The following is a 143,334-nucleotide window of genomic DNA, read 5'->3' on the forward strand; positions in this document are numbered from 1 at the left end:
AACAGTGAGAGGCCCGCGTACTGCAAAAAACAAAAACAAAAACAACTACGTAATAGGGACTTCGCTGGTGGCGCAGTGCTTAAGAATCCACCTGCCAATGCAGGGGACACAGGTTTGAGCCCTGGTCCGGGAAGATCCCACATGCCGCAGAGCAACTAAGCCTGTACGTCACAACTACTGAGCCTGCGCTCTAGAGCCCGCGAGCCACAACTACTGAACCCGCCTGCCTAGAGCCCGTGGTCCACAACAAGAGAAGCCACCACAAAGAGAAGCCCGCGCACCACAACAAAGAGTAGCCCCCGCTTGCCACAACTAGAGAAAGCCCGCGCGTAGCAACGAAGACCCAACACAGCCAAAAATAGAGAGAGAGAGAAAGAAAGGAAGAAAAACAGACACAGAGCAGATTCGTGGCTCCCAGAGACAGGGACAGGGAGTGGGTGAAATGGGTGAAGGGGGTCGAAAGGTACAAACTTCCAGCTGTAAAATAAGTGTGTCCTGGGAATGAAATGTTCAGCATGGTGACGGTAGTTAACACTGCTATGTCGTGTATGTGGAAGTTGCTGAGAGAGTAGATCTTAAAAGTTCTCACTGCAGGAAAAAATGTTTAACTATGTGAGGTGATGGATGTTAACTAAACCTACCGGTGATTGATCTGTAATGTGTACAAACACCAAGTCGTGATGTAGGCAGCCGGGAGCCAGAGGTCTGCGTGCGGGAGGTGGTCCGGGCAGAGGGAGCTGGGCTCTAAAGGGGCAGGACGGGGAAGAAGGGGGCACAGGGACGCGCTGCCGCCCTCCTCCTGAGCTGCCTGCACCGCGGGGTCTGTGTGGGGCTGGACCAGCCAGGGGCCCTGGAGCCTGCAGGGCTGAGGCCAGGGCTCCGAGGGGACTCCCACAGTCGCTGCTGCTTCGACGGGCACCTGTCCCCTCAAGCCGAGGAGGTGAGGCCTCTGACTTCCCCAAGACAAATCCCTTCGGGATGGGGGCTCTGGGCGGCAGCTAGGCTCACACCCCACCTCCCACAGCACCCCCGCCCCAGCCTTCTCTCGGGGTCAGGGTTCCACGGCCGCAGACGCCACTTTCCACCTGGCGCCCAGCTGACTCCTGATTTGTGGGGTCCAGCTTTCCTCCATCCCGGCCACCCCATCCCGTCACCGCAGGATGCAGACTGACAGCCAGTTCGCGAGGGGTGACATCTTACATACCGAGGGCCGTGGGTCCCAGGCGTGCAGTGGGAATCGGGCCGCGGGGCCCTGGGCCCTCCCGGCTCTAGACCAAGAGCCACACCAGCAGAGGCCGGGAGAGCTCTTTCCAGCACCCAGGCCCCTCCAAGCTCCTCCTCTGTGCTCCCCACCCGCCCCACGGAACCCAGTGGGTCGAGGTGCGTTCAGAGGGGTCAGTCTGGGAGGCCAGGAAGGCCCAGTAACTTGCTTGGAGGCCGGGGGAGGTTGGCTGACGTGTAGGAGCCACCCCAGCCCTGGAGAAAGGTCTGACCCTGGGCGGGGGTGGACCAGCTCCCAACCTTCAAGGTGCTTTCCCACCAAGACAGAGCCGAGGCTTTGGACCTCGAAGGACAGGCAGAGAGGTACCCCACCCCCCCGCCCCCGTCCGCAGTCCCCGCCCCCTCCCCACCCCCGCGCGCTCCTTCCCCAGTCCCCGCCCCCTCCCCACCCCCGCGCGCTCCTTCCCGCTGCTCCCTCTGCGTGAGGCAGACGCGGGTGCGGGGCCGAGGCGCCTCCCCGGCTCGCGTTGCCCTGGACACGCTGCGGGCGGCGGAAGCGGGTTGTTGAGTGATTTAGTGACCGGAAACCCCGAGAGGTCCGAGACCCTCAGCCAGCAGGGGCAGCGTGTGTGCACGTGTGCACCCCGGGCGCTCTCTCCACGTCTGTCCTGGAATCAGGGGCCTTCTCCACTGCCCCGCTGAAGTCCCAGCCGCAAGGCCACCTCAGGGAGGGGACATGGGTGTGGGGCTGCCACAAAACGCTCCCTGCCAAGCCCGGCAGCCCCGGCCCCTGGGCACCGCACCGGATGGCCCATCCGAGGACGCTTCCTCCCTCCCCGCCGAGCCGCACTCAGGGAGTCTTCCGGGCAATACAACAGCCCGTTCTGTCCTTCCCATGTCCCGCTCCGGTTCCTAAGACGGGACCGTGGGGATCAGGGTTCAGGAGGGATTTCGGAGCCACGGACACGGGTTCTCGGACGAATGGTGGCAGCTGCAGGGCAGCCTTCCCTCAGTTGTCTGCCTGAAGCCACCATTACCTCCTACCACGTGGGTGCCTGTGAACCACAGCCAAACCCTGCTTGTCTCCATCTCTGATCAAGGGGCCCCTCTGAAGAACAAAAGGGGGTCAGCACAGGTGGCACCAGCCCCACTGCCCCCACCAGGCACAGTCCCTGACCCAGACTTCCTTTGAGGAATCGAGGGCCACGCTGCTTTTGTTTTTCTACCCGATGCGCACGTGGTGCCGGAGGCTCTGGGACTCAGCTGGCCCAGCACTGACCCCGCCCGCTGCCGCCCAGAGGAAAGCCCTGTGCCTTTGGGATCAGCTCCACGGTGACAGAGGCCAGCCACACGCCCCGCGGCCAGCGCACGAGGAGGGCACCGGGGCCGCAACATCAGGGCTCCCAAGACCCTGTGCTCTGAATGTACTTGGGGAGGTGGATACATCTCATCGATATAGGCCTGCAGGCTGCAGAGCCCCCAGCACTGGGCTGCCAGGGCCTCGGGGTCACCCTGACGAGGAGACCACTTCACAGAACGCGCGTCTCTCCGGGAGGGTCCTGGCGCTGCTTTGGAGGGCGGCCTCGTACACCCTGGCGCTCCACACACTTTCTCAAGGGGTGTCAGCAGGTGGCCAGACCAGGACAACATGGACGAAAATGAAGTCGGCTGAGAAAGCACAAAGGTGGTATTCTTCAAACCCATACACACACTGACAGGGGCCACCGTGTGTGGACACCAACCCACCGAAGAGCGTGCCCTGGCTCATGCCAAGAATACACTCTGTACTTGTTTTACAAACTTTTATTGCGCATAAAATGGCCCATTCCCCTTTGGATCAGTTGTTACCACCTTTAAAATCGTTTTCTTTAAACTCTCTCCACTTTCTGCCCCACTGAAAAAATTCTGCTCTTTGAAAAGACAGAGGATAGTCTATCATTGCTGGTCAGAGCAGCTGGAGGACAGCTCCCGGGGCAAAGGCCAGAAGACGCCATCTGAGCAGGACTGGACCCCCAGGTGGAGCCGCTGGTGACCTCAGACTGAGGCGAGGTGCGCTGCCGCCCTGCCTCTGCTGGAGCCGAAGCCGGTTGTCCCTGCATGGGCCTTGGGCTTGGGCTTGCTCACGCCGTGTCATTTCAGAGAGAGAGATGTCCTGCTGCCCGGCCTTCAAGGGGACTTTACAGGAGCTGAGTGCATTTCCAGAGTTGGGAAACACTGCACGCAGTCCGTCAGCAGGGCACTACAACAACCTGCAAACTAGTGGTTACAACACGGGAGCGTTCAGAAGACATGCTCTACTAGAACCTGAAGGCGCAGCCCTGCGGGAGGGAGTGGGGAGCACTTCCGAGCTTCTCTGCAGCCTCCAGGCCGTCCTCGCTCCTGCAGGCGCAGTGTGCTTCCGCAGGGGCACGTGCCGTGTCCCTCCTGGCCACTCTGTAAACTTGTCCTCGTCCTGGGTGGGCAGAAGCTCGAGCGACGGGCCTGGCAGTTGCCGTGCACCAGGCCGGGGGGTGGGAAGGGTAGGCAAAGGCCACACAGGCGATGAATCCCGTCCCATATTGGGAGGCTGGGATTTAAGGATGGGATCTAGAACACCCTCCGCTCCCCCTTTTAAGAAAGGAGAATAGAAATGGAGGCTCTACCTCATCAAGCAAGAGGTGAAGGTCAGAGCCGCGAGGGCTGGAGCAGCGCGTGCCCTGGATTCCAGACGGCAGCTTTGGGACAGACCGAAGAAGAAGACAGTTCTTTGCTCCTTTGCAGTGAGAATGACTCTGTTCAAGTTGAGGCACGATGTGGTTCCCCAAGGACATCCCAAGGTCGGCATGGACGCCCCTTGTCCTGCCCTGAGGCCTCTCCTCCCTGCATGCGGTCCCGCTCCACCAGGAGTCGGCTGGAGGGCCTCCGGGACTCGCCTGGCACTGCCCTCACTCCTCTGTGGATGAGCACGGCCCCTGCAGAGTCTAACAGTGGCTCTGCAGGCTGGACACTGCCGGCCTCTGGCTGAGCCACGGCACGAGCTGGCTCCACGGTGCTTCCCGTCCAGTGCCTCCCCATGAAGAGGCGCTGGGCTGGAGCTGGGCCGGAGCTCGTGTGTGTGTGTGTGTGTGTGTGTGTGTGACCCCAACTGGAGTCCCCCAGTGTGCCGTCACTGCAGCTCCAGCTGGCTGGGTCTGGGCCTCGCTGAGCAGGGTCCCACACGCTGGTGCAGCCGGCCTAAAACTTTCTTTAATAAACGTGCTGTGGGAGGTGAGATCTCGGCACCAAAACGGAGGAAAAATGGGTTCTGCAGAGCTAGGATTCCAACAGGGAGGCCAAGAGGCATCTGTGCCTCATGGCGTGGCCTCCAGCAGCTCAAACGCATCCTTGACAAGCAAGCGGTGTAGACACGGACGCCCAGGGCCGGGCACAGGACGGGCGCTGCACGCCAGGGCCCACACGGGGGTCTTGCTGACCTGAGGGCTCAGGTTAGCCCCACGATGAAAGAGTAATGAATGGAGTGACAGCATGGTCAGCTGGGACCCACCCCCACACCCCTACCCAGGTGCCAGGCAATCAGTGTCCTGGTAAAGATATAAAAGTGAAGTTGCTTCTTTTCAAGTATTAAAAAAATAAGTTAATTGACAAAGAGGCCACGTCTCCCAGGCTGTCAACTCCGTTCGGGGCAAACCCAGGAACGAGGCGAGTGGGTCGGCCTCCCGCCCGCCACAAGGAGCCCGTGACAAGGAGGCCGGCCTGTGGCGGGGCCAGAAGAGGGTCTCCACCCGACCCTGAAATCAGTGTCTTCCAGTGTTGTGAATTAAAAGCAAATGCAGCAGCCTCAGGCCTCAGGCCACAGCCAGGAGAGGCCCGGAGTGTGGCACTGGGCCCGTGGGGCGGGCCTCCTCAGCCCAGGGTGAAGTCTGCGCTGGCCCCCTGGGCCTGGGGATAGGGGAGGAGCTGTGTCCCTCCGACCAGGCGTCCCCCCAGGATCCCACGTTCCTCCATCTCCGCAGCAGGAGGGCAGGGAGGCCTCTTCGAGGAGGCTGAGCTACTGGACCGCCGTCTTCACTGGGGCTCCCACAGCTTGGCGCTTGACTGATTCTCAGAGCCACGAGGAGGTCTGAGTGCAAACTCCCAGGAGGCGCCAGGCCCACTTAGACCTCGGATCTGGATGGTGTGGGAGCAGCCAGCCCGGGTCAGACGGATGCACAGACCAGCCAGGGCCGGGCGGCGCTCAGGACCAGTTCAGGCTGAAGCCCTTGGACAGCATGGCGGCCTCCAGGTCCTTGTCCTCCTCCTTCTCCCGGAGCCGCTGCTCCTCCAGCAGGGCCACCAGGGCGTCTCTCTGCTCCACCACCTCCAGCATCTCGTTCAGGATCCTCTTTTCCTCCGACAGCTCCTCCTCTGTCTTCAGGTGATCTGGGCAGAACCAAACACGTGAGTCCACAGGGCCAGAGGCAGCCGCCCCACCCTCCTCCCCACCCCTCCTACCTTCCATGGCCATCCGCTCGCGGAGCTCCTGCTGCAGCCGGCTCTGCCGGTCCTCCAGCTCCAGCTCCCGGGCGCTGGAGTTTCCGGGGATTTGGGGGGAAAACAAGCAAGTGACTGGTGGGGGGTGGCACGGTTCCGCGTCCCCTAAACCGGGAGGGGACTGCGCTCCTGCTGTGACGGGCCCCGAGCCCACGCCCCCCCGGCCGCCCCCGGCCCGAGCCCACTCACAAGATCATGAGCTCCGACTCGTAGCGCACCACGGCGTTCTTCTCCTGCACCAGCCGGAACCACTCCTGCATCAGCCCGGGGTCGTCCTTCTTCCCCATGCCTGCCGAGAGAGGGCGCGTCGGGCAGGCAGCGCCGCCGTCCCCAGCCCGGACTCGGCGACGGGGCAGATGTGCAGAGAGCCCAGCAGGGCGCTGCCTGACGCTCCCAGGCCAGGCCCAGTGTGCCTTCGGCCACGGGGACGCCCACCCCCAAGGGTCCCCAGCCTGCGCCTTCCTCTGTCCCTCCGGCCGGCCTCACGCCCCAGCCACCGGAGGCAGCTCGCCTGGACCTCTCCCGCTCGACCGCTTGCTTTCTCTTGGCCTGTTTTCGGTGCTCTGCCGTCTAGCACGTATTTGGTACTTGCTAGGTACTAGGTCTGCTCTGAGGCCAGTGTAATGAAGAGGCAAACGGAGATTAAAAGGGCACTCGGCCCTCCTCTCCGGGGATGCTCACTACGGCACCTCCACAGGGTCCCTGCCCCGAGGCCTCCTCGTTTCCGATACCCTGACCAGGGAGGTGCCTCTCTCGATTTGTGGCTCCTCAGGCTTCCTGACAGATGCTGCCACGACCCCTGCATGGCAGACGCAGTACGTCCCTGGGAGGCGTGGGGACTCTCACCAGGGCAGGGAGACCGCAGGCTCCCTGCTCTGATCCAAGCCCAGCAGCAGCTTCTGGGGCTGGTGCCACCCACACTCGGCTGCCTGCACCCTACTCAGCTGACACCCTCTCCACCAGGAGCGGCCTGACCCCCTCGGGCTCAGCTGCAGCAGGAGGGAAGGAAGACCTTTCCAAGGAGCCACACCCCACAGAGAGGACACAAGGAAGCCCACGGCCATAGTGGGTCCCGTCCAGACGCAGAAGCCAGACTGCAGTGGCCCTTCACTGTTTTCAGATTACAAGCCACTCGACAGTCTCAGGAAACCTGGGGACTCTCTTCCTGGGAAACTGCACGTGAACACATCGAATAACTCTGCCAAGGACTCCAGGTGTTCATGGGCCCCACAAGTCCACCCACGGCTGGGCTAAGAGGCCAGGACGGGGAGGTCTCTCCAAGTGCCTCTGCTTTATGGGTCACTGGTCGGAAGTCCTCTCCCAGTAAAACCAAGCCCAGGAACACACAGGGTGGCTCTCAGGGATCCCGACCTCCCACCGCACACGAGGGCAAGGGCCGCGTCTGCACTGCGCTGTCCTGGGTCCTGGCCGCTGCGGAGGGCGTGCTGGGCGCCGGGGCCGGAGCACTCCCGACCGCCCGGCAGCCCCCATCCAGCTCCACACGTTCCTTCCTGAGCGGCTCTGCACAGGCCACCCGCGGGGCGTACGGGGAGTACGGGGCCCGGGGCAGGTAAGCTCTCTGGGCGCCAGGATGCCTCCTGAAGCGCTCGAGCCAGCTCCGGAGGGACGGCCGAGGTGGACGCAGCTGGTGGTGGTCAGCGGTGAGCGAGCGCCGGGGAGAGCAGAGGAAGGTTAGCGGGTTAGCCGTGGTCACACTCCCCGGCCCCGCCCGCATGCCTTGTCAACGACAATCACCACCACAAGGGACTGCAAACCAGACAAACTTAAAACACACACACTCAGCAAGACACAGGGCAGAGAAGTCTGCTTTTAGTGGTTTGGAAAGAACCGGGGCATCTGTGCAGAACAGTCTTTGTAAGGACAGTATTCCTCGACTTCACCAGCACAAATTGCTGCCCACACGGGGCAGGGCTCCTCACCCGCGTCCCGGTCCCTCTATCTGCGGGACTGGAAGCTGAAAGGCCCGACCACGACTGGTGGCCTGGAACCGTGGATGCCTGCAGCCTGAGAGGCCCCCAGACCTGGACCTGCTCCCTGCCTGCACCCGCCCCCCAGCCCCCCGAGACAGTCGAAGGGATACTGTACCTTGTAAGGGACTGCCACATACTCAGGGGGTTTGTAACAGGGCTACCAGGTATCAGAAGAAGAAAGAGAAAGAGCTGGGTTTCGGGTCCCTGTTTGACTAGTGTAGCTACGGCCCCCCGAGAGGCGGTGGGGAGAAGGCTGGGGTTTACTTTACCTTCCTGGACACAGCAAGGGCAGAAGGAGAGAGGTCTACGTCGTGGAGTCCCGCCACTGGGCTCGACTTCAAAAAGGGCCAAACAAGGAGGAGGAGGCGAGACGGACAGAGAGGGGGGGAGGCGGAAGTGGAGGGGGACAGGGAGAGGAGAAGTGACAACAAGCAGAGGACAAAAAGCAAACGAAGTGAGAAAGGAACAACAGGAGGCAAAGGAAAAATACAAGAAATGGAAAAGCAGAAGCAAGGGAAATACGGTCTACAAATGAATTCAGTCCTTTATCCAGCACAGAGACTGAGCAGGAACAGCCCCGGGCCTGGGGAGGGCGGGCTCCCTCCTCCTGTGGTCCTTGCTGGGAGGGCGGGAGAGCTGGGAATGACCATCTGGGGGCCTTTTGGGTTTGGGGATCCCTCCGTGAAAACATCCAAAGTGCCAGCAGGCCTGCCCGCTGCCGTGGAGCAGCCAGGCCCGAGGGAGAGTTCTCATGTTACCACGTGGATGAATCTAAGGGCTGGGGGGGCTCTGGGCGCTGAATCCAAAGAGGAGCTCCCCGCCATGGAGGCAGCGCCCAGCTTTGACGGGCCTACAGGGCTGACACCGGTGATGCTCTGAGTCTGAGCCAGGGCTCGCTGGTCCAGCGCGCCCCACGGAGGCGGTCCCCACCGCCCGAATCCCTGTCCCCCCACAGCCAGGGAGAGCCGACCGCCCCTCTTCCTCTGCCCCTCCCTCTCCGCAGAGGGTCGACGCCACAGCCGGGGACGCTGTCACAGGGGACGCTGTCACACTGCGGACTGCATGACAGGACACGCCCAAAACTCACAGAAACAAAGCTGGGAAGTCGTGCAGAGGACATCTCTAGACTCGGGGCCTGGGGCTCTCAGGAGGGGGGACCGTCAGCAAGGGACCATCACAGAACCACACGGCACACGCAGGCGCCACGGCCCCATGTGGTAGGCAGGGCCTGGACCATTAGAAACAAGCTTGTTTAGGTGAATACAAGGGCCAAGCAGCCACGTGTTGGCTGAGAGGCCCTTTACTTCGCAACGGGGTGAGTGCAACTGCCACGCTTTCTCTTTCTTTTAAGCTCTTCCCTGTGTTCTCCACAGGGCTTTGTGCATGAATCTGATATTGGGTGAAAATTCACGACTAAGGCCAGAGGCTGTGTGTGGTGGGTGTGCAGAGGCGGTGTGGGTGGTAGGTGTGCAGAGGCGGTGTGTGTGGTGTGTGTGCAGAGGCTGTGTGTGTGGTGGGTGTGCAGAGGCTGTGTGTGGTGGGTGTGCAGAGGCTGTGTGTGTGGTGGCTGTGCAGAGGCTGTGTGTGTGTGGTGGGTGGGCAGAGGCTGTGTGTGAGGTGGGTGTGCAGAGGCTGTGTGTGGGGGGGTGTGCAGTGGCTGTGTGTGAGGTGGGTGTGCAGAGGCTGTGTGTGGGGGTGTGTGCAGTGGCTGTGTGCATGTGGTGGGTGTGCAGAGTCTGTGTGTATGGTGGGTGTGCAGGCGCTGTGTGTGTGGGGTGGGTGTGCAGAGGCTGTGTGTGTGGTGGGTGTGCAGAGGCTGTGTGTTTGTGTGGGTGTGTGTGGTACGTGTGCAGCGATCACGTCCAGAGTTCCGAGTGGCGTGACCAGTTGGTCACTGGGGCAGGCGCGAGCCTCCTTTCTTACAAACACCCCCAACTTATAACGCATCTACATCCAACCTTCTCTGTCTAAAGGCTGGTGCTCAGGACACCTGGATATGTCCACAAACTACAGGGTCCCCACCTCTGATGCTCCCTGGGATAGATGTTAAATGCAAACAGGCTGCGGTGAAAGTGGAACAGCATCCCTGCTTGTTAGCAAGGGACAGGGACATGACACACAACCACACACATCCGAAACAAGGAAGCACGTGCCGGCAGCACAGGTAAGAATGTGCTTCCCCTTCTGGACATCACAAAACACAGCATTCAGCCCCGTTTATGTAGACCACATCCTCAGATGCCCTTCCAGCACAGAATACGGCATGAGATCACAGAACAGGACCCAGGACAGAAATTAGGAAAGCAGCACCCTCGTGACAACAGGCAGAGCAGATGTGAAATGGCCAGAGGCCATGAAGGGCGGGTTGTGACTCTCTTCCTTAGCCTTCCTGCGCGCTCTGATACTTCCATAATGTGTACTTTATGATCAGAAAAAACACCCAATAAACACTGTTTTAAAAAGAAGAAACTGAAGGAAAAAAACAGCCAAACAAAGGGAGTTCCACCCCAGACCTGAACCTGAAACAAGCATGCAAGGGAGACAGAGACGCTGGTTTGGAGCTAGTCTCTTGCCTCATTTGGAGACATGAGAGACACAGATTTGGTTCACCAGCTGTAGGGCAGAGAGGTCGTCACACTCATGGCAAATAGAAGTCGTTGATATTAGTTTCTGTATAACATCGGGGAGATGGGTTCCTGTCCGTGTGCATCACTCACTCTGACCCCAGCTGCCACCCAGAGCACCCAGAGCCCACGTGCCAGGTGCGGCCTTTGCAGGGTGGCCGTCAGCACCCACCCTCCCCAACTTCGGGTCAGGCGACATGTGTCACTGAATTGGAAAAGCTGCAGATTATCATCGTGCAGCCAGGCACGTCTCATGGATTCCAGAGGGACGCGTGACGTGAGCAGTGTGTCAGAATTCAAACCACGGGCACCTGTGTGGCCTCCTCTGGCCCCTGCACTGGCCCCGGGGGCTGCCCAGCCAGACAGGCACGGCAGCTCTGCCGTCAAAGGAGGGACCGGAGGCTCAGAGGGTCTGAGGTGCGCAGCCTGACTAGGACCCGCCCTCGCTCTCCCGTTCCCAGCACAGAGGACCCTTCCTAGAGGACCGACAGAGGCTCCAGGCAAACCCAACAAAAGGACGCAGCTTGGAGGACAGGGGTCACACACAGAGCCCACTCGGGTGCCAGACCTGGAAGGGCCACCAAGCCACCTGCGCCCCGCCTAACGGAGAGGCCCAGAGAAGGCGAGTGGCCGGGCTGGGGACACGGTGAAGCGGGCCTGAAGCCAGGTTTCGTCTCCCTAAGTCGGGTGCTCTCCAGCGACTGCCTTGCCTCTCTGGTGGCCCGGGGCCGGTCCAGGACCCTGCAGGCTGTGGAACAGCAGGCAGCCACGACTAGTCCTGCGGCAACGCCCCCTCCACTTGTTCTTTCTCTGTATTTCCATCTCCCCTGCTTCCTCATAAAGGCTCTGCCTGCAGCACCACATCCGCCCTCCCACCCAGTCACCCCACTACAGGGAACGTCAGGGTAGCTGGAGACAGAGTGGCTGGTTTGCAAGCCGTAGGGCGGCATGCAGCATCTGACAGGGTGGAAGACAGAGAGCTGGGGAGATACCTTGTTAGGAAAACTCAGTACGGAACAAACCTCTAGACTGGGGAAAAACGAAGGGAAAAAGAATGCATGTGAAAACTGAGATCCAACACACACACACACACACACACACACACACACGTGTGTACACACACAGGCTGGGACACGCACACACACAGGAATGCTGGGGAATCTCAAGGATTTAAAGTTCCTAAAGCAAAACCAGAGCCAGGCTAATGCTCAAACCGAACAGACCAGCCAAAAATCTGCCAGCATCAACTAAGGGGGGCAAACCGCACAGGGAGGCTCAGGACGGGGAGTGGGCAGGTCGGATGTGCTTCCCCGCCTTCCCACCACAACTCACAGCAACAACGAAAGCCCCTCCCCAGTCCTTTACACTACGTTTCTAAACCACTCACGTTCTTTCAATTTCCCCTTGAGACATACAAATCAAGAGGTGAGGTCTTTGAAAACTAGAAATCAGGTGTATGTATTTCAATTAATTTTTTTTTTGGTCACACCACGCCGCATGTGGGATCTTAGCTCCCGGACCAGGGATCAAACCCACACCCCCTGCATTGGAAGCACGGAGTCTTAACCAATGGACTGCGAGGGAAGTCCCCAGGTGCATATATTTCTAATTTAAAGTTCTCCAGAAGAGATGTTTTTATATGAAGATGTCCAGTAGCCTACCTTGGTCTAGTGCAGCAAGATTGGTGGCTGGGCAGGCAGGACGCTGCCTCTGTCCTTTAATGGGTCCTTTGAAATCACAGGATTCAGCTTTGCAAAAAGGGGATCTTTATACTCTGTGGCTCAGAAAGAGACTTTTAACAGATTTGGTGCCTTTAAAAGTTAGCTGAGAGCCACTGTAAGATCCCATGGAAGCAAGTCTGTGTGGCGGGCAGAGGCCGAGCAGGGATTTGGAGGCTGGCCTCCTCTTACCCACGCAGGAAGTAAGATTGGTGCTGGGTTTCCCTGTGGCTCTTTGGGGATGCAACAGTAGAGAAGCAATCAGATTCTACACTTCAGGCTCCAAATTTCAAAAGGGTGAAATTTCCCCAAATAATGAGATTACCAAGCGCTCTAAGAAAGAAACATCAGCAGAAACTGAAAAGGGGGCTGATTCTGGCATCCGTTCTCCTCCCGGACTCTGTGGGCGGGCAGCAGCCTCTGCGTGCTGAGCAGAGCCCACCGAGGCTAGAGTTTACACAGAAATCACAGAGAGCTGACAGAGCAGGAAGTGAATCGGGCAGCAGGGGTCACAAGGTGTTTAATGTAGGCCTTCATAATTCAGAGAGACACTGAGTTCCTTTTTCTATTTATTTCATTTTCCCCTGGAATTTGTGGGAATTCTAAACCCAGAAGGCTAGAAGCTGAAGTCCAGGGACACAGAAATGGAAACAGCCAACATCTTATCACTCAAGCCAACAGGAGCAAAGAAAACAAAACTAGCCACATGAGGTAATCAGTGTGGCAACAGTATTCGAGCTGGGAGGGAAGGGTGAACGTAATTTTAAAGAAATGGGTTCGATAGTTCCCAGTAGATTCTGAATTAAACAAAAAAATACTTCTCACATTCGTTTGGAATCGACATAAACGTTCCCCAGGGGTGCCGGGAAGCGGTGGGAAGGGAGCCCAGGACGTTAGTCAGGGGTGGGGTCTGTTAGTTGGGGTGTAAGCATCAGCCCTTTTACAGCAGCAATGGCCACGAGGTGGCAGCACCTGGACACCAGAAGCTCGGGGCCCTGGAGGGCCATGCAGGGGGCGAGCCTTGGCATGGGTGAGAGAACAGAGCAGAGGCCAGCGACAGCCCACCCCCAAGGGGGCCGGGAGGCTGGGAGCCTCCTTACTGGTGGAGCCTCTCTAAGACCAGGGCTCTGTCTTGAGTCGCAATCAGAATCATGCTTTGGTTTTTAAATGAATGGGCCAAGAAGTGACTCTCTTAAAAGGATGAGATTACAGTAAAATATCAGAGAGAGTGATCTTTGTCCCCTCGTCTGTTTCAAGACCGCTTTCAAGCATGGAGTCTGCATGGGGAGATGAAGAGGTCAGACCGCCTGACCCAGGACGCAGGACTCCAAGAAAGCGCTGGGCCCCGGAAGCCTCGGGAGCAGCCACCCGGCTTGGCTCCAGATACGAGGGCAGCCTTCCAGGAGAAAAGGTGCCCAAGGTCTAGAGGTGAGACTCAGGCCTTGGCTGTTTCTCTGATCCGACACAAATGGTGAGCTTTGTATGCAAGACAACAGACATACTGAGTTCCTTTGAGATGGCGGTTCCACTTTAGAAGGCGTGAGAATGGCCTGGAAGATTTGTTAAAGCAGGTAACCAGGCCTCACCTCCAGGGCTCCTGTCTCAGAAGGTCTGGGGCGGGGCCTGAGAACCTGCACTTCTAACAGGCCCCCAGGGGGTGGTGCCAATGCTGCCACTCCAGGGGCCATACACTGAGGACCACTGCCTGGGACTTTTCCTGTCTTTGTTGAAAAGAGCTGCAGAGTAGGTCCCTGGACAGAGCAAGGAGGGAGGAACATTCTCAGAGGCAATGGGTCAACACAGCCTCAAGTCTGGTGAATCTGGGCAGAAATCACCGAGACACCACTCCCAGGCACCTGGACCTCTCAGGGGGGGCCCGAGCGCGCCCTGACGGAGATCAGTGGAGGCCGAGCTCTCTGTGTGTTCGGTTCCCCAGTGTGGCTGGCAGTGAGCTTCCTGGGGGGAGTGCGAGGGACGTGCTTCGAGGGGAGGTCATGGTAGAGTGTGTGTATGCGTGCATGTTGAGTGTGTCCGTGTGTGTTCCTACCGTCAAACCACCAAACGATATTAGTGGGGCCAGAGTGAAGATTTGTGGTTGACAGGCTGGGGTAGGTGAACTTTTATTTATAAAACATTAAAATAACCCCGGGCAGCAAAAGCTATCTCGGGTCTCCCCCTGGAGCACCTACAGGCAGGGGGAGGGTCGGGCATTGCTCCCTTTGAGCTGGAAAAGGGCCTGTGCTTTTGCCATCTGCTGGTTATCGGGATGACTTCTTGCTGTTTGTGAGCAGGTGCAGGGGAGGGGGGCATCAGCAGGGTTAGTTCAGCAACAGGGCTGCATACATACCACCCAGACGCAAGTCGATGAGGTCAGTGTAATAAGACTCTCCCCAATAGTCTACAACAAGGAATCGGTGAAGAGAGTTACTGCATCAGACAACCCTCCGGTCCCCCCGAGCCTCCAGCAATGAACGGCGTGAAGCATAAGAAACACCCAGAGACGCAGCAGGAGGGGGACAGGCAGCAGCTGGAAAGCATGTGTCCTCCCAAGTGCCCCCCGCCCCCCCACGTGCACACTGTAGCCACAGACCTCTGGATCCAAGGGGCGCTCACAGAAAACCACAGGTGACTGCACTGACAGAAAGCGATCGGCCAGGACAGAAGCCTTGGCTTGGTCGGGAATCCTGCTGGGACTCAACCTCATCTAACTAAGATTTTAAAAAACTCAAGGGCAGATCAAAGGCTACGAACCTCCCTAATTTCCGAATATTAGAAGCCCCAGGCTAGGGGCTGAAGGCGAAATGTGAACACCCTAAAAATGCTGTGTCAGGAACCAGCCCTCAGCTTGCCTTCTCCACGCCGACCCCAGCAGAAGCAGAAGCACTTCTGCTGGACGGCCTGAGATGAAGGAGGCCCTGTTTCTTCTGCGTTCAGGCCCCCAAGGTCTCCAGCCCCGCTAAGAGCAGGCAGCGGGCGGCAACGTATTCTTGTTCATCATACTCCAGGACCCCGACACAGGCGCTGTGAGTGAGGGTGGTCCCCCAAGGCCGTAACGCACGCAGAGCGGAGTCGGCTGCGGTTCGCTACCCTTTCCTCCACAACTCACAATCTGACAGCTGGTCCTGGCAGCCTCTGGCTCCATACGAGGGCTCCTCCTTCCAAAACACACACAACGGAAAACAGACTGAGGCTGATCTAGTGGGTTCCAGAGACAAAGAGGGCTTCCCAGCTGCCCCAGAGCAGAAACCTCACGAGTCTCAGTCTATCCAAGGCTCTGAAGCTAAACTTGCCATGCAGATATACGTGAGACTCAGAACTATGCGAGCCTTCTCTGGAAGGCAGCTAGGCCACCAGTCTGACCCCTCAGAAAGCCCAACGGGTGAGACCGAATGAGACCGAATGGCCAGTTCAGGGAAGGAGCTGACCAGCACTGCTCAGCCCGAATGGCCTTGTCAAAGGCTCGGCTGCGAGCAGACTAGCAGGAGGGATGGGACACAGGAGACCAAGAGATGGCACAGCTGAGCCTCCAAGACGACCTCTGCCAGGTGGGGACAGAGCCCCAGGGCTTCTGACAAGAGGGAGTGTGCCCTAGGAAGTGATGTGCTTAAAAGAAAAAGAGTGAAGTACTGGGTTCCTGTGTCGAGTGTTTCCCAAATGCATTGTGGGAATCTCCCAACGGAGGTACCACAGCCCGTCTTTGAAACAGTAGACATGTATTTGGACAGAAGTTCTGGGAAGCTTAGCAGACTCTGGACCACAATTGTGGTTTCAACCTGCTCTCTGGAAGCTTCAGGTTCTTCAAGTGCTGTTCCGGGGTCTCCCAAATACCCGATTCACAACTACTTTTAACTCATCAAAAAACTTAAACCCTGGCTTCCCTGGTGGCGCAGTGGTTAAGAATCCTCCTGCCAATGCAAGGGACACAGGTTCCATCCCTGGCCCGGGAAGATCCCACATGCCACGGAGCAACTAAGCCCACACGCCACAACTACTGAGCCTGTGAGGCACAACTACTGAAGCCCGCGCGCCTAGATAGAGCCCATGCTCCGTAAGAGAGGCCACAGCAATGAGAAGCCCGCGCACCACAACGAAGAGTAGCCCCCACTCGCCGCAACTACAGAAAGCCTGTGCGCAGCAACGAAGACCCAACACAGCCAAAAGTAAAAAACAAATTAAAAAAAAAAAAAAAAAACCTTAAACAGGACACACCACGTTCGAATCTTTGATCCGCCAGTGTGTAACCCACTGAAGCCCATCAACATGTGAATCTGTGCTGCAGGTAAACTCGCTTCTGTGAGGCCCCAGGACCAGGCCTCTTCTGCCCTGTGTGTGTGTCTGCCCTGCCTGTGACGCACGGGAAAACGACACTTCACTCATCAACTTCAGTCCTGGCCTGCTAGCAGTCTCACTCTCGGAGTGTCCTGCCAGGGTGGTCCTCCAGGTGCAAGGTGGTCCTCCAGGTGCTAAGGTGGTCCTCCAGGTGCAAGGTGGTCCTCCTGGTGCTAAGGTGGCCCTCCAGGTGCTAAGGTGGTCCTCCAGGTGCAGGGTGGTCTTCCAGGTGCAAGGTGGTCCTCCAGGTGCCACAACACATAGCACACCTGGTTCTGGGCTCACTGTATGTTTGGGAGCATTTATCTGAGATCTCTTCTTCATAAGGAATCTGAACTGCAGTTGGATCTGTAGTGATTCCACTGAGAGAGCAACTCCAACTTTAAGCTGCAGACACCCAGACCATTCTCACTGTGCACGTCCTGAGATTCCCACGGCTGTATTTGACCTGCCTCCACCTCTGTGCATCAGGTGCCCACCCTGCGTCCAGGGCTGGACTGGACATGGAGGGTATTAACCCTGCAGCTCTCCACAACCTGCACTTTCAAATTTGTGTTTATTAATATTTAAGAGTAATTTTTTTTGCATTAAACTTGAACTCATAATTTGTCTTGTAAAAAAGCATTCTGCTGCTGATTAAAAAAAAAGCTTGAAAACCACTGACTTAGACAAAATCCTGGTTGTATGTATTTACAAAAAGGTAATTATGTAAACGACTAGTAAGCGGAATTTCAGCAAAATCCCAGGTCAATCTTCAGCGGTCCCTTTCCTCTGGCCCCTTGGCAGGCAGCAGACTGAGGAATGCAGCCTGCTGTGGAAATGCTGAGGAGCCACCATGGACAAACCACAGGGCAGCCGACAGACATCTGAATGCCAGGCGGAACCATCAGTGCTGGGTGTGCATCTGGACCTCAGAGCCCTGTGGAGCACAGGGGCACTTACGCGAACTGTGACCCCTCTCCACCTCGGCAGGAGGAATCTGAGGGTCCAGGGTCCTCCTGGCATCTTCTGCAAGAAGAGAGAGCAGAGATGGCAGGGCCCGCGGGTCCCCGTTCCCACTGCTTGCAGGGCTGCTCCGTCCAGGTTGTCAGGCTTGACCGAGGAGGCCGGGTCAGGGCATGCAGGGTGGGGGCCCTGCCGGGTGAACCTGAGTCCCTGCTCCCGGGCACAGGGGCTGGCTCGCCTCCCGAGTCAAGTTCTCACATTTCATCTGGTGGCACAGTGAGTCCAGCATCAGGCACAAGACATCACAACCTCATCTCCCTGCCTCGTGTCCTGTCTTCACCTGAAGATCACCGAGTCGACTGCTAGCTACATTCCGTGGCCGTGAAGGGTCAGGATGGGAGACCTCCTCTGTGCCTGACCCCCGTCCTCCAGAACCCCACGAACGCATCCCGACACCAGCCGCTCACTCGGAGGCCAACCTCTGGTCAGTCTTCCAGCAAGGTGAGAGGCAGCGACAGGCCGCATTCGTGGCTGCCTCTTCCTGATTCGCCTTCAGTTTACCCTCAGCCCAAAGCCCGGAGGACCCGCCCCCGCTCCCGAGGAAAACCACGTCACCACCTGTCCTCATTCCTGGTCCCACGACTCTAGTGCTGACCCTGGAGGCCCGTGCTCTCTACAAAGGGATGGAGGCTCCAGATTCGGGGACTTGGGAAGGCAGGGAGGAATCACTTGTGCCTGGGTTGGGGCTACAGCTGGGGCTGGCCCAGTGGTTTCAAGGTCCTGAACCAAGAGGGCCTCCTGGGCCCTCGGCACCTCTTTGCTCCCTGAGCCCCACTGTGCTGGGCCCACCCACAGGCTCTGGGGACAGTGGTGTGACTGCACTGCCCCCACGGCTCTGCCCCAGGAAGGGCAGTCACCGCACACGGCTCTCACAGCCGCTTCCCAGGGTCTGCTCTGCTTGGGCTCTGCCCTGAGTGCGCAGCCTCCAGGACAGAGCCTGGGCCCCCCGGGGCACCAGCTCCACCCGTTGGGGCGGGGGGCGGGGGTGGCCTGCACGAGCAGTTCTGTGATGGTTCCTTGTGCACAGCCTGCCCCGTTCCAGTCACTGTCTTCTCAAGGAAAAGATGGGGAGGAGGGAGCAGAGAGGAGGCCCAGGGCGTCAGCAGCAGATGATGGGCCGAGGGGACGGCCAGCCCTGAGACTGGGCGGGGCAGCCCCGGATGCACGGGCCTTTCTCCTCCTTTGCTTAACAGAAGCCCCGGCTCTCAGTGACGAGGGGACCAGAGAGAGAATCCTGCTGGAGACTAGCTGACTCCCGGGGCGGGACAGGAACTAGCCTCCCGCGGGGCTGGGTGGGCTTTCCTCAGGGGTCCCCCGTCCGCCAGGAGCCCAGCCGGTACCTGCTTCCCCTCGCAGCGCCTTCTCCACGGCGACGCCCCTCTCCTCCAGCTGGCGCTGCTTCTCCTCCACCTGCTCCAGCTGACGCTGGATGATCTGCGGGCGACACGACAGCGTGAAGGAGGGAGAAGGGCGAAGCGGGCAGGTGCCCAGAGCGCCGCATGAGGGTGCAAACACCCCAGCGGGGCTCGTGAGAGTCTCAAACAGATCCTGCTCCGACAAGATTAAAACTGCCCAGCGCAGACTTGCGCTTGCTGGGGTCAGGGGTTGGGGTGAGGGACCGGGAGTTTGGGGTTAGTGGCTGTAAACTATTAGACGTAGGATGGATGAACACCAAGGTCCTGATGTACAGCACAGGGAATCACAGCCAATCTGCTGGGATAAACCATCATGGAAAAGAGTATAAAAGGAACGTATACATGTAGATGACTGAATCCCTTCGCTGCACAGCAGAGATTAGCACATCGTAAACCAGCTCTACCCCAATGAGAAAACGTGACTCCACTCTGCACAGAGCAAGGCTTCTCAGGGATGACTGACACCCGGGAGGACCTCCCACCCCGAAGCAGCGGCAGGGACATATCTTCACACAGAAAATGAAATAAAATCCAGGGATCCGGTCATGCAGGGAACGCAGATCCAGAGTAACGTCCAGGGAAAGGACGAGAAGGCTGGTTTTGGAAAATCAGAAGAATATCTTTGCTGGGAATGGATTTGCTGTTAATGTTTCTTCCTGTTGTAGAGCTTTTGATTATTGTCCTCATCTTTATGAACACAACTATATACATACGATTTCATTAAAAAAACACACTGTATTTAGGTATCTTTTAATACTTCGCATTAAAAAATTATTTTTTGTTAAAAAAAAAATCTGGGGGCCTCCCTGGTGGCGCAGTGGTTGAGGGTCCGCCTGCCGATGCAGGGGACACAGGTTCGTGCCCCGGTCTGGGAAGATCCCACATGCCGCAGAGCGGCTGGGCCTGTGAGCCATGGCCACTGAGCCTGCGCGTCCGGAGCCTGTGCTCCACAACGGGAGAGGCCACAGCGGAGAGAGGCCCGTGTACCGCAAAAAAAAAAAAAAAAATCTGGAAGGCCTGGGACCCTGAGGACAGCTCCAACCTCTAAATCCCAGGCGCGTCGGAGGCCAGCCAGTCACAGCTGCCTCTTGCTAACAGCTCTGACAAACGCAGGAGCTGGCTTTACAGTGGTTCTTCCAGAGCTAGGGATCTAGGAGACTCAAAGCTGGGCCCCTCCCTTTCCGGCATCCAGCGCCCCCCCGCGAGGCTTCTGCAGTTGCACGGAGCGGTGGCCCTGCTCGCCTCCTCTCCCGCCCTCCTGTGGGTGCGGACTCCCCGCGGCTCACCTGGGCGCGGTGCAGCCGCTTCAGCTCCTCCTGCTTGGCCTGCCTCCGAGCTGCTTTCTGCACGCGCCGGGTCAGCTTGGTGTTCAGCTCCTCCTCCGTGTAAGTCCTCGGCTGCAGGGGACGACAGGGGTTTATTCAGTCAGGGTCACAGAGGCTGCAGGGTAGGCGGGGGCGAGGTGTGCGCAGACACCCAGACCCTCGGCCTAGCAGGAGCTCCACGGGCCAGGGGGCACCCGGAGATCCACGGGAGATGCTCCCATGGGGCAGGGACAGGAGGCTGGCTGCACAATGACTGCTGGGCAGTTAGGACAGGAGGGTGGGGCACCTTTACTGATGAGATCACCTATTTCCCATGTAAGGACGTCTGCTCTTCCTTAAGACAGTGGGGGTAAACATGTTGATCAAATGTTTTCCCCAAGCCTCTTGCTTGTAGGGGGCACACAGGGAAAGGAAAAAGAAAACCCAGGATCCTTCTACTTTTTTGTTTGGTATCAAAAGCCACTTTTTTCAGATGAACACTACTTGCAAGGTTGTTTGAAGAAGTCACGCCTGAAGGAAACAGGGGTGCTTCTATTTTAAGTCTGAGCGAACCCAAACCAACTAATGCAGCTGGAAGAAGGGTGCCGGTGAACCTGGACAGATCAGGGGTCTGCACACCACGAGGAGGGAGGACGTGCTCCGGCAGGGCTATGGGGCTGTCAACAACGGAGGGGCGCCCAGCCAGACAGCACAGCTGCACCTGCGAATGTGGCGTGGAGGGCACAGCAAGTGTCGGGCACAGTGGGTGAATGCAGGCAACACTGAGGGACACCTTCTTTACTGCCTCCAAGAAAATGAAAAAGGAGCCTTTGCAGACTTTAAAGGAGCTTCCGAATTTAACTCAGGAGGTTATCCTGGTAATCTTTACTCTAAGAGTTCCAGTGCTAGTGGAGAGCCACCACTTAAGGACTGTCTCGGGACTCCCCGAGCATGCACCCTGCAGGTCACGCAGCCAAGGGCTCAAAAACTCCCCGTTCCTGTGGCGCCCAGGCCCAGAGGGGCCTCCCTGTCCCCACTGGCACCCGGAGCAAAAGCACCACATGGCCCCCCAGCCTGTGACAAGCAAGGCACCTCCCCGTCCTTGTCCGTTGCCACCGCCCACGCATGCCCGGACACGGTTAGCAAGGGTTCGGCTGCTGGGCCGGGCGGGGCTGCAGCAAGGCCTTCCCACAGGGATAGGACACAGCGTTCGATGCACATCATGTCCTGAACATAAACTGACTTTTAAAGGGACGTGATGGAGAACAAAGCAGAACGGCAATAATAACAATGATCAAAAATTAAAAATAGAACCCAGAAATGTAGCAAAATCAGCTACAAGTTTAAAACAAACATGCACGACTAAAACGCATGATGGCTCTTCCCGTGTCAGCCAGGACGGCTGCGTGCATGCTGGGAGTGAGATGCCAGCAGCGCCACCTCAGTGAACCCGCCTGAGTAAGGCCAGGGGTCACGCTTCTGCCGAGAAGTCAGTGCCTCCTTCACTGGCCCCAAACTTCCTGTGCTCTGTCCTCAGTCCCCCTGTGTGAAAAGTAACCACAAGGTCACAGGAGCTCTTTCTCTGTGCAAGTTCAGACTCCTCTCTCTGGCCGAACACTGCAGGGTGATGGCTGAGGGCAGTTGGTGGGAGACCCGGGTAGACTGCCTGTCACCCAAGTTCTCTGTCCTGCTGGTGTCCCTGAACAGGCCACAGCAGCCCTGGGAGGGGGTGGCCATCTCCCGATTATACACCAAAAAGGGACCTAAATGGCACAAATAACAGACTTCCACCAGGGATACTGCAGGCAGTCAGCGTGGCCTCTTCTCACCCACTGAGCCTAGAACAGAGTTGCTTGGCAGCCCCAGTAAATAGCTCAAAGGCAGGAAGGGAGCGAGAGGGGCAGCCGCTTCTCCCAGGTCAGGGCCTCCCGGAGGCCACACCTGGCCATGTGTGCACATCCTGCCTCAAGCCAGAGTGAGGAAGGTTTTCATTATCAGAACAAGGCAGTTAAAAAGGAGACAGGTAATTTCCCCATGTGGCATGTGAAAAAATCCAAAGGAACTAGTAACTACAGCCTGAGGACCAGCACTTATCTATTAAATTAAAGGGGGTGACTGAAGGGCCAAAACAACCTTAAGAAAGAAGAATGGAGCTGGAGGAATCAGGCTCCCTGACTTCAGACTATACTACAAAGCTACAGTAATCAAGACAGTATGGTACTAGCACAAAAACAGACACATAGATCAATGGAACAGGATAGAAAGCCCAGAAATAAACCCACACACCTGTGGTCAACTAATCTATGACAAAGGAGGCAAGGATATACAATGGAGAAAAAACAGTCTCTTCAATAAGCGATGCTGGGAAAACTGGACAGCTACATGTAAAAGAATGAAATTAGAACCTTCTCTAACACCATACACAAAAATAAACTCAAGGGCCTCCCTGGTGGCACAGTGCTTAAGAATCTGCCTGCCAATGCAGGGGACGTAGGTTCAAGCCCTGGTCTGGGAAGATCCCACATGCCACAGAGCAACTAAGCCCATGTGCCACAACTACTGAGCCTGAGCTCTAGAGCCCGCGAGCCACAACTACTGAGCCCCCATGCCTAGAGCCCATGCTCCGCAACAAGAGAAGCCACTGCAATGAGAAGCCCGCGCACCGCAATGAAGAGTAGCCCCCACTAGCCGCAGCTAGAGAAAGCCCGCAAGCAGCAACGAAGACACAACGCAGCCAAAAATAAATAAAATAAATATTTATTTAAAATATGGCAGGGCTTCCCTGGTGGCACAGTGGTTGAGAGTCCACCTGCTGATGCAGGGGACATGGGTTCATGCCCCGGTCTGGGAAGATCCCACATGCCGTGGAGCGGCTAGGCCCGTGAGCCATGGTCGCTGAGCCTGCACATCTGGAGCCTGTGCTCCGCAACAGGAGAGGCCACAACAGTGAGAGGCCCGTGTACCACAAAAAAAAAAAAAAAAAAAAGGCTTTTTTTTACAGAAGTAGAACAAAAAATCTTAAAATGTGTATGGAGACACAAAAGACCCCGAATAGCCAAAGCAGTCTTGAGGGAAAAAAACGGAGCTGGAGAAATCAGACTCCCTGACTTCAGACTATACTACAAAGCTACAGTAATCAAGACAGTATGGTACTGGCACAAAAACAGAAATAAAGATCGATGGAACAGGATAGAAAGCCCAGAGATAAACTCACACACCTATGGTCAACTTATCTATGACAAAGGAGGCAAGGATATACAATGGAGAAAAGACAGCCTCTTCAATAAGTGGTGCTGGGAAAACTGGACAGCTACATGTAAAAGAATGAAATTTGAACACTTCCTAACACCATGCACAAAAATAAACTCAAAATAGATTAGAGACCTAAATGTAAGACCGGACACTATAAAACTCTTAGAGGAAAACATAGGCAGAACACTCTTTGACATAAATCTCAGCAAGATCTTTTTTGATCCACGTTCTAGAGTAATGAAAATAAAAACAAAAATAAACAAATGGGACCTAGTGAAACTTAAAAGCTTTTGCAAAGCAAAGGAAACTATAAACAAGACCAAAAGACAACCCTCAGAATGGAAGAAAATATTTGCAAATGAATCAACGGACAAAGGATTAATCTCCAAAATATATAAACAGCTCATGCAGCTCAATATTAAAAAAACAAACCACCCAATCCAAAAATGGGCAGGAGACCTAAATAGACATTTTTCCAAAGAAAACATACAGATGTCCAAGAAGCACATGAAAAGCTGCTCAACATCATTAATTATTAGAGAAATGCAAATCAAAACTACAATGAGGTATCACCTCACACCAGTTAGAATGGGCACCATCAGAAAATCTACAAACAACAAATGCTGGAGAGCGTGTGGAGAAAAGGGAACCCTCCTGCACTGTTGGTGGGAATGTAAATTGATACAGCCACTATGTAGAACAGTATGGAGGTTCCTTAAAAAACTAAAAATAGAAGTACCATATGACCCAGCAATCCCACTACGGGGCATATACCCAGAAAAAAACATAATTCAAAAAGATACATGCACCCCAATGTTCATTACAGCACTATTTACAATAGCCAGGTCATGGAAGCAACCTAAATGCCCATCGACAGACGAATGGATAAAGAAGATGTGGTACATGTATATACAATGGAATATTACTCAGCCATAAAAAGGAACAAAATTAGGTCACTTGTAGAGATGTGGATGCATCTAGAGACTGTCATACAGAGTGAAGTAAGTCAGAAAGAGAAAAACAAATGTCGTATATCAATGAATACATGTGGAACCTAGAAAAATGGTACAGATGAACCGGTTTGCAGGGCAGAAATTGAGACTCAGATGTAGAGAGCAAACGCACGGACACCAAGGTAGGAAAGTGGCGGGGTGGTGTGGTGTGGTGGTGGTGGTGGTGGGATGAACTGGGAGATTGGGATTGACATATGTACACTAATATGCATAAAATAGATAACTAATAAGAACCTGCTTTATAAAAAAATAAATTAAAAACAAAACAAAAAAACCTCAAAATGGATTAAAGACCTAAATGTAAGACCAGATACTATAAAACTCCCAGAGAAAAAATAAGCAGAACATTCTTTGATATAAATCACAGCAATTTTTTTTTGGATCCATCTCCTAGAGTAATGGAAATAAAAGCAAAAATAAACAAATGGGATCTAATGAAACTCAAAAGCTTCTGCACAGCAAAGGAAACCATAAACAAAACAAAAAGACAACCTACGGACTAGGAGAAAATATTTGCAAACCATGAGACCAACAAGGCGTTAATCTCCAAAATATACAAATAGCTCATACAACTTGATATCAAAAAAACAAACAGCCCAATCAAAAAATGGGCAGAAGACCTCAACAGACATTTCTCCAAAGACATACAGATGGCTAACATGCACATGAAAAGATGTTCATCATCGCTAATTATTACAGAAATGCAAATCCAAACCAGAACGAGGTATCACCTCACACTGGTCAGAATGGCCATCATCAAAAAGCCTACAAATAATAAATGCTGGAGATGATGTGGAGAAAAGGGAACCCTCCTACACTGTTGGTGGGAATGTAAATGGTGTAGCCACTATGGAGAACAGTATGGAAGTTCCTTAAAAACTAAAAATAGAACTACCATATCATCCAGCAATCCCACTCCTGGGCATATATCTGGAGAAAACTATAATTCAAAAAGATACATGCACCCCAATGTTCATTGCAGCACTATGTACAATAGCCAAGACACGGAAGCAACCTAAATGTCCTTCGACAGAGGAATGGATAAAGAAGACATGCACATATATACAGCGCAATATTACTCAGCCATAAAAAGTAATGAAATGCCATTTGTGACAACGTGGATAGACCTAGAAATTATCACATTAAGTGAAGTAAGCCAGACAGAGAAAGACAAATACCATATGATATCACTTATATGTGGAATCTTAAAAAAATGACACAAATGAGCTTATATACAAAACAGAAATAGACTCACAGACATAGAAAAAAAACTTATTGTCACCAAATGGGAAGTAGGGGAGGGATAAATTAGGAGTCTGGGATTGACAGACACGCACTACTATATATAAAATAGATAATAAACAAGGGCCTACTGTATATAGCACAGGGAACTCTACTCAGCACTCTGTAATAACCTATAATGGAAAAGAATCTCAAAAAGAATATATGTATACATATACACACATATATATGTATAACTAGATCCCTTTCCTGCACACCTAAGACTAACACAACATTGTAAATCAACTACACTTCAATTAAAAAAAAAAAAAACGTGCTGGTGCTTCATCGACTTCTGGGGGTTCAGCCCCGGGAACGTGGCTGCCAGCTCCGGGGCCGGTGCTCACGCCCTGGACCAGGCTGCACGGTTTGGTTGTATTTGAGTCAAACTGAGGCAAAGTGGGAAACGTGAGTTATCTCTTGTTGACAGGGCTACAGGTGATTTTTTTAAAATCTGTATTAATTTTTCTATATAAACATTTTAAATAAAAATAAGTCATTTTTAGTTAGTTTTTTGCTTTTTTAAATGAAATGAAATGAAACTCAGAGGTTTGTTTCACAGCCGCCTGAAGCAGGGTCGAGGAACCACGTGCCCCACTGCGCGGACCCGAGGCTCCCGTGGGGGCCTGCAGGAGGCTCCCCACCCGCCGGCTGACGCAGCCCCATGCTCTGGGGGTGTCCCACACCCCTCAGTTCTTACTCTGAAGGTGCTCAGACCCGCAGGAGACCGAGAGGCGGACGACACCCTCGCCCACCTGTGCCTCTTCTCCCGAGTCGCCTGCATACGCCACGGCCCTTCCCCCCGCAGACGCAGCTCGTGTGTCCTCAGCACAAGGTGCTTCCCACGCAGCTCCTGCACCCCAATAGCGTACTCGGGGCGGAACCGGAGTGACGTTATCACGTACCCGGACATAACGTCGTGACAGGTCAGCACGTCCTGGGCGCAGCCCTGACTTCAGTGTTCCCTACGCGGCCCCCGGCGACGGGGCGCTCGTGGGATCCTAGGGCTGGGGTCCCAGACTCGCTGTCGGCGTGGATGAGGAGGGCGCCTGGGGCCCGGGGACAGCTGTGGTCAGAGGGATGCGCTCCCCCTCAGACTGGCCCTGACACAGGCGGCTCGGGCCCAGAGGCGAGCTCCCGCCGTGTCTCGGCCTGGACACGGGCCAGGCGCGGGGCTCAGCTGCGCGTCGGCTGCAGTGGGGCGCTGAACAGGGGACGGAGTCGCAGCCGCGGCCCACCCACCTCTCTCCTGGACTTCTGGGAGGTCCGCTCCAGGACATCGTCGCTGGAGATGTCCGAGTCCTCCGAGCAGCTCAGCTGGTGCCGGGGCCGCAGCTCTGGGGGGGCAGAGGCAGAGCAGGGACAATGACCGGTGGCCACACGGGGTACCCTCCCCGCTTCCACACCCACGGCAGCCAGGGCAAGGGAGCGAAGGTGCGGTTCTCCCCGGTTTGGGTCTGTCCCGCACCCGGAGCCGCGAGACTGGATGCTAACGTATATCCGGGCGGGACTGGGCCCACATGCACCGAAGGGGCCCCGTCTGGCGCCAGAGCCCAGCCACTCACCATCAGGCCCTCCCTGGGAAGTCACAGCCCCCGGCGGCCCCCACCCAGCTGCGCGCTAGTTTCAGAACGTCCTGCTGGGTTTAGTTTCCTTCTCCCTAGGAAGCCCCGGGGGAAGTGGGTCTTTCGAGGGAGCTGCAGGGGCTGGAGAGCCCGCACCGTGCGCTCTGCCCGGGAGGGGCCCCCGTGCTGCTGTACCTGCTCTCGTGACAGGAGACGCCCCCGGCTTGCCGGCGTCCACGGCGGTCCCGCTGGAAGGGGTGCTGGGGCGGGACCTGCCATCGCCCTTCTTCTTCTTGTCCTTCCTGTACCCGGAGAAGACGGACTTCCACAGGGACCTGGGCTTGGCTGCTGCTTCCTCCAGGGCGCTGGGGCTGGGCCTCTCCGGGGGCCGGCCGTCACCCTTGGGCTTCTTCTCTTTCTTGTTTCTTCGGGGAGAGAAGAGGGAAGATCTCTTCTTGCTCTTCCCGCTGGAGCCCTCGGACGAGGTGACCGAGCCGTCCAGGCCCCCTGAGTCCGAGGGAGGGGACGGGACCTCCTCACTCGTGGCCTTGTGCATTGGGGTGGGCTCCTCGGGGCCCTTGGGGGGCACGGCGGTGGCTCTGCGGGGCGCCGGGGTCCTGGGGGCCCTGGGGGCGGTGGCCACAGTGTCCATCTCCTTCATCCTGCTCAGCTGCCGGGCCATGGCGTCCCTCAGCGCCGGGCTGCGCACCGACTTCTCCCGGGCGCGCATGCGCTCGGCCGCCAGCTCCTTGGCCTCGGCGGAGACCAGCGGCAGCCCCCGCTTCTGCGGCGGGACCCCACTCTCGGGCCCACGGCCACTCTCCTGGGCCAGGGGCCGCTCGGGGCAGGGCCAGCGGGAGGGGGGCGTGAAGAAGGGCTCCTGCAGACTCGAGTCCTCCGTGCGGTCGTCATACGTGTCCTCCACATCGTCCGCGAAGGGGATCTCGTCCACGCTCTCCACAAATGGCTTCGGTGCCTCCTCCGGGGGCGGCTGGGCGGGCTCCCGCAGGGTCCGCGCGCACGCGGCCGGGGCTCGGGGCTCCGAGGCTGCGAGCTGCCCTGCCAGGGCCGGCTTCCCGTGAAGGGTGGCGGGCTCCTCGTCGGGAGGCGGGGGCGGAGGGCTGGAGGGGGGCGTGAGCATGGTGGAGTCGGAGGTGCTGAAGCTCTGGCTGCCGGGCGTCCTGGTGCGGGAGGAGCTGCCCTGCAGGCCCAGCCCTGAGCTGCTGGACAGGTCTCTGTGCTCCGCCCGGGCGCCCTTCGGCTCCCTGCCAGGTGGGGACCCCGGGGTGGGCGGGGAGGGCTGGGTCCCCCCAGCGGCGGGCGGCCCCAGCCTCCCAGGAACAGGTGTGGGTTTCAGAAGCCAGGGTCCCTCGCCCTGGGGGAGCTTCTCAGCTGGACAGGCCTGCAGGGGCGCGGGTTGGAATCTGGGCTCGAGTCCAGGGCCCTGTCGCACGGGCGTGAGCCCCAGGCTGCGGCGTATCTCTGCGCTCTTCATCCAGAACTCTGCCACCAGGTCGCTGCGTTTCAGGGCCTCGTCCCCAGGGAGGGGGCTGCCCAGTGTGTCCTTGGTGACCCCTTGGCTCTTCACGGGGAGGGGGGCCAGGGGGGTGGAGGTCCTGGCCGGCACAGGCTGGAAGCAGATGGGGGACACGGTGGGGGACGGCACGGTGGCCTCGGTGGACGGCTGAGGCTGGGAGCAGATGGGGAGGGGGGCCAGCGGGGGCCGGCGCTGTGGGCTTGCAGGCGAGGGCGGCGTCCTGGCTTCGGGCTGCGATCGGACGGGAGTGCCGGCTGTGGGCTCCCCATGGCGGGGCTCTGGCTCTGGCTCTGGCACAGGGCTCTCCGCGGGCAATCCCCTCGTGGCAGCCTCAGAGGCGAGCGGGGCTCGGGCGCCCTGTGGGAAAGCAAGGTGACAGGAGCTGCTTAGAAGGCAGGGTTCTGACGGGCGTGCTCTCCCACCAAGGGCCTGCGCTTCCTGAAACACCCGCTCCATGTGGGGGCCACGATCAAGGGCCAGGAGGACACCACCCTTTTTGATCTGTCAAGCTCCAGAGCCCCTCACCCAGTGAACATGTGAAGCTTTCAGGTTTGGTTCATCCCAAATGCACTGGTTCTTTGGGCCCTGAACTGACACCAGCCATAGGATGCCAACGACCAGCCCCAGAGGTCCGAGGTCTCTGACGTGAGACTTTAAAACAGCATCAATCGCAGTCTGCCTCCCGGACTGCCCGTCCTGCCACGCCCCGGCCTCCTGCAGATGAAACCCCCCAAATCACCTTGCTCCTCAGGACCCCAAATACCAAGCCAAGTAGCCCCAGGCCTCGAGCTCCGGCCGCCCTCTATATGGCCTCCCCTAAAAACGTGCTCCACAGGACACAGTGTTACTATCTATTTACGGAGCATCCTTCAGTGCGTAGTTCAAACACCACTGGTCACCTGGACAAGTATTTTTAATTTAGAAAATCATACATTCATTTTAGCATAATATTGAGAAAAAACACATCTGTTGTATCAAACCAGCACTCCCACAAATATTACTGTTTTAACTTAAAAATAAATTTATGTTTAAAACGGCGTGCTGTGTGGACGCACAGAGAACAGTGGTGGGAAGCTCAGCGGTGGGCCTGGCGCACAGCAGGCCACACCGGGCGGGAGCCCCAGGGCCACTCCTGTTTTCAACAGCCCATCAGCACAGGGAATAAAAAACTGGGTTCACACCAAGGCCCCTAAGGAGTCCCATCAGCTCTGCCTCCAAAGTGGGCCCCAAGTCCTTACCTGTGCCCTGGGGCTGTGGGCTGGGGAGGACAGGACCGAGTGCTCCTCAGGGGACCGGCTGGGGCTGGAGACTTGGGAGCGACCTGAGAAAACAGACGCAGGATTTGCAAGATGAAACACCCACTCGCGCTGCAGCAGGACTGCTCCCAGGGCATCCCGGCCTCGGCCGTGTCACCAGTGTAGGATCTGCGTCCAAAGGTCCAAAGGTGAGCTGCACAGGTGCCACAGGGGAAGGGGCTGTGCAGGGAGGGGAGGGGCTCGCACACAGACCTCTCTCTGGGCGCCTTGCCGAGGCCGAGGCCGGTGGTGGCTCCTCCTCGCCTTCAGACACCCGCAGCTCCAGTCCCACTCCCGCCTCCACCTGCTGCAGCTCCGTGTCGGTCTCTGATGGCACGTCGTCCGACCAGTGCTGACCTGCCGAGGGAAGTGAGCACAGACCTCAAGTGAGGCTGTGCTCCTTGTCAGGCTCCCGGCTCCTCAGAGGACAGCCGCCAGGCCATCAGCTGCAGCGTGAGGTCCAGCCGGCTCTGCATCCTGGCCAGGCGCTGCCCACTGGTCCCCCTCCTGAGACTCGTCCATCAACACAGCATCCCCTGTGACGCGGAGCCCCAGTACACCCGTGGCACCCCCTCTCTTTTGAGGGTGCGGGCCTTCCTGAGCACACGTACGGCTCCACAGGAAGGACCAGCCTCGGGGAGGGGACTCGGAGCCCTCCTGGCCCTGCCACCCCTGCCGCCAGTTCCAGGCTCCTAGCGCCCAGCCCCGCCCGTTCTCACCTCCCAGCCCAGTCCCTGCCCCTCCCCCTCAACACCATCTCCTCCTCGTACCAGCTTCCAGAGGCAGCAGCTGAATTAAAGGCCTCGTAGGAAGCCCTGAATCTGCTCGGTTTCTCCCCACGACTTAACGAGTGCAGCCCATGTCCAAAGGGTGGGTGAAGCGACACACCTTCAGATTAGTGGCAGAACAAGGAAGGAACCAGGAGCCCTAACAGCCGCTCCTCTGAGCACCTCACTTTCGTCTTAATGTGCGTTCCGTCTTCCCTGAGCTCAGACCACTGCGGCTCCCTCCCCGGGAGGAAGAAGGCGGGCACCACGCTTGGGGGAGGCTCTGGGGTCCCCGTACCATCACCCAGCTCTGCGCCAGTGTCCCCCGTGTCCCCGTTCTCCGCTGCATCGCCTTCTATCTCTGCTGGCTCCGAGTCCACGTCTTCCTCCAGGTCGTCCTCGTCAAATGGGACTGCAAGGCAGAGACGTTCAAAGGAAGGAAGAGGAGAGAGACGGACGGACAGACAGACGACAGACGCATCGGCAGGGGACTCCCAGGGCTATCACGTGACGACCACAAGGAGGAGAGGGGAGAAGCCTGCCTGGGTGGGAGTCGGTGGGCCGGGAGGTCTCCGAGAGCAGGGCGGGGCTGGGCTGGGCGGGGCCTCCTGAACACGGATCAGGAAGGCACCCAGCTGCAAAGCGTGCACGAGTCGCTTAACCCTCGAGGGGGCTGCTAACCCTGCCTTTCAGGGAAGACACGGAGCCCAGGCAGCTGGGGGGGTCTGTTTGCAGCCCCACCGCTCAGCCTGGCACCAGTGCCTTGTGCAGGGGGGTGACCGACCAGCAGGGCTGCAGCCCCGCTTGGGAGAATTTAGACACGTACTTTTTTTAAGCGTAAGAGAGAGGGACGAGGGGAGGTGGAAAGTTCGTTTTTTGGACGCAAGACCAGCCCTTCAGCGCCGCAAAACGCAGCAAAGCTTCATTCCTCCTGAGCAAGGAGGCTAACGTACACACTCACACACTCAGACACACACACACTCTCACACCTGTTCCCAACCCTGCACAAGAAGAACTCAGACTACAGTTCAGGTTACAAGAAGGCAGCAGGAAGCAGCCACAGATGCATCGCGCTGCCTGGACCAGGGGTCCCTCCTCCCGGGGCTCCTGGGGGCTCTTCTCAGGTCTCCTTTCAGGAAAGGGGCTGGCCTTTGACCCGCACATACTTGGCCTGAGGGTCAAGCCCGGCAGGCTGGGCAGCAGAGGAGCCTGCTGAAACGCAAGGCCAGGCCAAAGGACCACGAGACCCTCGACGGCCAGCAGCCCAGCCTCGTGAAGCTGCATCCCTGGCGCCTGGGGCTGTGCAGTAACCAGCAGTGACCGTGAGCGGCCACAGGGTCAGAGCACAAGGAAACTGGGGACAAGACAGCCGTGATGGCCTGGAGGTGGGCACCTCTAGGTGCAAGGAATGTATTTCTTGACCCAGGTGGCAGGTGGGTGAGTCTTGGTGTTTTTAAATAATTCCTTAAGCTGTTACGTATCCTCACCACCCCTTCTGTGCACTCGGCTTATTAAGACGAGGTGATGGTGCACACCCGCTCTGGAGAGTGTTATGAAATCGGTCTGGGACGGACGAGGCAGGGCCAGGACGCCCTCCTGTGACGATGGCATTTGCCAGGAGAAGTCCTGGCGAGAGCACTCAGTTACTTCCATAGACCGAGACCTCTGTGCGCCAGCACTGCTGCTCACTCATCACACACCAGGGGAGGGGGCTTCTGAGGCAAACAAGCCTCTCCTCCCCGGGCTTTCTGTGGGACAGCGAGCTGGCCGCTGATGGGGACAGAACCCGGGCCCGCCCCATGGCGGGTGCCCGCCAGGCCCACACGCGTGCTAGAATCAGTCTGTGAGCGGCCGGGCATCGAGAGGCAATTTTACACGTTTGTGTTGGCAAGTCCGTTGGAAGCAAGCGTGACATGGACTCCCCAGCCTGGCGTGGCTCCAGACACAGGACACTAGAGCAGCCCAAGCCCAGACCTGGCCCTGCGGCCCCCAGTGGTTCTCCTACTCAGAGAAACATCTGCGCAGACTCGGGGCTAGGAGTCTACGGTCCTCAACGGCGCCCTGAAAGGAACGACTGTCACACGTATCAAAATACACGACAAGCATCAATGCAGCAGCAGCAACGCTGAAAGAGACATAGCTTGAGGGAGGGAACTGGGGGTTAATCCAAGTTAGGACGGAGCGGGTGCTAGAAGCAGCCACACACAAGGAAGCAGGCGGCGCCGACACGCTCAGCTCTGGTCTATTCGGCGGCCGCTGGGACGTCCCGATACCTCAGCCTCGTCCAACCGTCCTGGGGACAAAACTAACTAGGAGAGGGTGACCGCAGCCCTCTCTACAGCTCGGCGTGAAGGTGCCTCCTGACCTGTGAGCCAAGGAGGACAACGGGCAGCTGGCGGGGCAACCATCCTGCCCGCCCGGAAGGGGCACCCGGCCCTTCTGCATTTCACAACCGGTGGGGGCCAAGGCTGTCCCACGTCCTGCCCGGATGCCAGAGCCCCTCGCTGAGAAACACCCCCCCTCCGAAAAGTGCACTGAGGACAAGCAAGGGCTCTTGGCTCCCTCGTGGCCTGAGAGCTTGCGGAGCCCTGCACCTCGGCCTGCAGACCCAGCCTGGCCCTCACCCCAGTACTGACTGCCTCAGCCGTGGCACCCCGGGAGGTTTGCTGACTGTTACGAGAATCCTCCACCCCGCACCCAGCCACTGTCCAGCCTCATTTCTGCGGACTCTGAGCCTCAGTGCTGCACACGGTCCTTTGGCTTTGGTTTCACCTGATCTCTACTAACAAAACGACGCCCACCCCCGCCCGACTGCACTACTGCTCTGCTCTGGTTTTCCCAGGAGGGCGCGTGGTGCGTGTCTGGTCCATGCAAGGGCGGCGGCCTGAGCGAGGCATGCACGTGCCCCCGCCCTCCGCCGCGCATGCGCTAGCGGCAGCACCGGAAGTCCAGGGTTAAGGGACCAGCAGAGCTGCCAAGAGAGTGGTTATGGTGAGCGGGCAGAGAACGAACATCACCCGACAACCTCCGGAGACCGACTCCAGCCAGGCCTGCACTGCTGCACGGCGAACGGAGGGAAGGTCGGGCCCTGAATTTGAAACAGACGATAAATACAAAGTTACACAGGAGTAAGCGTTCCGGCGAGGAGAGCGGAGGTCCTCCTGGAGTCCACACGGAAGAGAGACGGACGACGTTACAGCCCGAGGCCCGTCCGGCACCGACCAGGGACAAGCGGGGCGTCGGGCCAGGGAGAGGAGAGAGAGCACGGGGGGGCCAAGGTGGCGTCCCCCGTCAGCAGGCTCTCTCTCAGCTCCTGCAGAGCTGCTGGGTGTTTACGCGGCTGCAAACGTGGTTAAAGAGGTGGGCCTTGCCTGCGGCGAAGGTGTCTAACTCCCATGAGGGCCGGGCCACCCACTCTGTGCCCTCGGCATCCTGCAGGCTGTGTCCCCAGCAGGCACCGAGTGCAAACATGGAGACAGGTGAGCAAGAGACAGAGGGTGAAGCACCAAGGCGGGCACGCCGAGGGCGGGCACGGGAAGGACGCCCCCAACGGCCTCCAGGTTTTCCTTTCCTTCCTTAAAAGCAGCCAGAACAAGGTTCATCATCACCCCGCCATGGGATGCAGAGCGCCTCCCCTAAAACCCAGAGCTGTGACGATGCTACTTCAGAGGCCTCCTTGATATCGATTTCTTCTCAAAACTTCATTTCAGCCCAAGATATGGTACCTTGACCCCATCCTGTCCGTGCACACTCACACCGAGACACACCGCACGAGGAAAAGCACAGGACATTCCTCCAAGTGGAGAAGGAAGAACCCTGCCTAGTGACACGGGCGAAGTCAGCAAATTCTTGGTTTTCCCAACGTCAAGTTCACTGTTCCGCGTCAGCGGACAACAGCCCACCTCTTACCCACCGAGACTTCACATAGCCTCTGACGAGCTCCGCTGGCTCTTCCTTGTGAGGAGCCTGGGGGCCCCGCCCTACAGAAGAGTCCCCAGCAGCCCGAGGGGAAGCGGGACAGAGGTGCCAGGCACCCTGCACCCGGAGGAGTTACCTCTGGAAGGAGGGGACTCAGAGGCCGGTGACACTCGCTCCTCCTGGCTCTCACGGATGTGCGTCCAGTGCACGTCAGCCTGGATCTCCAAGGGATCGGCTGGATTTACGAGCTGCTGCAGCCTTGGGCTCCCAGCTAGTGTACCAGGTTCGAGAGGCAGAGGAGATGAGGAAGGGAGAGATGACGGGAAGGAAGGAAGGAGAAAGTAAACAGTCCAGGGAAGGAAGGATCAAACACCACAGGAGAGGAAACAGAAGGAAAAGTTACCATATTTGCCAGGATCAGTTTGAATCAGAAAGAGGCATGAATTGAGAATAAGCACACGCACACACACGTGCACACACACACACACGCCCGACTTCTACTCGTTCAACTTGATTCAGTCCCTTCAAGCCTCATGCAGCTGTCGATGTGGATGAAGAGAGTCCTACACTCCCCTCCGATGCAGAAAGTACCTTCCTTTCTGAAGCTCTTTTCATCTTAACTGCGACTGAGGGACCCAAGTGCCCAGTTAGGAGAAAAGAGCGGGTCACAACTGGCCTCTGCAGGGCCAGCCTCCCAAGGTCCCAAGGATGTGGCTCTGTTGGCCACACAGCCCGTGCCTATGGCCACCTGCCGCGTGGACACAGAGGTGGGGCGGGACAGGGCAGTCCTGCCACGAACCAGCCGGCTCACGCGGAGCAGACAGTGACGCTGTTGGGCTTCTAGTTTTTATCTTCTGCAGCTAAAGAGAAAAACATCCCCTTCCACAATGGGCCTCATGCAGCGTACTGGGCTGAGGTGGGGGTGGGGTCAGGGAAGGCGACGGTGGGGAGGAAGCGGAGTCTGTCTTGCAGACCCCAGAGCTCTGGGAATTCATGGGAACAAGAAGTCAATCCCTCTTTGCCCTTTCTGAGGTCAAAGCCCTCTTCCCGAACACTCTACTGGTGCCCCGCTGATCCCCCCCTGGACATAAGACTCGGCTTCTTAGCCAGGTGAGAACTCATCAGGGGCCCCGCCTTCAGGCTGTTCTTGCTCTCGGGGCCCAAGGAATCTGCACGCACCCCTGCCCCGAGGGCTCCCATAATCAGTGCTTGGACCATGCCACACAGTTGGGTTAAAATAAGGGACAGCCAGCAACTTGGGGGAGGGGACCCTACAGGAGGGAGGGTGGCTTTTCGGGCAGCAAGAGCAGGTGCCACCTGAGCAGAAGGACTCTCTGCAGTCTAACTGGGCAACTGGCTTTGGCTCTGGCTTTGGCTTCATCACAAAAACGACAACCTCCTAGTCTCCAAGCAACAGGGAACGTGACGTGGGCAGAACTCACCGCTAAGGCCACCGAACGTGGATGGGGGCTGTGCTGGGCGTGGGGTCGCAGCCCGTGTGCTCTCTTGGGAGCCACTGGCCTTTAAGGGCTTCCTCTAGGGTCGAGGGGCCTTGGCGGTGCTGGACGGGGCTGAGTCACAGCAGCCACCAGAGAGCCCAACTGTCTTCGGACGAAGACATTAAGTCAAGGAGGAAACGCAGACCCTTTCTCCACCTTCCAGGCAAGCAGGGGAAGACAGCAACCCTTCTCCCTGGGGCGTGCCTGCGTGTCGCCAGTGCACGCAGCCTTGGGGACTCATCGCCCAGGCACAGGGGAGGGGCTCCGGGCGCCTGTGCTGGCCCCGCCACTTCTGAGAGCTGACCGTGACGTGGGGTGCTCGGCTCACATCAGAGGAGGAGCTGAGTCGTAACCGGATGAGGGACTGGCAGCAAATGGTAAAGGGGCACAGGGGCGCCCAGGGCTGGATGCCTCGCCCGCCGCTGCAGCTCTAGGAAACCCCATCTCTCCACGGGGGACCTGCTCTCGGGGGCGGCTGGACGGCTGCCAGGGGCCGGGGTGGAGGTGGGCAGAGGTACCTTCACGTGTACCCATGTCCTCTTCCTCTGGCAGGTGCCCCAGCGGCTGGCCTTGCAGGAGTTCTCTGTCCCGGGGCCAGTACTCTCCTTCCACACCCACAGCAAAGCAGCGCGTGGGGGGAGACGGGGAGGAGAGGACAGAGAGAAGAGTCATCCCCAGGTTCCTCCGCTCCAAGCCCGTCCCGCAGGCTGGAGCCGGACGCTACTTCCACGTCCAGGAGATCAGGTCTCGGGAGGGAAGCAGGCCCAAGCTCTCCTGAAAAGGGGGCACGCCCCGACCCCTGGCTGTGTCTGGAGCTACAGACAAGCCGAGTGGCCTTCCCTGGGGCGGGCTGTGCACGCGATCCCCACTGACTCACGCCGGGGCACTCGGCTCTACAGACACAGCCGGCGGAGGAAGCAGCCCCGGACGCCATCCCCCCCCCGCTCCTCACACGAGGGCGGTGTGCAGGCCCCACGTGCTGCCTTGGGGTCCCACCCCAACCTCCGGGTGGGAGGGAGGCCTACAGCAGGACCGGGGCCACGGGGGCTCCAGGAGCCCGAGGAAGGCCCCACCTCTGCCGCCCGACCTCGTCAGAGCCGCCAGCTCGGGGCTCCACTGCCAGCTGAGGACCACGGGTAATGCGCACCCTGCCCGGTCAGCGCCCGGCCCTCACTGAGCTGGAGCACACGAGCCTGGGCTGGGACTGGCCGCCGAGCACAGGGAACTCCAGGAGGAACAGAGAGACAAGCTGCAAGGCGCAGAGCCCTCCAGGGCCAGCCCCATGGGCCAGGCTCCTTGGCTAACGGCTCATGTCCTCCTCGTCCTGTCTACACCCCACAGGGAGAGCACGGCCTGAGCAGACACGAGGTCCCGCGGACTCAGGTCTCTGCCTGCCTGGCCCTGCTCACCACTCCAGGCCCGGTGCAGCCGGAACAGGGAGAATGACTCTCCGACAAAGGCCAGAGAAGGAGCCCAGGAAGCTCTTCTCACCACTCGGGATCACACAGGCGGACGGGACAGGACCCAACACCTCGAGTGTGAGACAAGAGGAATCTAGAGCCAGCCCGACCGACCTACCAGGACACGGGTCCCAGCACGTCACCACGCACCACAGGTGACCCCCCCTGGGGGGCCCTCCCTCCTCAATGCTCGGCAGCCTCCGACGTCCAGGACCAGGAGCCAGGGAACCCCCAGAAAGCTAAGTTCCCTTTGTTCCTTTAGCTGGAACAGGATAGGACGAGTGGCCTGACCTGGAGGAGGCCCTCATCTGCCTCTGCGTGCAGCTCTACCCGGACAGCCCTTCGTGGGTCCCCTGGGGCCTGCGGGAGGCATGCCACGTGACCCCGGCCACAGAAGCCTCCCATACTCAGGCCGGGTCGGGAGGAGAGGCTTTACTCTGACCTTCACTAGACTCGTCCTCCTCGTCCTCCTCGTCCTCCGCGTCCTCCGCGTCCTCCTCCCCAGCCACGAAGCTCCTGGAGGCCTCGAGCTCCTCTTCACTCCTTCCTTTCAGAAGAGCGTGGATCCTCACGGCCTCCTTCCAGGGAACGCCGCCCAGGTCCGAGGGGGGCAGCGGCGGTTCCTCCTCCTCCATCTCGGACTCAGAACTGCTGCAGAAGTGACCACAGAACCCAGTGAGGGGGCCACAGAACGGAGAAGGGGGCGGCTCAAAGCAGAGGCTCCCGGCAAGGCACCCGCCGGGCGGGAAGGGAGGGACGACACCTTGGGGCCAGCGCACAGAGGGTGAATGGGGGGCGAGACGGGTCACACGGGCCGGGGCAGCCCCGCCAAGCACAGGCTCGAAGCTCACGACCCTGGGGCCCGAGGGTGAAGAGCACGTCCGTTCCCGTGGATGCACCGTCTCGTCGGAGGATCGCGGGTGGGAAGAAGGGCCGCCGGCAGGAAGCGGGCTGGCGGAGGTGCCGCTCGCAGGAGAGGGGGCCCCGGGCCCCGCTCCCAAACCCCACAGCGCAGTGTGCAGCGCTGCGGGTGAGGGCGCCTGGACAAGCCCCCACCCTGCGGAGAGGCGCTCGCTGCGCGAGGGCCCCGACGCCTGCTCCCGGGGCTAAGAGCGCCCGCCTTGCGCAGAGAGCCTGGCCCGGCCGCCCGTGTCTGGGAGGAGACCCTAAGCCCCGGGATGCCCAGCCTGACGGGGAGGCCTGACTCCCTGGGGCCTCCGGTCAGGATGGAGAGTCTAAGAGCGTGGTTTGGGGTGAAGGCCTTGGGTCACCAGCATCAGCCGACCCGGAGACCGGGCTCAACCACATTCCACAGGGAACGTGGACCCCAAGGCTCGGTGGGTGTCGTCACACATTAACACCAGGAGAGTGGCTCTGCCTGAGCCCGCGGGGACGGGAGCCACCCTTCTCAGACTGGCCTCCGCGCTCCGCTCCGTAACGGAGAAGGGCTGTGAGCACAGCCCCGCCAGTGGGTTCTGTCCTGTAGCCTTTCTCCATGCCGGGAAGGGGGTGTGAACACCGGCTTGTAGTGGGTACCCCTAGTGGAGTGAGACTTTATTGACCGCATCACGCTTTGCTACACTCGGGTCCTCCAGCCATCCATTCGCTTGTTTACACATTTACACACTCATTCATGCATGCATTCAGCAGACGTTTCTGAGCACCTACTGAAGCTCAGCCGCTGAACTCAGAAAGAGCAGCTCCTCAGTGCCGGCAGCTCAGTCTGGCAACTCCTACTTCACTCATTCATTCAACTACAATTTACTGACTGTCTCTGCTCACAGTGCCCTTCCTAGACGTCACAAAGCTGCCACAGAAAACATATTCAGTGTCAGGGGAGAGAAGATGCGAACACCAGGACCAGACAAGGTGGCCGGTAAATGCAGGGCGGTGGGGGTCTGTACGAGGCAGTTTCAAGTGGGAAGACATAAGAATGTGGACCACAGAAAGCCTGTCTTCTGGAGTCTGATTAGCCCTCCGTGTCTACTTAGCCATGGTTTGTGCCTTATCGTCGTGATTTCACTTCTTCACTCGTATTAACTAACGACAACGTGTGAGCCCATGTGTGTCGTTTAACATCTTTCAAACGTGAAATCAGGGTAAGAATGCCTCCTGTGCTCAGCTCTAACCTCAGGTCGATTTGCGACACTTCAGGTGGACAGGGAGGCCAGCCTGCCCTCCTTCAGGCCAGGCACACTGGGGCCCCAGCTGTCGGCGGGCAGCTCTCTGGGGGGTGGGCTCAGGGCAGCCCCTCCCCGTGCCATGTCATGAGGGCAGCTAGCGTGATGAGGCCCCACTTGAAGTTGTGACCGCTCAAGGACCACGGAGAATAGCAAGGGAGGCACAGAGCATAAAAACAGGGCGGAAGGTCAACCATCCTTCTGGAGTGCCACGCGCCTCTGGAGATGGGACACGGGCAAGCCACCCTGCCTGCCTTGGTGAAAGACAGAGAGAGATGGACAGGTACTGCCAGCTGTTCCTCCCTAGGCATCACCGTCCACAGGCCCTCAGAGCAGCCCTCCGGGTCTGGCTAGGCTCCCCACGTCATGTCAGATTCCCAGTGTGAGGTCACTACTCAAGGCTCATCTTATGATATATTCTCGGGCTGCTCCCAGCGCCTGAACCTCTGGGTCTGGCCTTTGAGGGGCAGGAGAAAGGATCTGTGTGAGGCACATTCCCTGCCTGGACCACAGCCTGGAACACGTCCAGGGGGCAGAATCCCTACAGCAGAACAGAATACAAGACAACCGACTTCCCTGTCCTTTAGGGAGGAGAGAGGGACCTCAGGACACGGCCTCCCAGGAGACACGAGAGCCAGAAAATGTAGTCGTCAAGACTAGCTCTCCACGACAGCAGGGATCTGTTTCCACATTTGTAACTACATCCTGCCCCGTGTGGCTATTTGATCCAGGCAGCCTCCCAGACCACACCCTCTCTTATCGCTGGCCTGGCACTGCCGAGACGGGCAAAAGCACACGAGGGACGCAACCAGGAAGGCCAGGCAGGCTGCACCCGAGTTCACAGGGTGGGAGGTGGTCCCTGCGAAGCCCCTCAGCAAAGCCCATCGGCGGAGCTGGCGCGTCCCGCTGGAACCGCGGAGCAGAAGCCTCCCCGCTGGCTGTGCCCCGATCACTCCTCTCACAGCGCCTTCCCCGGACCTCCCCAGGCGCCAGCTTCTCACCGAGCCCACGCTGGGCTGGCAGGAGGATGCAAAGTCAACGGAGCAGCTTCTCAAGGGACAAGGTCTGCTCCAGACTTAAAAGAGCCAGCAGAGGGGCAGATCCAGGGAAGAGGATGTGCTTGGAGCACGAGGCACTTCACATGGATCAGCTCAGCTGATCACACAGTAGCTCAAGGGCACAGCCACTGTTATCATCCCTGTTCCCACAAATGAGGAGGCCGGGCTTCCAGAGGTGGGATGGTCTGGGTGAGAAGTCAGGAACCCCCAGCGTCCAGCCACATCAGGTCACCCCGTCAAACCCAGGAGGAAGGTCACGACCCGGCTCCTGGCTGCCGCAGTCGATCTGGGAACTCGGGCAGCCGCCGCGGATGGACACCACCTGAAGCTGCTGGTGGCTTCCCTTTTAAGTTAACCCGCTGGTAATCAGAGCGTCTCCGAGCAATGCCCTGTCCTGCGCGGCCGTCCCGAGGTCCCGCCCACCCTGTAAGCACTGAGCCGCCTGTGGAGGAGACCTGCCGGGTCCTGCGATCTGTACGCGGTGGAGACCACTCCGCGCTCAGGCCGGCACCCTGCGGGTGGAGGGTGACGAGGGGAGCAGTCAGGCGTGCCTCGCAGGAGGGGCTGTTCCTCACGCTGTCACCCTTTGGGCTGGCCGGCCTGTCTCCTGTGACCTTCAGGGAGTCCTCTGCAGCCCTGGCTGCCCGTCTGGGAAGCACACCTGGGCTCCGGCCCTCTCCGACACAGGAAGGAGAAAACACGGAAACCAGACCAGCCTTCTCCTGCCCCGGCACCCAGGCTCTCCCAGAGAAAATTCAAGTACTGTTTCCAGGGCCCCCTTTGGAAGATGCCCCTTCCCGCCCCTCCAAGGAAGGGTCATGGAGCTGATGAGGCCTCGGCCAAGATTCTCTGCTTGTGTGAAGGAAACCGCGAACATGATGGGAATCGCCTGGGTATCTGTCAAAACAGGTGTTCCTGGTCTCCACCTCACGCCCACTGAGTGAGACCCTGGCAGGAGCGGGGCCAGGAATTATCCTTCGACCAAGTGTCGCACGTGTCGCATCAGGGACATTTGAGAAATTTAGAGCAGTGGTTCTCACAGTTTGGTCTCCAGACCACAGCACCAGCCGGGAACTTCTGAGACATGCAGATCTTGGGCTCTACCCCAGACGGACTGGGACAGAAACCTCCCAGCTGTCTGTGCTCTCACGAGCCGGCGGGTGATTTTGATGCAGGTGAAGCTTCGTCACCACGGCCCCAGAGCAAATTCAAGGCAAGCCCGATTTCTGGCACTTAAACCACCTGTTCAAGGAAACCCAAACAGGAATCACCACGCTGCCGCTCCTAGTGAGGGTTGCCTGGGCTGTGCTTGGATCCACAGGTAAGACAGTGATTACAGCAACTGCCCACCGGGCGCAGACACTGTGCCCACTACTTTATTTGGTTTAATCCTCAAAGCAAACCTCTGAGGCGCTGTGTCCTTTGCAGATGAGGAAGGGAGGGCAAGAGAGCGTAAGAAACTTGCCCCCAGCGAGCAGGAGGTGGCGCCAGGCCTCAAGTCTGGGTTGTCTGCCTGCAGAGTCACGTCCCAGCGGCGCCCCGCGCGCTGCCTGCACCGCAGGCGCCCGAGGTAAGAGGAGGGTGAGTCCCCGCTTGGACCGGTCAGCTCCTGGAAACCCTGTCATCTCTCATCTTCAAGTCTGATGACTTCCCAAGGAAGGACGGAGGCATCTTACGGCTTCCAGGAGGAACAGAGAGACAAGCTGCTCTGGCGCCGCACGCTGACGAGACCATCGTTACACTTTCCGTAGCATCCACACTTAGTGCTTTTTCAAATGGGAACTTGAGTACGCTGGGGCATTTACTGGACCACTGGGTGCTGACTGACCTATCCTTCTACGTCACCCGCCGCGAAGGCTGTGACTCCGCCTTCCTGCAAAGCCCAGGCTACATCACCTCCACTCCTGCCCCACGATCCCTCGGTTTACAGATCACAGCGCAGGAAACGTTATTCCTGCAGGACCACTCCGCCCCACCTCGGGAGCGCTGCGTCCTGAGGGCGCTGGTTGGGGAGGCTCCACAAGAGGGGCTGCGGGGGTCCGCCTGTCCTGACTCCACTCCACCTGCCTGCCCTGTTCTCTTCCAGCCCGTGGGGTCTCCTGCTGAGCCCTGACTTGGGCACTGACCCAGGCAGGCCTGTGGGTGGCGGGAATGCGCGGACAAGGACAGAGACTTTCCCCAAAGGTGCACGCGGCTCAGCCGGACGGCACCACGCACTGCGAGGGGCCCTGGGATGCAGGTTTCTGCTCCTTTCCACACACGGGAGAAAAAAAGAAGCCCAGAGAGATGAGACAGCTTCCCCGAGACTGCACAGCGACCCGGTGGCTGAGTCACCCCAGAGCCTCCATGGAACCCACCTACAGGGGCACGGTCGCCTCCCTGTGGAAGCCCCTCCCCCGACACACCTGTAAACACCAGCCCAGGGCACATTTTTTCTGTTCCTTTTCAATGAAAAGCAGGGTTAAGGTCTTGGTAGGCGCTCAGTAAGTACTGAATCTCTGAATTAAGGCAAACAAACTGGTCCTTTCTGACTAACGAGATGGGGAGCTGGAGCACCAGGTGGCAGGGAACACGGAGAGCCCTGGACGTGGACCAGAGACCCTGGGCTTGAACCTCAGTCAACCCTCCATCCTAGGCCTGGTCACCATCGTTTCCTTACCACGAGGGGGCGAGATGCACACCCTATATATTTCACAGGCCCTGCAGGACGACCAGCTGAGGCATCGGACGCTGCAGTCCGCAGCCGTCGCCTACAAGCGCCTACACGTGCCCAGCTCTGTCCCAAGCACCTTCTACCCCGGGGCCCTCGCACGACTCTTCAGGACGCCCTGGTGCTGCCGCCCCTCACACGGACGAGGGGACAGGCAGAGAGGTCACACGCCCCGCCCAGTCACGGGTCACAATGCAAACCCAGGCCGCTGGGCTCGGGGCCCCGCTCCCCTGCCCGCTGCAGACGCAGCCCCACAGGCTGACCTGCTGGCCGCGTCCTCCTCCGTGCCCGTGTCCAGCACACTGCTCAGGTTGTGCTCGGCCTGCGTCTCCTCGGGCACCTCCTCCAGCCCCTCCGCCTGCCGCACCGACAGGCGGTAGTTCTCCAGCTCAATCCTCTCCGGGGTGCCCCGCAGCCTCTTGGCGATGCTGGGCTCCTCCAGGCCGTTCACGCTCGGGCCTGCACGACAAGCAAGAAGCAAAGTTCTGGGATCAGCGACAGTGACGAGGGAAGGAACTTCTCCCTGGAAGGAGGGGCGGCCGTCCCACGAGGCCAGGGAGCCGGACACGGCAGCTGGGAGAGCCCAGAGGCCTCTGGTGTGAGGGGGCAGGAGACAAAAGACCCCACATCTGCCCTACAGCGGCGCGACAGCCTGGGGAGCAGCGCACACTGGCCGGGGGGCCGGGGCAGGACTGGCCCTCAAGGGAAAGCAGCCTGTTGAGAAGGGAGTCCTCTCTGCTGCCCCCCGACAAGGTCCAGGACCCGCTGCCCCCCACAAAACGGCCCAGGACCCAATGTCCCCACCCGCTCAGTTCAGGACCTGCTGCCGCATCCCATGGTCCGGGACCCAGTCGAGGTTCGGGCACTGCATCTGGCTGGTTTACTGAGGTGTCCAGGTAAGCCGTTCTGCAGAGCTTCTCACACTGTGGGTTTGTCTGTCTCACGTTTAGATTCATGGCAAGACTTTTTGTTCCACGGGAACACCTTGTGGACGACTCCAGGCCCCTCCCACTGCACCCACGCAGGACAGTCAGGCCCCCTCGGTCCTGGTGACACCAGCTGGACGGCTTGGTTGAGCTGGTGCCCACCCACGTCTCTGTGGTAAAGAGACCTTTTCCCCTTTGTAATTAATACGTAATCTGTGGGGGGATGCGGAGAGACCCTGGACTACCTGTTCCCAGAATACCCACGTCAGGGGGCTCAAGATCCACTGATGACCCTGCCTGGTCAATTATTGCTCTGGGAGGCCCACGATGGCGGTTTCTAGACTCTATCATTCCTTTGCGAAGAAATCTGAGGACTGGGCTTCCCTGGTGGTGCAGTGGTTAAGAATCCGCCTGCCAATGCAGGGGGCATGGGTTCGAGCCCTGGTCCGGGAGGATCCCACGTGCCATGGAGCAACTAAGCCCATGCGCCACAACTACTAAGCCTGCGCTCTAGAGCCCACGAGCCACAACCACTGAGCCCTCATGCCACAACTACTGAAGCCTGTGCGCCTAGAACCCGTGCTCCGCAACAAGAGAAGCCACCGCAATGAGAAGCCCACACACCGCAACAAAGAGTAGCCCCCACTCACTGCAACTAGAAAAAGCCAGCGTGCAGCAACAAAGACCCAACACAGCCAAAAATAAATAAATGAAAGAAAGAAAGAAAGAAAGAAAGAGAAATCTGAGGCCTGCGATGGGTTCGTGGACTCTGAGGACTCAGGTGTCCGATGTCGCCGTCATGCGCCCCTCACCTCCCCCATCTCCATCGTTACCCTTCCTAATACACATTGTGACCCCACGTTTGGGCAGAAGAGGCCCACCGACCACTCTCCTGTGTCCACTGTGACAGGACGTCACATGTGGTGCAGAGTCAGACAGACCCGCTGAGACAACGGACTCCGCCACTGACCAGCTGAAGGACCTTAGGAAAATCACACGACCACTGAGAGCTCGCTTCCTGATCCATGAACAAGGACAATCCCACGTCGCAGGGTTACTACGAGTACGCAGTGACTTACACACGCATGTACGCGCATCTGTGCAGGTGCCATCTCTGTGCCCCGTACACACTGCCTCCCTCTTCTATGAGTCAGGTGATACAGCTGAGGTCCAGGAACATTTTCACCACCCACCTGTACAAGTCTGTTGCATCCATCTGCCCTGGATTGCAAACGACAGTTACTGGACACAGAAGGCCGGGAAGAGGCTCTGAGCAGAGCGAGCAGCACAGGGAAGGGGCCCAGGTGGAGGGACGCAGGCACCGGGGCGGGGCAGGGCACAGGGCCTTGCGTCCCGCCAGGGCAGGCACCTGGCTTCAGTGACACTCTCGGCTTTAGGGACCGACACTAGGTTTAGCAGGTGAAGTCACACCGGCCAGTGTCAGGTGGTCTTAAGGCGAAGCCCAGAAGCCCCCTGATGAAGCGCTGAAGGACGGGGTGGGAACACTGATTTAGTAACTTTTGTGACGCGAGAGGCTGTGCAGAAAACGTCTGGAAGGCTGGCCCTTCTGTCATGCGCACGTTCCAAACCTCCTCGTAAAATCATTAGAAATAACCCTGTGAACGCAGGCAGTCACGGAATAAAGTCTCAGCACATCTGCTGCAGTGACCAGGATCTCCCACCAAACAGCACCCTTCAAATCACTAGAGATTCGTTCTGAAAAGCAAGACCTGGGGCGTGTTCACTTACAAATGCAGGTAAATGTATAACCGTGGGGTCTGGGCACGAATCCTGCGCCGTGTGCACACATCTGCCCGTCCCGGTCTTGGTGCCCCGGGAGCCTCATTTTGGACACCCCCGGACTATCCTTCAACACTGAGCTCAGGGCCCCCGAAGTGTGAGCTCTGATGCTGGACGAGGGCGTGTGGAAAATTAGGAAGCACGTGGTCTCCAGATGACAGCACGGAAGAGGCAGGGAGCACAGCAGGTGGACACGGTCTCGACAGTCTCCACACCCGCCCCCAGGCCCTCCGAGGGCACAGGCTCTAATCGCGGGGCCAGCCTTTCCAAACACCAGCCTTCCTGGCCTCCTTCTTTCTCCTCATCAAAACCCATCTCGATAAAGACAAGGCCAAGGGTCCCCGACTACAGTACCACTTGATCCTGTCCTTCCCATCATGTATTTTTGACAACTGCCCTTAAACGGAAAGGGAAATAAATGGGTGGCAACTACCCGAGCACAAAGTTTTGGGGAATTCCATGAATCTGGAATAAAGACCAGTATTTCTTTTAGATGGTAGAAGAAAAACAGAGTAAGAGATGTCACTTCAGGGAAAACAACTCACATCATCAGTTCAGACTGAGCAATTTCAAGGTAGAGAAGGAACACACTCATGGGAAGACCCTTGGGGGAAACGCACAGTGTCTGCCAGGAATTCCACGAGAAACTGGGGAAGCAACGCAGGCGAAAATGCTCTCTACTCTGAGCGCCGCAGGCCAGGCATGGCAAAGAAAGTCCTCACAGGGATGGTTCCAGGCGTGTAGAGGCATCAGGGCTCGAGCACACACGCAGGACCACGGGAGCATGGAAAAGGGGCGCGTGGCCCACCCAGGGATCCAAGGAGGGCGCTCTGGAGGAACACGGAGGTAGGCGACAGCTTTAAGGTAGGTAACAGTTTGCAAGTGAGATCACCGAGGTTCAGAGACAGTAAGTAAGCTGCCCAAGGTCACACAGCTGGTGAGCGGTGGGGCCAAGACCCGAGTCCCAGGAGCACAGCGTCTGCTCAGAGGCCTGGCGTGCTGCCGCCAAGGCACGTTTCCTTGGAGTCCTGCTCTGCCTTCCCCCACAGGGGCGTCTTCACCACGATGTCCTCCCCACCGTGACCTTCATGACGAAGGACAGAGACTCCATGGAAATGTCCTGGAGCGGAGCGTCTGGCGTCTGGAATGACATCCTGCCCTCCTCGCAGCGTCAATTCTCTGGAGTTTCCACAGGCTGTGTAGAGCAGGGGACCATCCAACCCCAAGCCCAGAGTCTAGGGCTTTAGGGAGGGGAGATGTTAATTTAATACTGGGCTTGGCCACAATCAACAAAAACGAAGCCAGAAACACTCAGATCATTCACACATCAGTCCCCACAGAGAGGAGGCTGTGGGCCGTGAGGCCTAAGACATTCCCACTGGAGACGCTGTAAAAGGCAGGAGGGCTGGAGTCGCTCACTGGTCAGGCCCCAGGCCCCTCTGGTTTCCACCCACTTTCAGCGACCAGGGAAAGCGGGATGTTCCCTCAGGGCCGGGTCCCCATGGAGGCTGTTTCCCAAAGGGAAGGTGGCACTCAGAGGACGCTCGGCAAGTACCCAAAATTCACCAGCTGCCAAAATGTGCTTAGCAGTCCTGGGCCATCACCTTAAAATGTCATGGGGAATTAAAACAAACAAACAATCAACAAAATCAGCATCCTTGATTCTCTGTCCTGAGCAAAGGGCCATTTGCCAGACTAACCAGATGGTGATGATAAATTAAGACACTGAAGGAAGTAATGGTGGAGGCGGCCTTGGCAGTGGTTCTGACACCACGACAGACAGAGGACCCCCACCTGCCGCCCCCGGGTCCTCGCTGTCTCGTCAGCTTCGGAGGAGCCCAGGAGAGCAGAGGCTGCAGAAGGGCAGTTTGGAAAGTCAGGGTGAACCAGCAGGGTCAGGCCAAGACCCCCAGACTCTCCACGTCACATGCTTTTGATGCGGCAACACACAGGGGCTTCCCAGCTGAAACTGGGACGAGGGATTTGGGATCATTCCTAGGCTGACTGTTCCCTAAGTCCAGGCAAGCAGACCTCAGGTCACTGGAGGCCAATTCCAGCTCCACAGACCAAAGGGAAACAGCTCCAGGATCTGGGTGGCACCCTAAATAAGAGAAAGGCTCTGAGCCTGAATGACAGGCCCTGCTCTGGGACAGTCACTGCCTGCGTGAGCTCCATACATCATCCTTAAGGAAATATTTTCCTCACGGAAGAACCCGCTCTCAGATGACAGACGAGCGCTGCCAAAGCCCTTGGCAACACGCGTGAAATCACCCTGGGGAAGAGGTCGCCCTCCTCACGAGGAGCCCCCGACCTCACGGGGCTGCGAGGGGGTCCCTGCTGCAGTTCTGCGGCAACGCATGGCCACCCCGGGGCAGGACTGCTGTCCGGACCAGAGACAGCTGCCTCTGTGGGGTGCTGCCTTCGACAGGGGCCCCGTGACGTGAGTGGCCCGGCGGCCCCGTGGGGAAGCAGCAGCCCACTCCCCCCACTTCACTGCCACTCAAGCTGCCAGCTGAGCTGCTGCTCAGCTGTCCAAGGAGTGGGCGGCCGCTCTGCCCGGGACCCCGTGCCCACTCCCGTCTGGCGGGGCAGTGGGTCTGGTGTCTGCGGGAGGAGGAGGCCCACCTTGGGGGAAAGGCTCACTGGGGCTGCTTCCATGGCCTTCTCAGAAGGGCCCTGGGACAGCTGGTTTGGGCCTCAGCAGACACTGCTGGGCCGGCCGCATGCCTGAGGCCTCGCACGGCCATTTCTCCCTCTGGAGGACACCGCACACTTCGCCGGCGCTTTGGTTCTGGAGGCCAAAGGAAGGAGTTTCCAAGCACTGCCTCAGTGAGGTGACTCCGGCCCCTGCACGTGGACCCTCCGATAGACTCTTCTGTGGTTTCCTGCTGTCAGGGGGTAGTGTTCACAGCACATCCCGAGGTCACAGGACAGGAGGGTGTCAGATGCTCGTTTGCTCGGGAAGCAGGTGATGAAGGAACAGGGACGACCCACTGATCCAGGACTGTGATGTGGGCTGCACGCCCCGCCGCTGGGCGCTGCCGGCGCTATTGCCACCCAGGGTTCTGATGTCCACAGGCCCTAGGAGACCGGGCCTGGACGGCACCCGGGGCCGTGTGGCTGTGCAGCGAGGGGCGGGATCGCGAACTGCCCCTCCACACCCAGCGTCTCCTCGTCGTCCAGGGGGACCACGTGCTCACGCGGGGCACAGAGAAAAGCAGGTCACGCGGACGCAAGGGGGAGATACTGAATTACCAAGAGTCGGGCAGTGACCGAGAGGCCGAGGAGGGGAAACGCAACAGGGACAAGTCAGAACCGTCCCAGGAAACCCACCAGGTGGGAGGAGGGAGGCGGGAGCCTACAGCCCGCAGAGTCCCCGCAGGAAGCTGAGGGGCTCGTCCATCGCCACAGCCCTTGGCTCCCCGTCTGCAGGATCCCAGGGGACTTGTGCTGTTACGTTAGTTTTCTAACATTACGTGACTTTTGCTGCTATTAGTGCATCTCCCAAAGGTGTCTTTTTGGCAGGTGAAAATCCTGGCGCACGTCACTCTAACTGACCCAGGCAAAGAGGTCTCTTTTAAGGCACGTACCTGAGTCTCCATTAAAAAAAACACCTTAACAGGGCTTCGTGTAGCTCTCTTGATAACGTATCTTTCATGTGTCGAAATATCTCAGAGATGAAACTCGACTTGACCCTTAACAGTCAGCTGGGTCACCCCGCAGAACGGCCACCTCTCTGCTGTCTAAAGCGCTGGGGTCTGCTGTGTTTTCTCTTAAATCCCACAGAGCTGAGCTCTAGCTGCAGTTCTGCTGTTCCCACCTGGCCGCCCACGTGCACACACCTGTGCACACATGGGAGCCATGGGTGCGGTCGGCAGATCAGGAGGGTCCCTACAGCTCAAGGTAAGGGGCCTGTCCACCAGCCCACTCGTGGGGCTAGCCTCTGAAATCTTAATAAGAGGTGGGTAAAGATAAGGGTGGCCCACAGGTCAGCCCAGCCCGGCCCTCTGCCTGCTGCTGCTGGCCCCTCCATACCCCCAGGGCTCTAGTGCGCCTTCATCACACCATCCACCTCCTGAGTGCACCCCAAACTGGAGGGTCCTGTCCGCCGCCGCACAGGGCTCTCCCAGCCTCCTGTGGTTCAGGTGCCGTCAGTGCAGCAGAGCAAATGTTCGGTAAAGCGTCTTGAATAAACAATCAAGATGGAAGGTCTCAGCCTGTATCTGAACTAGAGCAACACCTCACTATACTTTTAAGGAATTGGTTGGACATAATCTGGTCTCAGTTTCCTCATCTTGACACACAACACTGAGGGCCTCTGCGTGTCTCAAGGAGCTCGATGCTGTTCCAGACCCCAAGAAGAGGCAGGAACACCACCTGTGAAGACAGTAGCCGTTCCCTTAGCGCCCGGGACAGAGAAATTCCTATGAAGATGCCAACGTCCTACAAGACTCCACGGAGGAAGGCTCTGAAAAGCCACCATCTCAAACGACCTGATGCTCTAAACGCATGTCCTCGCTTCACCGTGGAGAGCAGCTGAGCCCCAGGGAGCATCTCGCTCACTGAAGGACCAGACCCGTACGAGCACGCGGAGGGGAGAGGTGGGAAGGGAGGGGAGGACCACGCGTCTGCCCACCAGGCACCGCCAGAGGATGATCTTTTCCAAGATGCGCATTCAGACTGCACCCCTCCCCTCTGGGGCACTTCAGTCCAGAGTGCGTCCCAAGCTGGCTGCGAGGGGCTTTCGGGGGGTCAGCTGCACAGCCCCAGAGCGGGCTTGGCCTCTGAGCCGTGGAAGGTGGGAAGCGAGGCCCTGCCCATAATCCAACGATCAACAGGGACAAACCCACCTCGCGACGAAAGGCCCTAGACAGGCTCCTTCCAAAGACAGCATCTCCGCAACGGCCTCCCCCCAGACAATGTAGATCTGCTGTGGGAGAGGAGCCAAGCCCCTCCAGCAATGCCCACAAGCACCACCTGAGGCGCACCTCGGCCCCGTCACACCTGCGCTCTCATCTGTCAGCCGGTCCCTGAGACGTCCGGGCACGGGGGCCTGCACGGCTGGTGCTGGGAGTTCAGAGCCCTCTCCAGCGGCCAGCCGGGCACCCACGAAGCACTGTCCCTGCGCTGACTCCAGGCCGGGAGGTGGCTCGGGGCCCCTGGGGGCTTGTGGGGAGCCACACCGTCCCTAGGCCCACGTGTAACCCTACCTCTGCCTAAGAGAAGCTATAATCCTGCACAGTCCTCTGACTCTCACGTGGGTGCTGAAATTCAGCTTAATGTCAACCTATCCAGGACTGCTTTTCTTCCGTTGCTACAGTGAAGAGCCCCCAGGGTGTCGTGGAGTTAGCAGGTGACCTCAGAGCCCATCCACGCAGGCTGAGGAACAAGCAAGGCCAAATTTAGCCAAGCCCTGCAGAGATTCAACGCCCACTGTCTCAGGACCAGACACGGCCAGCCCTCCTCACTGTTCTGTTTCCCCAAATCTCTGCTGGCTGGGAACACATCCCAGCAGGCCGTCCTGTCCTAACCCCGCAGGATGCATCGCCCAGTCAGCAGAAATAACCCTAACTCACTCTCACTCTGATTATGCCAGCATTTTCTGGAATCTCCACCAATGATCATAGATGATATTCCTGTAATCCTTTTAAATAAACGAGTTTCCACACGTTTCAGCTTAGTTGCTCTTGACAACAATCTCACGAAGTAGAGCAGCAGGGAGCCTTCTTTCCATTTTATGATCTTAACAGATGGGGAAACTGAGGCTCAGAGAGATGAATGACCGAAGACAGCAAGGATAACAGGCTGCGTCTTCTCTTCAAGATCTGTCCTTGTTCCCTTTAGACCCAGCTCTGCTCTCCGAGGCTGTGCTCACCTCAGAAGATGAGCACATTCTGGGGCGCAGGGCGATTCACTGTGGTTCAGGAAAACGGACTCCTGTTCTAAAACACTTCCTCGGTGTCTGACAGCACACACAGTACCGGCACAGCTGCCGACGTGCACACAGCGTCACATGCTGGGAGGCGTGTGCCCACAACCTGACAGGGGCGGGCAGGCCCTGCCGTCCAGTGTGGTCTGTGTCACTTTCTTTGTCCTCACGCACTCTCTTCCCTGGTCTCCTACAGGGAACAATCAAATGGAGACTAATTTTACATTTAGGGCCTGTCCTTACTTCTCCTGACTTTAGTCTAGAATGGTGGTGGGTCAACCAGGTGATCTTTTCCTCTGGGGTCACCTAGCAATGTCACAACCTGGGAAGGGGGGTGTCCTGAGATCCAGTGGGAAGAGGCCAGGGATACTGCAAACAGCCAACAACGCACAACAAAGAACTATCCGTCCAAACGTCAACAGTGCTGAGCCTGAGAGCCCTGCCTGGAAATCACAGCAGACTATCTCCCACCTCTCACTGATCAGGCCAACCAGCACACCAGATGCTGGACCGCGGCCCAATGGACAAGGTCAATAGGACAGAGCAGTGATGCTGCCACCAGAGTGAGGCATCCTGAACCTCGGAGGGCAGCGCGTGGAGGGCCCGTCGGGAAGGGCCGTGTGGGGCACACGGTCCGCGTGCTGGGCAGAGGTGCCCCGCCCTCCACTGTCCTTCGGTACAGAGGAGTCTCTCTCTCACGGAGATGCTGCTCATCCTGCTGGCCCCCGTCCACCCGCCCAGCCCTCCGGCGTGGGGCCTGGGGACAGAGGCCAAGTGCTGGAGGCTGACAGGTATGTCAGAAGGCCCACTCACTAAATCCAGGGAGAAAAGCAGACATGGGAACACGACGGGGAAAAACACTGCTTCTTTCTCCGCGTCCCCAACTTTCTTCTTTTTCCATTTTCCAGAAACATCCTCTATGAGCTTGCAGGGCCTGTCATGACACGCCTGCCCGAGGCTGGGCCTGGACATGCTCAGGCCTCCCGAGCTGCTCCTGTGCCCAACCCAAGTTGATCCAACATGGCAGAACCCAAAATGCTCACTGCAATGACATGCACGCTTAGCCCGGATTTAAGCGTCGTTTTACGTGAGTGGAATCTGGAGCTGCCCAAACTCCGACAGGTAAGAATGTCCGTGTTTAACTCCTGTCATGGGTGATTCTGCTCAAAGTGTCAGGACAGAAAGAGGCAGACCCTTATCTCTCCCTCTCCTCTGCCAACCCCACCCAGGGCCAAGCCAGGCAACTGCTGTGAATGGCAGCTGTAAAGCATCAATAGTAAGAGAAGGAAACCGTCAGCTCCACCATCCCCGGGGCCTCTCAGAGAAGTGTGATAAAATGCGAGTGTAGAGGAGAAATAAGCAGCAGGCGTACAAGTCAGAAGCAGCTAGACTGTTGCCCAAGAGCAGCACTGAACGTCATCCCGGAGCACAAGCCTGGCTCTTCCAGACGGGCAGGGAGGGTCCATGTGCAGGGACATCTTAGTAGCACGACTTTAGGCTCAGTGTCGTTTGAACTGATCAGAGTGCTGATATGGAGGAAATGAAAAGCAGTCGATTCAACATCATTATTCTCCTCCGTCTCTTCTGATCTCCCCCTTCACGTACCAGTGATGAAACCCTTTGCTCTGGAATCTACCCTCTTTGCAAAGGCACATTCCCAGCCCTGGGGTCACTGCTAAAAATCTGGGGACACGTATTTCCCGGAAATAACCAAATGCACATTCACAGATGACACGGGCGTTCGTGCGTGTTTTTAGAAAGTCATCTTGGTGGAGCCGACACGCAGCTCTCTTCCCGCCGCCCCATGCGGACAAGCTGAGGCTGGAGGACACGGGAGTGGAGGGGGCGGCACTGTGTGCGTCCTGTACCGACTTCACCCGGCTCTGCCTGGGTCAGTCACGGGGCCGAGCGATCCAGTCTGCAAAATGCTACCTTCCTCACAGCCTACGGTGTGATGAGATGAGGGATGCGTATACAGAAGGCGTCTGGACAGTGCCTCGCACACAGTAAGTGCTACACACTAGCTGTACCCCATTACGCGTCTTCCTGAATTGTTCTCTATGAGTTCGTGTGACATCAGCCCCAACGGCAGATTCACCAGTATAAACACTTGGGGGAGACTGACAGCCGTGAGCACACTTCAAGTTTCACTCCCTATTTTTATCTGAGGGAGACTCCAGCAGAGGCGGGGGCTCTCCCGGTTGTAAACACGACGGCCCCTTGGTGTGGTATTTGCAGCGGCCCGGAGCACGGCTGTCGGCTCTCAGCAGCCCCCAAGGGCAGCAAGACTCTGGCCCTTCCCGCAGGCAGCTGGCCAAGCCCCGTCGCCCCAGGGCCCAGAGCCTCCACTGGGGTTGCCTTCCCCACACCCGGATCCCTGTGTTCCTGGGCCTCCAGCAATGCTGATGCCCCACTGAAGGCAGGCAGGGAGCTGGTTTAGAGTAATTCACAGGAGACAGAACCGAGGGCAGAGCCTTCTCTTCTAGAGGAAGAACGTACTAACCCAGGTAAGTATGCTGGTGGCAAATGGTGGGAGGGAAATTTTACAGCTGGTCTCTCCAGCCTGGTCTTTCTAGATACTGACTCAGTTCTAGCAAACAGGGGAACAAGAATAAACAGGCTATTATAACCGTATTGTGACAACATCAGCTGTTCTCCTTCAGCACCAGGTTGAGCTCAGGCGCCTGACAGACTCTTCGCCCTCAGGTCCCTAATCCCACTTTTTTTTAGGTCTCATCTCTGAGCAGCCGCAAAGTGCCAGGAGGATCACACCCTCAGGAACTCACCTCCACTGATGCCCGGCTTCATTACCCTGGAAGGACACGAGAACTGAATGAAAACGTGTTTATTTAGGCCTCTGCACGGAAACAGCCCCGATTTTGTTGTGTGTTTGAGGCCCAGGTCCTTCCAGAGCCCCAGCCCCCGTCTGGCAGCACAGGTCTGCAGAGGCTCCCAGTAGGGCCAAGCTTTCTTGGGGAGTCAGCTGTGATGGAGGCCCAGTCACATCGGGACCCGGGGCGCAGGAACCGCAGAGAAGCAAGCAGGTGCCTGAATTGCAGGGCCCGAGCTCTTCCGGTAACCGGGGCCCCTTAACACAAAATAACCACTAAAGACCTACAATTCCAGGCAAGGACACTATGAAACAACAGTGACACAGTGGAAATAACCCTGACATTTTACAGAAGTACAGAATAGGAACTCATACTAGGGACAGTTTCATACGATTAATGCACAGTCACGGCGAGCTGGTGAGTACAGAAATAGAGGTAAAGAACACGTAAGAGGCAACAGAAATTCTGACTCCATTTTAAGGATTCTTCTAGCAATCACTAGCATGGCCCCAGGAGCCTGTTCTTAGTAGGCAGAGCTAGGGCCCCGGACCCCCTTCTGCCGGAAGGTGTCCCCAAACTGCCCTTTGTGCCAACGCCCCTCTGTGAGTGACGGGGGCAGTCTGACCTCACCGGGGGACACCACCAAGGGCGGGGTCAGGTCTGCTTGGCTTGGGTGGAAGGGTGACTCAACCTCTCACCCACTGTCCTTCTTGGAGCAAAGCCTTGCTGCCCCCAGAGCAACTGCGGAGCGAGAGGCGTTACCCCAGCGTGCACGCCTTCTCCCCGCAGGCCCTTACGATGGATCTACTTGCTGGCACTTGCTGGATGCTTGGCTGGATCTGAGGTGCCAGGTAAGGCCTGGTTTCGGAGTCTTGGTGAGGTTGTAGAGCTCTGTGAAAGGGCCTGGCGTGCGGGGAGGAGTCTTCCTGAAGCTGTCTGCTGGCTGTTACACCCCAGCAAGGCCCGAGCAGGGGCTTGTCTTCAGTGGGTCCCTCAGGGGACAGGACGGGAACAGAGGGCAGCCCATTCTCACTGCTTCCTGCGCCCCCGTCGCATGCAGGAGCCCTCCTGGGCAGTGTCCCAGTGAGGGAAGGGCCAGGGAACCGATGAGAAAAAAAGAGAACGGGCTTCAAGTTTCAGAAAGAAACTCGACCCAAAGGGAGCTCTCCAGGGTCTTCAGCCCGTATCTTTTTTCTCCCAGCCTTCTGCAGGGCCCAGGACAGACCCGACTGACTGATTTCAGAGAAGGGGGAGGCCGGCGAGCAGGCCGGGAGGGGCAGGAGCTCTCCCTGCCGGGACCAACTCCCAACCCAGTGATGCTGCTGTGGCCGCGCGGGGACCCAAGGGGGCTGCCGGGTGGAGGGGAGGCCAGGAGGCCGCTTCACACCAGGCCACCATCACCTAGAGCATGGTGGGCGCAGACTGGCGCTGAGCGTCCCCCTCCGATGTGCCCTCTCCTGGCCCCATTCAGCACCCAAACGGCTGTGCCCCTGTAGTCGGCGGGCCGGCCGGCACCAGAGGCCCCGCTGCCAAGGTCACAGTGTGTGTGAGAAGGGGGCTCAACCCTCCAGGCTCGAGCAGCCAAGCAGAACTGGACCCCCTGCCTCTGTGTCCAGGTCACAGAAACACACAGAGCTGGGAGGACAGAGCAAGGACTGTCCCTGACGCCAGGCAAGAGCCTCAAGGCGCCCAAGTGCTCCGGTCCCCACGGTACCAGCCAGTAGGAAAGAGGAGGGCACAGCCTGGGTTCAGGCAGAGGCAGGCTCCACGGAGAGCTTTTTCCTTCACCTGCTCCCGCCTCAGGGCCCTCTTGCAGGATGACGGAATGGGGGACACAGGTGGCATCTTCCTCCACGCAAGGAAGCAAAATGCCTTCCACCATGCCCCCCTCAAACAGGGGCCCTTCCACTAATGGGAACCTGTATTTTAGGTATAAACAGCTTGTTTCCCCATTTTAATACACCTACGTTCTCTCCCGAGCCCAGCCCACGAGTGAGAATCCTGAGGCACCGTGGTTTCACACCCACTCCTAAGACCTGCCTGAGCGACCCCTCCCCACCCTCCAATCAGGAAAAAGGGGAGGAAAAGAAATACTCAGAAACCTGAAGATTGTTTGGAATTTATTCTCTTAAATAAGAATGGTGACACTTGTTAAAAAAAATTAAAAGCACAACACCTTAGTTTCACAATAACGGAAAAACAAAGTTACACAAGTAAATAAAAACAACTCACAAAGAAACACACCAAAACGCACAACAGCACGGGTTAGAGACGAAGGCAAAGGCGAGGCTTCACAGCAGGAAGGCTGGAGACGGACAGGCACACCGTCCCTGGCACAGCTCTGGCCTCTGTACCACGCCTGGGGACCCGCCTGCTGCCTGCCCCCGCCCTCCACCCCAAGCTTAACGGATCAGGAAAAGTGGGTGCAGAACCCCTTAACTCACTGGCCAGGCCTTGAAGGCCATGCTGAGGCCCCTTTCAGGAGAGACTAAGGATTCCACTGTCCTACAGACACACTGAACACCAAGAGACAGCAGGGAGCTGTGCTAACAGACCCGCGCCTGGAAGCGAAGCAGCCCCCTGGGGTTCCTGAGCAAGATCCCTGCTCCCCTGCTTTGTCTGTCACCTTTCTGGGCTGGGGAGTGTGCACTGCTCATGTCTGGGGACACTTGCCCCGTGGCCCCCCCTCCCCCGGGCGCCTGGCTGCTCTGCTCTCCCCAAAGCCTGACGGGAACACTGTCAGGTCAGTGGCATGGTCCCCAGTGTAAGCCAGAGCCAAGGGATGAGAAGCCTGGGGAAGCTTCACTAGTACTGTTAGTACCACTTAGGGCACAACATATAAACGTGTACTTGTAGATTATGAAACTAAGCCAGCGCAAACACAGGTGTGTATATGCATGTGTTCACACATCACCGTCTACTTGGACTCTTGGGGTGGGGTTGGAGAGTGAAGCTGGATTCGGAATTCTCTTTGCTTTTCTAATAGGTTTTCCAGAAATGCCTATAAGGGAAGAGGGCTTGGGAAGCAGTGGGAAGATCTCGTAACTTCCTCCTGATGGCAGGAACCCAGGATTGTACCGCGTGTGGCTATTCTAGCTGGTGTGGGAAATGCCTGCATTTCCTAATGGCTCATTCAGCATCCAAACTATGGAACCCAAGGGTGACCGTGCAAGTGTGTCTGGGGACGCGGCATGCACCAGCCACAGCGAGGCAGCCTTTTATGTTAAGATCATCCTTCCATAAGATGACAGACAATGAAGCCTTTCTCCCATCCCATGTCTGTCACCTGGACTGGAAGCAAAGCTCTTCGGTTCCCTATGATACCCCATGCCTGGTTACCCACGATGTGAGGTGTAAAGGGGATTCCTCTGGATGAAAAAAGGATCTAAAAACCTTCAACTGAGGGTCTTGTATTCAAGGGCAAAACATCCCACTGGGGGTTTTCTTTCTCTGCCTGTTGTTATCCAAATGTTTCCTCAAATCAGGGCAGGTACTATGAGGCCAGGGTAAGAAAATCTGTGCCAGGTCCACTGACCTGGAGCACTAAGTATAAGAAGCTTGGAAACAAAGCACTTACTAATTTTGAGAACAGCAAAGAGGGTTTCTACATTAAAAGCACATTACAAACAAAGATGCTAAATCAGGCAGCAGCCGCAGGCCAGGGGGCCAGAGACAGATGACGCCAGACCAGGTTCTAACTCGCGGGTTGTGTTTGTTTTTTTGGCAACAGCAGTCGTTTTGGTGTAAGAGGAGAAGAACATAAGGGAAAAGAGGGAAATGCCACAAACTAAAGGGGGGCACAGAGCAGTGCCAACCACAGCCACGGCTCCTCCAGACAACCTCCTGGGGGACGTGGATCTGGGGCGTGAACCACGCTCCACGTACTACTCGCTCTGCTCAGAGTGCAGCCCAGGGGACGTGCCCGGAACCAGCCTGACCACTGCCGTCCACAACACACTTCCTGAAGCCCCGAAACACCTGAGTTTTTCTGAAGCTTTTCAAAAGGAAGTTCTAGTTAACCAATCAAAGCTTTAGTTTGGGGTTTAAAGAAGGAAATCCTTATTAAAGGAGAAAAAGAAATCAATTTCCTGCCAACTATAACATACACCCATGATCCTGCTCCTCTTCTACGAAGGGAAAAGTGCTGGTGCTCCGGGGCATGTCCACACTCGGAGCCGCGCTCTCGGAAAGCTCGGGCCTCCAGAGGCAGGTACTCACTGGACCCCAGCGGCCCCGGGTGCTGGCCTTGCCACTGCCCACAGGGCACCTCCAACTGGGCTTCACATCTTGAACCCCTCATGCTGTGACAGGCGCATCACCTTCAGAATCAAGAAAGTCCTCAGGACTTTGATTCTGTCACCACAACCCCAGCTCTCATCTTCTCTCCCTGCTTCACAGAATGGTCCTCTTCTCTGTGGAACCCTTAATTCTCCACAACTGCTAAAAACCTGAAGCCCACTATGCTTTCAAAGCAGGCAGTCAGACGGCAAACTGAACTGGACAGAGTGCACAACCTTGGCTGAGGAATGGCCTGACCTCCACTGGCTTCACTCTTCTTCAGATGCCCACAAAGAGAGCCAAACGTTTTAGTTGTTTGCTGAGCACCCAGGTGGTTCTCACCTGCTCAAAGGCACACGCCCTGTCTCTACCAGTTCCCCTGTTGCAAGGGCCATCAGCACTTCTTGAAAAAGACAGATTGTAAAGGGGCTCAAGGGGTACCAAGTCATTCGTAGCTTAAACATGGCTATAAAATATTGGTCCAATCTGCAGGGCAGGTAAAAACTTGCCTAGATTTTATCAGGGCACACATAGTAGCAGAAGCTGAGTTCACCTAAGCTCCAGTCACTGCACCCGGGGGCACTGCCCAGTGTCTGTGACACCCTCCTGCCCCAGAGCAACACCACGGGGCCTGCGTTAGTTCTGGAGCACGGGCGAAGGAGCAGCTCTGCTAACCTCCCATTTGAAGGCTCAGTGGATAATCTTTCTCTTCTCCCATTTTGGAAATTCCACTACCAACTCCCTCTCCATAGTTTCTGGCCTTAGCTGATAATCTTTAGTTTTCAATATGGTGATTTCTGTGAGTTTGTAAACAGCTGCTTGAGACCTATTTGCTCTGAAGGGAAGAAACTTGTGACAGGTGAAAACAGGGCCCTGACGACTTCCTCTCTGATTGGCTACAGTGACTGTGGGCTATGACCTGTCGGGGCTGTGCAGGGCATCAGGACCACCCACATCTGTGGAACTGTGGACACACGTCACAGGCTGGTTTGGCAGGGAGTAGGGAGAGGTGATTTTAAGGAAAAAAACCACAATTCTTCACAAGAAGTCTGGTGCCCACGAGCCCTTCCTTCTCCTGACCTTTGAGACCAGAATAAATGTGTTTTTAGATGTGGGGTGGTGGCACTCACCTCCTGACACAGGAAGAGGTTAGTGAAAGTGGGACCAATTAGGGCCTGATCAAATGCCCCAAAATGACCAGGACAGGGCATGTCCTTCAGTGGTTACAGGTGAGGTGGGAGAGCAGTGGCAGCTCACCTAGACACCTGAGCAGGGAAGAGGACGGAGGATGTCCAGTTCAGGCGGACACACATTCAGACCTTGGGGCCTTTTCACAATTCCACGCTCTATCCAAGGAGCCCACAGCGAGGAACTACAAGAAGGCCCCGCTGCCCTGGGTCATCACTTGGGTCAGTGCTAAAAGCAGCCTGTTTTGAACTCCTGTTCCCTAAACAGGGCCTGGGCCAACCCCCCAAGGTATCTGATGGATGTGGGCAGGTCCCAGGACTCCAGCAATAAAAATCTGAGATTCTGAATAGACAGTACAGAAGCCTGGGTGATGCCGCTCACCAGACGGCGCCCCTACTGGCTCACGGTCGGCCAGTGAAACTCCCCTCTGATTTGTACCAGCACCTCCGACAGGCCATAGAGAAAGGGGACTCCGAATGCAAGCAGCTGGCACATGAAAAAGGAGTCCAGAGGGTTTTGGGCCACCTGATGCCCAATTGAAGAAATGTTGCTTTGGAGGTGCTGGCTCATCCCCTTGGCCTTGTCACAGAGGCCGAGAGAGTGACGCACCACCCAGCCAAACAAGGAAGTGAGGCTACCTGGAGTTCTCTCGGCAGGGATGGCACTGGTGCTGGGCTGTCCGTTGGTGTCTGCAGCGGGGCCGTCCTGCAGGGGTCCCCTGGCCTCCTAGGAAAGTCCACAAGAAGAGGAAGAGTGACTGAGTGAAGCACCCACATCTCAGGAGACAACGACACCTGGCTGCCGGTCTGCTGCCCTCACCAGGAAACCCAAAGCTGCGCCAGGGCACACTTTACGCGGGAGTCGCAGGCACCTCACGTCCCTTCCCCCACAGGCTCTCTGCAGTCCGCAGAGGCCCTCCTGGAAGCATCAGTCAACTGCACGCCCACAGGGCAACACCACGGAGCGGAGAGAATACACAGCTCACTTGGAAAGACACATGTGGGAGCTGATTACACTCACTTTTTTTTTTTTTTTTTTTGGGTAAAAAGAAGGTTCTTAGATAAGTAATTCCCAGAATATAGAAAGTTCAAGAAATCGGCTGCAGAGCATTTATTTCTAGCCAAGTCCTTTTCTGGTGTCCTCCTCTCAGGAAAGGTGAGATTTTCAAAGGCAAAAGGCTTTTTTTACACAGTAAGCAGAAGAGAAGTTCTGACACGGTCTTCCAAATCCAACTCAGGTGGTGCTGTAACATTACCTTACCGAAACCCAACATTAATTAGGCTTGAAAAGATGCTCCCTCCCCATACCAGACTGTGACCATCTCTCAGGCCCTCCCACTCACAGGAAAGGCAATGCAGTGGCCATTCAGGGCCTGCTGGCCACACCCTGCCCTGTCACCGCACTGAAACAGCACCTGCTGCCCCCCCGCCCCCTGCGGCCGATCAACATTACCTTTCCAGACAGAGGGGCCACTGCTGGTCTCTTCCTCTGTACAGGCCCGGACAGCCGGTAACAGTAGTGTGGTTTGCAGTAGAATTTACCTGCAGGCAGCAAGGGGCAGGGGAAGAGGGTGAGCAAGTCTCTGAAATTCCCAGCTTGACCCCTGGTCTTGGCACGGTCGTCCGCTCGCCCCAGCACCGGCCTTCCCCAGGCCCAGGCTTCTCGTCCAGGGAGGCCAGGCCCTCCTCTCCCCTGTGCCCGGATGTGTGGAGGCCACGGAGCCATCACCCAATCAGGGCTTGGAGCAAAGACCGAAGCCTGCACGGCAGGGCCGGCAAACAAAGTGGCAGTGTGTGCAGAACAAAGATGTGGTCACATGAAGAGCCAGAGGAGCATTTCTGGGGAAACCAAGAATGAACACAGCGGTGGTGGCCTGCAGGCTGCCGGGGGCGGGGCGGCACAGAACGCGAACCCACTGGGGCCCTCCTGCTGCCCCTCTGCAAGCACCCGCGAGCCAGTGCCGGCTGAACTGCAGCTCTGACCCACAGTGGGTCAGGATCAGCACTAAAAACAACGCAAAACAAACCAAAAATCCTACAATGCACTATGACTAAAACAAAACAGAATAAAGCCTAATAAAAAGCATCAGCGTGCACTGTGGCATCCTCAGAGTCAAGGATTATTTCTCACAGCTCAGCTGTGCCCACCTGGGTTTTCTGGGTCCTAGTGTAACATGTATGTCCTATTGTGGACATGATCAAAAGTTTGAAAAACACCAACCTGGGCTTTTCCCACGATGCTGGTAGTGGGATTCAGTCACTGAGGGTTGTTTTTTCCCCCGACTCTTTCTTTCCCCCCACTTATAGCCAAGGCTTTTGAAAATTAAAGGATAGACCCTATTACAGAAACTGTTGAAACAGGAGTAATTCCACTCATCCTTCTCATCTGGAGAGAGTGGTTCCTTTGACAAATGAACTTTCCTATTCCCAAGTTAAAGTAAGAGGACCTAACCAGAAATACAATAGAATAGATCAATGAGCCTGATTTTTTTTTGAAAAGATAAACAAAATTAACAAACCTTTATGAGACTAATTCAGAAAAACAGAGAGAAGACTCAAATAAATAAAATCAGAAATGAAAGAAGACATTACAACTGATACCACAGAAACACAGAGGATCGTAAGAAACTGCTAAAAACAATTATATGCCAACAAGCTGGATAATCTAGTAGAAATGAATAAATTCCTAGAAACATACAAGCTATTAAATCTGATTCTTATGAAGAAACAGAAAATCTGAACAGACCAATATTGAGTAAGGAGACTGAATCAGTAAATAAAACCCTCGCAAAACAGAAAAGCCCAGGACCAGATGGTTTCACTGGTGAATTCTACCAAACATTTAAAGAAAAATTAACAATATTTCTCAAACGCTTCCAAATAACTGAATGGGAGGGAACACTCCCAAACTCATTTTATGAGACCATCATTACCCTGATAACAAAGCCAGATAAGGACAGTACAAGAAAAGAAATTTACAGACCAATATCCCTGATGAATACAGATGTAAAAATTCTCAACAAAATATTAGCAAACCAAATTCAACAGCATATTAAAAGGATCATAGGGCTTCGCTGGTGGCGCAGTGGTTGAGAGTCCGCCTGCCAATGCAGAGGACACGGGTTCGTGCCCCGGTCCAGGAAGATCCCACATGCTGTGAAGCGGCTAGGCCCGTGAGCCATGGCCGCTGAGCCTGTGTGTCCGGAGCCTGTGCTCCGCAACGGGAGAGGCCACAACAGTGAGAGGCCTGCGTACCGCAAAAAAAAAAAAAAAAGGTCATACACCATTATCAAGTGGGATTTATTCCAGGAATGCAAGGATGGTTCAATAGCCATAAGTCAATAAATGGGATTCACCACATTAACAGAAAGAGAGAAAAAAATATGATCATCTCAACAGATGCAGAAAAGCATTTGACAAAGTACAACATCCTCTCATGATAAAAATGCTCAAGGGCTTCCCTGGTGGCGCAGTGGTTGAGAGTCCGCCTGCCGATGCAGGGGACATGGGTTCGTGCCCCGGTCTGGGAAGATCCCACATGCCACGGAGCGGCTGGGCCTGTGAGCCATGGCTGCTGAGCCTGCGCGTCTGGAGCCTGTGCTCCACAATGGGAGAGGCCGCAACAGTGAGAGGCCCGCGTACCGCAAAAAAAAAAAAAATGCTCAAAAAACTTGGTATAGAAGCACCGTACCAACAAAATAAAGGCCATATATGACAAGCTCACAGCTAACATCATATTCAACAGCAAAAGGTTGAAAGCTTTTCTTCTAAGATCAGGAACAAGACAAGGATACCTACTCTCACCATTCCTATTCAATACTGGAAATCCTAGCCAGAACAATCAGGCAAGAAAAAGAAAAAAAAAGGTTTCCAAATAGATAAGGAAGAAGTAAAACTGTCTTCGTTTGTAGATGATATGATCTCATATACAGAAAATGCTAAAGACTCCACCAAAAAAACTGTTAGAAATTTAGGAAAGTTGCAGGATACAAAACCAACATATAGAAAACAGTTGTGTTTCTATACACTAACAACAAAACATCAGAAAAAAATGAAGAAAAATATCCCATTCACAATAGCAAAAAAGTAAAATAAAATTCTTAGGAATAAACCTAACCAAGGAGATGAAAGATCTATACACTGAAAACTACAAGACTTTGATGAAAGAAACTGAAAACACAAATAAATGGAAAGATATCCAGTGTTCATGGATCAGAATATTGTTATAATGTTCACATTACCCAAAGCCATCTATAGATTCACTGTAATCTCTATTAAAATTTCAATGGCATTTTTCACAGAAATGCAAAAAACAATTGTAAAACTTGAATGGAACCACAAAGGATCCCAAATAACCAAAGCAATCCTGAGAAAGAAGAGCAAAGCTAGAGGCATCACACTTCCTGATTTTAAACTACATTACTAAGCTATAGTAATCAAAAACAGTATGGGGACTTCCCTGGTGGTGCAGTGGTTAAGATTCTGTGTTCCCAATGCAGGGGGTCTGGGTTCGATCCCTGGTCAGGGAACTAGGTCCCACATGCCCCAACTTAAAAAAAAAATGTAATGAATTGGGAGATTGGGATTGACATATATACACTAATATGTATAAAATGGATAACTAATAAGAACCTGCTGTATAAAAAAATAAATAAAATAAAATTCAAAGATTCAAAATAAAATAAAATAAAGTTATTATAGGGACTTCCCTGGTGATCCAGTGGTAAAGAATCTGCCTTCTAATTCAGGGGACACAGGTTCGATCCCTTGTCAGGGAACTAAGATCCCACAGCCGCAGGGCAACTAAGCCCGCATGCCACAATTACTGAGCCCATGTGCCCTGGAGCCTGCAGGCCACAACTAGAGAGAAGCCCACACACCACAACGAAGAGCCCACGTGCCGCAATGAAAGATCCCGCGTGCTTCAATGAAGATCCTGCATATCGCAACTAAGACCCAACGCAGCCAAAAATAAATAAAATAAATAAAAAATAAATCTTTGAAAAAAATTATTTAAAAAAAAAAGGATCTCACACACCACAAAAAAGGTCCCAAACGCAGCAATGAAGATCACACATGCCACAACTAAGACCTGGTGCAGCCAAATAAATAAGTATTAAAAAAAATATGGTACTGACATAAAAACAGCCCAATGGAACAGAATAAAGATTTCAGATATAAACCTCTGCATATATAGTCAACTAATATTTAACAAGAGAGCCAAGCATATTTAATGGGGAGAGGATGGTCTCGTCAATAAATGGTCCTGGGAAAACAGGGTAATCACATGCAGAAGAATGACACTGGACCCCTATCTTACACTACTCACAAAAATGAACTTGAATGGATTAAAGACTTAAATGAAGACATGAAACTATAAAACTCCTAGAAGAAAAAAAGGGAAAATCACCTTGACATTGGTCTCAGCAATGATCTCCTATATGTGACAGCAAAAGCACAAGCAACAAAATGAAAAAGCAACCTATGTGATGGGAGAAAAGAGCTCCAAATCACATATCTGACTATGGGATAATATTCAAAATATATATGGAACTCATATAACCCAATAGCAAAGAACCTAACACTGATTAAAAAATGAGCAGGGGAACTGAAGAGACAGTTTCCCAAAACAGACATACAAATGGCCAACATATAGATGAAAAGGGGCTCAACATCACTAGTCATAAGGGAAATGCAAATCAAAACCACAAGATATCACCACATACCAGACAGAATGCCTATCGTCAAAAAGACAAAAGGTAACTAGCGTTGGAGAGGGTGTGGAGAAAAGGGAACCCTCATGCACTGTTGGTGGGAATGTAAATTGGTGCAGCCACTATGGAGGTTCCTCAAAAAATTAAAAATAGAACTACCATATGATCCAGGAATTCCATTTCTGGGTATTTAACTGAAGAAAACAAAAACACTAATTATGATGAAAGATATATGCACCCCTTTGTTCACAGCAGCATTATTTACAATGGCCAAGATACAAGAACAACCCAAGTTTCCATCCACGGATGGATATATATATATATATATATATATATACATATATATATATATATATATATATACACATACACGTATGTATACACAATGGAATATTATTCAGCCATGAACAAGGAGGAAATCCTGCTATATGACAACCTGGAGGGACCTTCAGGGCATTGTGTTAAGTGAAATAAGTCAGACAGAGAAAGACAAATACTGTGTATCACCTACATGTGGAATCTAAAAAAGACAAACTCCGAGAAACAGAGAGTAGAATAGTGGCCAGTAGGGGTGGGGGGAGGGGAAATGAGGAGATACTGGCCAAGGAGTAGGGACTTCCAGTTATAAGATTAACAAGTTTGGGGACCTAACGCACAGCATGGTGATCAAAGCAAATAATACTGTGTCATATACCTGAATGTTGCTTAAAGAGTGGGTCTTAAATGTTCTCACCACAGAAGAGAGTTAGTAACTATGTGATGACATGGAGGTGGTAACACTGCGGTTTTAGCCTAGGTTACACTGTGGTGGTAATAACTTTACAAATAAATGTGTCACATCAACGGGCAGTACACATAAACCGATGTGTCAATTATATCTCAAGAAAAAGTCAAGGAGATAAATGAATGGCATTCTTCCTCCCTTCTCCTGGTGGTCTGATTACATCTCTCTCTCTTTTTTCCCCTCAAAGTAACTGACTTCTGTTCTCCTTTTACTGGTACTTCTCCCCCTCCCAACACTGCATAAATCTTTTAGAAAAAGAGAGATTGTGGACTTTCATAATTTCAAATAATATTCATACAGATAGTATATTTTCTGAAATAGAGTTTCCCACTAGCTCCTGGCACGTGATCAGAACTCAGAGAACCACACCTCCTGTCAGGGGCACTTGAGAGCAAAGGACCATCAACCCCACTGCTTCTCTCTCTATAAGGGGAGTTGAGTCGTGGGTTATTTTTAGCAGCTTGTACACAATCTCCTTCTACAATCTGTAATAAACCATTTCACTTTTGCGAATTTTGGCCAAGATAAAATGTAATTAGGACAAGACAAAACGTATTGGTGCTTGGATCACACACTACTTTTTGCCTGTCTTGTGTCTCGTTCTTTAAGGAACACTCCTCCCTCCTCCACATGACTCTGATGGGGCTGCCAACCACCTGGCCTGACATTACCCAGCACAGAAGTGGATAAATGACCCAGACAGGTCAATCAGAATATCCCCTTTCCCTCCAGCCCACCGCAGGACACGGTGCTCTAGGACCTGGCGTGTGGCTAAGTTAGGCCAACAGATTCTTAGGGATGGGGAGAGAGAAGGGGCAGCCCTGCTATCTGCAAGAAAGATGTCAATCTTATGCAAAAACTTTAATCTGATCTGGGTTTCCATTACTTTCAACCAAGAGTCTTATTTATTGTAGTATCAGAAAACTACCATCATTTACAGTTAGGTTCATTCCTTTCTTCTATTTTTCCTCCATTAATTTGCTTTTTTTCTAGTAAAAGCAGAATTCTAAATTTAAAAATACAACTCAATAGACTGACCTACCAGGGAATCCTCATTGAATTCTGCGACTGTATCCTAAATAAATAAAGTAAAGAGGTTTAGGTTTCAAAAACGAGTCCCACGAGCCTGACCAAAAGGTAAAAAGAAAATTCCAAAACCTTGATTTCTCTATGAATGCAGCACAACCTGAGGGGAGGAACACACACACTGAAACCAGAGCTCAGTGCAGGCACCATCCCAGCCACTCAGTGGTACATGACCCTCTCAGCACGCGTTTCCTCATGTAGAGCATGAAGACCACACCGTCTCATGGGGGGAGATCCATCAACAAGACATCATCACACGTCCTGCACTGTAGCTGCTCGATTAATGCACCTCAAACCCCTTCCCAAACCCAACTTGGTGATACTTTTTGCTTCTTATGTTAATAACAAAAAGGGCTGATTTTCATCTAACATTTACCATGTGCCAAACACTGTAAGTGCTTTACAACTATCGACTCATTTAATCCTCAAAACCCAGCGAGGCACAGAAAGGCTAAGCCACGCTAGCGAGTCTCGGACAGGACTCGAACATCGGACGCCTGGCTCTTCACGATGGTGTCCATCTCAATCAGCAAGTACGGCCATGCTAACGTCACAAAGCGACCACGAAACATGGTTGATCCCATCAAGTCACTGATTTTAGATGGTCTAAGTAAATTCAGGAACCTTGACAGTAAATGTAGGAATGACTGAAGATGGAACTGGAGAAAACAGACAGCTAAGAGGCGAGCCTGAGGCAGACGGGCCACAGATTCCTTCCCCCAGCAACTCCAGGTCAGAGCCATCAGGACAGGTCAGAGCCAGAGACGCTCTGGTCAGGAGGCAGAGGAGCCCTGCCGCCTCTCCGGGGAAAGAACGTGTGGCGACAGAAGGCTGCCCCGTGAGGGTGGGAGGGGCGCACTCCAGCAGAGGACACAGCGAGCGCACGCGTGTCAGTGCAACGGAGAAGCGAGCAGCTCGCAGGGGACAGGCAGAAGCAGGGGGCCGGGGGGCAGGCTGGGAGGACGCACGGAGCTCTCAGCCCCGGGGACTGCAGGTCCACCTGTGCCACAGGGGTTGTCAGGGTGAACAGTGGGAGGCCGGGAAGATCTGCTTGTCTCTTTAAGGTCCCCTGGGCTGCCCTGTGGGAGCAGACACGGGGCAGCGGCGGGGGGCAGCGGGCTCGTCAATCCCGAGGGCGGCCCTTCACAGACCTCCTCAGTGGATGGTGTTTTCTCTCCTCGAGAGGACAGGAAAGACGTGACACACTGTTTGATTTAGAGTCCTTGTCTTAAGAGCTGGCAGCAGGCAAATAAGCTAGTCTGTGGCAACAGAAAGACGGCATCCTTTTAAAGGGGCTGAAGGGACAAGGGTAAAACCTGGACGCCTCTCTCAGGTGAGTGAGTCCCCACTGACCAGGCCGGAGTTGCCGTGGGTCAGAAGTGCTCACCCCAGGACGTCTGACCTGGGGGACCTCGGAGGTCACTTACTGCTGTGTGGACCTGGACAAGCAACTTACAGCTTCTCTGAATTCAGTTTCCTGATGCGTAAAACTACAACAATAAAGCTAGCTACCTTCCGGTGGTCATGAGGATGACATGTCACAATATGTTGCTAAGGGCCCGGCACGGGCTGGGTTAACCCCCTCTCTCCGGAGCCACAATCCCTGCCCTTTTCTCTCTTACCTGAGGCTCTTCCGTTAGATTTCTGAACCTCATGAGGCTAAACCCTCGGGACCCCTAAGATCCCCTCCCTTCCCCAAGTCCAGCTGTCACTGAGGAGGGCGGAGCTGAGGGAAAGGTTCACCTGGGCGGAAGTCTGGGGAGCGGGTCAAGCCCGCTGTCAGGAAGGCCGTGCTTAAGCACGTGGGCCTGCTCGTCCGGCCCCCGCACCGTGGTCACTCCCCCGGTCTCCGCTGCCCTCCCGCTGGGCACGCCGGCTCCTCCGTCCCTCTGCGGAGCTCTCGCCCACCACGCCCCAGAGCCCACGCACGGCAGGACGGCTACGTCGCTCCTGACCCTCCTGAGCTTCCCGGACTCCCCCTCCTCTGTGCCTCACGAAGTTCCAGTCTGCCCTGCGCGCCGGCGCCCCCGGTCACTCCCTGACGCCGTCTGCTGCCGGGTCACTCCAGCGGGACGGCCCCTCCTACACCATCCACGCCCTCAGGAGAATGTGGCCAAGGTGTGGCGCACGATCTATGGGCAAAACTACTCGTGGATCGATTCGCTGGGTCTGAAGGGATCTTTCCAGAAACACTGGGTGGGCCCCATCTGCCAACCCCATCCGGGAGAGCAAAGGCATTATCCAAAGACCAGGTGTGTGGGAATACTGACACCTAACAGTGTAGACAATTGTCTCACCTCTTCCCTCGCTGGGTGGTGCTTTTCACTAATGTGACAAGAGCATCAGGTGCCACAACAGTAAGAGTCAGCTTTTCTCAGGTCACCACTCGGCTCTTCTGGCTGCTCCTTGCTCACTAGTCGAAGAGCCTGGAGGACTATTTCCTCACCGCAGGGTGTCCCTCTCCCGTGTGACGTCCCCTGACAGTCTCCTCAGTCAGTGCAAGAGACCTGAGGATTTACTTCCCCCTTCTATTAATCTGGGTCTTTTCATTACTGTTGAATCAGTAAGACGGCCTCTCATAAGGTCCCTTCTGCTTCCTGTAGGAAGGGGCGTAGGAATCACTGATGTCTCCGGTGACCTTTTCCAATTAACCCCAAAGGGTTTTCAGGCGGCAGACACGCCTCTCCATCAGGCTTTGTTACCTGTCTGCATAATTCTCCACCTTCCACCTTAACAAGGTCATTCCACTATAAAACCAACAAACATCACAAAAGGTCAGGGCTTGAACAGCACAGTAACCAGACTGAGGCCTGGGCAACGTGCTCTCAATTCACCAGAGATGCTGATACGAGAGAGCACGGGTGACACTGGGCACAGCTCAGGCGCCTTCAGGAAGCCAAGGTCTGAGAACAGTGGCAGGGGGTACAGTTTCAATGTGCTGTCACTGACCTTAGGCAAGAAACGTGGCTTCTATAGGCCTGTGATTCTTCTTCTCTAAAGCGAACACAAAAAAGACTTACTCTCCTCGGGTCCCTTTTATCTTAAGATCCCACCGTGAGATAGGACAGCAGGTGTCTGTGAAGCCAGGGAAACGATTTAGGTAAACACATGCCCTTCTCATCACCATGGTCACTGAGTCATCTATGATACAGCTTGGTGACTCTGCAGAAATATTTATAAGAGTCTGGGAGAAAACACAGACTAGAGGGGGGTGGATGGCAAGGCTCAGGAGAGGCAGAAAAGAGAGCGTCTGTGTAAGAACGCAGCGGGGGCCCTGAGTCTGGGTGCGGCCTCCAGCGCGGGGACTCACCGTCCTCGAGGGCGTACGCGTAGGCCGAGAGGCGCAGGGTGGTGGCACAGTACTCGCACTTGAAGCAACTCCGGTGGAAGAACTTGCCCTCGGCGCTCAGCCGCTCCATCACGTAGACCCGCTTCCGGCAGAAGTAGCAGGTGTCGCTGCCTCCCAAGTTCTGTGGGAACTCCTTCTTCATGGAGCCCTGGGGGTGGAGGTCGGGGGGGGCGGACACACATCAGTCGAGGCCTCCCGGCCCCTCCCCAGGGCGCACAACCCTCCCTACGCGGTTCTGCCTGGGGACGGGAGCCGCGCACCACTGCAGGCCGGTGCCTCTGGTGCCCACGCAGCACTTGGCACTGCGTCTGTTCTACTCGATTTCATAACAAACAAACCGAATCCTCTTAACGGATTCTGATCTGAAGGTGTTCCCATGGTTCTCCATGGACACAGGCCCTGGACTCTAGAGCAATCACTTTAGAGATACTGAGTATGCTGTTCACACAACATTCTAAACAACGGTTTCAGTCCCAGAAGTTCAGTTACAAAATTCAGACAACCTCAAAAAATAATTACCACATGGCACGCAGCAGCCACATACGTCACTGAGCTACTTAGAACAAAGCAGGCTTGTTCACCAGGGCTGTCTTATCTAGACAGACAGTGCCCTCAGTGTATCTTACCAGTTCCTTCTTGTCTAGAAGGGTTTTAGGCTGTTCTTTCCTTTGAAGCTGATTGGCTATCTGCTCAGCCAATGAGCTCACTCCGCCCGTGTACATCTTTATATACTTCTATTGGTTGGAGATTGTTAAACGACCAGAAAGGAGGGAAATGAGAAGGAAAAAAAAAAATAAATTAAGAAGACAGGGGAAAAAAATCTTCGAAAGGTATAAAATGAATACGAGGTGCAGCAACAAACATGCCAACACAGTGCCCACGAGCAGGGGACTCGGTGTCAGTGTCCACACACTGGTGTCAGCACAGGCGGCAGCGATGGTCACAGAGACAGTGAAGTTCAGGAAGGAGAACCTGGTCTCTCATGTCTCTCTGGACGAAGTGCGGGGGATGCGGAGGCGGGACGACAGGATGGATGCAAACAGAGTGAGAAGGGCCTACCACCCAGCGGCTCAGATTACACACAGAGAACCTCAAAGAACCTAAGACGACACCTCCCTTAAGGCAGCGGGCACCAGACTGAAGGCACATCCCAGGGCCTGGGAGAGTGCCTGGGGAGTTATTTCCTCATTTAGAAAGAAAGCAAAGCAGACACTCCATCTGGGTAACGGATGCCAACAGCCCAGTGTCACCGGGGATGACGTCCGTCCTCACTATTACCTCCTTCGCTCAGAGACCCTGTCCTGTGCACCAGAGGCCCCCGGGTTTTACCAGGAAGAACCCTTCTCTGCCCATTCTCTGCGTGGAGACTTCTGTGTTCCCCTGAGCCCTGAGACCAAGCCTTCTGGACCAGCTGGGGCGCTGCCGACACGGCTGCTGTGGAAGCCAGAATGTGTTTCTAGTCCAGGAGGGGTTATATCTTTATATGTTGAAACAAGATAAAAGAAAAAAAATCCAACCACCTCAATCCTCTTTCTAGCAATGCTGAAAAAGCAAAGCAGCAGGAGAAAACTATAAATTTCAATGGCAAACCTTCCTGAGGGAGCCCAGCTTTGAGCCCGTCCTGTGCGGACGGCCCAGACACCCAGTGTGTATGACACGCCTCTCGGCAGCTGTGTGCCCGCCGGGTCTGAGGAGCCCTCACTCTAATTCCAAATCCAAAACATTCCGGGAGCAGTTGTGCTGGGGATGCCAACAACCCCATCAGGAAACGGTCTGAACACACGAAACCCTGTGTAAGAGAATCACCAGCCTGAGCAATGGCACCTCTTGGGCGGGGCAGGGACAAACCAGAGGAAGGCTCTAGGGGGAAACTGACCCTGTGTAAATACAAGAAGGACAGCAGCACAAATGAGCCAACAGTTCTCCTAGGTTCAGCTGGAACTGAGGAGTCAATTTTCAATTCAAAATAAGGAGATTTCCAAAGGATAGTGCCACTTGCTCATTAACTCCACAGCTTATACCCATCTGTGGTTGAGAAACACAAGTGGCTCTTAGACCTAAGCCTTCTTTGGATTAGAAATATTAGGGAAGCTTAAGCCTGGAACAGACAGGAACCCAGGCACAGCCAAGCTGAGCATCCAACAGCTGACGCCAGGGAGCAGGAAACTGCAGCAGATGAGTGGGAGCGTGGATCAGATGCCAAGCCTGAGGCTGGGACACTGGGCAAGCCCAGGGCCTCCCTGTTCAGCCAGGACCCTGCTCTCCCATCAGAACCAGCACTCTTAGCAAGTATAGCCCAGGGCTGCCTGGTGCAAAGGCATCTGTCAACTTCAGTTCTCAGCGATGTGACAGTGCTGACGAGCACACCCCTAAGAGAGGTGTGTTTCTGGCATGAAAAGCAGATGGTTTTCCTCTCCCCACTCTTAAGAAACAGTCGAAATGTAGCACTCTCTGGACTTATACTGTGGCCACCACACATGCGTATCATTCTGTACAGTCTGCTACCAGCTCAAGAACAGGAAACAAACAGAAAGGACAAAAGCTCTTGCAATCTCTCTGTAAACTCGCCCACAGCTGGGTCAGTTCCATCATAGGAAATAGCAGAGTTCATTCCTTAAGAGATTACAATTCAAGAGGCACCCAGAATACTGCGTATCCACCACTGTCTTTAAGAGATTTAATTACGCAATGGTTCATATTTTATAACACATTAATAGGAAGAGGTCTGGAGTTAAAAAAAGCTAACGGCTACAAAATGCTTTCTCATTATTTGATACAGTTGGACTATAATGAAAGTGGGTTGACTGGGACAGAATTTGCTGCAGTGAAGCTAGCAGCCTCCTTAACTCAGGTGGACGCCTGCCGACCTCACATGCATGACGGACACACACAGCTGGATTCCTAAGGAGGCAGGCTGCCGTTCGTGGGGGTGAAGAAAGTGCAGGCTGAAGAGGACGAGCCTGGCCAAGCCCTGGGCCCCGCTACCTGTCGGAGGAAGTCAGAGGAGGGAGAGGCAGGGCGGCCGGCGGAGCGGAGGCTTAGAGAAAGCGCCCACTGGTCGACAAAACATTGACGAGAAGGCTCAGGCTCTGGCTATAAAATACAAGGCGGAGAAAAAATCAAAGGAAACGTTGAGTTAAAAGTTACACGCTGACCTGAACACAAGGAACTCGGCAGTTTCGGACCCTTTATCAGGATGACAAACGCAGTAAAGAAACGCTCTTAGTTCCAGAAGCACCAGTGGCTCATTCCAGGCTCCCACTGTGTCTCACACTCACAGCCACACCCGCGCTGGAACACGGCCCCCCAGGAAGCCTTGTCTGCAGCCCTGCTCTCAAGTGCACAGGGCTGCCAGCCAGCAGGCAGCGTCCTATTCACACGTCCTGTGTGCCCTGCAGAGCCCCTCACGGCCTGGGCTGGAATTTCTCTTGAGCACAAGGAGATTCCACCAGCTTGTCACTCTGCCGGCCTTGCGAGGAGCAGACAAGAGACTACAGCTCTGGAGCAAAGCTCGCTTTCTCCATAAAAGCCAGGAAAGTGGCCCCTCCTCCTCCTCCTCCTCCCGGTGGGGCTCAGACACCGAGCTTGCCCCGGAGCCGGCCCCAACACTCTGCAGACTGCATGCGGCGTGTGAGCAGAAGCGGGCCCAGCAGCCAGGCGCTCTCGGTCCCCGAGCCAGGAGGGGCTGCGAGCTGGGCAAGCAAGAACTGCTCCGCTGCCTACAGGTTCGGACTGAGATACCTGAGGGCCGCAGGGAAGAAGCACCCCTCGGCCATCAGCTCGCGCGAACTTCAAAGCTTCAGGCGTGTCAGGGGTGATGGGGGTGTCACCAGCCTCTGCTCCAGAGGCCCAGAGAGAAACGCCCTGGACGGCAGAGAGCAGGCAAGCGCACGGCTGGACTGGCGGGTGGTGGAGGGAGAGTCCGGGAAGGAACAAAAACAGTGACCCCCAGGAGTACCTGGATTGCAACCCTGCACCGAAGACCCTGGAGACCAGCCCAGCGGGGAAATGAAGGAAAACTCCCGCCAACCCTGCTGCTTCCTGAGCCCCAAACTCCACCTGTCCTCAGTGCCCTGCAGCCCCAACTTCTACCAGCTTCCCCATTCAATCTCTCCTTCCTCCGCCGACTTCCCTCCGCTCCCCAGTGAGACCCTGTTTCATTCAAGACCATCAGCACCTCCTCAAATAGGCCTTCCCCAAAACGGAGGGCATTGCCCTGTGCAGTCAAAGTGCCTAGCTTTCTTCTTGACAGGAACCAGCCTGGGAAGAAGGAAGAAAGGCTGGGCACAGGCAGTGAAGCTGTGGGTGACACGGGTGACATGGAAAGGCCCCCCTGCCCCACCCCGGGCCTGCTTCCTGCCTGGCAACTGGTAGGAAGACAGTGCTACCACTACTTTCCTAATGGGTCCAGGAGGGAACCAGACTTACTGCTCAGCCATGAGGGCATTTCTCAGAGAGCAAAGGCAGAGAGGGAGGCAAAAATAAGAGAAGGCCCATGTAAAATGAACAGTTAGAGATGATTCTTCATTCTGGCTGCAGAGCTACACCCACTCAGGCCTCCATTTAAGGGTAACAATAACAACCAAAAAAGTTTCATAGCCAGCAGGTTTTGAGATGAGCAACTCTGCAACTCGTCAGATCACACGATGGCCAGGTGCGCTCAGGCGTCTCCCTACTAGCGCCTCGAACAGATAAGCTACCACTTTTCATCATGGACCCTGTCTTGTCATCACCTTCCTTCCCGCCCCCGTCCTCTTCACACCTGAAGGATCCCCATGCTCTAAGGGCTTTGGCTTTCTCAGTATTTCTACGTCAGCATCCCGGAAGTAGCCAAGCAAGTGCCTCCTGCTTACTGACCTCGACCCTTCCCCAGAAGTCAAAGGTGCATATCTGGGAGTGGGAAGGGGGGGTGGGGAGGGGAAGAGGCCGTTCACAGGGCACAAACTCTCAGGGTTCCTATCTGGTCTGACGCTGAGTGGATGGATGTTCCACCGTGAACGCTATTTGCAAGGGTCATCATTGTAAGCGAAAAGATTCCCGGCTCTTGGCTGGGTGACCAGAGTGTGGAAAAAGCAAGGGAGAGGGGCCACGCCTGCGCCCCACCCCAGCGTGCTGCATCTGTGTGGCTGCCAGCATCCCATGCCACAGTCGTGCTTTTACCCTCTCGTGGTGGGGACTCTGCTTGCCACGGCTGTCAGCATCAAGATCGCTGTACGTCTGTTGGCAACAAAGTAGAAACTTAAGCTCCATCCAAATGCTCTATCTGGACCTACTAAGGGACAGCCCCAGAAAGTGAGAGTTCATTTCAACACATAACCTGTTGCCTACTGGTCCCCAACCCCAAGTAACCACAGTCCCGTCTACATCAAATCCTGTGACCCAAGGACAGCTCTGCACAGCTGTTCTCCCACCTGGCCTCCAATGAGGTCAGCTACGTGGATAAATAAGGAACTACGGTTAGTACAAAGGTGGAACAAACATATTTCTTTCACACAGCAGCACGTGATCAGAGGCATTCAGTGGAAGGTTAACAGGAGAGGCAGGTTAGGAGGGTGAAGCTTCCACACCAAGGCATTAGAGACGACAACAGTCCACAGAAGACCCCATGAGCACACGGCACGAAGGGGCGAGGTGAGCACAGAAGCTGTACCCAAGAGGCCGGGGACCGTGACCCAGGCCCACGCCGCCTCCGCTGCCCTGAGGAAACCACTAACACAGCGACGTGGGGTTGGGGCATCTAGGCCCCTAGTTACTCTCTGGATAGCCCAGCATTCACCGTATGGCCCTGCCCCGCTGCAAGAACTGACCCGGAGCTCCCGACGTGGCCACTCTGTTGTCCAGAGCCCGTGAGCGTGCGGTCTCCGTGGGCAGGACGAGGCCGGGGCTCAGGCTCCAGAGTCACACCACTTGGGTTCAGCTCTTAGCTCGCTGCTCACTGTGTGACTTCGCACAAACTACTTGGCCTCCCTAGCCTACACCTCAGTCTCCTCATCTGTAAAAGGTGAGGATAACAGGACCTGCGTCGTAGGGTTATTGTGACAACAGACCAAGACGACACAGGAAAAGCAATGAGAACACTGCCTGACTCAGAGGAAATGGCCCATGTTGGTTCTTGGGCAGAGACAGGGCCCAGGGTGGTCACTACCCTAACAAGGGTTCAGCATCCAGACCCAGGGACATAGGCTGGGCCCCTGCATATCAGACACATTATGGGATCACCTTCTAAATAGGCTACCATAGCTGAGAAAATGTCTTTCCATAGATCCTACCTTCAAAATCAGTGTTTTACTTTATAGGGACATACAACACAAGTCAAAAAAGCCATTCTATAAACGCACTTCATATGAGCGTGCTGGCCACAAAGCACGTGTGGTTAACTCGCCTTGAAGCAGTTCTCCAGTGGTCTGCCTGGACAGTGAGTGGGGTAGACGGAAAGAGCAGGTGTTTGTTGGCAAAAGCTGGATAAGCAAGAGGCAGGGCTCTCAAAATCAGAAGGAGCCAAACTCAGGGAGTGGAGCCCTATAAAGAGCTTCCCAAAGTTCACCTTAACTGTATCTCCTTGGGCAGCAAGACAAAAATGGCTGATTTCAATGGGGTTATAGAAAAATGCTCTCCAGGGCTTTTGGACCTCGCATCTGTGTCAAGTACAGTTTAAATTTTAGTGTGTGGCTGCACAGTTGTAGTCCTGTGATGCGAGACTAGATTAAACTACCCAGGGTTTGAATGGACGATGTGCTATCCTGAGGCCAACCAGCAAAGGTCGCTTTGCCAGTAAGTCATCACTGAAATGACGGGATCCTGACTTGGTCTCTCCCCTGGCCACCCACACAGGCAGGCAGGCACACAGGACAGCGGAGCATGCAGAGGGGGTCACCTGCTGGTCGCCACGTGCCCGACAGGGAGGCGGAGTAGGGGGAGGAGAGAGTGTGATCACTTTTTTGGGGCAGGTCCGAGAATGCTCCTTTTCCTGTCGCTTTTATGCCGATAGACACAAACAGAGAGAACACAGGTGAAATGGTGGCCACGTTGAGGCTGGGTCTGGAAGGACCGAAGGCATTTGCCAAAAGCATCCCGGAGGCCCTTCCCCACCCATCCATCCTCAGCACAAATTGGTGAGTTCAGGCAGGGGCCTGTCCCGCCTGTCGTGGCCTCGGGGCAGAGGCGCTTTGTTTGCAGATCCCGGAGTCATCTCTGCAGCCACTGCGGGGTCAGGACCTGCACGGCAGCACTTTCTAAATGCCAGGGACCAGGGCATAGTCTTCTCTGCTGGCTTATCAGGGAAGCTGGGGGGTAAAAGGGGCTCAGTTACAAGTAGAGAGAAGGGCACACAGACTCCCGTTACGGGGGGAGCGTGGTGACTGCTGCCCACGGCGGGGGCGCCCGGGCACCTGCAGCAGCAGACCAGCACCTCCTGGGCCACCCACGCCCACGTCTTGCCACTGCTTCCCCTGCTCAGTCCCCTCACTCACATGCGGAAGGTTCTGGGAGACGACCACAGAAATACAAGAAAGAACAGGAAACAGGGTATAAAATTAACACCTTTCACTAACTGACACCACACAGTGTCTGTGCATCACTTCCCCACGGTGTCCGCTTCCCGTGAACCTGTCTCTGATTGACAGAACCCTGCAGTGCTAAAGGAACCACCAGATTCCCGAGTCAGAGGAAGCCTCAGGTTCCTCACGCCCAGAGCTACCGTGTGGGGCGGCTCCCAGAAAAGTCCAGAGGGGAAGAGGCCACAGAACCCACTTCTCCGTCTGTTCCCACACCACTGACCATCTACAGCCAAACCAAGGCTGCTTAACCGCAGACTTTGCCTGCAGGACCCAATTCTGAGATCAGAAGGGGACGAGGTGGGGAGGGAAGAGCCGGGGGACGTCACAGGACGGTGACGAGGAGCGGGCATCCCCACACCTTCCTCACCACTGCGCTCGCCACACCCGCCTGCCTCAGTCGGAGCCGCTTCCAGGGACACAGCAAGTGGGTCACAGGAAGGCGCACCGTCAGCCCCCAGGGCGCACCCCTGGACTTCCTGTGCCCATGGGCTGATGTGCCAACTGGCGTGGCCCTCCAGTGCTCTGTCTTTCAGGGGGTAAATGGGCAAAGCAAGGCTCATGACGCCATCCCTGACTTAGCACTGGGGATAAGTCGTCTGTGAACACATCTCACGAGGACGTGAGAGCTGTGCGTCACGGGTCCTCTCACAGCCCAGCACATTACAATCCCGCTCTACACGTAGGATCTAACGGGGTCCAGCTACCCGGCTGCTTCTGACCAGCATCTCCGGTGCCCCTTCCCCAGACCAGCCTTCACTTTAAGGGTCTGTTCGGCCTGGAGAGCCTGGCAGTACCTACTCAACTCCACTGACCATGATCACAAACCGCCTGGGTGCGTTCAGGCAGCACCGCACAGGCTGGAGGCTCCCAGCCGCTGCAGCAACAGGAGAAGCAGGGCTCCGGGTACCCCTGCAGCCCAGCACCCAGCGGGAGCGAAGCCCATCTTCCGCGGGACGGAGGCAGCAGCGGCGGCCGAGCCAGCCCCTCGGGTCCCTGAGCCGGGCTTCCTGGGATGCCCACCCAGAGCCACTCCAGGACGTGCCACTCAGAGTCACCTCTTCACCCACCGACTGTGTTTCCCTGTCTCAGGCCCCCTCCGTGACTAGTGTAAGAACCTGGGAACGTAGTGCAGAGTTCACCTTCCCCTTTAGTAATACTCAATTCAAGACCAACCTTCAAATCATACCTTCCACCTAGACTTCAAAGGTCTACCCTAGGCAAAGGGCAAGTAAGGAAAATAGAAGTGAATTTCTAATGAGTTTTCCTCAGAAGACCTCCCCTCCCCAAGCATGGGGAGAGAGGCAGCTTGGCTTCATGGTGACTTTGGACACTGCCCCCAAGCTTCCACCTCAGCCTCAAGGGCCCTGCCTTAACGTGCATATTATCAAACGGAAAGTTAAAAAGAAACATTCTGCCCTAAGTGTAATTCAACTAAAATCTAACTCACCACTCCCCAGCACCTCCCAGCACAGGAGGGAATCAGGGTCAGCCCCTCTGACCGCTCAGAACCCCAGTCCTCAGCGATTCCAAACCACGAGACAGCAACCCCAGGCCGCACTCAGGGCTGTGACGTGGGGCGAACAGAGCAGAGGCCTCCCACCGCTCTGGCGGGTTTCCTGTTCCCCGCCAGGCACCAGCCCCTCTTTCTTTCTGCCCCGCTCTATACTATGTAGGAGAAGCAGCTTTACAGGAGATCCTGCAGAAACTTGAGTGAAAATTTCCAAAACGAGTATTTTAAATATGGACAAAACACTGAGAAAATGCCCATGATCATCTCTGTCCATGATCTGAAACAAGGAAAAAACCAGTTTGAGACTGTTTCTTGGATAACATTTTCCTGTTTAACACGAGAAGACCACTGCCCGAGCCCCAAGCTCTAGAAACTCGGGATTGTCCTCCAGGGGTCACGCAGATGCATTTCAGCCAAAGGTCAACTTGGGACAAAGGTTATAACACCAAAACCCCAAAGGCTAAGTACCTGAACACAGGTACCACATAGCTTCAGCTAGTTTCAACACCAATGTAACAGCCCACTCTTTTCACTGGTTTCCCAAATCCCAAGGAGTTAAACAAGTCATGCAATACTATCAGTACTGTCTGTTAAACCTTCCCCCAGAGTCGCCACTCAAGTGTGCAGAGAGATCCCTACCCCGTGACCTAGGGTTCTACAGTGCAGGCCCCACCCGGCTGGCTCGGAGGAGGAGCAGGTGGGAAGGCCCAGCACCCATTCTGGTCCCTGGGCAGTTCCTTTACCTGTTTCCACTGGGGGGCGGGAGCAGGGCGACCCTGCTCAGGCAGGCAGCAGGACGGCTGGCTGAGCCCACGCTCTTGTGTCGGCTGTGACACACAGGCCAAGTATTGGGTAGGTGACAGGACACGGAGACAAAAAAAAAAAAAAAAAAAAACCCATTAAGGTAGCAGACACAGAAATGGTTCTCACAGAGGATAGACATGCATCTATGAACTGAAGGAGGGTGCACAGAATTCGTTTTAGGAAGTTACACTTACAAAGGGAAACCCTCCCTCCCCAACTCGGGCGAAGCCAAATGCAAAAGAAAAGACAAACAGAAGCTGTAATTCTGATTATCCTTTTCCCAAGCTCAATGCTCTGAGCCTAAACGACTAATTCTGGCTTGGAAAATAAATCTTTCCACTCAAAATGAGTGGGGACACACTTCCTCCAGCCTTGCTGAGGAGGATGGAACCTGGGCTGCTGCAGCCGCCCGGCAGCCTCACACGTTCCCAGTCAAGCCTGCACGTTCTCTGTGGACCTCGGCACGAACGCCTGGAGCGTGAGGATCTAACCAAGCACTAGATGTGGGAAGAAGTTAGTGATGGTGGTCGGCCTGGGCCCTGGTCCACAGGAACAAGGGCTGGCGCACGTGGCGAAGATGAAGAGGCGCTCCCCGCACCAGGAGTTTTAGAAAAAATGTTCATTGTGGATCTCACAATGCCTGTACCTCCTCTTGTGAGAAGCCTTAGTGACTTTTAGACAAGCAAGAGGAGAGACAAGACCTAACAGGCATGGCAGTCCAGCCCTCAGCAGAACTCGGGGAGTGAGGACAGTCCACGGAGAACCTTTACAGCACTCACACTCGTGACCTAGTTCAAGGACAGTCTAGGAAAACCATGTGCAACACACAAGAGCGTCTACCTCTCTGCCCTTCATCAAAGATGAGAAACAACTAAACATCCAGCACCAGAGGAATAGTTAAGAAAAGCATGGAGCACACACTTTGGAAGAGGCTTATAAAGAGTTTGGAACATGGAAATACGCCTAAAGTTATGTGAAGAAAGCAGAACAGGAAAGCGTACATTAAGAATGACCTCAACCATGAAAATAAGAATGCACTAAAAAAAGACCAGAAAGAAAAATATTAACAGAATTATAGGGGCCTTAATTACACTTTCCAGCATTTTCCTCAATAAGCGGGTACCTCTTATATTACTTACATATGCATGTACGTGAACACACACCTACGTACACAGATCTGGACACCCCGTTCTAAAGATACTTGGGTGGGCCTGGCTGGTGAGGACAGGAACCCTCGTCCCTGCCCCATGCAGACGCCAGTCTCGAGCCCTGAGCCCTCAGGACCGGGAAGTTCCCCGTCTCACTCACTAACCCCCCTTCCTCTGTGGCCAGCCCAGGTCCGGGCAGGCGAGGTGTGAGCCAGGCTTACCTGTCTCCTCACGCCTGTGGACTGCGCAGGTGCGTTCTCCTCAAACTTGGCCAGCAGCTGGGTCGCCATGTACTTCACCTTGTTCTGGTTGCCAAGGGCCACATCCACCCTCCGGTCGCTCAGGGTGCTCACCAGCGTAGGTCTTCCTCCTCTGTAGCCCCGGGGCGCGTCCTCCTGGTGAACAGGGGTATCGAGAGCCAGCCTCGGTTAGAGGAGCCCCTGCCCACACCCCAGGGCCTGGCACAGCAGCTTGTCCCTGCTTTAGGTCGAGCTCAGTGGCTCTCCTCAAGGTTCAAATCTCAAGATGGCCTCGGGCCCAGGGGCAGCATGAAGAGGTACTCGGGCTCTTGCTGGTGTGGTCACATCCCAGGAAAGCTGCTGCCTTCCACCACACATGGGATTCCAAAGAGACAGGAAGGCCCAGAACACGTGTGTGTTCCCTGGATGCTCTCCAAAAAATTAAACAAAGGCAAAAGGCCACAGAAAGCATCTGTGCACAACAATTCTCACAAAGAGTGAACTGAAAAGATCTAGCAATACCGATTTGGGAATTAAGCGTTTCAGCCAAGGAGGACGATTCAGTACAATCATTCTGGCAAATTCCAGATATTTCTCACCTCTTCCGACTGGCTGGTCTTTCTCCTCTTCCCAGCACCGTCCAAGTCCTTTTCCTTTTTGTCCTGCACCAAGAGCAGAGGGAAACCGCATTCCTCTAGTCACTGCACTGTGCCATTAGTTCTGCAGCTGGAGGAAAAACCCTTCCACTTACCTTGGGAGAGCGCTTCCGAGAAATGGTCTGCCCCAGCTTGCTCAGGAAGGAGATGGGGGATTTAGTGCTGGCTACCAGGACGGCCCTCTCCTCAGCATTCAGGTCCAAGGCGTCTGTGGGCAGAAACCAGCAGTGTCCAAGGACGGCCCTGAGGGCGCCTCTTTGCAGGAGGCTCTCGGAACCTCAGGAAGCTCTGAGGGTTCGTACGCTCTGAACCCGGTAGGAACTCCACAGAGAAAATGCACACGGAGCCCTGGACGCTGGGTCTTCTCTTCTCCATCCATACAAACAAAACCAACGCTTGCCCCAATCCACTTCAGTCACAAAAACCTCCACTTTTGCTTTTCAGACGCTGCAATCTGCCTGTGCTTGCTGGTTACAACAGAGTGCCGAAGCCTCACTTCAAGATGAAAAGTTCAGGTCGGGAGAGAAAGGGAGGGGCATCGTGGGGGAGGAGACGGGACTCGGGTCATGGGTTCAGGGTGTGCTTGTTGATGTCAGAGTTGTGCATGTCTGTTGTAAGAACTGCATCTCTAATGAGAGAAAGCCACAGATGTCTACAAGTACATGGGCTAGAAGCACTGGAGAATGGTACCTAAACTCTGTGGGTTCCACTGTTTTATTAGTAACAATAGTAATGTTTAAATAATAATTGAAGCTAATAATACATTGCTAACATTTGTTTAAGTGCTTCCATTCGCCAAACACTCTTCTTAGCGTATTACAATCTAGCCATGTACATATTATCCCACTTTACAGATGGGGAAACTGAGGCACAGGGAAGTTTAGTGACTTTAGGTGGAGGCAATGGGATGTAAACCAGGTCAGGTACCGTGGTCAACACTTGTAAGCATCATGATGCTTACTCAGTCTGTTTTCTGACAGCCTGAGGGCCAAGGGAAGATTTTTGGAAACACTAAAAGGTAGGAGAAGAAAGAGAAGCCAAAGAAACAGTTAACAGAAGGAAGAGAACAAAGCAAGTATAGTCCGGGATCACAGAAGTCAAGAGGAAGAGAGAATTTCAAGAGAAACGACGTCATTCCAAGTGCTGAACAACGCAGAACAGCTGGGTACCTGAGAGGTGAGAGAGGAGGGAAGAATATGCACCTGGTGATTCTTCACGACCACGGACAACAGTTCTGGCCAGGTTGCAAAGTGTCACAGAGATTAGGCAGTGAGGAAGTCCAGGCCACAGCAAAAGCACCTTTTCAAAAAGTCTGATTCTGAGAGAAAGGGAACGAGGGTGGTGGAGTCAAGGACAAGGTTCTAGACGGGAATGCTCACGGCCTCCGCAACTGCAGGTTTGCTGAGCAAGACCTGGGTCAGAACGAGGGGCTGACAACAGTGCAGAGAAGCGGGTCTGCTGGAAGAAGGGGCACGGGGGAAGGAGAGGCAGGGGAACCACACGGCAGCACCCCTGGGGGGCCCTTACCTCGGGAGGGGAGCGAGTCCCTGAACATCTCGTAGAACTGGGTCAGGTACATCACCATGGACAGCTTGTCCGGCTCCCCCACCGAGGCCATCTCTCTGCCCGTCATGATGGGAGAGATGCCCAGCTCCTTCTCAGCAATATCAAAGGCCAGCTGGTTATTCTTCTCCACATTTTGCTCATCCAAAGAATCAAAATCTCTGAGAAACAGGACGAGGAAAACATGTCAAGATGGGCTGCTTGTCCCCAGACCAGAAAACACGGTATCACAGAGTCACCACTATTTCTTGGTCTTTCAGCTAAAATCCAGGGTGCAGGCCTCACTGAAATCGGAGAGCAAACCTGTCTCTCTCACTTCTGTCTCCCTCCTTTTACTAATGAAATGCAAATCATCCTCAGAGAGAAGACAGGATTAACAATCTACCCATAAGAGAAAAGAGGGGAAAAGTTGGAAAACATAACATTTTATCAATAACGTAAAGTTCTTGCTAAAATGTAAGCTCCAGAAAAGGAATTGTTTTTGATAAGTTTCTCCTGTGCCCCGTGTGTGGTCTGCATGTATTAAACGCATGCTCAATAACAATAAAGGTCCTATTTGGATCAGGCTGTGTCTAAAGGCCTGGAACCATCACCCCCTGTGTCCTCTGGAGCTGACAAGCTGTTGATGTACTACATCAGCTCTGGTGAATCTTACTCAGCCTTCCCCTCTAATTAAAAGGGAAATTCCAAAACTTTCCTCCAAAGATTTCTCCACTGCTAAATTTCCTGAGTTTTCCTAAGTATTTAGATTAACAAACATTTCCCACTGGGTTTCAGGCTTCTTGCTATTCAATCAAGTAAAGACTGACAGCATCCTTCTTTAGGTGATTTCAGATTAACTGGGCAGGCCTTACTTTGTGTTAACCTGCTGACTCCGCAACCGTTTTTCATTTTTTAAACTCCTTTACTCTGTATGTTAAGCCTACTAAACAGTGGGTGTGGGGGGGCTCTTCCTGAGTGACATCACGGCAGCTTAAACGGTGCCAAATTAGCTACTCACGGCTCTGTGCACCGTCAGGAGGAAACGCCCGGGCCCCCCGCAGCCTTCGGTCCATTCCACAGGAGCGTGTCCCCTCCGCGCCAGGCTCCCTTCAGGGACTCCTGCCCTCCCCCTTCTGTCCTGCCCTCCCTCTGGACTAGGACTGACTTGCCTGGCCCTTCTCCTGAGCACTTCTGTGTCACCCACCGCAGTCGTTCTCAGGCTGCCCCCTGCCCCCCGGAGGGGTCAATAAGCCCTACTTCAACTCAGTTTTCACCAGTCTCGCCGTGAGCTAAGGGACAGGGGCACAGAGGCCACTTCCGCTTATCAAGCACGTCAGCACCCCCACTCCTAAGCACTAGGTGAGGCCCCTTTCTTTTATTAACATAAAAGAGAGCCAGATCTTTCAGGATTCCTTAAGTAATCATTAGAACAAAACAAATAAACAAAAACGGGCCCCTAAGTGGACCTGATGATGAAAGGACAGCTAGCCAAAATAACGCCACATGCTCTGCTTGTTTCTGAATCTTCTTGTTTGGCTTCCATGGTAACAAATGCCTACGGGGAAATCTGGGTGCACCGGTCACCACAGCTGACCTGGGTCATCCTGTCATACTAGTCTGCATTTAGGTGAGTAGAGAATGACCAAAAGAGGAAATGTCACCGCAAAGGTGTGTACGGCCACCTGAGTGTCAGGGGCGTAACAGAGCATGCTTGCAAAAAGTGCAAGAGACAAGAGACAATGCTGACAAGCCCCGGTGAATGGAGGAAGTGCTTTGCTGGTAGTGACACGCGTGCCTTCAGCCCACACTCCGGCCAGGCTTTCCTCGTGACCAGCAGAGCTGGCTGAACACAGAGCTCAGCCTGGGGCCAAGAAACAGAGTTTTCCTTCATGTGATGTTAACAGGCCTGGGGGTGTTATAACCAGTTTTCCACGTTTTGAGTGCTGAGACTTTACAAACAGCTAATAATTCCTGGGTTGAGCTACATAATGCCTAACAGACACAGTTTTAAATATAACTATAAATCAAAATTAGTGACTGACTTCCAGAAGTATCTTATATATATCTCGTTCTAGGAAAAGGTACAGAGTTTGGCCCCTTGGAAGCAGGGCACACTCGCAAGTCCTGTGGGAATACAGATGAAGCAGAGTGTGGACTCACATCAGATCAGGGCGGTATCTGTGGATGATGGCACACAGGGCCAGGCCGCTCTTCCACGACATGGTGAGGTCCGTCACGTTCACCCCAGCGTAGCCATCTGTCTGCCGCTGGCACCAACCCAGCAGTTTGCTGGAACGAGCCACAGACTCTAAAACAACAACAATGTTTTTATTGGAAGTGTGGTCACCTGGTAGCTTTGATAGAGAATCCACATAACCAGGTTGAAAAAATACTGAAGGCAAGGACAAAATAGTCGTCACTGGTTTTCAAAAGTAAGAAGTTATTTAACTGGTATCATAAGAGTGGAGTTTAATTTAATTTTTTTTTTTTTGGCTGTGCGGCGCGGCTTGTGGGATCTTAGTTCCCCAACCAGGGATCAAACCCGGGCCCAAAGCAATGAAGTTGCAGAGTCCTAACCACTGGACTGCCAGGGAATTCCCATGGAATTTATGGTACACAAGAAACTACCAATTTATCCAGACTCTGAGGTCAACGTCCATGCCCCAAGAGAATGACAGATCACAAGTGGATGCTATGGATCCTCTCACGCTGAAGCCCAGGGTGCTAGCCGCTCTCCAGGACAGGGATGTACAGGGAAGGGTGCCACCTGCTGAGCTGTCACCCTCACACGTGATGGCTCTAAGATTTCCCTGGAGAGCTGTCTGGCAGGTGGCGGAGGAAACGCCTTCTCTTCAAAGTAACATTGGGAGCACCCGAGAAGAAACGTTCCATTCCACCTAGCAGCACGTTAAACACTTGCTCTCACACTTTCCAAGGTACCGAGCAATCTGCCAAGTGAAGAAACTTTGCAGGACCGCACACGCAAGGCCAAGGACGCCAGGCCAGGCTTGGCACTCAGTATGATAAGTGGTCACATCTTGAAAAACTCAACACATAGACACACATACTGGGACGTTTTCCAGTCACTGATGTGTCTTCTAAAACACGAACAGTCTTTATAAAAAACCGTTTTTCATGATCACATCAGAAGAGCTCTGATATAGAACATTTAGAAGAAATCTGTGAACTCCTATTTGTGTCCAAGAAAGTCTGTTCCTTACCTTAAGCAGCTGAAAACACTTAACCTTATACTAAGCCATTTGTACGTAACAAATTTGTGAACATAACAAAATAAAAACTGCGTATCTAAAAGTCCCGTTTCACTTCAGTTTTTCAGGGAAAATGTATCCTGAAATGACACAGAGAACTACTGATGGTGTCATCCTGGCTTCAGAAATTCACTTCATTCAGATGTCTCCCAAGTCTGTGTATCCACTGATCCAATATGTACTGGACGACTTCAACATTCCAGGTTCTAGAATAACAGTGAACAAAGACACATTCTCTGGGCACTTCCCTGGTGGTCCAGTGGTTAGGACTCCACGCTCTCACTGCCTAGGGCCCAGGTTCAATCCCTGGTCGGGGAACTAAGATCCCGCGAGCTGTGCGGCGCGGCCAAAAATAAATAAATAAAAGACACACTCTCTGCTTTCAAGGAGATGACACCCCAGTGGAGGGAGATGAAAATGTTTCCAGCTGCCTGTTGGTGGTCACATCTGCCTTGATATCCCAACAGCACGTCAAATTCAAGATGCCCATGACAGAGCTCAAATCTTCTCAGCCCCGAGTCCTTGTTCAGACTCTGCCAGTGCTTCTGGCTCCTTATGCTCTCGGCAGCCACTTCTAATGCCCCGCTGCACGCCAGGTGCTGCAGCGAACACCGCGACACGCCCCCGAGTCCTCGCAGCCAGCGTGAGGTGGGCATGGTTACCCCCACTTTGCACACACGGAAACCCAAGTTCAGAGACGCTACGTATGCTGTCAAGCCACACGCTTCACGGACGGGCACAGCTGGACTGGACGCGGTCTCCCTCATCCGCGGCATCAACACCGGACGGGCCAGCCTGACCACTGGAGCACTTCTAAACTACCTTCTCTGTCCCAGCTCACCTGCAGCTGGCTGGTCCCTCTCTTTTTAAAGAACTCTTCAGGGGCCTACACCGCACAGGCTCCGCCTCCATCACTGTGTCCTGCAGCCGTCGTGGTCCTCAGCTAAGAGGCCACTGCTTCTTCTGTAAAGCCTTCCCTCAAAACCTTGGTTTGCGTGTGTGCTCCCAAGTCCGCACCCCCGCCCTCTCAACAGCGCCGTATCCGATTTCTCTTTACACCCTCACGACACCTTAGACCAGGTTTCCCAGCCTTGACAGCAGTGCTGCTTTAGGCAGTTGATCCTTCACTGTAGGGCTGACTTATGTACCACAAGGCGCAGAGCAGTTGTAACCCTCCCAGTCCTGACACCCAAAAACGTCTCCAGACACGACCCAACGTCCCCTGGGGGCAAACCCCCTCCGGTGAGAACCATGTACATGAGAGCCAGTACTGTGCGCACCAACAGCTCAGCCAATTACACAGAACGTTCTCGACGGCGGAAAGGCCAGTACCAGGACTCACCATTGCGGGCCAATTTTGGGGTAGTTCGGGAATTCACGAGGTTCTCCATCTCTAGATGAATATCTTTTGTTTCTCCAGTATCATACAGATGGCGCACCTGGCAGGAAGTTTACAAGTTGTAAAGAAGGAAAATCACATACCAAGTAATGAATTCCCAACTGAGAGCACACTGACTGAAGTGGAAGGCTGGGGAAAGTGTAGTCAGAAGGTGTAACGCCAACCTTAATCCTTTCTGGGATACGGTGGGTCACGTACACACAAATGCATGGGAACTGTAAGAACCTGTGCTCAGAGACAGCCACGGAGGGCCCTCGCACAGTCTCTGCTGGGCCATTACTACTGCCCAGTGACAGCGGGTTTCCCCCACAAACACAGAGGCCTAGATGTCAAGTGAATAAAAAATTACTCTAGAACACAGGCAAATACTTTGAATGGGCTGCTTTCTCAGCATTGTTGGGCTCCCTGGGATTATTATGCTTTGTAAAATGTTATCTCAGTGCAGTAACAAGGCTTTAGACATTCTGAGTTGGCCGGCAGTATCTTTTACTTGCGGAGGGTCTTATCTTTCCACGTTCTCCCAAGTGACCAGTGCTGTCTGCCTGCACAACGATCCTGGGAGCAGCAGGGATGGTGGCCTCCATGGTACAGATGGGGAAACAAGTTCAGGGAAGGTGAGCGGCGGCCCCTGGGTCACGGTGACTGGTGGCAGTGACGCAGGCGCTTGCTGCACGTCCTGACTAGAGAACGAGGGCTGAGCTCCTGCACTGTCCACGGGAACCAGGAGACGGGACAGAGCCCTCCGGTCACCAGACAACCCACTGCCCTAGCTGATCAGTCTGCTGATGGAAGAGGCCTCCCTCAGCCAACTCAGGAAGACGGCTGCTTGGATTGTGAAGGAATGCTGTGTGCGCCTGTATTCACAGAGTCTGACTGGTCCTGACCATGGCCGGGACACGGATGACGGGCCAGGGGCGCTTACCTGGCTTGGCCGGAGGAAGTTGACGTTCATGTTGGGGTATCTGGTGACGGGGTCTATGCTGTACTGGCTGAAGTTCTTGCTCACATTCTCGGGGGTGGTCTGAGGCAGCAACCTATAAATGCTTTCCCTGCAACAATGAACAACAGTGCGCTCAGAGCAGTGACAGCACCAGAAGCTCCTCCCTCTCCTTTGATAATATTTCTATTTTCTGACAGTCCAGGGTGGGACAAATCCTCCTTGACGGGTTGCCTCCAACCCCACATCAGCCCTGGCTTCCCATCCCCACCATCTCAACGATCCCACAGGCACCGGACTGTTAGGGGCCAAGGAGAAGGGCAAGTCCACTGCTGTGGGCAGGGAGCCAAGCCTCACTCTACTTTACTGCTGTGCTGTTTTAGCAAGTAGGCCAATGTTTAATTTTTAAGAAAATCACTGATGAAAAAAACTTGCCACCAAATTTACCCAGAGTACCTTAGGTAACAGACTTAAAAAATGGTATCGACCACTAATTTCATCCAGCAAGTCCTCTTTCTCTAGTTCTGGTCAAGGCACTTGTTCTTTATTAGCAAGCGAATCTGAGACCTTACCGCATCTGCAATTATCTGCTTCACAATGTCTGACAGTTGAGAGTCAATGTTCATAAGCACTTTGTTGTTTTCCTTTGGATTCGAAGTCACTTTTAATTTCTTCTCCTATGTTAGTACATCCCCTGCTACCACACTGATTTCATTAGTACAAGTCTCTCTAGTTTAAGGACAGGAAGATTAAATGCACTATTTTCATGTATTGGGTTGGCCAAAAAGTGCCTTTGGTTTTTAAGTAAAAACTAAAGACACATTTTTCATTTTCACCAAGAAATTTATTGAACAATGTATTTACCCTTTGTTCCACTACCTTCTGCCATTTTTCAGATAACTTCATAATTCCACCTTCCCAAAACTTTTTATCTTTTTGAGCAAACAACTGTTCCAGGTGCCTTTTACAGTCTTCCAGGGAACTGAAATTTTTTCCATTAAGAGAATTTTGTAAAGACCGAAATAAATGGAAATCCAAAGGTGCAATGTCTAGTGAATATAGCAGATGAATCAGAACTTCTCAGCTAAGCTGTAACACTTTTCGCCTGGTCATCAAAGAAACATGTGGTCTTGCGTTATCCTGATGGAAGATTATGCGTTTTCTGTTGACTAATTCCAGACGCTTTTCGTCGAGTGCCACTTTCAGTTGGTCTAATTGGGAGCAGTACTTGTTGGAATTAATCGTTTGGTTTTCCAGAAGGAGCTCATGGTAGAGGACTCCCTTCCAATCCCACCATATACACAACATCAACTTCTTTGGATGAAGACCAGCCTTTGATGTGGTTGGTGGTGGTTCTTTTCGCTTGCCCCACAATCTCTTCTGCTCCACATTATTGGACAGTAAACCACTTCTCATCGCCCGTCACAATTTGTTTTAAAAACGGAATTTTTTGCTACGTTTAAGTAGAGAAACACATGAGGAAATATGGTCAAGAAGGTTTTTTTCGCTTAACTTATGTGGAAACCAAACATCAAAGCGATTAACATAACCAAGCTGGAGCAAATGATTTTCAGTGCTTGATTTGGATATTTTGAGTATGTTGGCTATCTCCCTCGTGGTGTAACATTGTTATCAATTAATGTCTCGATTTGATCACTATCAACTTCAACTGGTCTACCCAATTGTGGAGCATCGTCCAGCGAGAAATCTCCAGCACAAAACTTTGCAAACCACCTCTGACATGTTCAATCAGTCACAGCACCTTCTCCATACACTGCACAAATCTTTTTTTGTGCTTCAGTTGTGTTTTTACCTTTCTAGAAATGATAAAGCATAATATGCTGAAAATGTTACTTTTTTCTTCCATCTTCAATATTAAAAGGGCTACACAAAAATTCACCAATTTTGATGTCTTTTTTTTTTAATTTTAAAATTTTATTTTATTTACTTATTTATTTTTGGCTGCGCTGGGTCTTCGTTGCTGCGCGCAGGCTTTCTCTAGTTCTGGCGAGCGGGGGCTACTCTTTGTTGCAGTGCGTGGGCTTTTCATTGTGGTGGCTTCTCTTGTGGTGGAGCACGGGCTCTAGGTGCACAGGCTTCAGTAGTTGTGGCACGCGGGCTCAGTAGTTGTGGCTCGAGGGCTCTGGAGCACAGGCTCAGTAGTTGTGGCACGCAGGCTTAGTTGCTCTGTGGCGTTTGGGATCTTCCCGGACCAGGGCTAGAACCCTTGTCCCCTGCATTGGCAGGCGGATTCTTAACCACTGCGCCACCAGGGAAGTCCCAATAAGTCTTTTTTTAAATGCAGGCTGATATGACAGCTGTCACATACAATCTAACAAAATGGTTTCGAATGAAGTTAAAGACAACTAAGTGCTACTAGAGCCATCTTAGGGAAAAAAACGAATGAAGCTTTGGGCCAATCGAGTATTTGTTCATGTAGCTGTCACAAAGGAATCAGAGAGCATCCTTCAATGTTACACAAGGATTCAGATACCATTCATCAGTAACAAATTTGATTTGAAAGGCATAAGAGAACATCACTTAGATTAGATAATCTTTAGGTTTCTATGATTTTATGAATACCTATCTTGCTTTCCCTCTCCTAAATATAAAAACATCATTAATGAAGAAGGAAAGAGAAACCTTCTGAACTCTGCCTGAGGAGCAAACCACTGACCCTCCTGTGTCACCGCGGAAGGACGCCCCTCCGCTTACCTCTCTGCCAGGACTTCCAAGGGGCTCCTTCCCAGAGACCAACTGCGCACCATCCAGGCCGAGTCCATAGCAGCTAGAAAGCCCCGGGCTATTCCTGTTCCCATTGGCCAAAAAGGCTACAGAAACAGAAAACAAAGAATTAACCTGAATTACCTTTTAAAAGAGGGAAACTAAACTAAGGAGGAGAGAAAGAGTTTGCTGTTGACCCTGCCCTTCCCTTCCCTACTTCACAGCCTGCAGACGGGCAAGTCACAAAGCCTTCGGAACTGCCACCCACAGCGGCAAGCCTGGGCTCCCCGTGGCCTGGGGCCCTCCCCTGTACACTAGACCGCATGGCAGCGCAGACACTCGCTCCCCAGCTGGGACCCCAGAGCTGCCCCTCAGTGCGATGCCCCCTCGCCAGGCCTCCAACCTGAACTGCCACCTCCCGCTGCTCAGCACTCACCTCCAGAAGGCTGTCCCCCACCAGGGCCACCAGCAGCTGGTGGCCACTGTGCTCCCGCACCAGGGCCGCATTCTCGGAGGCGTACATGCACGTGAAGTCGAACATGGCCACGTCGGGCTGCCCGTAGTGGTTGATGGCGAAGTCCAGGGAGGGCAGCTGCTGCTGGGTGGAGAAGTCGGCCGCCTCCCGGGCATAGCTCAGCAGGGCCTCCTGGTCCACATTCTCCCGGGACAGCAGGAGCTCCGTGTCGGCGTAGTCCTATCTCCAGAGGGAGAAGAGGCTCGATGGAAATGCCCAGGCAGGGGCGCAAGAGCCCGCCGGCCACAGCCATGCTGCGCGTGCCAGACGGAACCTAGCTCCGCAGCCTTCCCCTCCCTGTTCCAAAAGCAGTCTTCTATGCGCATTCAAAAGGAAAGGGGGGAGGCTGTTTCTAAAGGAACACAGGTTTTGCCGCCTAGAAGCAGAGCCCCCGCTCTTCATTTACTTGGGACACGTCCCTGCTTCTTCAGTCTAGTCCACTCCACCTCACGGGGTTGCTCTGGACACCAAATCCATGATTTAACGTGACGGTGCTCTGTAAGCTGAACAGCATGCACAGTTCACGCTGCTATCAGCAATCACCGTCTTCTGGGCAGCAGCTGGACCTACACGGGACACTCAACCTTGCATAGCTCCTCGAACCCAAAGGAAGAACCTAAAAGCTTCAGGGCCAGAGGGATGAGGAGGTGGGGGCAATAGGAGTCCTGGGGGCCGGGAAGAAATACACTGAAAATGGAACAGAAGTCTTCAAAACAATACACAAGATTCTGAAAGGCCCTATAGTAATCCACCAACAAAGAAAAACAATGATGAGAGGAAAAGGGCTCTCCACAGAAAGAATGGAGAAACTCCTTTTCTGTTTTGGAGGCTTCTGGCACAAGGAGCCAAGCCTTTCTTCTCAAGCAGGACCTAAGCTTTCCAAGTGCCCCTGATGGTACTTTCCGCTGGCGTTACAAGATGTAAAAGCCAAACACAAATACTCAGGTTGGTCCCGGAAACTGTTTGTTCAACACTTAGTAAGTGGCCACCACGGGCTCTAAGTCTTAGCTTAGCCCCAAGGCGTACCAATGGGTTCACCGGCTACTTCTCACTGATAGAGCATCCAACTAAATATATCTTGCTCATGCTTTTGGCAGAATGGGCTGTGCCCACTGCTCTGTCCTGTTCTCCTCACACGCATAAAGGGCCACGGGGCTGAGACACAGACACGAGGCCCACGAGCTCCCAGCTCCCAGCTCCCCAGCACCGCCTGCAGACAAGGCAGCACCATAACTCAGAGTGAAGTCACCCGACTCATCATCATCCTGCAAAGACAAAGGATATCCTGAAATTCAGCCGCCAGTCTGCGCTGGGAACCGCACAGGCCTGGATCACCGCATCTGGTGCCTCTTCTCTCCACTCATCACACAGGGACAGTTAATTCTCAAATCCAGACCAACAAGAGCAAGTAAGATTTAAGAAACTCTCCTTAAGGAACCATCCACCTGTGGTTCTCTGAGACCATCATCTCAGGGAATGTCATACAATTAGTCATCTGGAAAAAAGGCTTAGCTGGCCCTGGCTCTGGGTGAACAAGAGCCCTCCCTGTCAGGCCATAAAGAGGTCCAAATATAGCCTGATCCAGGCACTGTAACCGTACCTACATTAAAACCAGAACCGTTCTCAGGCTCCCATAAACACCAATTTTTGCTTCTTGGTCTAACTCCCTTCCCTCTATAACCCCCTCCCAAAAGATGACCTATTAACCAACCAATAATCGGTCATATATGGAACTCATCATAACCACAAACAGAATCACCTGAAATTAAAATGAGTATTTATGCATGAAATGCTATCTGAGATTTGCTTTGCACAGCCCAAACTGGGAGTGGTGAGTGGGCTGAGGTACTCCTGGGACAGTGCTGGCCACGTGCTGACAACTGCTAATGCTGGATGATAGGCACATCGGGGTTCATTACACAAGTCCCTCCACTTTTGTTCGCGCTTGAAATTTTCCATAATAAAAGATTTTTTTTTAAGTTAAACTAAAATACATCAGAGGAGTACAAAGTACATGGTCCCAGGAGATGAGTGAGGCACTCATTTTCATCCCCTTGCAGGAAAAAACTCATCAGACAATAAAATTCTTTCTCTTGGTAATCACATGACCCAGTACAACATAAAAAGAGGTTTAAAAGAAATCCGTGACTCACGTGCAGTATCACCCCTTTGTCCAGTAAACTCTGCTTTTTGGCTGTCATAACAAAATAGTGTGTGTCATCTTTGTAGTAGACGATGTTCTCCAAATCGATCCCTGCAACAGAGAACAAACGTGCACATAGGGCTCTGCTGAGATGAAGGTGGGTTAGGGCAGCCAGAGAGACTGTCCTGGCCCCCAGAGGCCAGGGTCGTGGAACTCCAGACGGGGGAAGAGAAAGTAAGAAAAGGCACCTGAGCCTGAGCCTCACTTCCTGCACATTTGTTCACGAAAAGCGGGGGAGCTCTGGTTATCCTCACACTGCTCTGCATTCACCTGACACCCTGTTATCCGAGCAACAGCGATCAATCAGAAGCAGAAACACAAGGATGGGAAGAAAGGAGAGGTTAACCTCTAGTAAGAGGGTTTGAGTCAGTTCTCAGGTTAAACCTCTTCGATGCTCGTCAAGGCAGCGGGGGAATCTCCTAGACTCTCACGGGCAGGACAGACAACTGGATGCCTGGAAGTACAGAGGGCACTACTGGCTCTTTAATTCGATTAACCTGAAAAACAGATGCAGTGGGAAGAAACCATGTTCTTCCAGAAAATAGGTAAGTGGAATTTGCCACACATTTCTGTTGCAGCAAAATGTCTAAGTGAATCCATCTATTCACAAGCTATCATACAACAACCTCATTTCTATCTAGCACGTGGTTTACTTCAAAGCCAAACAAACTCAGGAAAAAGAAGACACACTCAACACCTACAGTCAGGTTCTCAACAAACCAGAGCTCCCCTCCAACAGCCGACGGCGTCAGGCACCACCATGCAGAGCCAGGCAGGGGGAAGGGCGGGAGGAGCAGCCCATCCCTGCCATGAGGACACAGGACACCAGAGTGGGAGGCAGAGACACAGACAGCACGACGCTCAGAACGGAGCGCGGGAGTGAGGCAGGAGCAGAGGGGCAAACAACACAGCAGTAACAGTGACGACCCCCCGGCCAAACCCTCTAAGAGAAAGATCACAGGTGGAAGTTCAATTTCTATCCTTTCTGCTGTGGAGGCACTGACACCAACCTGTGGCTTCCCTCAGTTCCTGGAAAAATTTTTGGTTGAATATAAAAGCCACACCACTGATCTCTTCCACTTTGGCTTCTGCTGTTGTGTTTCGGTTAATAAAATTTGCTGTAATGGCAATGGCCAGTTTTCCACGGAATTCTTTCCGACGAAATCCTGGAAGGAAAGAAATTTTCAGAGGTGGCCAAAGCTGGCTAAAGAAGGAAGATCATGTCACACAGGAGGGGTGCTGAGGAAGACATTAGGGAATATGGGGGATGGGTATCAATGGGAAGATTTCAGGGCAGCTCTCCTCTATCTGGAAATAAGGTGTTTACCTCCCAAAGACTGTAACAATCCAGGAAAGACGTCAGTCACCCACAACTAACACACCGCTGGAAATCTGATGGACCAGAACAGTACTCAGTACGAGGGGTTCCATTTCATAAAAAGGGACGCCGTCTGCTTTAGTAACTTAGGTTTAATCCTGCAATGTTCCCTGCTCACGGGTGGCTTGTCTCCCTGTGCCCTGGAGAAGTGGCCCAGTACCAGCCGGCGGGGCGAAGGTGGGGCCTGCCGTTCACCCAGCCTAGGCAGCGCACGCGTGAGGGTTCTCAGGAGTGGGGCCTCTGAAGACACAAGCTCTTGGCAGGGCTCCTCCACATGAAGCAGGTGAAGGAGAGAGGAGCGCTACCCGTACCTTCCAAGGTGTTCCTGCGGCCATCCCCTCCAATGATCACTTCAAACTCATATTCTGATACAGGATGGGTTTTAGGGTGCACCAGGGCCCGCCAACCTATCCCTGTGGACGAAAGTCAAAATAAAGGTTATCACCCAGACCCATTCATACATCTAAGACATCTCTAGGTACCCAGGTGTGCAGACTGTACAAAACCCCACGCCAAAAACACACCAGGCATAAAAGCATGGGGTACAAACCAAAGAGAGAAAGAAGCCTCAAGGAAGGCTCACAAAGGAACGCCCCCACCACACGACTTCCTATAACGAATCCAAGCCCCCGTAATGTCTAATACTACGTCAGAGGCCTCCTCCTAAGTCAAAAGTTCCTCCAAAGACACAGGCCGTGCAAATGGAGACACCTCTTTAACTAGCTCTGAAAACAACCCTCAGATTCCTCTCTTCTCCCTGGATCTCATCTTTCCTCACCTCTTCAAGGCCCTTTTATCCCTCCTTCATTTGTTCACTCACGTTCATTTTCTTGGTCCTCAGGAGGCTCCACGAGTCCTTGGAATTCCACATTGACATGGATTTCAATGCCTAGGATCAATGCTACTTTCAAAAGTATTAGTTGAAGCTGACGGATACCTGGGTGAACAGGAAGATTACAGGAGTGAGGGCCCACCGGGGAGAGAGGACCAGTCAGCATCACTGCTCCGGTCCCCCCGTCCACCAATGCAGAGTTTATCCAGATGCTGAAGGCCACCTACAGCAGGCGGCTTTTCCGAGCCATGCTCCATAGCGTCTTCCTTTCTTTCTCAAGGGCAAATACAATTCAGTGCAAGAGGTGTTCTAGAGAGACACGCAAACGTACCTCTCGAAAGCTCTGAGACAGAAGGAGACTCTCCCTTCCATCCTCCATGACACAGAGCCACAGTGATCGAGCAGCACCTACGATCCTGACAGGACTCACCACAGGAGGCAGAAGATAGGCACCCCCAGGGGTGCTTCCAATTGGATACAAAGGGCTTCCCTGCTGCCTGAATTGCCCACGGCATCTCTCTCTCTCAGCCTGTTCCCTCATTGATCTTCACACACTCTGACACGCTGAGAGGGGATCCCTCAAACCAACCTTAGTCTCTTACCATTCCCCTCCCACCACTGGTCTACAGCTGCAGAAACTAAGGCTCAAAATAATGGAAAATCTTGCTCATTATCATAGTGAGACTTATTTATTTGTTCAGTGTCCAATGGCTAGTTCCCAGGTGTCAGACACGGATGGGCCCAGGTACACTGAGAGAAAGTCTGGGCCCTGATGTGGGACCCTCTCAGCTCCAAGACAAATCCTGCCACACACAAGGCAGACAAGTCCGCTGATATACTGACCTCGGTCCACTGTTAACACTGACTGCCTACAGGCTGCGACCAATGTGCTAGGAATACGTGCTAGTCCTCCACGCAGCCGTCTCGGCTATCTCCCCCACTTTCCACCATTCCACGTCACACCCCCAAAGACTTGTTAAATCCCCTGCCAGCACACATTTCATTCCTGCAGATGGCTGTTACCCATTACAGCCCGACAGATGCACAGAGTGCTTCTGCTGCCGGGGGAATGTGGCATCTGCTGGCCAGTGTCTGATAAACTGGCACAACTGCTTCAAATAGCAAAGGGTTGAGTAGCTGAATGTTTACAGGACACATCTGAGGAGCTCAGAACAACAGTTCCTTGATAAGGCTGTCCTGCAATCATTAATGATGATCAACAGACAAGACTTCAACTTCATAATGTAGACAACAGTCTGTTCTGAACCGCCTTTCAGAGCGACATGCAAACAAAAGCACCGTCTGCATTAACTTCTACTGCCTCGAGCACAGGCCCAGGCTGAGCTTGGAGGGGACAGGAGGAGAGCAGGAGCCCTCCACGCTGCAGACCTCACAAGAACCACTCGGCCAAAGGGATCCCACTATCTACTTGCCATTCACAGCCAGACTAGGAGTCTGCTTCTTCCATCACTGTGGCTCCCCAGGACCATCCCCAGAGTGTTTGTTCTCACATTAGGAGAATACCCACCTAGCACATCACAGCAAGCTGCATACCTCATGCTTCTCCCATCGGACCAAGAGCCACCAGAGGGTCAAAGCCCAAACTGGCAGTCTGTTTCCTAGCCTGGCCCCAATCCTATCCCAGCCCCAATCCTATCCCACCCACTGCCGGTGCTCAGTAAGCGCTCAGGATGTTAGAATTCCTTAAGCTGAACTAATTTCATAGGAGACACACTGGCAGTTAAGAATCTCAGGTTACAGAACCACTGGAGGGCAGGTATTTTGACTCCAAGCTGAGTGTGTTTTCTACACAATAGATACTAAGGATGTCAGGACACACTGGGCTTCTGAGTACGAATGCCTCCGGTAATCTGCCTGCCTCTTTCTCCTGAAAAAAGAGTAGAGGGTAGGGGTGGGATCCTACAGGAGAACTGATTTTACTTACTGATGTGGTCGATGGCTCCAGCACAGAACTTGCCATAGAACTTCTTGGCACCCAGGCCTCGCAGATCGTGTATGGTGAATGGCCAGAGATGCAAGACATTGTTGCGGGAGAAGGCATCTCGTTTCTCAATCACGACCACCTTAGCTCCCAATAAGGATAAATCGATGGCTGTGCGGAGACCGCAGGGGCCAGCTCCAATGATGAGACACTGAAAAACACAGCTGCTTTCAGGGCGAAGGCAGCACCTCTTGAGCGCATAACCACCATTCCCTAAAGCCCCCCAGTAGGGCTATTCTCCCCATGACCAAGAAACCTTCAAACCCATCCGGGTCAGAGCAGAGTGCCTGCAATGGCTTCAGAGAAAAGCTGTGAGCGCTCTGGATGGAGGAGACTCAACTGTAAGTGCTGGACAGAAACTCAGACGTGGCACCTGCAGATCACATTTACCTGGGTCCTCACATCAACACACAATATGAAGATCACATCTCATCTCTCAAAAACAGGAGAAAACCTTCTGGAAGTTTTCTAAGTCAAGTAGATCTCTGTCCACAGAGGCACAGATCATTAAATACACAGCCAAGCAATCTTAGGGTCCTGGAATGTACCTACCACTTGAGAGACTCCAAGGTGGTAATTTTCAAGAGCCAAAGTTTTATGTGCAGAAAAGAGTTCTAAAATCACCAACTTTAGACTGAAAATCCAGGGAAATGATCTTGAAGATCCATATTCTAGAGAAGTACTCAGGGTGAGACCGCACACTTATCTTAACTCGTTGGCATGCACGTTCAGAAGAAAAACATGCACTGTTTCTGGCTTCCAATTCCTTTTATTCTTTTTTTTTTCCATATAAATTTATTTATTTATTTATATTTTTAATTTTGGCTGTGTTGGGTCTTCGTTGCTGTGCACGGGCTTTCTCTAGTTGCAGCGAGCGGGGCTACTCTTCGTTGTGGTGTGCGGGCTTCTCATTGCGGTGGCTTCTCTTGTTGCGGAGCGCGGGCTCTAGAGCGCAGGCTCAGTAGCTGTGGCGCACGGGCTTAGTTGCTCCGCGGCATGCGGGATCTTCCCGGACCAGTGCTCAAACCCATGTCCCTTGCACTGGCAGGCAGATTCTTAACCCCTGTACCACCAGGGAAGCCCCTCCAATGCAGCCAGCCATACATACATACATACATACATACATACATACATACATACATACATACATAAATAAATGTATGTATGTATGTATGTATGTATATATAACTCTAGAGTGCACTTGAATTACTTGCATTTTGTGGATGAATGAATGTCTACCCAAATGCAAACCAACACAGGGCAAGTTAAGGCTCTTGAAAGGACAGTAACAACAGTCACAAAGTCATCTGCAACTTCATTTCCCTGCTAGCTTTTCCGAACTTCTCACAGAAAGTGCTCTTACTAAGGAGGACAGCAGGAATGTATCACCTTTCTCCGCTCCCCACGCCTCCCCCTGCACAGGTGACTGGGCATCTTGGGTCTTTGCCCAGGCCTACCTGTTTCATGGAAACTCTATTTCTCTAGATTGTGAAGAAAGCAAACGAAATACTTTGGTTTACAAAGCCCTTGCTTATCAAGATCGACCTCTGGAAAATGGATGAAAAGAGATCTGAAGCCTGTGGGAAAAAGATCCCCAAGTTGGCAAATACTCTACACCTTACCAGAGGCTGAGTCTGGAACAATGACTTTGCCAAGCACCAGGCTGCCACGGTCAGACAGGACACGGACAGGGCCTGGCTACCTCTTTGCTCAGAGGCCTGCATCCTCCTAACAGTCTGAGATTCAACTAGAGCCTCAGCAAAATCAAACAACTCCTAAGGTGTTTGACTTCAGGGTTGTTCTCAGTAGCTGAAACCCCGAATGTTCCTATGTGAATCCACAGGATAAGAATGGGGCACACAGAACAGTCGAATGAATGAACAGAGGTGGTGGATCCACAAAGTTCTGCCGCAGTGTGAGCTTGACGGCCTCCCTAGGCTGTGGCCTAAGCAGCCTTGTCCTCACCAGGCTACCTCCACCCAATGCTCTCTCCTTCTCCAGCTGAGTCCTTGGGTCAGTGCCCAGGGCCTGGGCGGCTGCCCCTACCTTAGTGTTAGTGCACGCCTTTCCCTTCTTGTAGTCTTTGTGGCTGCCCCGCTTGTCCAGCTTTGCCCAGAGGGCCTTGGCTCTCCAGTAGTTGAGCTTGGACTTGAGCTTGTGGTAAAAGGAGCGGTGGTCCTTAGGCTTCAGTTCCAGGTGGTCACAGAGCTCTTGGAAGGCCTTGAGTGTCCCCTTGCAAGTGGTGGCCTGCACGAACCGGTCAAAGAGGATGTGAGCCCGATTCGTCGCCTCGTTCTTACGCTCCTCCATGTCTCCCCACTCTCAGGCCCCTGACAAATGGGGCGGTGGGGGGCTGTCGATCCACCTGACGCCGTCACGTTAATCTAATAAAGAAAGAAAGAGGAAAGGCTAGCAAATCCAAAGCTGCATCTAGAAACGTTTTCTAGGAGACATAACTCTTTTCAGAGTGCACTTCCTAAGTGTTGCAGGCGTTCGTTACACAAGCGTAATAAGCTGCCAGTCCTCTAGACTCCAGGCACCGTCTGAGACACCGCGGATAGAGAAATGAGGAAGACTGTGGTTGCTTTCAAGGATCTTACAGTTTAGCGGGTGAACAGCTTAGATGTGCCCTACTAAGTGTCAGAGAGAGAGAGTCTCAAGGGATGTGGGAACACAGGGGAAGAGGGCCTACGTCATGGGGGAGGGATCCTCGTCTAGGATGAGCCCCTGAGGGATGACAGCTGAGGGTTTCAGGATGAATTCGTGTCAGCCAGGCAGGGAGGAAGCACAGGACGTGGAAGAGGAAGTAGACTGGAAGGTCTGCAAGGGGCTCTTACAGATGAAAGGGTCGGGGATGTTCCCTGTGGAGTGAGTGGTGCGCCCAGGCCGAGGGGTTACAGACAGAAGCCCTCACCTGTGGCGGGAGCCCTGTTACAGCTGAGCTGCCTTAGGGGAGGGCTCACTAGGCTGTCGGCTGAGTCGGCTCGGGGGGCACAGCACACAGGTGGTAGCTGACCTGTGAAGGCTGGTCAGACACACGGGGGAGCCCTGGGCTCCGGGGGAGATCTGGACTCGGCGAGGGAGGAGCTGGCAGCCGAGGATGAGCGTGCCCTGAAGAGCTTCTGAGGCACAGCGGAGAGGTCTGAGAGCAGAGCCAAGGTCGGCGTTCAGGGACTGAAGTCCTGCCATGAGGACGGCACGTGGCAGGTAGCAGGATTTTACAGCCATTCCATTTTGCCCACAAAGAAACCTGACAGCAGTAATGATGCCGTCTATACCTCCTACTTATCAAAAACCTCCAGCACCCATCAGCCTACGTTTGCTGGGAGAAGCTTCAAGAAGGGAGGGGCCCCGCATGCACTCCTTCACCCACTCCCTGCCTTGGGTCTGTACCACGCTTACTTGTCATCACTGCGGAGAACTGCTGCTGGGGGCGGGAGGCAAAGGGCCCAAGGCTGGGACAGGGTGAGCAGAGAAGTAGGGCAGGGCAACAAGACGAGCAGCACCTCGGCCCTGGGTCCATGCGCGCCGGGCCCGGGCTGCCCCACTCGGCCTCAGTTCTCCCTCGTGTGAGACGAGGTGAGAGTGGATGCCCCGAGTTCAGTGTGGGAAAACCCCCCCAGCCACAGGACTCAGGCCCGGGGCTCCAGGCGACTTCCTGCCGGGTGACAAACAGGGCTGAGCCCGAGCTCTGCTTTAAAGAGGACCTGCTCGTGGAGATGGCAGGGGATGGAGGAAGGGAGCTGCTGACCCACTGTGTTGGGGGGAGTAGGGGTGGAAGTGAGAAGTGGCCTGCTATTTAGTTAACCAGCCCAGGGCAAAGGGAGCCACCAAACTATGTGCTGATGAGACCCTCTGCTTGCCTCCCCAGGCCTGGAAGAGCCCCACGTCCCGTCCTGAAGCTCTTACAGGCAGGAGAAGCCCCCTTGGGAAGCAGGAATAAGATTCTGCTTCTTTCCACACTTCACCATGTATTATAAGGTTGAATCGAACCAACTGGAAGTGTGGGTGGTTTCCTGAGAGAAGGCAATACCTAAATACGAGGAACTGCCACTTTCCTCTTGTGTTTTCTGTGTCAACAGACACAGCACTTGTTCTGTGGAGGCCGAGGTGAAGATGGTAATTCTTTACCTGAAACACACTGACTTGGCTTCTCATCTCAAATACATCACTAATTCAACAACCCCTCCTATGCACACCGCTAAACAACAGCTTGTCCCAATAGCCACGTGGCCAGGAGTCCAACAAGAAATGGAATTACCTGGAACTAACCTTCAGTTTCCCCTAAATAAAAGTTTATTCTAGGTAGTGCTAAGCAGCAAGAGAAATATTTTAAAGTTTCTAAAAAGAGCCCATTCTTCTTCTTACAAGTCAATGCTCATCTCAGAAACTGCAGGTAGTCAAAAGACGGCTTTTAAGTGGCACAGAAAACCAGACATGCTCATCCAGAAGCAGAAGAAAGGGTAATAACCCACGACTAGAAACAAGGGTCCCGGGTGCTGCCTGCCCGTCGGGGCCTCTGCAGCTTTATTTGCTGTACTCGTGCGGCCAGCGCTCCTGCCCGTGCATGCCCCACCTGTGTGCACAGCTCTCTCGAACCCCACCAGAGTCACAGTGTTCAGAAAGCTTTGAACACACCGGCTCTGATCTCTCTGCCCCTCGTCAAGCAAGAAAATGATTTTTCTTTGTTCCTAAACAGCAGCAGCCACCTTCCACTCCCTGCCAGGATCTGGAGGCCGAGGTACCACCGTGTTCTAGCTGACACCAACAGGCTCAAGATCCTGCGACATGCATTTCTAAAGGCCTTTCCCCTGTCTCAGCCCGCCCTAAGAGTCCCGGCATTTATTTTCAAAGAAGAATTCTGCTGTGTGGGCTCACACCCCCTTGGCTGGCTGTAGCCCACCCTGTTTGAAACAAACATTTACTTCCAAAGAGCTGAGCACTTGCTCAAATCAAACCTCACCACAGATGAACACCTTCATTAATAACTGGCCCCCAATCCTTCTGCTGATGCAAAACACTTTCAAATGAACAGGTTCCAGCCGCTCCCGGACCGCTGCAGAGAGCCTGCTTGCAAGAGGCAGACAGGGAGTAAGTGCCCAGTGTAAGAGAGTTCCACCTGCAGGTCACTAATGACAACAGATAAGTAGCGGGAAGCTGGTTCCTGGAACAATGTGACAGGCACCCGAGGTAAGACTACACAAGACCAATTCCCTCGGGCTGCCTCAGCTTTCCCCTCTGCGAGCCAAGTGGCCGTAGCAGAAGACACTCCAGTGTCTGTTCTGCAGCTCTGCTGGCAGGACAGCCTCGTGCAGCCTGGGGACTACCCGGCGCTGGGCTCGCGCTAAGAGCAGCCGGGCAGACGGCAGAAGGGCCGCTCCCGCCATCGGCCTCATGCCTTCATTCCTGAACGTCAAACCCAGGTCGTGCTCCTTGGGCCTCTCCTTGACCACCCCCATGTGCTGTACGTCCCACTAGCCAGGGAAAATCAACAGTCATAAGCGCAGGGGCCTACATACCAGGAGACCTGGCCGGAAGGTGCCAGAAACCCTGAGGACTGAAAAGTTAAGGTGTGGAAGGAAGGGACGAGGGAAGTGAGGAGCCTGAGGAGAGATGAGGAAGAGGTGGGGCCCGCTCTCCGCACGTCAGTGCGACCTCTGCCACCGGCAATGGCCTGCGAGTTCCGTCCCACAGCAGCTGACTGCTGACTCAGAAGCACACTCCTTGGCTGTGGAGGAAAGTGCTAGAGAGACAGCCTATGAAGTGCATGCAGGAACAGAGTTTATGTTTCTATTTATAAGAGTAAAAGGTTGTCACTGACTCATGGCTGGTTGGAGAACACTCAGTCTCTAGCTCTTAGAATAGATGGGTGGTTATTTGAGGGGTGGGGGAGACTTATCTTTAAAAATAGAAAAAGGAAAGAGAATCAAAACAACAAAACAAGAATTATACTTCAAGAGTAAGAAATCAGAGCCAAGTTTGGTTAATTTTCTCCCTAGCCACTGCACCACTAATATACTGGCACATGTGCAAATCTGACTCTTACAAAGGATCTATGAAATGCTCCTTTCCCAGCCCATGCAGTCAGAGGCGTGACTTGTCTAAACAGACCTTAGAAGGAAGGCAGATAGGAAGACATGTTTTACAATGTCATTAGGAGGAAAATTCGATGACAAGTGCACTTCAGATTACAGAGATTCCTTCATGTGTTACAGAAACAAGGACCAAAGTAGCCAAATGCCTTGAGTCCTTGGTCAGTCTTTCCGCAAAAGGCCCGCTCACGCCACCACCATCTGTGGATGGGGACACTGAGTCCCTCGCCTGGGGCACCTGATTGAATCAGACTGTCTGGGAATGAAACTCCACGTCGCCCCAACTGCTTCCCAGCTCCTGTCCCAAAGGGCTCTCATCTCTCAGGGCCGCAAGACAAGGTCCTCTAGGTCCCAAGGAAGCAAGCTCAAGATACAAGAAGGAAAGCAGTCCTCCCCACAACTCTTGTTGCTGCCTCTGTTCCATCCTCAGCACTTCTCTGACTTTCCAGCCTATTTGGCATCTAATGGACACTTGGCGGGACGCTGAGGACATCGGAAACCAGCCCCCGTGCCCCTCCCCACTACATGGATCTGCTCTTTGGTCCCACGCGCCGCTCCTCATCCGCGCCTGCGATCCCGCAAGCAAGTGACTGGAATGGCTCTCTCCTCCACCACCTCAAGGCTTCATCAGGGCAGGGACCGGGTCTCTGCAGCTTCTGCCTGACCTGCAGTAGGAACACTCTAGTTTCTGTGGAGTTGACAAGGGAAAAGAATCCCTAGTGGGAGTCTGTCTGGAGGTCCCCGCGTGGCTGGGGGAGGTGGAGGAGAAGCGGGGGGATGTTACAGAGGAGAGTTCTATCTAATGTGCCACCAAAATGGGGTGTCTAAGAACACAGTCAGCCTGGGCAGGGAGGAGCAACTAGCAAGAATGCGGCGCTTCTGTTATGGATTCTCCCACTGCCTTATTCTAGGAGGTGGAACGGCCCTCTCTAGAGGGGTCTGAGAAGAGCCTGGACCATGACCTCTGGGTTCTCTTCCAAGTCTCCAATTCTCAAAGACGCTAACCCCTAATGTTGTATCTTCTCAAAACATTTTACTTTACTTTCTTTGATAGCAACCTGTTTCTTCAGGAAAAACACCTACACAATCGACCAAGGAGTCAGAAATGACCTCTGCCCATAGAGAACAGACTTGTGGTTGCCAAGGGGGAGGGGGAGAGGGAAAGGGATGGACTGGGAGTTTGGGGTTGGTAGATGCAAACTGTTACATTTAGAATGGATATACAACAAGGTCCTAATGTATAGCACAGGGAACTATACTCAATATCCTGTGATGAACCATAATGGAAAAGAACATTAAAAAAAAGAATGTATATATGTATATAACTGAGTCACTTTGCTGTACAGCAGAGATTGACACAACATTGTAAATCGACTATACTTCAATAAAAAAAAATTTTTAATATATATAAACGGGATCATTAAAAAAATAAAATATTGAAGGGTCAAAAAAATATATATCTAAAACATAACTTTAAAAAAAAAAGAAAAGAAATGACCTCTGCCTTTGTCACCCCAAGCAAACACTACCAAGTCCAAGTCAGAGCCAAACACCAGTAAACATAATGGCTGATGCCGATGCAAATGCCAATGTCTGTCCCAAATAACCCGGGAAAACAAAGAGTCAAAAAGAACAATGCCCCAGACCCAGTGTCTCAGGAAGAGTATCTTCACCTGCAAAGTGAAGGTAATGTCCAATGAATCACAGGGTTTTGCAGGAACTGAGGTAGTGAATGCAAAATGTTTAGCAGTGCCAGGTGCACAGCAAGACCCAGTAAATGGCAGGAGTGTTGTTATTATCTAGTCGTTGATAATCCCATCAACAAAAGGTTATTATACTCAGCTAAATACGTGGCTACTCATATAACAGAATGAGAGAACTCAGACAGCTCTGTCTTTTGAAAGAAAGAAAAATGTTGTAAAACTTCCTTTGTCCCTCCCTCACTCTTCACCCTCCCCACTCCACTCGTCCCAGAAGCTGTGACAATGGCATTGGGCAGGAGGGGCTAAAGGATAACACCCGAGTGGCCAAGTTCCTGCCAAACTCAGATGTTCAAACAAGAAAGATACAAGGACTGTCAGTGACAGTGAAAACAGCCAACACTGAATATTTATTGGCGGTCAGATCCACACCGCATCTCCACCGTCACCACAATCTACCACCTGCATTTTGCAGGTGGAAAACTGCTGCTTGAAGATGTTTAAACGTCACACAGCAGGAAAACGGTGCAGCCAGGTTTTGTATCCAGAGCCCAAGGCCACAGCCATTCGAAGGAAGAACCACCTGAGAACACAGCTTGAGAAACAAGAGCTCATCAGAACGACATCCCTGGTCCAGAACCTCCAGGAAGAGCGCTCCGGGTGAACTCAGCAAGGACACACAATACAAGATTCTTTCTCTTCTCACAATTCATAGCTGTATGGGCTCCTCTGAAATGGAGGTCAGGGCACTCTGGGGTCACAGTGACCCTCCGAGTGGCAGCTGAAAGGCTGAGCGCTCCGCAGCCTGTATCCCTCAGCAGCTCTGGCACCTGAGCCATCTTCAGCCCCTCAGGAGGTGATCACAAAGCATTTCTGAATCACCCAGTGCTACTCCACTCGCTGCAGGAACCCAGGGCAGGACAGGAGGTGAATCTCAACCTACTCACTACCACGGGTCCAGAGCTGAGGGACAGAGATCAAAAGACCAACCCCTTCCTGCCCACAAGTCTGAGAGCCTTGTTATGATCCAGGCTGTCAGGGCAAGGAAAGGGCCTCTGGTTGGGGAGAGAGGGTCACTGAGGTTGTGGGAAAGCACAACCAAAAGCTGTTCTTCTGCACAAGGGCAGGCCCCAAGCCACGGAGCTCGGCACTGTGTACCCAGTTCCCGGCACACAGTAGGTGCTCAGTGAGGTTCTGCCGACTAGAGGACTACCCAGCCACCAGCACTTGTGCTGACTCAGGAAGTGGTCTGCCTGGCGGCCGTGCAGGGTGACCTTGAGGGCCACTGCTGGACAGGGGCTCAGAGAACACCAAAGCTGCGGCAGCCCAACTCCCGCAAGGACAGCTGTGGAGCTATAGGGAAACACCTCTGGTATCTCCTGCTCCCCAGGGCAGACCGTGCAGCAAAAGCTTTGTAAACACATGAACTGCTGGCAAGAGGTTAACGTGGCACCGAATCTGGGGTTCTTCAGTTGTCTGGTCTGCCTACTACCAACTGCCATGAATCACAAAATATACGATGGTCAAGATCCGAAGGACCACCCAGTGTGATCAGCCACCCCACACCTGCATCTTCTGTGTACCGACCACAACACACAAAGGGCTGCACTGACAGGCGGCTTTCTACCTTGTGAAGCAGTCTTCACCATCTTTGAGCAGCTTGAAATGGACACAATTTCTAGGTAGAAGACCCCATAGTTTTTTATTCCATGGTCCAAAATTTCCCCTTGGAAGTATCCAGAACAAAATTAGTTCCTCTTTTACAGGCCAGCCGTCCAAACATCTGCTATCTTCACGTTCTCCTCAGTTCCTTCAACCATTTCTCTTTTGACAGGGCTTTCAGTTTCTTCACCTCATCATTCTTCCATAAGCTCCTACTACCACGTCGATACCCATCTCATGTGCCCTCCTCCCGTGACGATGAACACGCCCACGTGAAGCAACCCATGTGCACCGATCCCACCCCGCTCACTCAACCACACACACTGCCTCCTGCACTGGTCCTCTCCTCCTGCATCAGTCCCTCCCCCACACTGAACTATTCCCACTGACGTAGGCTCTCATCTTTAAAATCCTGCCCCGTCCCCATCTCCTCTGACCAGTGTACCCCGCTCCCCAGGAGAACTGTCTGTGCTGTGCTCGTGACTTCCTCTCCCACTGTCCCTGAAACTTACAACAATGAGGCTTCATTCCCACTGCTACACATAAACATCTCACCAAGGACACACCGATTGCCACACTGTCAAATCCAGCGGCCAATTCTCAAGCCTAGTTTCCTCCACCAGCCCAGAGCTCGAGTCACAGCCCACCAAGCCTCTCCTCAGCCCTGGGACACCACCCTCCTGGTTCTCCTCTGGCCTCTACAGATATTTTCCTGTGTCCTTTACTGGTCCCTCACATATCCCCACCCTTCGCATGTTGAAATGGTCACGGGGTCACTTGGTCTTTGGGTCTCTTCTCAATCTACATCCACTCCCTGAACATCAGTGGCTTCCTAACTTTTAAAACCGTACACACAGTTCTCTCTATATATAGTTTATGTAAGTGTAATTTTTCTTAACAATAAAGCTATTTTTAATTTCAATCCATCAAAATTTTGTAGCTTTTAGAATCTATTGCTCAAGACTGCACGTAAGCAACTTAAATGCAAATTATATTGGTAGCGCTTAGGGGAAGCAGACTGTGTACTTTGTTTTTTTTGCTCTCCACTTCTATTTGAAATTTTTTATTAGTTATCTATTTTATACATATTAGTGTAAATATGTCAATCCCAATCTCCCAATTCATCCCACCACTACCACCCACCCCCATAAATGTAATTTTTGAAAAATGTCAAAAGTTACCTTTACTACTGAAATAGTCTGACGTTTTCTGTTCTCTCATTCTTTAAAGTTGCTGGTCCCCACTGTACTGCTTTCACGACCCATTAATGAGACATAACCCACTTTGAAAAACTCTGCCCTCCATGTCCCCCAGTACCATGGGTTTAAGTATCCATTTTACATAGAGATCATCACTGGTGCACAAATTTATGTTCTCTCCTCTGAACCTGTAAAACCAACCGCTTATTTGACATTTCTACTCGGAAATTTGACAAGCATCTCAAACTTAACATGCACACAACCCTGATGCCCATTCCTATCCCCAGCCTGCTCCTTCCTTAGTATTTTCTGCATCTCAGCAAATGACACCAACATCCAGCCAGCTACTCAATCTAAAACCCTTAGAAGTATGCTAATTTCTGTCACATCCCATAGTCAGTTTTTCAGTATCGTCTGTCTGTTCCATCTTCAAAGTACAGCCCAATCCAACCACTCTCCACCATCTCGTCCCCCACCCTCATCAAAGTCATGTCATCCCTCCCTTGGGTTCCTCCAGAGCCCCTCCCTGCTGCCACCGTCCCAGTCCCACCTCCCCCGAATGTTTTCCAATAGCAGCCTGAGCATTCACTCAATGTTGGTCCAATCAGGTTACACCTCTGCTCTAAGGCTCCACGGCTTCCCAGCTCCGAGTTAAATCCGAAGTCCTCACACTGGCCTCTGAGGCCCAGAGTGACCTACCGCACTCCCGTTCCCTACGCTCCTTAGGCTGTAGCCAGAATGGCCTCCTTCTTGTTCACCAAGTACCCCCAGCAGCAGTCACCCAGGTCTCTGCATGCCCAGTCTCCCTGCTGATGCTCTCCACCAGATGGCCACATGGCTTTTGTTTGTTTGTTTTTATTATTTATTTATTTATTATTATTTTATTTATTTTTGGCTGTGTTGGGTCTTCGTTGCTGTGCACCGGCTTTATCTAGTTGTGGTGGGTGGAGGCTACTCTTCGTTGCGGTGTGGCCTTCTCATTGCAGTGGCTTCTCTTGTTGAGGAGCACGGGCTCTAGAGTGCAGGCTCACTAGTTGTGGCTCGAGAGCTCTAGAGCACAGGCTCAGTAGTTGTGGCGCACAGGCTTAGTTGCTCCGCAGCACGTGGGATCTCCCCAGACCAGGGCTGGAACCCATGGCCCTTGCGTTGGCAGGCAGATTCTTAACCACTGCGCCACCAGGAAAGCTCCCCACAGCTTCCTCTTCACCTTCTTCAGGGCTTTGCTCAAACATCACCTCGTTAGAGAACCCTTTCCTGACCCCGCCACAGATGAAAGAGCACCCACCGCCCATTTCTCTTTAACCCCTTCACCTTGCTTCATTTGTCCTGTGGCATTTGTTATGACCTGACATAGTGTATGTGACTTATTTGTGTATTGTCCATCTTCTCCAGCAGAATGTAAGCCCCAACTATAAAGAAAAGAGCTCAACTGGAATGTGCCCCTCACTGCCGACACCACCGCACAGAACCCCCAAATCTTTATCACTAATGTGCTGCTTCTAAAATCTACCCCCATACTTATGCGCTTTGCTTTCAAGACCCACTGGGACCTTTCAACTATCTTTACTAAAACTCATCTTGTTTGATTCAGCCAGAGTCCTGGATGCAGGTCCCATCTTAGCACTAAAACAAACATTTTTACCATGGCCTACAAGGCCCTACAACAGTGTTTCACAAAATTTTGGTCTTAGGACTCATACTTTATACTCTTAAAAATATTGAGAACCCAAAGATCTATCAATACTTACTGCATGTGAAGTTAAAACTGAGAAAAATTTCAATATGAATTCAGTTTAAAACAATCCATTACACAGTAATTAACATTTTTTCCATAAAATATTTTCCAAAACAAAAATGTAGTGATTAGAGTGATGTTTTTACATTGTTGCAAATCTCCTCAATGTCTGGCTTATTTAAGACAGCTGGATTCCCACGTCTGCTTCCTGCACTCCATCTGCTGCAGTATCATGTATCATGCAGCCTCTAGAAAACTCCACCGTACACTCGTGAGCAGAAAAGAGGGGAAAAGGCAAGTATTTCCAGCTTAGTATCATTGTGAAAATAGTGTTAAGCTCATGGACCCCCCTGAAAAGGTGTCGGAGAGCCCCTATGAGACCTGCACCCCATGCCCTTACCTCTCTCACCTCCTGCTACTGCAGCCCCCTTACTCATCCCCTCCGTCACACCGGCTTCCCTCCTGCCCCGCGAACAGACTCTCCCCTCAGCCTGGGCACTCGCTGCTCCTATGTCTGAAATACTCTCTCCCAGATCCAGTCACACATTCAAAAAATACTACTGAGCATCTGTTGTGTGTCAAGCACTTTTCTTTTTCTTTTTCATTTTTTTATAATTTTTTTAAAATAATTTATTTTATTTTATTTATTTTTGGCCGCGTTGGGTCTTCGTTGCTGAGTGTGGGCTTTTTCTAGTTGTGGCAAGCAGGGGCTACTCTTCATTGTGATGTGTGGGCTTCTCATTGCGGTGGCTTCTCTTGTTGTGGAGCACAGGCTCTAGGCACACGGGCTCAGTAGTTGTGGCTCACGGGTTCTAGAGCACAGGCTCAGTAGTTGTGGCACGTGGGCTCAGTAGTTGTGGCTCGCAGGCTCTAGAGCGCAGGCTCAGTAGTTGTGGTGCGCAGGCTCAGTAGCTGTGGTTCACAGGCTCTAGAGCACAGGCTCAGTAGTTGTGGCCAGTGGGATCTAGTGCGCAGGCTCAGTAGTTGTGTGCCGAGCACTTTTCTAGGCTCTAGAAATAACACAGTGAACAGAGGGAAAACCTGTCCTGCCTCCCCAGGTGCCCGTCCTCTGAAGGGGCTGACTGGTGTGTGATGCACCCTCACCACCCTTGGCTGTTATTCGAGTGTCACCTCCTCAGTGTGGCCTTCCCTGACCACACCATTTAAAACTGACCCCCCACCCAGCTTAGCCTCTTGCCCTGTTTTCCCCGATGCACTCACCACAGTCTGATGTACTATAAATGCCATTTACTGTCTTCCTCTCTAGAATGTGAGCTCTATGAGGACAAGGATTTTTGCCACTTTGCTCCCTGCTGTATTGTCACACCCAGAATGGGTCCTGACTCAGAGCAGCGCACAACTGCCTCTTTTTTGTTGTTGTTGTTGTTGTTGTTTTAATTTATTTTATTTATTTTTGGCTCTGTTGGGTCTTCATTGCTCTATGTGGGCTTTCTCTAATTGTGGCGAGCAGGGGATGCTCTTCGTCGTGGTGTGCGGGCTTCTCATCGCGGTGGCTTCTCTTGTTGCGGAGCATGGGCTCTAGGCACACGGGCTTCAGTAGTTATGGCACGCAGGCTCAGCAGTTATGGCACGTGGGCTCAGTAGTTGTGGATCGTGGGCTCTAGAGCTCAGCCTCAGTAGTTGTGCACACGGGCCTAGCTGCTCCACGGTATGTGGGATCTTCCCGGACCAGGGCTTGAACCCATGTCCCCTGCATTGGCAGGCAGATTCTCAACCACTGTGCCACCCAGGAAGCCCAACAACTACCTCTGGAATCCATGAACAGATGCGTGACATCAGGGGATTCAAGCAGAATTCTGTTGGGACGTTGAGATGGAAGTCGCCAAATGAAAATGGGCTGACAGCCACCAGGTTGGGAGCAGGAACACGCAGATCCGGGAGTCCTACAGGGGGACCTGCGCCTTTTCCACGGCCACACCTGCTCTGGACCCTCCCTCTATAGACCCCTCCGGCAGACCCCCGCACCCATGCAGCAGGAGAGGAGAGCCGGATAGGAGCCAAGCCCTGGAGGCAGCTTTGTTTTCACAGCCAAATGGTTTCAGAGTAACAGCCCCCATGAAAAGAATCTGGTTGCAGAGAAGAAGAGTTTATCAGTGTCATGAAGTGTTAGAGGGCAGCTCCCAGCCCACCTCCCCCAGAAGCGAAGGGAAAGACCCATAATCTTTCTATATCCGGTGTGTGTGTGTGTGTGTGTGTGTGGTGTGTGTTTAAAATCTGTCTCAGAAATCCATACTGCTGTCATAAGCCGGGCTGTCTGCAAAGGCAGCGTTTCCTCCCTCAGGGCTGAAGACAAAGGGGAGCCGCACCGCCCAGCAGCTTCTGACAAGGCTGCCCAGAGATTAAGTGGAGAAGGTGGGCAAACAGAGACAGACAGCTGGACCCTTGAAACACCAGCTTCAGAGGTGGGATAGGGATGGAACTTTTCTGAACAGCAGGGAAAAACGTCAGCAGTGTAGACTGATGTGGCCACATCAACCTAGGGGTCGGGAGGGGGTCAGCACCACCCAGGGATTCAGGCCCCGCAAGCCATCCCCACCCCGTCCACTCTTAATGCCCCTGCCTCGCAGGAGCAGGGGGCCGCACCTTCCCCTCTCCAGCCCCCACTCACTGTCCTCACCCCTACCCTCCCCGGAGGAGGGTCCCGCTAGTCAGAGGCCCTTTGTTCTCTGAAACCGGCGCCATCTACTGTAGTACATTTTCCCCCTTTTTGGCCATTTTTAAGTGAACAGTTCAGTGGCATTAAGTACGTTCGCATCCTGTGCAACTATTACCACCACCCGTCATACACTTTAAACTGCTTCCTCCCTCCCAGCCTGCATGCTGGGGTCTCTGCCATCTTCCCACACATCTGTGCGCCTTTCCAGCTGCCGGCCCCTCCCTCCTGCTCGCTGAGGGCGCCGTCTACCCTTGCTGTCCCCACCGCATGACCTCCTAACTGCGCCCCGTCACCTCCCCCCACCTCTGAATCTGGCTTCTGTCCTCATCACTCCACTGAGGGCGCTGTGAGAGGCTCAGACACTTCAACCCCTGTCTCACTTGCTCTTCCTGGAAACCCTCCTCTCCTTGGCTCTGTCTCCTGCTTCTCAACCACCACTATCCTCAGGCTTCTCAGCTCCCTCACATGGCTACAAGTGTTTCAGCTGCCCCTCTCTTCATGAACTGGACGACCCTAGACTTCTAACTTTGCTGACCTGGCTTCTGAGATCCAAACGCTACTGAACACCTTCATCCAGACATCCCCGGGCACCTCAAACTGAGGAGCGCACCACAGGACACTGCCGCTCTCTTCCCCAGCTCTCACCTCCTCATGTAGTCAAATGCCGCCACTATCCACCCACCAATGGAACCCGGGGGTCATCTGAGACCCTTCTCGGTGTTAATCTCACAATCCGATCAACCAGTAGCAAAGACCTCTTGGTTCTAACTCCCTGGGACCTCTGCTTTACAAAGCGCTTCCCTACCAGAATCTTGGTGGGAGCGCCTGTAATCTCTAGTGGGACCATTACGACAGCCTTTTCATGTTAAGCTCCCTCCAGTCCATCCCCCACACAAGTGCCTGAGCGTTTTCTTAAAGAGAAAATGTGGTCCCTTGCCTCCAATGTGATCCACTACAGCCTTCCAGTGTTTTCAGGGAATAATCCAAAGCCTCAGCAAGGTTCAGAAGGCCCCAGAGGTCTAGCAGCAGCCCTGCTCCATCCCTCCACACATAGTCCACTGTCCTCAGTCATCCTCGCAGCCCCCGGGACGCACCTCAAGTGTGGTCACGGTGCTCCCCCAGCCCGGCACGGCCTTCCTCCCCGCCCACCACCCCGGCCCCTCTGTGCTCCTTCTCACCTGGGCACATCCCTCCTCCCTTTCCACACTTGCCACTGCTCTGGAGTGAAGCCCACGTCTGCCTGCCCATCAGCTCAGGGGGCACTAGTTAGCAGGAAGAGTCATTCATTTCTGTTCTTGCACTCAGTACACGTGACAGTGGGAAGGAGGAGAAAGAGAAATGAAAGGCTCACATGGGGGGCTTCCCTGGTGGCGCAGTGGTTGGGAATCCATCCGCCTGCAACTGCAGGGGACACAGGTTCGAACCCTGGTCAGGAGGATCCCACATGCCGTGGAGCAACTAAGCCCATGCGCCACAGCTACTGAGCCTGCACTCTAGAGCCCACGAGCCACAACTACTGAGCCTGCACTCCAGAACCCGCGAGTCACAGCTACTGAGCCCATGTGCCACAACTACTGAGCCTGCGCTGTAGAGCCCACGAGCCACGACTACTGAGCCTGTGCACCCACGGCCCGTGCTCCGCAACAAGAGAAGCCACCGCAATGAGAAGCCTGCGCACCGCAACGAAAGAGTAGCCCCCGCTCGCCGCAACTAGAGAAAGCCCGCGCGCAGCAATGAAGACCCAACTCAGCCAAAAAAAAAAAAAAAAAGGCTCATGTAGGCCACAGAGTCTAATGTCACAGAATACAGAAAGGAGAAAAAATATGTGTGAAGATTCATTTCTTACTAACTTGTTATTGATTTAAGGGGTGAGAGAAGGGCAAGGAAGTGGCCAAAGCTGAGTTTCCTAAGGTATCTCTGGACAGTTCTTGATTAAGGAAAGGCCTTTTGTTTTCAATTCACATTTCAGGACAATATTTACCTTTTCCAGATACCAGAGGATCACAGGTCACTGGTATAGTGATGTCTAAGCTCCCAAGGGTTAGACAGTCCAAAGGAAAAGATTCACCAGATGCCCACAGGGTTCTTGGAGATGGAAACAGGGAAGGAAGGAGGAGATAAAGCAAGTATAAGTATGCTTCCTCTGGGAAGACTGGCTGTAAAACAGGAGCAGTAAGATGCAGCTGTTTCAGGAGGCTGGCAGCTAATGAAGGAAAAAGATCTCAAATCTCCAACAGGGTTGATGACGACCCCCTCCACCTCCACCCCACACACCAAGCAAACTGACCAGATCTGCCTTGGCTCCAGGCCACAGAAGAGAGTGGGGCTAGATAGCTCCAAGACCATGATTTTTTTTCAACTATTTTCATGGAGAAGATCTCAGCTGTTTTCTCCAAAGCAGAAATAAACTGAGAAGGAGAATCTTAAACCAGCTCTACAGAACACACTTTCCCTTCACAATTAGCTTACGAGGGTATGGGACTTAGGCATAATTTCCCCAGCAAAACACAGTTTTCTCTGGATCAAACACTCCTCAAGGCCAGCCCTCTCATTCTGCTGATTCCTGCTGAGCTCTGACACCACCGACCATCATTCCTGCAGCTACAGCCCTAACTCCTTCACGAGGGAAAGAGTCCATCTGGTTAGAAATAAAACACTCAGAGAAAGGGAATACAATGAGCTTCATTTCCTTATGCTTAAGGAACACTGCAAATTCCTGAGCTACACTCTGGCAGGCTCTTGAAAGGGCCCAGCCCACAGCCTCTCCTTGCTTAGCCAACCCTGCCCTGGGGAGGACCCCCACCCTGTCCAGGGGCTGCTGACGTATAGCCAAGACTTGAGTTTCTTTTCTCCCAAAGACCAACTGCCAATAACCAACTGCCATGAGACCTTTGGGCTCCAAAATTCCAACTACTCTGGGCCCCAAGCCAGCAACCTACCGAAGTTTTTCTGCGGAAGACTAATTAATCTTCACTCAATTCAGTGCCAATAAGATTAGGCAGTAAAGCCCGCAAAGGGCCTAAAGGGCCTGCTCCACATCCACCCGTGGCCTAAAACACCTACAGCACCCTATGGCCACCTTCAGCGTCCTTCTCTGGTCCAGCAGCAGCGAGCTTCAGGTGACACGTTGTTCCTTGCCCACCACTGGATTTTCTGAAACCCTTGCCCAAGTTTTCACAGGCGTAAGTCACTGCTACTTGACCTGCTGGCTCTGGTGCACAGACGGTGGACGCTGTGGTTTGCTCCACAGCCTGAAATCCAACATCTGAGCGGACCCCAGTGCTCTGCGGGGGATATCATGGGGCACGACCTCCCGCCGGACCCTCGCACCGCTGTGGCCAAGGCAGGTCTGCCTGTGGGAAGCCACCCTCTCGAGGAACGCCCTCTGCCCTCCCGTGAACCGGACGAGCTCCGTGCCTTGGCCGTGACCACGTGATCTGGGGGCACTTCACCCTCTCAGGTTCCTGCTTTGGGTACAGATGGAATACATCACCTTCAGAAAGATCGCTCACTTTGGGACAGGGAAAAGTGAATGTATCTGTTCAACTTAAATACACATCTGATTCAGACACTGGACGTCAGACATAAAGACCTTGTTAAAGGACCTTAAACTAAGCAGCCTTATATCTCAAAAGACGTCTGACCAGAAGCCCCAGAGTATCTCAAATCATAGTGTGAGCACAGTAGGAATTCAACAAATGTCACACTAGGATGACCTCAAAAGGATGGCCTCTCTTTGTGCTGACTGCCTACCTCCTATGGGCAATTTAGCCCATTTGTTCACGTTAAAGCCTCAGTCCCTGCTAACAGCAAGTTTGTTTTTTAACAACCTAGTGTGTGACAGGCGCTGACATACAACAGTGAAAGTGGACAAGATCTTTGCCGTCATGAAGCGTACGGCTCCTGAAGAGGAAGTTAATGATAATCAGATAGTGAACCAAACCTGCTTCATACACTGCAATCCAACTGCATAGAGTGGCATTTGGGGTGAAGGCGGGAAAATGTTTACCTCCTTTTCAATCAGCTGAATAATTTGGGGGAGAAAGCAGAAGAGGATAAAGAGGTAAGAGAATATACAGACAACGGGAATCATTACTTAACCACCTCTCCCACTGAACCTTCAAAAGGAACCATTGAGAAATGGCCATACTGCAAGATTTTAGTTTCACCGAAATTCCTGCTCACCCTGTAATCATGTGTTAACAGAGCAATAAAATGGCCAAACAGCTAGTGGGGGGAAAGTCACGGGCTCCAAATAAATAACAAGCTGGGTAACTGGCCTCTAAGCCCTAGAGAACCTGAGCTCCTCACCTTAGAGCCTCGCACCAGAAACAGATGCGCTTGGCTTATTCCTGGTGGATATTCCAGCCCGGTCAGGTGTTGGAAGCCCTGGGCAGAGCAAGTGCAGAGGAGCCAGGTGAGAGGCCAAGCTGTGCCAAACTCCTGACATGAGAACCAGCAGGACCTGGCTGAGAACCAGAAGAACTTTAAGCAGGGCTTCTGTTGCCCCAAAAGAGCAGCGCCCAGGCAGCAGAAGTTGCACAGTGCTCAGGACTGGATGGAGTGTTTTTCTAAACAACTTTGAGGTATAACTTACATACCATAAGATTCACCTGTTCTAAGTGTACAGTTCAATGATTTTTTAGTAAATTTACCAAGCTCTGCGACCATCACCACAATAGAGTTTTAGAACATTTCCATCAATCTCAGGGGATTTTTTAATAACTCCCAAATCTGAAGATGATTATGTTATAGTCAGGTCTAAGGGGCTGATGAATACGAAGGTAGTATCCACTGCCCTTGCTGGCAATTCAGCAGCATGAAGGGAACTCAGTGCAGCCACACAAAGGAAGCCACAGCTGTCTTGTGTCCGCATGAAAAGATGGGCTTGGCTAGGGGACCCGGAAACGTATACAATTTTCTTAAAAAGTCACTAATGCTGAGAATAGTGTTTCCCAAACTACAAGGAAGAACCCCTTAATCTGTTTACCTTCCCTGGCACCCTGCCCACAATGGCTCAGTGACGCTAGTGCACTAATCTCTGCTCACCACGACAGACTGTGAATACTAGAGCCAAGAACTCAGAAACTTTTCAAACAGGCATTATCCCTTCATCCTGACAGCTGTTTCACTTTCAAAAGCACAGTGTAGGGCTTCCCTGGTGGCGCAGTGGTTGAGAGTCCGCATGCCGATGCAGGGGACACGGGTTCGTGCCCCGGCCCGGGAAGATCCCACATGCCGCAGAGCGGCTGGGCCCGTGGGCCATGGCCGCTGAGCCTGCACGTCCGGAGCCTGTGCCCTGCAACAGGAGAGGCCACGGCAGTGAGAGGCCCGCGTACCGCAAAAAAAAAAAAGAAAAAGCACAGTGTAAAGGAACGGGTCATAAATCTCAAATCTAATAATTTTCCAAATCACTGATCAAACAAAAGAAATGAAATTTATGAAAAAATGCTCTGACCTTTAAAACATAAATGCATAGGCATCTTAAACTGATGTTAACTCATGGGATTATAGGGTTTTACATCCTATAACATCCCAAGATTGATGTTGGCCTAAGCTGTCAATTTTTCTTCATATGCAGAATGTAAGCAAAAGCAGCATGAAGGGATAGCAGAAGCAGAAAGTTAGAAAACGTTAGCAGACTGAAGGTCTACAACTTCCCAGCACACAACGGAACCACACCGAAGTGCACACCCTTCCCTGAGCCCATCTGGCAACCGCGCCTTTAGCACCTTCAGGATGCCTGGGCCCTCCTACCGACAGCCTGGTGTGGAGAGGGGACACCAAGAGAGGAGGGCGACTCTACAAAGAGCAACGAGAAAGCCAGGCTGACAAAGGATGAAGGACTGCACGGCGCAGCTCTCCTCCCCGGCTTCTTCCGGACGCTCCTCCGACTTCTGCCGCACTGAAGACCACTGAGGGCCCCCAGGCCTCCGTCCCTGGACCTCTTCCTTTCTGTTTCCTTCTGCACCTTCTCTGTAACTCTCTCCTGGGCATCTCCAGCAGAATATGCCAGGCCACCTTCACGTGTGGTTTCAGGAAAAACTCTTCATCTGCTCTTCCACACTGGTCCGTCCCCCTGACTTGCAACCCCTGTACAATTGCGATCCACCCGAGCCAGAGCTCCAGGCACCGGCCTTCACGTCCGCCCTACTCCGCATGTCCTTCTCGTCGCCCCCAGAGCGTCAGGGGCTGTGCTGTGTGTGGTACTGTAGGGAATGCAGAACGGGACTGGATAAACTGTCATCTGCTCTTCCTAAATTTCTCTCCACATATCCCCTCCTTCCCAACCTCCTTGCCTTGAACTTTATTATCTCTACCTGCACTCTACCTAGATCTCCTAATGCAGATCCTGTCTCAAGGTGGGGTTTTTTATTTTTACTTTTTGTGGTAATATATATACAAAATTTACCATTTTAACCATTTTTAAGTGTGCAGTTCAGTACATTCACAATGTAGTATAATAATCGCCAGAACTTTTCATGACCCCAGCAGAAACCTGGTACCCATTAAATAATGACCACTCACGTCCCCCCTTCCCGGTACCCGCGGGTAATCTCTATCCTACTTTCCGTCTCTGTGAATGTGCCTATTCTAGGCGCCTCGTATCAGTGGAAGCGGGTGATATGTGTCCTTTCGTGTCTGCTTGCCTGGCTTAGCACAGTGTTTACTGGTGTTGTCACAGGCAGCAGAACTTCATCCCTTCTCATGGCTGAGAATGTTCCATTGTATGTGTATGTTCATCCACCAACGGACACCTGGCTCACGTCCACCTTTTGGTTATTGTCAATAACGCTGCTATGGACATGGGTGTACGAGTTTGTAGACCCCGTCTCAAGTTTGAAATTCTAATTCATATGCTGTATTTCTTCCAAAGTGATCTTTCTAATCAAATCTCATCATGCCACACCTCTGTTTATACATTTTGAGACACGCTTCGCTGATGGACTAAATTCCTTGGCGGCCAGAGCACCCGCTTCCCCTCCATCCCCCTCCCTCGCTGCCCCTTGACACACCTCACTCTTCCCCGTGCGTCGTCCTGTTTCTCCACCCCGCACACACAGTCAACCTCCTCCGATCTTCTCTGCACCGAGGCTGATGATGGCTGTGAACCCACTCACCACCCATCAGGGCTTCGGTTCCACGTTCCTTCTGAGCCCTTCTCTCAACAACTTCACTCCTCCCTTCTCTGGGCACAGATTCTTCCTCTGTTCCCAATAGACTCTGTGCTCCTGGAGGAAGCAAGTTTCTCTCAGGTCTCTATCCCCAGCATTTAGCAGAGTGTCAGAGCCACAACAAACATTCAGATCGCTAGGGAATGAACTTTTGGTTTATGAGTATATACTTCTAGTGTTCAAGATAAACTATTTTTAAAAAGCAGCAGAAATACTTGTGGGTCCAATATTTTATTTTTAAAACCATGAGTAAGTTGAGTTGCTAACTTCCAAACCTACAATGCATTAATTCCCAAGAAAGGAGCAATAAATAACCACATTTTGTCCAAAGGCTTCCCTCCTCGAACATGCCTGAACCCCAACTGTTCCCAGTTTCAGAAGGAACACACCTCCTTAAAGCCAAAGGGCTGCTTGTAACCAAAAAAGTCTCATATCCAGAATATGTAAAGGATTCATAGTAAACAGTAAGAAACAGACACCCGATGAAAATTAAGCAAAAGATCTGACCAGGCATTTCACAAAAAAAGACATCCAAATTGCCAGAAAACACCTGAACGGGCGCCCAATATTACTAGTCATCAATGAAATGTCAATCAGAACTGCAATGAGAAACTACTGCCTGCCCATTAGAATGACTAACCAGACACTCAGAACGTAAGCTGAACAACCAGAGTGTAAGCTATACAACCACTTTGGAAAACTGTTCAGTAGTAGTTCCTAAAGTTGAACAAACTCTACCATAAAACTCAGAAATTCTACCCTTGAGGATACTTCCGAAAGAAATCAATGTCTATGTTGACCCAAAGACAAGTACAAGAATGTTTATAGCATTTTATACACACACACACACACACACACACACACACACACACGTATTATATAGAGCATTACAGTTCATAATACTCCAAGATGCAAACAACCCAAATAACCAAAATACAAAATGAGAAATAAGCAGCAGCCATGGAATACTATGCAGCAGTGAAAAGGAATGCACTACTGCAACATGCAGCAACGTGGATGAAATGCATAGTTCAGTGGTGAGCAAAAGAAGGCATATTAACACAAAAGAGAACACAGTGTCGGGCTCCATCTCTGTAAAGACCAAGGACAAACACAATTCAAATCTACGGAATAGGGAATTCCCTGGAGGTCCAGTGGTTAGGACTCCACACTCTCACTGCCGAGGGCTCAGGTTCAATCCCTGGTCAGGGAACTAAATCCCACAAGCTGCAGCCAAAAGAACAAAAACAAACAAACAAAAACAAATCTATGGAGTAGAAGACGTCCATCCAGAATAATGGTTGGGGGTGGTGGGGTGTTGTTACTGTCTCAGAAGGGGCAAGAGGACGGGCACCTTTGGGATCCTGTTCTGGACGGTGGTCACACAGTGTGGCAGACAGTGCCGGGTGGGCTTGGTTCAGCTGGGAACTACGTTTCCCAGAACCCCAGAGTTCTGAGTTAGAACTGGCCAAAAACGGAACTCGCGTGAGGTTTGGAAGACGGACTGGACGCAGCAGCCACTCCTCTACGAAGGTCTCGGCAGCCAGACGTGGCGACGGACACAGACAGAGGAGTGCGCGGGGCTCCAGCCCGTCCTCGCCCTCCCCCACGCGTCACCCAGCTCCCCCTTCTCGCCCCTTACCCAGACCAACAGACACCCGATGGACCCCCTGGACAGCAGCTCTCCAGGAGCTCTGACCTGTCCACCCACACCAATGCCTCAGGCAGACTGGGGAGTGACCCCCCTGTGACCTCCAACCCCCCATCTGGACGTTCACTGTCCCAACACCTCCCACAGTGGGTAAGGTCTAATTTCTGTAATAAATCCCTTAGCCCCCAAATTTCATATGGCTCGACTCCCAGCTGAACACCCTGCTGGATACATACAGAGGTTTATACATATATACATCTGTGTGTGTGTATGTTGCACACTTAGGATTTGTGCACTTTAAGAACATACATTATGCCACCATTAAATAAATAAATAAAAAGTCAAAAAACAAACAAAAAACGGGTATTTTTTCCATGCCCTGAGAGAACAGTTATCTGAGGGCCACCCAGCAGTGCACACCAATGGAATCTACACTACAGTCCTCACACCAAGAAAGAACCAGAAGAGGCACTGCTTGGCTAAGGTCCAGCAGACAGCTGGGAGCCTGGTGGGTGTGGCCAGAGCCTGGATGTGTGTTTCTAGACACCAACAGGACACACGCTCCCTGTCTGGCAAGCTGCCAACTCCCTGGAACCCAGTTCCACAGTCCAGAGGGGGTTTTCCCTTTTGCAGGGCTAGACTCCCCACAGTCACTGTGCACCTGAGTGCACGTGAGCTCGGAGTCCCAAATGGGCGGGAAGGCACCCGCGGGGCGGGGGCAGAGGCGGGGCAGAAGTCCCCCCTGTGAATCCAGAACCCGCGCTCAGGTACAGAGGCTCCCCTGCACCCCAGTACCCACATGAGGATCAGTGCACACATGGGCACCCCCAAAGTCACTGCTTTCCAAAGACCAACATGTTTTGCCGACGTTTACTCCATTCAGCAAATCATTTATTGACTATATGGTATATGTCAGGTCCTACGCTTGGCACTGAATTTACGTTGGTGAATAAAAACACGGTGCTTGTCCTTGTCTGCTGGAGGATACAGACAATAAAAAAGTAAGCAAACAAGCATATACAGCTGACCCTTGCACAGTGCAGGTCTGAACTGCGTGGGTCCACTTACACACAATGTTTGTGAATAGTAAATACTACAGAGATACGCGGTCTGTGGCTGGTCGAACTTGCAGATACTGGGGCTTCCCTGGAGGTCCACTGTTAAGACACTGCGCTTCCACTGTAGAAGGCGTGGGTTGGATCCCTGGTCGGGGAACTAAGATCCCACGGCATGGCCAAAAAACTGTAAGAACCTGCAGATACACAGGAACCAGGACCAGAGAGCCGACAGTAAATTATACACAGATCAACCCCCGCGTTGTTCAAGGATCAACTGTAATTACAAAATATGAGTGCCAGGTAGGAAATGCACAGGTTACGGTGACCTAGACTAATAGGAAGGGACCCAAGATAAGTTGGCCACGGAAGCTTCTCTGGGCAGGTAACTTACAGCAGGTCTGAAGGACAAGAGGGGGCTTGGGCCTCCCCTCCAGTGCGGACGAAGCCCATCCCCGACTCTCCCCACACTGTGCAGCAGCACTGCATGCTTCACAAGGTATTTCCACACAGATTATCTACTTCCTTCTCACACAAGCCTATGAGCGTGGAAGGCGGGCGCTCGTGTCACCGCCTGTCCTGAGTCACACGACGAGCTACCAATGGCACCATGGTTAACTCGTTATATTCTCTCCATTACCTCCCTTTGCTTCCTTTCATCATTACTTTTTGTTTTTTTTTTTGCGGTACCCGGGCCTCTCATTGTTGGGGCCTCTCCCGTTGTGGAGCACAGCCTCCGGACGCGCAGGCTCAGCGGCCATGGCTCATGGGCCCAGCCGCTCCGTGGCATGTGGGATCTTCCCGGACCGGGGCACGAACCCGCGTCCCCTGCATCGGCAGGCGGACTCTCAACCACTGCGCCACCAGGGAAGCCCTCATCATTACTTTTAAGTGAGGAACTCTTCTACTACAGGTCCTTCCAAGGACCCATCAATCCTCTAAGGATATTTTTTTAAGCTGGAAAATGCCAAAGTCTAGCTTTCCCACATCTACTTCAGTCCCATACTTATTGTAAAAAGACAAGCCCAGTCCAAAGCAGGAAAGGAAGAAAAAGGATGACTGCAGAGGTAGACTACTTACTGTACCATGTCCCACAGTGATGTCTATCACAGTGCCTGTAAGGTTCAATTATACTCCAGGAACCAGTTTATATGACCGTCTCTAGATCTGTGAGTTCCCAGGGAAAAGGACCATGCCATATCTTATTCCCAGCATTAAAGCAGTCAAGATATGAAGGAACAAAACGAACCACTTTATAAAAGCCACTATTCTCTTCTCCCTCTTTTTTTTTTTTTTTTTTTTTTTGCGGTTCGCGGGCCTCTCACTGTTGTGGCCCCTCCCCTTGTGGAGCACAGGCTCCGGACGCGCAGGCTCAGCGGCCATGGCTCACGGGCCCAGCCGCTCCGCGGCATGTGGGATCTTCCCGGACCGGGGCACGAACCCACGTCCCCTGCATCGGCAGGCAGACTCTCAACCACCGCGCCACCAGGGAAGCCCCTCTCCTTCCTCTTGTAAATGATTATAGCCACTAGATTTCAAGCTAAATGTAAGACTTTACACTTACTCCCTGCTTTGGAAGGAGGAGGTTTAAGAGACTTTTTGGCCATCTCTTACTGATTATAATACCTATAACCATTTATTGAACTCTCCTATGTGCGAGCCACTGTGCTGGCACTTCACAATAATCTTTTCATTTGGTCCTCACACAATCCTATAAAGAACTCTTATGATTTTCATTGTGTAGATGAGAAAACTGAGATCAGCGGGTAATTAACCTGCCCAGCTAGTAAGCTGAAAATGACAACATTTAAACATAGGAATGCCTCACTCTAAAGCCCAAATTGTCCCCACCTCTTCCCAAAGGTCCCTAGTGTGTCGAAAACAGAACACAAGGACTTCCCTGAGGGTCCAGTGGTTAACAGTCTGCACTTCCAATGCATGGGGCACAGGTTCGATCCCTGGTCAGGGAACTGAGATCCTGCATGCCGCACAGCGCAGCCTTTAAAAAAAAAAAGGAACACAAATTCTAAGAAAACCAGAGCACCCAATGGGAAAGGACGTTGTTTCCATATCTTGACTTATTACACCACCAAGATCAGCAGGGCTCAGCTGTGAACACTAGCAGCTCCACACACTTCTGAGGAACAGACCTGGGGGCGGAGTGGGGCTCCTTTACAATGCTGCCCTTGCCAACATTAAACTTGGCGGATAACTGTGCTGAACTCTGGTGCGAAATACAATTTTGGACAAAAGATTTGGGTGTCAAAAGGTTTGAGTTCAGTCTAAGATGACGCTTTGATAACCTGAGCCTGAAAGGACTAAATGGCAGCTGGGCAGAGGGTGAGACCACTTCTCACTTGTAAGGTAAGTGTACTGCTCTCCCCACCGGTGCTCCTGGCTCTAGATGAAATCCCAAGGACATTCAGCACTTGCAGCAAGACCCATCTGGGTAACAAGTAACCCAGGACAAAGACACATCTACACAGGCACTGGAGCCCATGCCTCTGAATGAACACTACGCTCCTGCCCCTGGCCACCATGTGCAGCAGTGCTAGCCCCCGGTTAAGGGGAAGGGGTGCACAGAGAGGTGCCACAGGAGAGAACGACGGCCATGCATCCCTGCCATCCGAGGCCCATGAGAACTGTCTGGACCACAGACAGTGAAGTCAGCCGGGGAAGGGCTCTGACTCAACTCTGTGTACCTTGTGAAGAACCAGCAAAAACTAAAGAACAAACCCGGCCACCTGTCTCTGCAACTCTGAAAGGTGGCACCAGACAATCATTTCCAAAGGAATCAGACAAATACTTCTTTCCACACTTAGAAATGAAAAGGCCTTCCTGGCTAGAGAGTGACTCAGAAAACTAGGCTCCTATTTTTATATTAAATTAGAGCAACTGCCCTCCTCTAAAGCAAACAGTCCTATCCACTACTGCCTGTCGACAGGCACCTCCCTCAAGACAACACAGAAACATTAGACACCCATTCGAGAGATATCTGGAACCATGGACCCCACTGCACACACTAAAGATCTGAGCCCCGTCAGGCAGACACAGGAGTATGTGCTGTATTTACTGAAGGACTAACACTCCTCCAAGTAGCCCTACAAGTCATGTCATCACAACCAGCAGTCCTGCACTACTTCTGGGGAGGAACAGCCTCCAGATCACTGGAGAAGGTCCCTGGACTTTCCAACTCTGAGGCCAAGGACAAAAGCCTGGTCAAGAAAGTGCCATAGTCTGGGTTTGGTTTAGTTCTGTTTTTCAAACATAGAGCACTTTTTCTTCCTTTATTAGCAAAATGAAATAATCAAACTGTGAATAATTTATTTGCTAAATCCTTTAAAGATTTTCACTTTTATCTTTTTTTTCTTTCTTTCTTTTTTTTTTTTTGCAGTACCCGGGCCTCTCACTGTTGTGGCCTCTCCCGTTGCGGAGCACAGACTCCGGACACGCAGGCTCAGCGGCCATGGCTCACGGGCCCAGCCGCTCCACGGCATGTGGGATCTTCCCGGACCGGGGCACGAATCCGTGTCCCCTGCATCGGCAGGCAGACTCTCATCCACCGCGCTACCAGGGAAGCCCCACTTTTATCTTTTAAGTAAAGGTATACACATGTACTATATTTTCAAGACAAAGGAAATGAGTAATAATAATTTCATCACAGGTTATAAAAAACATAAAAACAATAATGTTGGGACTGTGGTGACTGACTTATTCTAGTTAAGCTGATCTGCATAATTTATTTAATGAGAATAAAATGTCATAATTAGGGGCTTCCCTGGTGGCGCAGTGGTTGAGAGTCCGCTTGCCGATGCAGGGGACACAGGTTCGTGCCCCGGTCCAGGAAGATCCCACATGCCGCGGAGCGGCTGGGCCCGTGAGCCATGGCTGCTGAGCCTGCGCGTCCGGAGCCTGTGCTCCGCAACGGGAGAGGCCACAACAGTGAGAGGCCCGCGTACCGCAAAAAAAAAAAAAAAGTCATAATTAATGATTAACCAAAGATAATCTAAAATTAATTACTTTATTTTTTGTAATATAAAAAAATCTCGGGCTTCCCTGGTGGCGCAGTGGTTGAGAGTCCGCCTGCCGATACAGGGGACACGGGTTCGTGCCCCGGTCCAGGAAGATCCCACATGCCGCGGAGCGGCTGGGCCCGTGAGCCATGGCCACTGAGCCTGCGCGTCCGGAGACTGTGCTCCGCAACGGGAGAGGCCACAACAGTGAGAGGCCCGCATACCGCAAAAAAAAAAAAAAAAAAAAAAATCTCAAGTCCTATATGTATCTAATCAATAAGGGATTATTAATATTGAATATCATTCAGCTTGCTATGGTTGGGTTTGAATAAAAGTGAAAAAGATTTAGCAATTGTACTGAGTAACAAGTGATCAAGATTACCACTAGGACTAGTGCCCACTCTTCTCAAAGAGAACTGACCCCAAATTTACCAAACTCCTTATTGTTACTTTCAACAGTCAACACCAAATGTTTTAAGACCCCTGAGCTTCTTGTGTCATCCCACTATTACCCCCATAAGGCTCTGAACTTCCTGTTCCTTCTCTCCTCCCTTCAATCCTCAAACCCGACCACTGTGCCTTCTCTAACTACAGTGACATAAGCAGCCACCTCCCCTACACACTCAACCTCATCTCCAGAGCTTCCTCTCTATCCTTGCTTCAAACAACTCTCCCCTAAGGCACATCCTCTTTGGTGTTCCCAAGTAGGGGCTTTGTATTAGGAGCTGATGTGCCTGGTGTCCACTGACCCCCACTGTCTCCTCCAGACACTACCACTCCATCCTCTTATACAAAACAGCACTTCTGAGGACCAAGGTCTGATTTTTTTTTCAATGTATCAATCAGCTGCCATTTTAATAACCTTTCTGGGCCAGTTAAACACAACTTCAAAAAAACAAGACTTCTGGGCTTCCCTGGTAGTGCAGTGGTTGAGAGTCCGCCTGCCAATGCAGGGGACACGGGTTCGTGCCCCGGTCCGGGAAGATCCCACATGCCGCGGAGTGGCTGGGCCCGTGAGCCATGGCCGCTGAGCCTGCGCGTCCGGAGCCTGTGCTCCGCAACGGGAGAGGCCACAGCAGTGAGAGGCCCGCGTACCACAAAAAAAAAAAAAAAAAGACTTCTTATAGTTGACAAGCATTTGTGAGTTAGCCTATAAAGAAGAGAACTGATCCTGATGAAGGCCATTAAATCCATAAAACACAACTGAAGAAAAGCCAAACTCAAAGATCAGAGGGAACAAGGAAGGACTAGTCCCATGAGATAATCAAGTCCAGTGAGAGAATATATGAAAGAGGGCTTCCCTGGTGGTGCAGCGGTTAAGAATCCGCATGCCAATGCTGGGGACACAGGTTTGAGCCCTGGTCCAGGAAGATCCCACATGCCGCGGAACAACTAACCCCATGCGCCACAACTACTGAGCCTGCGCTCTAGAGCCCGCGAGCCACAACTGCTGAGCCTGCGTGTCACAACTACTGAAGCCCGCGCGCCTAGAGCCCGTGCTCCGCAGCAAGAGAAGCCACCGCAATGAGAAGCCCGCGCACTGCAATGAAGAGTAGCCCCCGTTCGTCGCAACTAGAGAAAAGCCAGCATGCAGCAACAAAAACCCAACGCAGCCAAAAATAAAAAAATATATATATATATATATACATATATGAAAGAACACAACATTCTTAGGAGAAAAAGAATTTTTATAAAACTTCATCACGAGGAAAGACGCAAAGGTAGCATAAACCCAAATCTGTGTAAATACAGAAGCAAGGGCAGCCTCAGCAGGGATAAAAAAGGGAAACTAGGCTGAGAAGGGGGAGAAATTAGGCAGAGAATACTCAAGCAGCTGAAGAACATTTTCTAGATCTATGGACTAATTTCTCAAAGGAAAAGCTGTAAACCCTGCCTCTGACAGGCCAGTGCACAGAGAGCTACCTATCAGGGTAAATAACATAAAACAAGCCCAAACAAGCAAACTCTCACGATGTCAGATCCTGGCAGAACAACAGTCAATCTGCTCCCCCGACCTGCCCACTGAAAACACCCAGGACGCCCAGCTGTGCGCAGAGTCCCCAGGACAGAGGACCGGGGGGCGGGGGGTGGTACGTCTCCCCCCATCCGCCTCTGGCACAGCAGGGGCTGGCGCAGCACGACCACACCCACGGCGGCTCCTGTTCTCAGAGACCAATGACGAGTCTTCCTCTTGGAGACTGTGGGGAAAACGAGGCTCAGAGTTGTTCCACAGCATCCTTCTCTGGCCTGCCACCGCCTGAGGAGACCCAGGGGTTCACCGTTAGAGACGTGAACGGGAACACTAATGCCACTGTCACCAAGCGGAAAAGCAGGCATCCTCACGGGTGGAGACGAAGCCTTCCCACCAGCGATGACGGCAGCAGCAGGCCGAGGTCTCGAGCGCCTCAAGCACATCCCCATTCTGTTTTTCTGGAGGACAGCACCCGGGGCTTGGACAGGCCCCCAGCAGACCCTACAACTGTGCTCTTCCCAGCATTCAAGGGCTCCCCTGCAAAGATGGAAGTTAGAGAGGAAGCAGAGACGAGCAGAGTTTCAAATGCCACACCAGGGCGACAGCTGTCATTGTTCATAACATTTAGGCAATTCCCTATTTATGGGACATAAACATTCATGATGGGAAAGAACTACCATGTGCTTCAAGTGTGCCACTTTTGGGGTGTGTGAACTAAGACAGGGACATTTTCCTATACTCTGATATTAGCTATCTGTTCATGAGAATCACCAAGGAACCTGAAAAAAATATTACCAATGTAATATTCAGGCCCTACCCCAGAGCCATCAAATCGGAATCTCTGCAGCGGCGGGAGGTCCCCCCACCGTGATCCTCACGTGCTAACAAGGCAGAGAAGAAGGGAGACAGAAGGCCAGCCTGGGAACACGGCACACATGTGGCTGAAAAATCAGAGGTTCGCCCACTTCAGACGGGCTTTCTCCCCTATATACATGTCACCACCTCATCGGCAAAGCCCTGTGTAACCTCAAAACACGGTAACGGAAGGAGAAGAGCTGCCCAACAGAAGAACTGAGTCGTGCTCCACCGGGCTTGAGGGAACGCCTTGCTTAACCTCCGAGGGTGTTTTGTTTAGAAGTTGTCAACCAGCTGTGATGTTCTGCCCCTCTGTGGTGAAGTTACACCACAACTGTCTGAAGACGGCCCAGTGATTATACGTTTGCAGGGAGCACAGTCCACATGGGTGAAGGCAGATTAATGAGTGACGTGGCCGCCAGGCCAGCTGGACTTTCCTTTCACCTAACAAGTCAAAGCCCTGGGGACCCGCAGAGGGTAAATATAGCCTGGCCCCACCAAGGCCACTCTGTGGGTAGGCAGGGACGCCTGTCCAGTCCTGCCCCTCTTACCAGAGTGGTGAGCCCTTTCCGGGCAAGCTTTTCGGAAACGGTCATTAACGTCAGTGCTAATTCATGTCTGACCATGGGTCTGAGAAGAGAAAGGTGGGTTGAAAAAAATATGTCCTGAAGTAACTTTTTGGGTCCTTTGGCCATGACCATATGAGAACCTGAGACAGGCTTTCAGATGCTCAGAGACAGCAACGGACCCCTGACCGACTGGACACTGGTGCCAGCAGCTGCAGAGACCCCTAAAGGAGCCTGGCCTCTCCACGAGGCCCCCAGACACTCAGAGCAGCTGGAGATGGCAAGTGTCCCTCAGTTCCAGCAATTCTCCCAGGCAGTACGAGGTGAGCCCAGCCCAGCGACAACCAAGGCAGTCCTGCCGGGCCAGGCCCGCTCCGCTGGAACCCTAATGGCCCAACTGCACCACAGCAGGCCCGGGAAGGTCCAAGGTGAAAGCAAATCTCATCAGGCCCACTTAAGAGTAAATTCACATGGAACTTTTGCTCCTTGGGCTCTTTAAATCAGAGGCAAAATTCTGAGGCTGTCCCATCCCCTTAATCTACGTTAGAGTTGTCACCCTATAGCTAAGTCTACCTCTACGATGAAAGCACACTGACAGCAAGAGTTCCCAAGCTCTGTGAGGAAACAAGTGACATTTTTCCAATTATTATTTATGTTCCTGAAATTAACTCCTCTTCCTACCCTTTCTTGGGCAACTAGAATAGTTTCCTTGAAAATGCCTCTAGGGACTTCCCTGGTGGCACAGTGGTTGGGAATCCACCTGCCAATGCAGGGGACACGGGTTCGAGCCCTGGTCTGGGAAGATCCCACATGCCACAGAGCAACTAAGCTCGTGTGCCATAACTACTGAGCCTGAGCTCTGGAGCCCGCGAGCCACAACTACTGAGGCCACGAGCCACAACTACTGAAGTCTGTGCGCCGCAACTACTGAAGCCCGCATGCAGCAACTACTGAGCCCACATGCTGCAACTGATGAAGCCAACACGCCTAGAGCCTGTGCTCTACAACAGGAGGGGCCCCCGCAATGAGAAGCCCACACACCGCAACTTAGAGAAAGCCTGTGCGCAGCAACGATCCAACACAGCCAAAACAAAAAACAAACAAACAAAAAGAAAATGCCTCTATCTTTCTCTTAACAAGAAGATTAAGGCAGAAACAACAAAATCCCTTCAGTGCAAAAAGTACTGTGTGTTCTCATGAAAAACAATGCTCTTTCCAGGTGTAAGAAGGCTCCCTGTTCTAGGTGCCTGCGACTGAGCTTCAGAGATAAATCAAAGCTATCGGCAGCCCCAGCTCTGCTCCCACCTTTCTCCATCCCCTTTGATGGCATGAACTAGAAGCAACAAAAGAGCAAGAGCTCTGCTGTCTGCTTTTTGGGGGCTTGTCCCACAGAGAAAACAGTCAGTTTGAGCTTTATGCCATGACATCATCAGCCACCAATCAAGGCAGAGAAGGTGGAGCAGGTTTTGTCTGTGGAACCAACCACTGCGATTGTCAAACTGCAAAAGGCAGTGCAGGTGTGAGGTAGGGTTTTCTCTTACGCTGTTTCTGTTAAACTATAAAAGAAAAGTGAGAAGAAGAGGGAAAATACTTGTCTATGGAAAAAATAAAGAACCCCCCAAATTCCCTAGGTATTAGCAACAGACCACCCAGGACCCTACACCTGGGCAAAGGCTGACAGGAGAAGCCTTTGTTCTGTGAGGCACTGAATGGAATCTTCCCAGGGCGCCCCCTGCCAAGAAAATAGTCAGTTTTAGGAAAGTTTGTTTTTTTTTTTTAACCTGGGCACACACACGCATGTGTGTTTTCAAATAGGGTTCCAAAGTAGTGAAGGGAGTATGGAATAAAAAGAAAATACTTTGGTTATCCAGACATTAGTTAAAATCTCTACCCAGAAACTACACATTTTTTACTTGTGCATCACAGCTGGAGGTTCTTGGGAATTGCTAATTTTCAGTCCATTTTCATCCCAGAAAATGCTGCCCATCTTATTATGAATGAAGCCGTTTAGCCAAGGTTAGAATATGCAAGGAGAGAGGGGTGGCAGAGGATGCAGTGCTCCGAGAGTGGGGGTGAGGGAGCAAGCTCACAGAGCAAACATTGTTTACGACTGCCAGCCAAGCCAATGTGGTCTCTCCGCTTGTTCAAGCAGATTATTACAGTAAGTCCCAAACAATCAAGTCGAGGCAGGGAGGGGGCTGACCCAGCCTCTGCTCTGCAGATGGCACGAGGGCAACATTCCACGCAAGGTTCGCCCGGGCCACAGTCTGTGCCAGCTCTTCTGGGAACCCACCAGGCCAGAGTGCTGGACACAGCCAGGCAGCAAGGACAAGCTCTCAACTCAGATTAAAGGCCGAAGCAACTAGGCTTCCAGAGGCGGGCACTACACCAGTCCACGTACAGCCACGTGAGAAGGCATGAGGGAGGCACTGCAAGATGCATTTTTCAATGAAAATAGGGTGCAACCACACATGCTGGGAGAGGCACAGGCTGCTGGGTCCTCACACAGCCATCGGAGGATGGGGCGGCCACGCTGCTGGGGGTGGAGCAGTCACTGAGATCACCGTACGATTTACTTCTGACAGTGTCACTGCACCCTCTGAGCTCCTAAACGTTAATATAAATGACAAATATACTATCAGAGGCCATTACACGGAAATGTCTCACTAGCAGTCGGACTCTTTTTTAAACAATCAATGCACGCTCTGATGTTAACTTCAGGCCAGACTTCCCCGGCTCTCCTCCCAGGTGCCATCCCATCTCCACCCTCTCCTCTCCGGAGCGGCGCCCTGGTGCAGGCCTCCACGCTGCCTGCCTGGCTCAGCTGGGACTAAGTCTGAAAACCATCCGGGGGCCTGTGCTCCTTGTCCCTCAGCCACTGAGGGACATGAAACCGATATTCAGGACACCCTGGCTCTGGTCCCCCCAGAGGTGCACCCTGCTGCGAGCCCCTGAGCGGGACAGTCACCTGCTACAGGAACAGGGGCCTCCCTCACTGACACTCCACTCCTGAACAAAACCACAGCAAGATTAGCAGGGGAAACTGCTCCCTTCCACCGGACAAGCTACTCCGTGAGGCTCGGACATCAAGGCGTAAAGAGGAGTCCGAGGCTCAGGGGACGGAGGGGCTCCAAGACAGCAATGGCCCCTCCACCCAGGCCTGCCAGCAGCACCAGTGTGCCCCCATGCCACCATGTGCATCCCCGGCCAACCAAGAATGCCGTTCCAGCCCGGCCCGCCTCATCAAAGACCACAGAGACCGGAGAAGGAAGGGGCGAGAGAGAGAAGAGGCTACACTTAGCTGGCTGACCAAGATAAAGGGATGAAGTGAGTGAGGAAGGCCAAGCACCACACAAGCACTTCACTGTCGCTCGGGACAGTGGAAGGTCTGGCCACGAGCCATGCCAGGGCAGGATCAGGGCCGGGGGACAGCTTTCGAGAGAACACAGCTACTTTCTCAGGTCACAGGAAAAGGCAGAAACAGGTCCAGTGGGATACACTGCAATACCCTTATGAAGTTGTTCAAAATCTAGTCTGAAAGTCAGGACAGAAAATCCTCCCTGGTAAGAATAAAGTGTTGATACTAAACGTGAGAAGGAAGAAGTGGCCACAGGTGTAAAGGACCCAGGGCAAGTGGCGTCTCAGGCTCCAGGTCTTCTCCTCAGAGGCCCTCTGGCCACCCCGGGACCCTTACCGACTCTCATCACAGGAGCACCTTCTTCAGCTGCACTAGAGTCCTGAAGGCCAGGGAAGGCGTCATTTTCTGTGGCTGGTGGGGGGAACCCCAACTTTTTAAAAGAACAGAAAAAAGGGGAACAAGGCAGCTTGACTATCATATTAGAAGAGCTGGCACCGCTGGCTTTTTGACCCTCAGCTCTGCAGCTGGTACACCTCCTGTGTGAACAAGGGTGCAGGCTGTGTATTTACTGGACAAACATGACCCAGGGGAGTTTCTTCCATTTAGCGTCAGGAGAGTTGCCTTGTAAATGGGACACATCCTTCTCCACGTGTGTGGCAAGGACCTCTTGAGAAGAGCCTCTGTGAGAACACCTACCCACAGTCCCAGAGCATCTCAGCACCTGACACACGGAACCATCCTAGTGTCACACACATGGACACACACACACAACCAGAATTACCAGGGGACACACATCTAAATCCACCAGGCAATTTGGGAGCATTCCTCTTATCTGGAACATACAGTAAAAACCTGTATTTTGTGGTGGTATCTGTGTCCTTCTTCCTTTCAATGAGGGTTGATTTACTTTCTCTTTGTTCCAGAAGCAACACTCTACTCTAGCCCGATTATCACCGGAGGACCACAGCTGAGCTGAGGGAGCAGTAAGCTGCTCTTAGAAGCTGCCTATTTTAGTCTCTGGTCCTTCCTGACCTCTTCCCAAGGGAAGGCCCCTCCCTCTGCTCTCCGGCAAACAGCTCTGCCAGAGCACAGGACACTCCTACCAAGCGGGAAGCGGGGGGCTGGAGAGCCCTGATGCTGCCCCTCCACACGTCAGACTGCAAAGAGGTGAACGGAGGAGCCTGGAGGAGAAGTGGGAGGGAGGACATCTTTTAAATCACAGAGAAAGTGGGAGCGTGACTCAGAAGAGAAATACTGTACAAAAGTCTTTTGTCGCCCGTCTAGGATGGGAGCACAGCTCTGTGCCACGCAGCTGGACTGGACCTCTGTCCTGCATCTGTCAGGCACGGTAACCTTGCAGCCCACAGCACTGCTGGCAAGCCTGAACCAGCCAAGACGGCCACTCGCCCCGCAGAGACCGAGGCCACCCACTGGCACGACCGCGACTCCCCTGACACGGCCAGCCTTCTCCCTTCACCAAGCAGGGAGTGCAGAGGAAAGAGGAAAACACTCGGACACCTGCCTCACTCTGAACTCCAAGATATGCCCTCCTTTCACGAGACTTCACAGTACTTTATACATGTAGCTGTTACAGAATCGCCAACCTGAACTGAAGAATGAATTCTGCTAATTCCGGTTTTCCACTGACTTGTCACTGTAAAATTGTAAGTATAGAAAGAAGTCTCAATCCCCTCAAGAGTTAAACATTTTTTACCTTGACTTGTAACAAGGTTCAAACATAGTAGGTGAAATATGAATAGATGCAATGCATAAGACAAGGTAAACAGTCTATTTTAAACCAAGAGCAAAGAAAATGAGGAAAAGAATTTGAAAACGAATGTGTGTGTGTATAACTGAATCACTTTGCTGTACACTTGAAACTAACACAACATTGTTAATGAACTATACTTGAATTTAAAAAACGGGGGAAAAACAAACAAGATGACTTTAAAAAAAGAGGAGGGCTTCCCTGGTGGCGCAGTGGTTGGGAGTCCGCCTGCCGATGCAGGGGACACGGGTTCGTGCCCCGGTCCGGGAAGATCCCACATGCCGCAGAGCGGCTGGGCCCGTGAGCCATGGCCGCTGAGCCTGCGCGTCCGGAGCCTGTGCTCCGCAACAGGAGAGGCCGCAGCAGTGAGAGGCCCGCGTACCGCAAAAAAAAAAAAAAAAGAGTAAAGGAAGTGACAGTCCAGCTGATAAACCACACGACTTTCATCTTCAAAGAGCTTGACGTGTGTGAACTCACCCCCACCGGTACGCCTCGCCTTGCGGGCGGCGCACCAGCAGACACAGCAGAACACGGCCCGGGCCTCTGCTCCAACACTACGTTCACGCACCGTATCACAGCGGCTCCCAGAGCTGACCTCCGGATGCCTGTACCACCCCGCTCCCATCCCACCACCTGCCCTAGAAGAAGAAATCATTTCGTAACCTGGCAAGTCCCCCCTTCCCCTCCCGGCCCAAAGGAAGGGCAGGAGCTTGGGGGAGGACTCACCCACTGTGTTGCGACAACCTTGCTGACTTTCTAACTGCATTTCTGAGAGCTCCCAGGACAGTTCTTGAGATCAGCTTCCACCGTTTAGTAGTTCTGTGCATCTGTTTGCAGCAGCATAAACCCTGGGGCGGAGGGGGCAGTGGGGGCACAGTGTTCCAAGGCAGCTGCTCCCCTCACAGCCTCACACCTCAGCCAGGCAGCATTTGGTACCAGGCACCTCCCTGAGACTGGTGTTCCTGGGGACACTGAATACAGAAGATAGGGACTTGTCCCCCAGAGCTTAAGGCACATCCTGGAAATCATGAGACCACAAGGGGGGCAGATGGAACATGACCCTTAGAAAGCTGTCCCTATTGCAGCCATTTTATAAAACAGTGGATGTCTCAAAGGCTAGCAAGAATGCAATTAAAGCACTTTAAAACTCCTAGCGATTGCTGAGTCCACGAATGCCTTCACTAGGCACCATCTGGCTACCACTTACTGAGCATTATGTGCCAAACACTGGTGTACGCTTTACCTACATTATCTCATTTTATCTTTAGAACAACATTGTAAGCATGTTGTCACCCTCATTTTAGAGATCAGACCATTAAATTAGGGTTTGAGAGAATAATCAAGGCCGCATACACACAGGAGGTGAGGGAGCTGGGAGGACTTATCTGCCGAGGGCTGGCTGGTCCCAACGCCTACACCCCTTCCACAAATGTTGCCGCACTCGGTGCATTCAAACTTACTGTGTCTCCTCTTAATTTTCTTGCTCTCTTAGCAGTAAATTTTTATATGCCTGCATGTCACATCTCTCATACAATTCCCTACATGCTGACAAATTTTTTAAATGAAGGGTGACTGCCAGTCAACCCACAGATATTGATTAGTGCCTGCTCAGTGCCAAGACTGCATCAGGTACTGCCAAGAGATCAAAAAGAAAAGATAAATCTGTAAAGGGGAGGACAAAATACTGAGACTGTTAACTACTAACACAAGGTGATAAACAAACACGACAGGAGGCCCGAGAGCAGGTGCACCTCTGCGTACACCCATCACCCGAGAGCCCTCTTAATGCAGATTCAGATGCCACAGGTCCGGGTGGCGACCTGGGAACAAGCACCTAAGCAGCAAGGAGGCAAAGGATTTCAAAGGTCTACCTGGGCTGGGGTGCTCTGGAGAAGGTAAAGAAGTGAATCACAAACAGCCTTTACATTTAGAGGACTGAGTAGAATTGGAGAACTTTGGGATACAGGGTTGGGAAGAGACAAAATAGTATTTTAGATGGAGCGAAAAAATTCAGGCAAAGGAGAAGCATGAAACACAGGTCATTCAGGGGATAGCTGTCTGTGTAAAAAAAAAGATAAAAATATTCCCAAACTTTATCACTACTTCGGTACCAAGAATTACGAGACTTAATTCTCTTGAAGAGCCCTGAGTGGTCTGAGAGTAAGTTCGAGGTAGGGAATAACTTCAGTGTGATGGTCTAATAAAGGGCAACGCCCGTGATAAACATCTTGCAGAAGGCAGCCCCAGCTACTCGGCTACTTGGTGCCCCGCCGAGGTTTAAGGCCATGAACTTGGGCGCACACCCAGCCACTAGCCAAAGAATGTTCATGAGATATTTTTAAATGCTTGCCATCCCATAATGACCAGGAAAGGAAATCCCACTGTCAGCTCCACCCTATGTCGGCCTCCTAACACGGGTCTCCAGCAGAAGGGCCAGAACAGTGGTCTCCAACCGTGCCATCTGGTGACGTGGCCCAACTTCCGGGCTGGGTCACTTCCTCTGCTGTCTCAGACCAAGTGGTTCTGCCGCTGCCCAGTAAGCTCCTCAGCAAACAGAAATGAAGGCCCAGACGCAGGAGGGGTCACCAGGATGCCCCGACAGCACGCACACTCTGGGAAGGCAGGGCAGCGTGGCAGGAGCGCAGTGTGCACCACAGGGACGGGGTCTGAACCAGGGCTCGTCTCATAGGCCACACAACTGCTCTCAATCCATTTGTACATTTACAAAATGGAAATCACAATCCAAGCCCTGCCTACCCTACCATTGCAAATCAATTTCAGCAATGTCTGTGAAATGCTTCCTAAGCTGTGAAGCACTATAAAAAGACAATTCCTTACTCTTAAAGGGTCTGAGAGAGAGAGAGGCCCTTTATGACACTCTCCCTTTCTTGTCAGCACCCCACTGTCTATATCTGGTATTTAATATCCCTTTCACCAAAGGAAAAACTCAAAGCACAAAGAAGAAACCACAGATCTGTTCAAGGTCAAACACCAAATACGTGTGTTTGGAGGAGTGAAAGCCATGGCTCAAGGTTGCCACGAAGTTAAACACTTTTCTGTTATGATAAAGTAAGAGAGGAACTTCCTAATTTGCCTCTAGAGGTTCAATGTTTTAACCCTTCCTAAAGGTGCCCTGCAGAGTCAAACCAGTGGACCCACACTTGTGTGAACCAACCCGAGAGCCTAGGCAGAGCTGATTGAGGGTGGACAGGACTGCAGCACTGACCCGACAGCTCCTTGGACCACACCAGCCGTGTGAGCGAGGCTTCAGCTTCCTTTTCTGTAAGGACAGGCCAGGACTACCTAAGTGATTAGACCTCCTGTAGGCAGCCGGTCCGCAACACTCAGAACAGGCAGAAGCTCCTCTGAAATAGTTCGGCGCTTGGCCCAGCACCTCCAAGACCCATGCACCTCCCTACAGACCCTTTAGACAATCGTGTGTTCTGATTTCCTTAAGGCACCGCTAAGTCCCAGCATCCAGACTAGAAACCTCTGGAGTAAGTGACCAGCTCCGAAATGCAAAGGCAGCCTCCTCCAATCTCCCACCACATTCCACTCTCCCAGCCTTTTAAAGTTTGCCACAGTTCTAGAATTGAGAAGGCAGACCTAAGCCAACCTGGGTACATTTGGGGGAAGGGAGGGAGGAGTGGAAACAGAAAGAGGAAAACAACACACAACCAATCCGTCACGCTGCAGAAACCCTGAGTTTTTATGATGTGTCGTTTGAGGAGAGGAGCCCACACGAACTGGCACGTCCCGCCTGGCAGGGCCCCACTCAGGGCTGAGGCACACGGTCCCAGCAGAGCACCTGACGAGCAGACGGCAACCATCCGTGCGTGACGTGTGTAAGGCCTGGGAAGCCTCAGGTCAACCCCAACTCTGTCCGTTCCCCATCCACGTGGCTCCGCGGGAGCTTCCTAACCTGTTTCCTTTTCTGGCCTCAGAGGAGGCTGGAACATATGTAAAATGCCTCTCATAGTGCCAGACACACAGAAAACACTCAATAAAGCCTGGAGATGAGGATGATGCTGGCGGGGACTCTGCCTTCCAGCCTCACGTCAGGAAATTGAATTCGAAAACCTGCATCCAAGAGATCTCACGAATGCGCTATTCTTAGTGGAAAGTAGTCTTGTGACATTTTCCCTCCTCTTTCCTATAGAAGGGAAGTCATCTGTCTCCAGGCACCTGAACCTGATCTGAAGACAGACAAAAACATTCAGCTAACCTTCTCTTGTATCCATTAAGGCCAGAACCAGACTCCAGTGGGAAAAAAAAAGAAGCGTGACCACCTAAAATAAACTGAACACAAGAACCTCTGAAACCAGCCCTCAAAAACAACTGAGGGGGGACTTCCCTGGTGGTCCAGTGGTTAAGAATCTGCCTTCCAATGCAGGGGATGCAGGTTCGATCCCTGGTTGGGGAACTAAGATCCCGCATGCCGCAGGGCAACTAAGCCCATGCACCGCAACTACTGAGCCCGTGCTCTCTGGAGCCCGAGCGTCACAATTAGAGAGAAGCCTGCGTGCTGCAATGAACAGCCCGTGCGCTGCAATGAAAGATCCTGCGTGCCGGTGTGCCTCAACTAAGACCTGATGCAGCCAAATAAATAAATTTAAAACAACAACAACAGCTAGGGGACAGGAGTTGGGGACACAAAGCAACTCCATGTAAGCCAGGAACACCCTTCCCTGGGAAAGAAGGGAAATGACAGACACAGCCAGGCCCCAGATATGGGTAACCTCCTGAGTCCCAGGCTTCCCATAAGGCGCTGTGTCTTAGCTGTCCCAATATCCAGTTATGATGCTGGGAGCAGGGGGCGGGAGGGGTCAATATTCCAATAGCCAACAAACAAGAAACCCCTAGTTCTAGTGCTTGAGAAAAAGAAGAATCATTTAAGGAACACTCTGGGGAAGAAGTGTGGTATTTATACAAAATACCATGTTAGGAAACTGACTGTGAAAGGTGGTGGGAACTTAGCCACTGCTATAAAATAAGCTCCACAAGGGTAAGGATTTTTCTTTGTTTGGCTTGCTGCTATCGTCTCCAGCACCTAGAACCATGCTTGGAACACACAGGCACTCAGACACTCGTTGAATGAACGAAATTAAGAGGAAGCAGCAGCTATGTGACGTGGTTAAGGGCATAGGCCGTGAGTCAAACAGAATCAGATTCAGATCCTGGTTTTGTTACTTAAGTCTCAATCTCTCGGCGAGACAATCAGAGCACTGGACGGGGACTGGGAGCTGCAGCCCCATTCCACCCTAACCCTAACCCTAACCCCATTCCAGCCTAACCCGCGCCATAGTGTGTCTGCTCCACCCCCGCACCCTCTCTATCCCTGCGTTCCTGTGGAAGTCATGCCCACCCACCCCTCTCTACAGGGAGCCTTCCTTCTGTCCTGCTCAGGAGACGGCGTGACTATCAGTACAGCCAGGGATTAGCAGGCAGGCCAGCACTGGGAGAAGCTAGTGCAGCAGGAGAAACAGACAGCATCTAAAAAGGTGCCCAGCTGACAAACAACTAAAATCTAAGAGCCAAGACAGCCTCCTACGCTCACTCACACAGCGATTCCCACCTATCAGCATCCCATAATATGTTAGTTTGA

At 53.4% G+C, this 143,334-nt stretch overlaps 1 protein-coding gene across 1 annotated transcript; it reads right to left on the reverse strand.

Annotated features, from left to right (window-relative positions):
• Window positions 1-5,434: 5,434 nt before the first annotated feature.
• On the reverse strand, window positions 5,435-102,561 carry MICAL3 (microtubule associated monooxygenase, calponin and LIM domain containing 3; the record flags this gene model as incomplete). The annotated part of the gene is made up of 32 exons (XM_079715002.1): window positions 5,435-5,619; window positions 5,692-5,765; window positions 5,920-6,019; window positions 18,738-18,831; window positions 20,099-20,209; window positions 26,905-26,999; window positions 27,423-29,121; window positions 30,003-30,085; window positions 30,127-30,188; window positions 30,287-30,416; window positions 31,125-31,238; window positions 34,881-35,015; window positions 38,146-38,354; window positions 43,915-44,110; window positions 61,242-61,329; window positions 62,056-62,144; window positions 71,497-71,683; window positions 82,775-82,948; window positions 83,392-83,454; window positions 83,544-83,656; window positions 84,976-85,172; window positions 87,154-87,301; window positions 89,605-89,701; window positions 90,584-90,710; window positions 93,314-93,429; window positions 93,759-94,016; window positions 95,990-96,090; window positions 97,050-97,205; window positions 97,729-97,830; window positions 98,238-98,354; window positions 100,195-100,402; window positions 102,298-102,561. 32 exons carry the CDS (start codon window positions 102,559-102,561, stop codon window positions 5,435-5,437), a joined length of 5,892 nt encoding a protein of 1,963 aa, XP_079571128.1.
• Between the last annotated feature and the right edge of the window lie 40,773 nt (window positions 102,562-143,334).

The sequence above is a fragment of the Hyperoodon ampullatus genome (genome assembly GCF_949752795.1).
Source record: "Hyperoodon ampullatus genome assembly, chromosome: 11".
Lineage (NCBI taxonomy): Eukaryota > Metazoa > Chordata > Mammalia > Artiodactyla > Ziphiidae > Hyperoodon > Hyperoodon ampullatus.